This window comes from Zeus faber (assembly GCF_960531495.2).
Source record: "Zeus faber genome assembly, chromosome: 4".
NCBI classification, from domain to species: domain Eukaryota; kingdom Metazoa; phylum Chordata; class Actinopteri; order Zeiformes; family Zeidae; genus Zeus; species Zeus faber.
Window position 1 is genome coordinate 26,140,542 of NC_137191.1, and position 143,847 is coordinate 26,284,388.

The window sequence follows — 143,847 nt, forward strand, 5'->3', positions numbered from 1 at the left end:
TGTGTGCACATGCACACATAGTGAGTGAGTGACACTGCAGCTGCAGTGTGAGCGATTGAGAGGCCTTGGCACATGTCACCAGTCCAAAATGCCCTTAGCCTTCATTGTGTACTGTCACCACATTAATCTACTGCTCGACATGCTGCTGAATCCAACCCATTTCCCTATCTGTCCATTGTAAGCCATCCTGGACGTGTAATCCTTCTTTTGTGTCCCTTTTCAAACTTTTTTCCCTCTTTTATTTTGGGGAGTTTTGGGAATTCATAGGTTTTCCTGGGGGGCCTCAAACTATCTTTGTGTCGATGTGGGTTTATGAAGCACTTTGAGACTAACTGTAATAAAGGCTTGACTCTCTCCCTGTGCCTCACCCTCTCCTCCATAGTCTCACAACCTTTTACCCTTTTATTTCGTCCCCTTCGGTCTCTGTCCGCCCAGCTGTTGATCTTCCGAACAATTAGTCCCTACTCTGTCAAGTCACTGTAATAAGAACCAATAGTATCTTGCTCTCAGTCTGCTATGATCTTGAACTCTTTCTCCGATGATCTTTCTTCCCCAAAGCTGATGACCGCATGCTGACGATTTTATAAAACTAAAATGAAAGCCCCTGTTCGATTAAATAAACAATTCTTGTCACAGTCTATTCTCTCAAGACTTGGAAGGGCATCCAAATGTTCTTTCTGAACTTTGGCAAGAAGAAATGTAGACCATATTTCAGATCCCCCAGATAAAATATTAGAACAGGCTGCACACAGAGAATCCAAATGGGCCTGTAATGATGCAGCAGGCTTTCTTGGCAGCACATTTTTAATGCATTAGGTTTAACTGTTGGCTGTTATGTAGTTGGCCAACAACTAGATCTCCTCTAAAGCTAGCATTGTGGAGGCGTCCCCCAGGGCTCATACGCAGCGCCCTGCGCAGTTTCTTCTCTGGAATAGCATCTGCTTTGTTCTCTCTGCTGTAACGCATCACTTCCTCTATCACGTTTCTCTCTTTGGAGAAACATCGAGTTTACACAAAGAACACAGAAGACAGATGGAAATCTACTGTCACTCGTCTCTGCACATTAGGACACATGCACAGTTATGTATCCATACACAAAGTTGCACCCACACAATATCTTACAGAGAATTTAGAGTACCTTGTGCAACATTGATTGTAAAATCTCATTAAGAAACTGTGAGGAAAGTGGCCCACTCGGGCCAAGGAATGCCCGACTACTTCAGCTGTTGTTAGTGTCTACACATGGAAGAGAGATTTTCCATCTTATTTTTTTTGTTTTGTTTTTTTATGTGTGCTTGTTGTAAGGTAGGGAACGTTTCTCTCTTTGGCCTGTATTGTGGAGCTCTGAAATTGCTGGCTGTGGGATTAACAATGCGGCCTCATGCTTTTTCATGCTCACAGTCAAGAAATTGAATGTGTTGAATATTTTTTCGTGCTACACATAACAAAATTTAAACCAATTAATTTGAGTGGGGTGTTTTATTCATGATATATAAAATTCCATTCAAAGCAATGCATTTGAATGAGGAGATTTTTACACCACTTTATCCCAGACAAGTCGGGGGGGGGGGGGGGGGGGGAGCACCGATACGTACACTAAGACTAACCTGACGAAAGAACGCCACTGCGGAGGCCATGGATGTATTTAAATTAAAATGCATGGGAATGAATCACTGTATACTGCATTCAAATGAGCTAGCCTTAGAAAACTGGGTACACACACCTTTTACGAAAAATTGATTTCACAGCTGAAACATTGCAACCAATGGGGGGACCAATCTTGTTCTTTCACGAAATAAAAGCGGGATACTACTTTCACATTTTCTCTATTGAATTGGTCTATTAAATTCAAGGTTTGGTGAGAATAGGGATATGGGGTTATACCCTCAGTATGAATTTCATTCATAGATATAATTTAACTGTATATAATTGCAGCAATGTTTGTGGGATGTGATAAATGTGATTGAGATTACTATATATTATTATTGTCATGTTTATGTTATGCACAAGTATTTTTTCGGTAGGTTTTAGTGTTTCGTTTGCCTGCTACGAAATCAAATATACCAACCCTATTATGTATTAATGCTGGAAGTACCATGCTGAAATAACAATTTAGTCTAAAGAGGTATAACACTGATCAGCCACAAATTTAAAACTACCTGCCCAATATTGTGTAGGATCCCCCTAGTGCTGCTAAAACAGCTCTGACCTGTCGAGGCAGGGATTCCACAAAACCTCTGAAGGTGTCCTGTGGTATCTGGCACCAAGATGTTAGCAGCAGATCCATTATGTCCTGTAAGTTGCGAGGTGGGGCCTCCATGGATCAGGCTTGTTGTTCCAGCACATCCCACAGATCCTGGGAATTTGAAAGTCAAGTCAACACCTTGAACTCTTTGTCAAGTTGCTCAATCCATTTCTGAACAATTTTTGTAGTGTGGTAGGGCACATTCTTCTGCTGGTACTTTGTCTGCAACAATGTTTTGGTAGGTGGGATGTGTAAAATGAACATCCACATAAATGCCAGGATCCAAGGTTTCCCAGCACAACATTGCCCAGAGTGTCACACTTCTTTGCCTTCTTCCCATAGTGCATCCTGGTGCCATCTCTTCCCCAGGTAAACGGCGCACACGCACCTGGCCATCCACATGATGTAAAAGAAAACGTGATTCATCAGAGCAGGCCACCTTCTTCCATTGCTACGTAATCCAGTTATGACGCACACATGTTCATTGTTGACACTTTCGGCGGTGAACAGCAGTCAGCATTGGCAAGCTGCGATGCACTGTGTGTTCTGACACCTTTCTATCATAGCCAGCATTAACTTTTAAAGCAGTTTGTGCTTCAGTAGCTCTTCTGTGGGATCGGACCAGACGGGCTAGACTTCGCTCCCCACCCGCATCAATGAGCCTTGGGTGCCCATGACTCTGTCACCAGTTGGCTTTCCTTGGACCACTTTTGGTAGGTACTGATCGCTGCATACCGGGAACACCCCGCAAGACCTGCCCCTTTGGAGACGCTCTGATCCAGTTGTCTAGCCATCACAATTTGCCACTTGTCAAAGTCACTCAGCTCACACTCTTCCCTATTTTTCCTGCTTCCAACACATGAACTTCAAGAACTGACTGTTCACTTGCTGCCTAATATATACAACCCTTTGACAGGTGCCATTGGAACAAGATGAGCAATGTTATTTACTTCACCTGTCAGTGGTTTTAATGTTGCTGATTGGTTTATACGGTAACTGCATTGTTTCATGAAAAAATGCATATGTTGTGCCACATTTTAACTATGCAGATGATAATCAGGTGAGGGGTAGATGGGGCTGACAAGTGCACTGTGGCACAATGGTAATTTTCACATATTAATTTGTGTTGTGTTATGTTGTAATGCCTGTCATTGCATTTATGGAACTGGAAGTCCAACTCATATCATATATTTCTAATGTGAAGATCCCATCTCCTATGAAGGCATTTGTCTTGCTGTTTAGAAGCTATAGCAATTGCTCATTTTAACTCTATTTAAGCATTCTGAAAAGGCTTCAAAGTTGGAGTTCAGAAAGTTCAACATGTGACATTAAGTTTTAAATGGACTTTGGTTAAAAGAACAGCCCTGTCCTTTAGGACTACTAAATGAAACCATTTTAGAATAATTTTGCTATGGCGGTTTATGTGGAGGCCTGCAATGGTGGAATAAATGAATTGGGGAAATTTCTTCCTCAGATTGATGCTTAGATGTTGTTGCAGAAAAGCTCAGTGTTGTTTTTTTCTTTAGTGCAGCGCTAAATCTGGGTCCGGGCCCTCGTGACTGAGATCTTATGATTATGTGATTTATTTATGTCTTCAATCGGCAGTTGAAAAAAGCTTAAAAACTCTCTTTGGCTAAAAAAAGGATGATCCTCTGTGACTCAGATTCATACAGTATCATGGTCATGGCTTGACTAAGCTTGGGGCTGGTTTGGGGTTTTGGTCAAATTCACCGCCTTCCAGTGTCAATCCCTCCTCCACCCCACCCACGGACCAGTGTGAGCAGAAGAGAAAGACAGGCAGACAGACAGAGAGACAGACAGAGAAACAGATGCGTTTCCACTCCCGCCCTGAACAGTGGTAGATAGTCTGGGTCACGATACTGAGTCATCCAGCCAGTCCAAGCTTTTTTCCTTCTCATTTGTCTTCTTTGTCATTGCTCCCACTTCCCTGCCCACACCCTGCCAATGTTACCACCATGGCCACATACACACTACCCAACAGAATTTGACCGTAGACACACACTACCCAACAGAATTTGATGTAGACACGCACTATCCTATAGAATCTGACGGTCAACACACACTGCCCAACAGAATCTGACCACAGACAAACTACACAACAGAATTTGACTGTAGACAGACACTACCAAACAGAATTTGATGTAGACACGCATTTCCCTATGGAATCTGACCGTCAACACAGACTGCCCAACAGAATCTGACCACGGACAAACTACCCTCCAGAATCTGACAAAAGATTAACACTACCCAACAGAATCTGACCATAGACACACTACCCAACATAATCTGACCGTAGACACAGTACCCAACAGAATCTGACCATAGACTAACTACCCTACATAATCTGACCAAAGACATACACAACCCTACAGAATCTGATCAGACACACACTAGCCAATAGAATCTGACCATAAACACATTGTCTTACATAATTTCACCTTTGTGAGATTCATCCTCTCATTTTCCAGAAAACTTTACCTAAATTTAAACTTCAGCTTGTTGGTTATCAAATGATGTGCCGCTGCCCAAAGTGCACAGAAATTCAAATAACAATAAACATATTTATAAAAATTTTTTGTATCATTTTAATGTCAACACATTCATAACAGCAGGCTTCAAATTTGGTTTCTGTCTTCTATGTATCATTTTCACAGTACAGTGTACAGTCTGTTAGTCTAGTTTTACTAGTAGACAAATTTTTGTTGTTTGTTTCCTATTAAAGTTTTAGAATGTCATGATAGACCCACAGTACCCTATATAGAGTCTGATCCTGGACATACTGCACACTCCACTCCACACTACAGAACCTCACCTATATCCTCACTACACTACGGAATCTCACCCAAACCACAGTGCCCTACAGAGCATTTTCAGAATCTGGGTCAAAATCCACATGAGGTTTAAGATTTTAAAAACGTGGTTCTAAAATATCCTGGAGAACTCTTGGTGTCCGAGCCAGTTGTCTTTTCTTTAATTGAGATCCAAAGTTTCCTTGAGTCCCTGCAAAGTAAGACATACTGGTTAGGAAAAGTGAGAAGAAATAGTAAAAAAAAATGAAAACCGTGGCCTGTGGATGTGCTTTCACACTGAGGGAGTTACATCATTTAGATTCATTCAGAATGATGCAAGCCCTCCTGAAAATAAGCAAACACAATAGAAAGCTGTACGCTAGTTTGAAAAATGTATGTTGCCAGGCCACACTCTCTCCTCTTACTCTATTCTGGAGCCCTTTTCTCATCCTGCAAATCAATACTGCCACTGCAGGCGTAAACTCTTGGCTAATCCTGTCCCTTTTCTGACCAACGCAGGCCAAATTAGCCTCAACGTGGAGCACATTTGTTATGCCTCTATTGCTTCAGAGTGTCCTCCAATATCAAGAGGTTACATCATTCAGGGATGAGAGCAGAAACAACTGCAGAAATGATCAAAAAATCTTGACAAGATCAACCTGGATTTTATTACACACATTCTTGAGGCAGGTTTGCACATTCCATCTATGGCATTGAGTAAAGATTTTGCCAAGAATTTTCTTGATATTTAAATATCTCCCCTCTAAAGACATAGGTTAAGTTTGACTCCTCCTGGGGGAAAGAGGCAACATCAGGTAAAATGCGCATTGCACAGGCATGCAAGTCATGTCATTAAGCCACTTCACGATCCTGATAGTGATAGTAAGCCTATGTACACACTGGGAGTTTGCCAACGTAAACATGTGTTTGGCCATATCGTCACAGGCTGCTGATCTAACTGAAATAAGTGAAATAGCTCAGAGGCACAACTGCATTGCTGAAATGCTCTGACAGTTTATATTGTCCTGAGATGGAGTCTTATCTGATTCGGGGGTATTTGATATTTGTTGGATGCTAAAGAGTAAGTTCTCTCTTGGGTGTGTAGTGTAGAGCTTTTGGCCCATATGGAAGTTGATTTTTGGATGTCTCTTTCCAAGGCACCCGGTTGAAGTAGACATGTAGAGACATTTACTCGTTTGAGAGGACTCTGTTTTAACTTGAACCGTTGCCAGACACCTCACATGGAGTAATCACCCTAGGGATCCCTTAAGAATCACCAACACCTCGAGTTAACATACTGCTGAAATGAAAGCAAATATGATGAATATTCAGGTTGTATTTTGGCTGGGAACCTGACCTCTATACCCAGAGGGGAGGCTCATCAGTTGCAGGAGGAGCTGATATAGGCTAAACACTTTTAACTGTTAGATGAAATGAAGTAGTGACCTCTTTTGTGCACTGCTCTGCTTTGATGGCCTGACTCCTTCACCCCTTATCTTTTTGGTCATTCATTCCTTGGTATGGTCCATTACCCAGTCTAAGAGGCAAATAAATGAATAACCACTGTAAATCTTGAAATTGTGTAAAAAAAACATTTTACTTATTGACTTAAGAGAATTGATCAAAATGCCTGCAGTGTTATGTTTTAGGGTTCCTTGGTTCTATACTTTCCTATAACTCTTATCATTTAAAGACAACTAGCGACAATAGTTTCTTTGTCATAAAAGCAATAAGGCGTGGTCCCGCATATGACCAAAAGACTGCACAACTTATCTTGTTTTATGGACTAATTATCACAGTCTAGCCAACGCCTCCACACTAGTGTACTACTTGTGCCGAGTTCAGACTATGTGATTCTGGCCTGACTTGTCTGGGATTCCTCCTGGTGAAAGATCTTGTAGTGTGACCCCCGTCACCGATCAGTCATGTAGTGTGAAACCACAACCACTTCAAGATTACAGATCACAAGACAGAAAGTTGTGTAGTGTGAACAGCACAGCGAACCGACGACTTTGAAAGTTGTGTAGTGTGCCCATGGCATAAGTAGTAATTACCTGCAGAGGTCTTTCTCCTATGTCATACCACAGTGTAAATAATGGCATAGAGCCGAGAAAGAACCCTTTTACAGACCTCTGGGTAACTGACTCTAATAGATTTTGAACTAGCGTGTCACTCTGTACACTCATATTTAATGTTTAGTAGTTGACATTTCTTTGTCTTTAGCTGGTAATGTTATGTTGCACATTGTATAACTACAATGTGCAATGTTGTAAGGCAATGTTAACTGGCCAGTCCAACCCAAAAGTTGCATAAAGATTGATAAATATTGTATCATTTGGGGAATTTAAGTCATTAGGTCATGTCTTTCCAGCTATCTTAGATATCAGTCATTCCAACACAGAGGTCACCAAAGGCGATTTCATCACTTTAAAGAAAAGGCAAATTTGACAGGAATTGGTATAGTAGCTTTCAGCTTACGTGGCTTATTCTCCTTTTTGGCTCAGTTACAGTAATGTTAGTCAAACACTGATGACCCCAGAGGGAGTGATAAGGTCAGCAGGACCTACAACAGGGCGTCATGAACAACAATGAGGAACCGTGGCCTTTGTGGGGCGGAGGAACTAATAGAATTTAGTTAAATAAAAAAATAAAAAAGTTCTGGTTTCTCCTTTATGTTTACTTTGTTTTATTAATCCCCCCTCCACACACACACACCAGCATACACCCACCGTCTTCCTCCGCTTCTCTCCCTCCACTTCTCCCCATCCATATAAACACACGGTCCCACCTCGGTTTAGAGCGCTGTGTGATCTGGCGGTAGGACCTCCGGAGGTTTGGCTCCTGGACCTTAACCGGGACCGGCTCCAAAATAGCAACACGGTTCGCGCCAGGCGAGCGGATTGGCTGAAACCGGTCTCACCACGGCCATGGGGAAGTGGTTCTGCCTGGAAACTGGGATGGAGGTGGTGGCGGGGGGGTAGAAGTAGGGGAGGCATTTTTTTTATTAAGATACAAGAGTTGATCGTGTGTGTGTGTGTGTGTGTGTGTGTGTGTGTGTGTGTGTGTGTGTGTGTGTGTGTGTGTGTGTGTGTGTGTGTGTGTGTGTGTGTGTGTGTGTGTGTGTGTGTGTGTGTGTGTGTGTGTGTTTGTGTGTGTGTGTGTGTGTTTTGAATGGGGCTTTTTGTTCCAACGTGACTCGCTGTGCTCCAGCCATGGTTTGGTGCCTACAGGGAGAGAGACGGAGGGAGGGAATGCAGCAGGCGAGAGAACAGACAGTTGATGTGGTTAAGTCATTACAAGACGGCATGTTCTGTTGCTATGTCAGGCATCGTCCTACATCTCAGATGAATCAATAAGCCAACTGCCGCCCAGAGAGAGGGAGAGGCATGGGATGGAGCGATAGCAGATCTTATCTTTGCCTGGCTTCCGAATTGTTTTTACTTTTGAGGTGGTTTTAGGTTGTTCTGTGGCTTACGTAGAGCGATATCGAACAGAGTTACCTTCAGATACGACATCAGTCAAACCCTATGGGGCATGTGATTTCTCACTGTTACGTCTTTTTTCCTTTTATTTATTCTTGTTTGAAGATATTGACTTTATTTGAATCACATTTGTGGTTAAGTGTCGTTTCTTATTACTCTGCTGTGACAAGGCCTTTTGCCTTTCATTTGAACAAGAGTTAGTTCCACAGCGACATTTCTTAGGAACCAATGTTGGTCTATGCTGAAGATTACCAGCTCAGACCCAGAAACTGAAAAAATTGGTAACTGCTGGTTTTGTCTGACATTCTTTCTCCACAAGTAAAAAAAAAAAAAAAACATACACAAAAACAATATGGTGTTACGGATCTCCCACCTGTTGCGCACGCACGGACGCTAGCAGATTTTCCACTGCCAGCAGTATTGTGACTGCACTCAAGGACTTCTGGTGTCTCCAACTGCGGTCAAGGGCCACAGGTGTCTTCTTGCCCCTCCTGAGCAACACAAGAACCTCTCGCCTTGGCTTGCTAAGGCACCCCAGCCCTCATTGTCACCCGAGCGTGAAAGAAACCTCCTCTTGAGACCCGCCCTCGGCCACCTCGGCAAGAGGCGCTGACACCCATGTGGCCTCTCCAGCTCCCTCCACTCCAGAGCCATTTGCCATGGACGCTTCAAAACCATCTGACCTGGCTGCGATAACCGTCGGCTATTTTGAGAGACGGATGGCAAAACCGTCTGCTCCTCGCAATAGCCTTCGGGAGGGGTGGAGGACCTTGGGGTTGTGTGTGTGTGTGTGTGTGTGTGTGTGTGTGTGTGTGTGTGGGGGGGGATAGCCTAACAGCCTAGTGGCCTACTGCAAACTCGGGTCATGTGTCACACTGTAGGCCGAAGGGATGACTGTTAAAATCTAAGATTTCGCACTGTTGCAAAAACCCAAGACACTCAAGTCCTTCCAAATCAGCCTTTTTGCCTTTTTGCCCAATGAGTCATCGACAATCATCCTTTAACAGTTATGATTAACGGCATCTATGTGTTTTAAGTCAAACCAGGACTATTTCCATGCTCCTTCAAGTCAGTGTATTTGCAATGCAAAGAACAAGCCCGAATGAACGATGGAAAAAGAAACAAAATTAAACCACAATAAATTCTTCTAATTTAGCTGTGGGCCAGCGGCACACAGACTTCTTTAAGAAAAGAAACAGCCGCCTGAGTGCAGAGAAACAGCTTGCAGGGCAATACGCGCCTGATCAACAGGTTGAGCAATGGAAACTGCCAGCGACCAAACATGTCCTTTCTCTGTGCATCTGAAACACCGTCCCCCTCCGTGGGATTTGACAAATGGAAGTAAGAAAAGTGTGTCGGTCGGTCAAAGTCAGACAGACATGATTTATGATGTTTGGAAACTCTTAGCTAACCCAGCAAGTTAAAACCGGGGGGGGGGTGGGGGTTGACAATAAAGAAGCTTTTCAAGTTTGAGAATTGTTGCGATGCCCGGTAATAGTTGCCCTTTAGTAATTGAATCTAAACCGAAATGACGTGTTAACATTTAAGGCGCATGGAGAAATGGGCTGAGAGTTTAGGGGAAGCTTTGCAGCCGTAGGTTCGGCCCTGTGGTAATTCCTGTTTGTACTTCTTAGGTAAAGATGGAAGTTGCAATGCCATACAGCGCTCCACTCTACTCTCACTTGATGTACCTCTTATCAGGTTTGTTGTTTTCGACTCCCCAGTATGATGCATTTATCAGACTTGGGGATTCACTTTACATTCCTTAGCGACTTGTATGAACCGGGACACGCTGGCGTGCGCGGCCAACCGCATTTTACTTCACACACAAACACGCGCACATGAACATGTCAGGAGACTCTCATATGCATATACACGAGGGACCAGTGTGTGGACTGAGTGGGGTGGTCCCGCCCACTATTCCTCTTAATTTGTCCCCTGTGTTGGGGTCGTGGAGCTGCCAGCATTGTTCGCAAACTAAACTGGACACTTACAGCTGTGTGTACTTACTCACTGTAAACGCACGTCTCACAGGTCCTGCAGCCATTTACGTGAGATGGAGAGGTTAAACTTGAGGCATTTTAGTGAGAACGTTGAACATGAGGATTATATTTGTGTGTGTTTGTGTTTTGCATATCTTTGCATCTGTGTGTCTTCTCCATGCAGAGGTAGCGTTGACAAGGAATGTCTGCATATTTTAAAATCCTTCAAATCCGTTGGGTCCCCCAAACGATAGAGGCCTCCTGACGCAGTGGTGGACACAGTACGCTGTGTGACTGGGCCGCCTGATGCAGCTCCTGATTGGCGATCAAAGGCTCTACAAGAAAGCCTCATGATGGTGCTCCGGGGTGAGGCTTATAGCCGTTACAAGCAGGCCTCCTGATGCAGCTCTGGGGTGAGGCTTATAGCCGTTACAAGCAGGCCTCCTGATGCAGCTCCAGGGTGAGGCTTATAGCCATTACAAGTAGGCCGTGTGACATAACTCACGGGTGGGGCACATTTCCAAGTCCCACAGATGAACTTCTTCCAAGACGGTCTGTAGCTCATTAAGTCTGTTCGTTACAATTTAACACTTCTGGTGTAAGTATTTTGCAAATACCACCAATGGTCCGAGTCAGCGTCTTGATGTTTCTCAACATCTCTTCAGGTTTCATTTTGCCCTACCTCCTACAATGTCTCCTACCTCTACTGACTGGGACAGTACAATGCATCATAGCTCCTAGATTGTCTCCTATATGTGATCCACCGCAGACTTTAGGTACATTTGGTGGCTTTTGACTCTTTTCACATCATTTGGAAGTGAAAAATCAGAGCTTCGAAACAAGGTGTCACTTGTGCAAATCAAGCAAATATTTTTAAAGCTATGACTTGTTAATGACAAGGGTGTGGCAAACTGTGTTTCTGAGATAATCACCTTCAAAGTTTTCCCCTACACTTGGCTGTATTCAGCCAGCTCCCAGAATGCAATTGGTTGGAGGACCAACACAGCCTGGCTACTTCCACATGGCTACTTGACACCCTGCTGAATGAGGCAATCTCTGCATTGTTCTTGTGTTTTTAGTGAATGTTAAACAGCGTCATCGACACATCTTTTATTTTTTTATTTTATTTTTTTTACAGACTTTTATTTAACAGTTAGAATATACATGTTTTATAAAAGCGGAATTATTCAGGAGTTTAAAAGTGCGGACACACAACACAACAAAATGTAGAGTCTATCAATAATATGAGTCTCTGTTTATCAGCCTTGGCGTGTCATTTAATATATTAATGTGCGTATGCCAAATATCTCCAAAGTTGTTGGAGTTATTATATGGGCTTACCCCAACCCTAACCCCGCTACACTCTGAGAGCTTGTTTGGAGCCTCTTCTCATTTTCTTTTCGCCCCTGGCTGCATTTGCAGGTAAACTTGAGAATCTTGTGCATTACTTACTTGTTCATAATCTGCATCACCAACCTCAACAGACTTCATCACGTCATCAACTTCTTCGGTTGTAACAACAACAGGCGTGTTGTCGGTCCCTCCAGTGGTTCTTGAAAATATTCTGTTTCATCGCCACATTCAGGTTGAAATCCGCTGTTTGAAATGTTCTCAAAGTCTGGTATAATGCCGGTATCAGTTTCAGCATCGCTCTTGTTCCCTGCATCGCTGTTGGAGAACTAACTTTCATCACAGAAAATTAAGTCCAGTATGCGCTGCTTACACTGACTTGGATCTATCGCTCTGGTCAGATTAAGATCCGCAGAAGATCTAAACATGATTTAGATCTTCTGCCTCTCGGAAGGAGACTAACATTTTCACAGACAAGTGAAACGTGATCCTCGGCTTGTTTTGCGGAAGGGACGTCTGTGACTTCTTCGGTGGTATACGTTGGTACACACCCCCTCCACAATGATGTCTCCGTGTGTGTAAAAGTAGTACGATTTAAAGGTTGAGCTCTATCAAAACGGTTTCACTCTGTGACTTCACATGATTTGGAATATGGAGGAGCCATCTTCACCTGGACGGTCGCTTTAAAGGAACCGATCGATCGGCGTTGTTCAGCTCCTTGGTAAGTGAAACTGTGTTTCCCCATGAAATCTAACAGGAATATTTAACTCCACGGTTTAACATTTTTCTACTATTTATAAATCTAACTCAGTTTTGAAACTACATTGAGCGATAAAAGAACCCACAAAGGAACACACATCTGGAAAAAATCAAATTTTTCTTCTAGAAAGGTTTTTTTCAACTTATTTGGCTGCTCCTGGCCATTTTAGAAATGCGCGAGATAGCAGGTTTTGCTGCGGTGGGTCACATATTGTCTCCTAGCTCCTACACTGTCTCCCACACAGTCTCAGAGGCGGTGTCCTAGAACATAGAATTTCTTCTAGCTAGTATTCTCTTCTATACTCTCCCCTAGCTCCTACACTGTCTCCTAGACTGTCTACTGCCTCCTACAATTTCTCCTACACTGTCTCCTACCTCCTGCACCGTCTGATGCGATACCTCCTAACTTCTAGATTGTCTCCTAGTGTGACCTAGCACCTAGACTTTCTGCTAGGCTGTGTATTTCCTAGACTAGTCTTCTACACTCTCGCCTATACTGTCTCTGAGTTCCTAGGCTGATTCCTTCAATCTCTTCAATCTTAAGTCTCCTATACTATTTCCTAGCTCCTAGAATGTTTCCGACACTGTCTCCTAGCTCATAGATTGTTTAGTGCACTGTGTCCTTCCTGCACTGTGTCCTTCCTCCGACAATGTCTCCTGCATTGTCCTGGGTCCTAAAATGTCGCCTACAGTGTGTCCTAGCGCTTATGTACCCACAGACTGTGTGTGTGTGTGTGTGTGTGTGTGTGTGTGTGTGTGTGTGTGTGTGTGTGTGTGTGCGTGTGCGCGTGCGTGCGTGCGTGGGCCTGTGAGCAGTTAGAGATTTTGCGAATGATTTTTATGTTTTGTTTTTTTTCTTTGCTGATTTCCTTTTAGTGGTATTTTGTGCTTTACCCCAGATTCCTTAGGCATGAGTACCAGAAGCAGTATTAATACACACCAGATTAGCACTTGTTTACTTAGTGAAGGACTGTTTTCCAAAGCAACATGCTTCCTTCTGCATATTAATACTTTAAAAAAGCAATTGTATGTACCTGCCAATTAGCTAGTAGCACATCCTTTCATCCCCCAGCATAATGAGGACAACTTTATCAAAGATTATTTGTATTGATGGATTAACGTTCGATATGAATGGAATGATGATGATGATGATGGAGTGACTCATCGTGTGTGCGTGTGTGTGTGTGCGTGTGCGTTCGGTGTGTCATACCAAAAAAATGCCTGTGAAAAAAAAGGTCCGTTGGATCATTTGCACTTTTATTTTCCTTCTCAGCTTTTAAACAGTTACTTTGCATGGAGGACGGGGTCCGACTTCTTGGTTTTTCGTACAGTCCGAGTCGAAGCCGCATGAAGCCTGAATTTACATGAAACAATTTTGGTGTGTGTGTGTGTGTGTGTGTGTGTGTGTGTGTGTGTGTGTGTGTGTGTGTGTGTGTGTGTGTGTGTGTGTGTGTGTGTGTGTGTGTGTGTGTGTGTGTGTGTGTGTGTGTGTGTGTGGAATCAAAACTGAATCATTTTGCTTGTAAGCTTGTGTAACAGTCTTAAGAAAAAAAAAATAGTTTGGAGACTCACGGTTGTGAATAAGGTTCACGCAAATAAATGTGTGTGTGTGTGTGAGAATTTTTTGAAAAAGATGATTCAAATGAATTCCAACTTTTTAATGTGTAAAAAATTAATAATAAAAATAACTAAACAAATATTAAAAATTAAAAAATGTTGGTAGTTGCAAATTATGTTTTTTATTTTATGTTATCATTGTTAGCAAGTGAAATATACAGTATGTGTGCGTGACTAGAATAAAATTTAGACAGAGAGAATTTGTGCACAAAACCCAATTCTGTTCGTGCCTCTGGGGCTCCTTTTACACCACCACCCTCATGTGACCGGCTTCACATTTATTTTTTTCGTCCGATATAATTGGCATAAACAGCAAAAAAAAGACACCCATGGTATCTGATTTATTTATTTATTTTGTAATAATGGTATTCAACTCTGATACAATTCGGCCCTCCGAACGGATTTGAAACATTGAAAAAATAAAATAAAAAGCGACCGTATAAATCAGATCGCCTGGCAAAACAAAATGCTCATTTACCACATAGGAATTTCAGAGGGAGCTCTTCTCCGTCCCGTCCCATCCTGTCCGGCTGCAGCCTTCCAAGAGCAGGATGTCGATTTGCAGACGCATTTTCAGCTCTTGAGGCTCTGTTTTTGGCATCGGTCCTATAGGCCTGCGTTCCTGTGTCACCATGATGTACGTCGGCCGTCATTACATATTGACCCGCTGTGTAAACTTCATTTGATCTTGGCTGGCAAGACGAAACTCAACTGATTCATCTTCGACTTTTCTGCTCATCAGTGAGCCAGTATGTGGTACTTTAATTTACGTGACAGTCAGTTGAAGGAGACTGAAGGCTTATCTGATTCGGGGGTATTTGATATTTGTAGGGTGCTAAAGAGTGTCATTTCTCTCTCGGGTATGTAGTGTAGTGATTAAGTGGAGCGATGGAACACTTAGATACCAAATTTTCACCTCGAGCTAAACTAACTAGAATTTCATTTTTCATTCACAAATTATTTTCTGAGTTTACAAGTTTGGAATTTGAATTGATTTTGTACATTTTGAAGTTACATTTTTTTTAATAGATTTGTCTGCATTTTGGGGAAATTGAGCTTGTTCTGCCCATACTAAATTATTCATTTTATTTTTAATCGAGACTCAAATTCCAATTAACAGATTCCAAATTATTGAGGTGTAATATAAATTAAAATACTACACAAAATACACTTTCAAATTCAGGAACAAGCTGTTGCAAAATTCACCTTTCCAGTGCTTGTGCACATGCAGTTGGGTCTCTGATGGGCCTACTAACACACAAACTGTGAAATAAGACAACCCAGTCAGTTTTTTGTGAGCTGTCCGTTTCAGAAAACATGTCCGAAAACGACATGGTCAGCTTTGTGTCTCCTTCCTCCGTCACTTGGGCGCTCATTCGAATCAGAACCGCCCTCCATCTAACTCCATGCACGGCTGGAGAAATACCAAGCGCTGGACCCACTAGCATTGAAGCTAAGAGGTAAGCATGGGAAGTGCTCTGTTGTAAGGCAGCACAGGCCAGCACAAATCTTTGAAAATAAAGAGGAATAAATACCAACTGTGTCACAAAACTACAGATAAAGGAAATGTAAGTGTTTAAAAAATAATTGTGCTGTTTCTTTTGCCATTTACTACTAGCTTACGCTAATAGCTGAGGCATACCTGTCAGCCCTCCCGTTTTACCCGGATTCTCCTGTATTTTACCCTTCTCTCCCGCTGTCCTCCCATTGAAATATTTTCCTGTGAATCTCACATATTTCAAGATTCAAGAGGTTTATTTGTAACCTTTCTAAAAAAAAATATATATATATATAATATATACTGTATGTTGGCAGTAACGTTGACGGTAAGGCTGCGCTGTGCACTCAGAGCCATACTGTGCGTCCCCGATTCTCTAAACAAAACCAATAAAACAGTGTTGTAGTATTTTCTTCCCTTTCCTAATTGAATGATTTCAATTCATCCCCAAAATGGATGAATAATCGTGATAAATAATCGGGATCACAATACTGAGCAAAATATATATCATCATTTCAGCCATAATCGTGCAGCCGTAGTATAGAGGTATGTTAGAATGGTTAGAATGCATAATCTGGGTTGTACTTTGAGCAAAAAACTTCAGATGTGTTTTGGGAGAACTATATTAACTTGTTGAAAACGAGTTTGATATGGGGCCTTTACTAGTAAAACAGATTTTTCAAATTTCCTTTTCCAAAATTCACATTGAACATTACATTAATTCAATTTTTTTTGCCATTTTTGTGATGCACACATTTATTTCTACTGGTTACAAAATATTAACCACAACCTCAAGCATTTTATTGAGTTATAATATTTAATAAAATATGAAATATATTTGACAAAATGTATTTATTTATTTCATGTGTTTGTTTGCTAAAGCTCGAACAACTCAAAAAAGTTATTTACAACTGAGTCCCAAAACATTTGTGAAGAATGATGAACATAGTTAAAACACTCAGTCCAATTTTTGGTTTTGGAAAATAAAATTATTTCACTCACCATTTTTAATCAGCATCTATTTTCGAGACACGGCTGATTTTACATAAAGTTAATAATTCAAGTATTCAATAATAATCCAACTTGTCTTTTTTTCTAAATGTGAGAGGTTTATGTAATGTGTTACAGGGTTGTAGGCCTCAAGTCTGGACTCATATCCCATTGTTTTCCCATTGTCATCTTTTTCATATTTTCCTCGTCTCTTGAATTTTCTCACTAATTATATCGGGAGTATAACTGAGTTCAGCTGCCTTTTATGTCTTTCTTTTTCAACATGCACGACTGTCAATCCTTTCTCTGTCCATAATCATTGAGTAAATATAATCATCTTATTGCCTTTTGATGAGGCCAACTGGTTAAAAAAACAGGTATTGTTTTGATTTGTTCACTCTGAACGAGCCCTCACATGTCTGGCTCAACAGCACCGAGTTCTGCTCAAGGCTGCTCATAGAAGAGGAAAACATGCTTATGGGCCTGATTTGTTAAAAAAAAAAAAAAAAAATCCAGTAGATGTGTGCAGATCTGTTTGGTTGATATTTTAAATCTGTGGTCCACATTACTTCGCCGGATTACGTGAAAAAAGGAATAGGAAATAATCCTTGAAATGTTGTCCGAGCATCCCTGGGGGAAAAACTGTAACATGCGACTCAATGAGGAGTTAAAAATCCAAGATGGCATTAAAGAATAGAAGCCGTGCAATGGTAGTTACTCACAGAAATATCACTGAAAACGAAGCCATTGTCCAAAAATCCAGCTGTCAAGTTCAGTCACAACATAAAGTGCGTTCAAGTAAACTCCGAAAATGGTGCTTTGTTTCAGAGAACCCGGAAAACTGTAAAACGCACCCAACACAACTAAACTGGACCCTGTGTATTGCTGCCTGCAACTATATTATTATTGTTATTATTTATATTATCATTATCATCATTATTCATATTGTTATTATTATGTATACATTCCTGTTATTTCTGGTGTCATGGTCAACCAATCTGTGCGGCATGTTGACAGAATATTTGGAGAAATTCCACCAGCATTTATTATGGGACCAGATCTCATACATTGTACTTGGATTCATGTCCTTGTCGAATCTGCACCTAAAAATGACCTCAAATCCCCTAAATAATTATCAATTTAAATACCATTTCACATGTCAGTATGTGAGTTGTAAAAGAGGTTATAGCAAAAAAGTACCATAATGTTTTGAATATTTAAAGCCATTGAATTTTATACATTGAAGTTTTTGTTTTGTTACAAAAATTCTGATCCAAAAATTAAATTCATGTGTCGCCCCATGTCGGGGACTACTGGCTTTCACAAAAAAATGTTTACATAAATAATGTACTATGTTTTTTTTTTAAACATTATATATAACCAATATTTTCCAAAGTAACCCCCTGCAGTACCCCCATTTTGAGAAACACTGTGATACATTACTCTACTTTTAAAAAACAACAATAATATGATAAAAATAGCAAGCAATGCAGTTGCTATCAACACCACATATTTGGCTTCAACATAGGAATGTTGACAGATGCTGATTTACTCACGTTAACTGCGAGCAGAAAGATGGCTACGGTGCACACAACCTTTATAACTAATGTAAACAACCAGTTTATCTTGGTTATTGATACATGTCCTATAGTATGCCTGGGAGGTTTCCACCTCAAATCACTTGCAAAGGGATACATCGCCTTTTAACCCAAAATGTATGAAATAAACTTGGCAGTTAATGCTTTCTGTCTATTTGAGGACACCGTAGCTCAGGCGGATGGAAGGGCAGTAGGGTCTGGGGTCAGTTTGGGGGCGTGGAGGAGGAGACGCTGCAGCCAATGTGGTTGTGGTTCCCATGGCTCCTTTTAATTGATAACCCTAACCAAAAAATAAAGTTAAAAAAGGAAAAAAAACAAGACAATATTCATTTGGGAAAACAACTGATAAGTCAAACAATAGACAAACACTGAGGACACCTTTAATGTGATATAAGCCTTATAATTTTTAAGAATATAGCCCAAAATATTTTTCCGAGTATAAACTCAACAGTCCAAACTATCCAAAATAGTCCTGACCTCCACCCAAAAAAACAAACAAACAAACAAAAATGTTGTTCCACAAGTGGACTAATGCACATCCCTGGCAGCACTGATGGAAGACCTGTGAAAGGTGTGTGTGTGTGTGTGTGTGTGTGTGTGTGTGTGTGAGATTTCACCTTTAAAACAAGGTATTTTAATTCATTTGTTCTGAATTCACATCTTTTAATTTCAAATATTTCAAGTTATATCTCAAAAACTTGATTTCAAATATGTACAGTATCGTTTGGCAATTATGACATGGGGGCACCACACGACTGACAGAACTGATTTTTTCCCTTATCCCAAGTATAATGTTACTTAGATTTAATAATATCTAATGTGATTCTGATATAGTATGGAAATATATAATAAAATATGGTAATGATCCGGGGGAGGGACCTTTTGCAGGAATCTCCCCCTTTTAAGACTGAAATACTTTGGCAGAATTCAGAATTCATGTTGTGTTGTAGCAGTATTTGTCTTGATTATGAACTTATTCACGGCCGAGACAACACCTTGTAAAGATTGGGCGACGCAGGAGATGCTTATTTTAATTGTCGTGCTTTATTAAGGTTTTTAAAGCCTTTACAGTTCACATTTTATTGCATTAGAAGACATTTGGAACGATGAAAGAATCAATTTCAATACAGTATTGTTCCAAAAACAGCATTACTAATCCCAGAAGTACTGTATACACTGTACACTCATTTGATCAACCCTTTCCCCATCTATCCATTCACTGCCCGTGTCTTTTCATACCAATGTCAGTTCATTTATGCAACATCCATACGTCCAACCATCTACCCATCCTTCCATTTCTTCGTCCATTCACTCCCTCATGATCGCTCATGCATTTGACACCACCCCTCCTTATTTAATCACATTTAATAGGGCCGGCCGCCGCCGCACAAGACAGTTCAGGCTTTTCATGCTTTTACTGTGAATGAACACGCTGACCCTGCGCTGGGGAACGTTACTTTATTTTTTATTTTTCTACTCTAATTTAAAGGACTCTAGAGCTTTGCCAGCCGCCCGGGGGCATCGCCGCTTAACAACGCTACCTTGTGACAGGACACACATATACACACACATCTTTTTGGGCACTGTGTGAAATTGCGGTGCAAACTTTTAAGAGCCACTTCTCTGTAATTTTTCCCTTTTTAAAAAATAAATAAATAAATAAATACATTTTGGCCTTGTGTTTTTTGGCCCCCTGAAACTTAAAAAAAATTGTTTTTCCGTGGCGGTGGAACGATTAGTTTTATGACCCGTTTTAACACCTGAGGTAACAAATTAACAGCCTGACTCCTAACACTGATTCACCCTATGACACTTAAACTGTAGCAAGGGTCTTTAAGTTAATGAGGAAAAACTGTGTTGTATACCATGATTATTACCGTTAAATATTAAAGACAGGAACTCAGAGAAGGAGAATGACATGGCACTTTCGGATGAAAAACATACTTAATGATAAACAAAAATACATAAAAACAACGATAAAAGGTATAAAATAAAACTTTAGACAAAAAAAATGTAAGTTCAATTGGACGGATAATAATGTGATAATATTAAGGGTGCTCCGATCGATTGGACACCGACATTATTTCTAAATAGTGCAAGGCTGATCAGATGACACAAAACACGAGACAATTTCCGCGTTATAAATTGCAGTGTTTCCCATACATTGACCGCTACATATTCATTTTCTATTGCGTGACGACGAAACAAAAAAAACCTGTGTCCAGTGCCGCGTCACACACGTCTCCCTGTCGCTTTGCGTTGCTACGGGATGTAATTTAGTAAAAAACAGATTTTTTTTTTTGTGTAAATACTTGTAAATCATAAATCCTGCACTTCTGTAACGGGGAGAGTTTCCCAGCCAGACTTTAATATGACGCCGTTGGCGCGCGGTGAGTACGTTCTTCCGCTTACGTGAAGGACGTCAGTTGAGTCCTTCAGTGTGGCCCAGGACACATTCGTGTTTAGACCGCGAAAACAATGGGGCCACATGCGGCCCAGACCACATCTGATGTGGTCTGAGCGATCGGATCTAAAACCGCATTGAGGACACATTGGGTGCGTTTACACCTGGCATTAGAGCTGTCCACTTGTGATCGGATCACCAAAGACGCATGGTAATGCCAGGTGTAAACATGGTCTATATCCAAAGCTTTGCCCCGCATGCTTAAGAGAGAAAGTGTAATGTTTCACATGTTGCTTGACAATAAATAAGCAGTTGTCAATTCGTGATACTTTCTTATCTCTTAATTTTAACACTTAATATACAATGTTGTTAAGAATAGCTAAATAAATAAATGATGCAACACGATAAATAGAAAGCTTCAAATAGACCCCATACTGCTTCCAGCAATCGTGATCGCCCAAAAACCCTGATCGGAGCACCCCTTAGTGATATACATTTAAATGGGGAGAACACAGAAAAAAACAATTTCAAATGATAAGATAGCATCTAATGAGCATGAAATATTTTTCATGATGGCTTTTCAAATCTCACTGTTTACAAAGCCATTTAAGAAGATCGTTTGGTTCCAATGGCCTACTTTCCTGCCTCAGCCTGGAGGCTCTGGTCATCCTGCATCTTGAGACCAGACCGGGAAAATTTAACAGAGGAGGCGGAAGACAGGACGCCATTGAGAACGCGAACAGATATAATCGATTCCTTCGTGAGTCAGAACATCATGTCATTAAACTGAGAGGCATATCCAAATATTAAGGGTCCAGTTGCCCGTCAACATCCACGAACAACGAACCCCCTGAGACATGATGAGGGGGAAGGAAGGAAGGAAGGAACTCTCGCTAGCGGCGACTTCTGAGGTTTAGTGGTTGATTTATTAGCCGGCACGCCGACACAGCAGAGCTTTTTTTATTTATTTATTTATTTTTTTGGGTTCAGACATTTTATGGTCTTTGAACCACGAGACACGGCATGGCGAACGGGATGGAGACCTCATGACTGCCGACAGACGGGCCATTGGGGGAGGCTTGCCCCCACGCCCCTTCGCTCGCTCTGTGGGACGCTTTTGTCTGACGAGAGGTCGCCCTCCACACTCGATTTGTGTCATGTGCTCCCCATTGCGTGGAAAGCGGCGCAACAGGGATTTGTTTGTTTAAGTGTGTGTGTGTGTGTGTGTGTGTGTGTGTGTGCTTGTCTCGCAGTCCTTACCATTTCTGTTTGTGTGTTGTAATACTCATAGTCGAGGCCAGTGTTTTTCTAGCCAGTTTCAGCCACAACAGCTCGCCAGGTGTGCGTCAGACATTTTCAAATTCACCTTAAAATAGTTAATGACAACGCTCTTGTGTTGCAAGCTCAAAATTGTAAGGCTGTACTAATTTATTAGTTCCAGTCAGAACAGCAGCTCTGGGTTCATCAGAACAAGCTCAAGTTTCACGCTAAGTGAAAGTGAGAACTATTAGCAGTGATGTAAGGTTCAAGGTTCTTTTTTGAGATTTGGTTCTTTACAAGTGACTCATGAAAAATAGTCTTTAAATTTTCCAACTCTGTGTTTGTTTTTTTCAGTTGGTGTAACGCACGCTAGAGAGCAAGGCAGGACTTTCTGCAAACGGTGAACGAGAGTCAGAAGAGTCGGCGGATCGGAGTTGTGAATCAAATCATTTAATTCTGTCCAAATGATTTGTTTTGGTTGAATGAAAAGTTTAAACCAGTCACATTCAATATGAATTATGGTAAATACCTGCTTTCGTTTAGCCCTAAATAATTATTTTCAGTTTGTGAGTCGAAGATATACTGTTTTGCCAGAGTCATCTAAAAGATTTGTTCGCTATGACTGAATCCTTTGCAAGTCTTGCATCGATAACTTAGCAGGACATAACAATAAGCACAGTTGAACAGGTTTTAGGCATTTTGTAACGTTTTTAGTGGGATAGTAGGATAGTAGTGTGCCATGGGATTATTTCATTGTCAAAATTGTGGTCATGGCAGAAAGAAGATTGGGAAACACAGGTCTATGAAATAAGAATCCCATACTGTTGACATCTGTCATGTCCCCTATGTACCATATAAAAGTGTCTGAACGTCTAAAAGACATGCAGAGGAAGCCGTACTCGTCGTGCCCCTGAGTGGGTGTGGAGGGTCCGTGTCACGGTTGTTAAGCGCTGTTTGGACCGTCAGTCCTCCTTCGGGGGACTGGCCCGCTGCAAACGCCTCTCCCTGTCAGACTCTGGATCGCATCAACATTCCAACAATTTATCTCAACGCACACGCCCTGTGGAGGATGCGTGCGCCCACGCAAACCTAATACACATACACACAGACATCTACACACTCAAATACTTAAACAAATATATAAATATTTATAGACACAAGCCCATTTCTAATCATGGAGACATTCTGTTTTCCTTTCTCTGCTTCTCTGACACACACATACATACTGTACATACACGACAAAAGGCTCGCTCTCTCAATGTTAAGGGCAGACCGCACCATCATTTATTCTTTAGTCTTACTTGGAGGAGAATACCCTGCCTTTCTTATCGAATTTGGTTCAGGCCGAGCAGACTTCCAGAGGAATGAGACCAATCCCCCACCTGTAAAGCGCTGGCATCTCCCTTGGTTGATGGGGAGCGGGAACACTGTATAAAATACATAAGAAAAGAGAGAGATTAGAAACACTTAGAGAGGGTTGCAAGGTTTTTAGCCACATTTGTTCGAGTTTGGTATTCAGTGTCGTTCTCTGCTGAGATCTAACGGCTTTGTCTGAAACAGCTGAAAGGGTTGGTTGACGAGAAGAACACAGATGGGTTATGGAGGAAACTCACACACATGAACCCAGATTCATACGCTCACACTCCTGCACTCTCTCCTTATCTCGGTCTTATTCTCTCTGACTCTCCAGCCAGCGCTGCGTGCGTGCGTGCATGTGTTCATCTGCATGCCATCTATATGTACTGTATAGCTGCCTTAACACATGCACTGCAACCATGAACTTATCTATTACCGGGAGGAGCTGTATGTGAGAACGCATGTCCAAGAATGTTGGAATCAGTTGGACCGGACATTAAACAGACTTTACCCTGCCGGCTCCCTTGAACAAAGTCTGTGTCATGTCCGATTGAGCCCATGTGTGAATAGAGCAGGTCATTGTCCAGAGAATTCACAGCGAGCGAGTGGGCGTCTTGTGCATGCATGTGCATATAGATGGCTTTTTACGGCAAATTTACAACTTTACGGCATGCTGTTAATGAGTTGTGTATACAATGAAACAGCTCTAAGCGTGACAAGCGAGTGTGTGTGTGTGTGTGTGTGTATGTATGTATGTATGTATATATATATATATATATATATATGATATCCAATAAAACAGAAACATGGGTAAACACTAACTACGTTAACCCTAACCTGTTGAGTGAGGAGTCACCAGGTGTATTTACTCAAACCTCACTGTGTGTGTGTGTGTGTGTGTGTGTGTGTGTGTGCGTGTGTGTGTGTGCGCGCCTGCCTGCCTGCCTGCCTGCCTGGCTGGCTGGCTGCCTGCCTGCCTGCCTGCCTGCCTGCCTGGCTGGCTGCCTGCCTGCCTGGACCGGAGGCATCAGGCAGGCGACCTGTGGTTCTGGCAGGTTTGAACAGGACAGCGCAGGCAGCGCGGTGCTGCTCTGCTGGTGGTTGTGGGCTCGAGTCCACGTCGCAGTAACGAGGCGTGCGGAGGGGGGCCACCCGTTCCAAACCGAGCACCATGACGCCCCACTATCAAACTTAAATGCCGCACTTAACACCCCCGGATCCGGCGCTATGCAACAACCTTTGAAAATCGTAAGTTTTCCCCCTTTTAGCAGGGACCCCCAAAAAACAACCAAACATCTGCCACGTCCCAGTTGTTTCTACAACCTGAGAGAATGGTAGATAGAAGAACAAAACTGGATATTGTTTTTATTGGCAGCCACGCTGATTTCACAATTCTGCTCCGGGGATCCAAGTTGCCAAGGTAACTTGGAATTTTCATGCAGCCTGTGTTTTTTCAGAATGAGTATTTTACTCACGATAGTGTTAAGGAAGGCGTTTGGTATTCGATGCATGTTGTTGCTCCTGTAGGATGTCGTGGCAACGTGGCAACTATGGCCAAACCTGGGTGAAGCCTTTATCACTGGCTAGAGTTGAAAGGGATGCGGATATTGCCAAAAGAATATTCTACAAAAACCAAGGCGTAATAAGCTGAATGGGGGAAAAAACGAACCCTTACTCCTAACCCTGAGTCCTAACCTGGAGTACCTGGCATCCAGATTCAACCTCCAAGTCCAGATGTGGTTGTACCTTTCATCCCCCGACCATACACGCGGCCTCGGGTTCAAAGTGTCACTTTTTACGAGGCAGCGCCACGCCTTCGATCTGCAAAATGCCAAGACGCCGTTTGCCGTTTTTCGGGATTTACATGTCAATAGGAACTCCTAATCTCGGAGCGGAGGCGTTTATGTGAAGCCCCCACCAGGTTCTGCACACTGCTCAGGTGGAACCTGGTAGGGTAAGACAAAAAACAGGGTAGGAGAAGAGAGCAAGACAGGAGGGCATAGGAGGTGAAGGAAACTGCGTAGTGTAATGAGAGCTAATGGGTGAGAGAGAGAGAGAGAGAGAGCAAGACGGGAGGGCATGGGAGGTGAAGGAAAGAGCGTAGTGCAATGAGAGCTAATGGGTCAGAGTGAGAAGGTGAGAGAGAGAGTGGAGAGGTTACGGCCTGGACTCTGACCCAGATTATGAATACGGCATCCCGACAACATGATCCTCCCGAGCCGCTGTGTGGTCCTTTCCATTCGGTATGAAAGCCGCAACGACCGCACGCTTTTCCTCTGCGCCGCTCTACCTCTCCTCTTTCCGCCAGACGATCCGTCAAAGTGGAGGGGAGTCGGAGGTTTGCGGACACACACACACACACACACACACACACACACAAAGACGCCCATAAACAATGCCTGTGTATGGACGCTCCTGGTCCCGGAGACATACAAGCGTCGACTCACAGGACGGAACTACAAGAAAATGTCGAATTAGGGTTTTTTCAAAATACAAAATGGAAAACCCTATAATTGAAGTGGCTCAGTGGGGCAGGGGGGAGGCACAAAAGGCTGTTCTATGCACCGGCAAGGGTTCGCTGGGTGCGAGCTTATGCTTTTGGCAGAAAATGTTGGCATTTGTCTAGTTCGCTGGCAATTCCTCGTCCGTTTTTGGCTGTTTCGCAGCCAAGGAGACGCTAAGACCGAGACCAAGCCAATTTATAGACACAAGACATGAACGTTTTTGGGTACATGACAGAAATTTGTGGATTGTTTTTGAGGTTTTTATCTTTGTTACTGGACTAAAGCTATATATTACATAATATAATCACCATACTATAATACCTATACACCTAATGAAATTTAAGCTCTATTGTTGTATATAATGGTACATTAATTCAAATTGCTCTGGTAAACTGCAGGTACTGAGCAAGAGACAAAATAAATGAAACCGTCAATGAACAAACATTCACTTGATTGATTCTAACTGAAAGGTACAATATGAAATTTCAGCCGCTAGAGGTCTGTCAATCAAACCAATAACAAAAGACGGAGTTTGATGACGTGGTGAAGTAGCGTGGCGTCATCATGGGGATTGTTGCGTTCTTCTTTATGGGGACAGCTTCGGAAACAGAACGCATCACAAGAGGCGGTAAAGGAGATATGACGCCATTGACAGGTGACCTAAGGTCACCTATTATTAAAGGAGATCTATTATGCTTCTTTTTACACATGTTAATATAGGTCTCTGAGGTCCCCAAAACATGTATTTAATTTCTTTTTTTGCTAAAAAAAACCACTCAGATTATGCATTCGCGCCATTGTGACGTGCCTCTAAACCCGGACTGTTCCAAAACAGGCTTTTTCAGAGTGTGTAGCTTTAATTGTTAATGCGCAGCTGAGCGCCCTAGTTCTGAGCCAATGGGGTTTGAGCACAAGTTCCGGGTTCTGTCAGCCAATGAGGTCTGAGCTTTACTCCTGGCTCTGTTTAGTTTCCTCTAACTTTCACTGAATTCGACAACAATCTTTCTGGGGGAAAAAAAAAGAGAAATAAGCAATCCAGTTGCTGATTCTCCACTCATATTACATCTACAAGGCCTCATTTAAAAGTAAGTTCTGACTTTCGTTGCCATGCTCCAAGCCTGTGGGAGACACGAACACTGCACTGGGAAGTACCGGGACTCTTGCACACAGGGAATTTTTGTTTTGTGTAAACGTTGGAAAATAAAATAAATACATTTACAATAAAATCACACTATTTGTATTGGGTTTGTTGGAGAAACGCACAGCGGATCGGATGGACCAGATGACCATATAAGGAAATCAGTGATGAGACGACGTCAGCTCGTGCAGAGAGTAGAAAAAACCTCTGGAAACAGAGCGTTCGGAAGCCTGAGTGTTCTGTTTAAAGCCATTACTTTGTCATTTGTTTACCTCATTATTTGATACTCTGGCCACATCTAATATGAAGATCCCACATTGTAACATTATATATATTACAGAAGATAAGGAAAAGCATAATAGCTCCCCTTTAAAATGAGAGATTTCTCTGGGTTTGAAAATTGTTGGAAACATAATGAAATAATAATAAAGTATATAATAAAAAATAATGTAAGTACACAATTCAACAAACTATATAACCAGTTGTTTTTAGACATAACGCGGAAAACTTACATATTGTGTCTTTAACACAAATCAACAATCAAATCGATAGTGAAGATTGCGGTGTGTATGAAATAAATAAGGATTTGACGTACATAATAGCATGCACAATTATCTCCTTAATGTGACACAATGTGAAATATAGCAAAGGCTATGCTGTGATAAAATAATGCATAGCCATATCTAAAACATGTCTAGATATCATGTATAGAGAATATACATTGCCAAATGATGTCAATATACAGGCACTAGAAGTGCACTTTGCAGTGTGTAAAGGGTAAAAATGCTGGCGTGTGTGTGTTGAAAAAAGTCTGGACTATAAATGGAATAAACAGACGTGCCAGTTTGCCTGTTGATCAGTTGCGGATCGCAGAAACGTTCCAGGAAGAAAAAAACCAAAAAAAAAAAAACGATCTCGATCGCTATCCTGTAAGTGATGTTGAGGTGTGACCCGCTTCACAATCACACACGCACGCTTCCTTGAGAACCATGGAAGTTAGGTGATAACTGGAACGCTGCACGCCCGAATTGAGATCTTCGCCTTTATCGGAAAAAAAACATCCCGCTTCCCCCGTTTGGACCTCGGACGTGCCGACGCGTGATGGATATGAGCTGGCAGATGGAAGAGGCACACGCATGTTCGCGTGCGCGCACACACACACACAAACACACACTCACACACAAAGTTCAGACACCATCGAAGCAGCAGGTTTCGGATAAAAATGTCTTGATAATAACCATTTTGTTTTCTCTGGTTTAAGGCGGTGCTCGAATTGAATTTGCCTTTTTAACTGTTGACTAGCGTTGCCATTGAAGTACTTTTCCCTTTTTACACTTTATCCCTTTGACTATTATATTACAACGAATGTCAAAAAGTCCACACACACTTCACTCCATTTTTCTAGTTCTGAAACAGTTCAAGCCTGACCATTAAAAAATATATATATATATTGCATACAGTCGCTAATAGGCTACCTTCCTCTCAGTGTGTCAAATATAGAAAAGAATGATCGTACCACGGTTGCGTAAAGCCCGTACACAGCCCTCAATTTATACTTGGGCCCCCGAGTTGGGCCCTCCGTCATTGTCGTCTCATGAGGTTAAATCCTTATTTATCATGAGCTTTTTTTTTTTTTTTTTTCTCCAGAGGCCAGCAAATTATTCAACTAAAATATGTTTTGCTGTCTGAAACTGCTTATTTTCCCCTCTATTCTAAAACCAGCAGCGCCACCGTCCCTGGCAGTGAGCAGGGGGGGGGGCTGCTGTCACCATGCTGAATAATAGGTCCTGTGATCTTCAGGTGATGGGAGAAGGTTTTGAAAATAATAATTTCCCAACGAGGCTTCAGAGCGATTATCGGCTTCTCCTTGACTAATTCCTTTGGGACTGTGTGTTCTTTTTTTACGTGATTGGAAATGGCTCCCGGTCTCCTCGGTCAGCCCCCGTGTTTTAGTGAGCGTGGACAAAGCAAACGCTTGTCATTCACGTGGAGTGGTAAGAATCTGCCCCGCAGGCCGCCGCCGGGCCTCTTAATAGCTCCCCCCCCCCCCCCCACCCCCATGCGCTTTCTCCTCCCTGCATGGTCATCCGTTTTGGGGGTGGGTCTAGCCGGTCCCATCGAGGGTTGAAAGTTCTGCCGGTGTCACGTTTCCCTATTATGGCGTTCGCCCGTGTGTCGAGGTGTATCTAATGCTCTGCATGAGATCTTTTTATATCTCTCCATCTCCCATCTGAGACCTGTCATATATATATATATATAGAAAGAGAAATCTGGTGTTCAAACAGTCAACAAAATAATGGGTTTAAATTGATGACTTTGATACTTAATTGGATCTCAATGGGATTTCAGTCATAAGCTTTGAGCGTGCTTTTGCAATGGGGCAGCAAAAACATCCATTCTGAAAGAGCCCATTTAAATGTTTTGTTATTGCAAAACGAAACAGAAATTCACCCTTAACCCTCTGTACTACTTCTGACTCTTGTGAACTTGAATTTCACGTCGAAATTTGAATGCAAACGGTCAAATTCAAAACTATTGCATCACACACACACACACACCCAGCCGCAGAAGTTTGAACATGCAACACTTTGACCTGCATACACTTACTCACTCGCACACACACACACACACACACACAGACACACACACACACACCCACACCCACACGCTGTAACAGACAGTAAATAGGGTGGAGTGAAACAGAGGCGGTTGTAAAAGGAAGATTGGAAGAGTGTGAAGGGGAGTGCACCGCACCACTCAGCTCCAGCTCCATTTCAACTGGTGACCCTCCACCCCCCACCTCTCCCTCCTTTCCATACACACACCAACACACACACACACACACCCTCAGGGCTGTAAATCTAAGACTGAAAGCCCTTCCCTCCTCTCTCACTTCACATTCCCCCTCGCACTGCAAATATCACCACACAGAGCGTGTTTCCATGTTTTATTTAATATGGAGCCATCCTATCTGTCTGGCAGATCACACTTAAATGGTAATCTCTTCGACGGACGGACAGGACGGGAGGGGGTGGGAGGGGAACTCGGGAGGAGGGAAGCCAAAGCGATGTTTGGTTGCAGATGTTTTTGAATGCTGGCTGCCAGGATTTACTGTATGTTTTTGTTAAAAGTGTGGGGGGAAAAAAGAAAAAAGCCTAGACCTGGTTAGTTATGAATGGAGAACTGGCAAACTTAGGCTTTAACAAAAGGCGCTAAAAGACTATTACGGGCTGCTGTATGTGTGTGTTCCCAAAGAACATGTAAATATGGAAATCCACCGCATAGATGTGCAATATAAGTAAACAGAGTTAAGAGTCACAGGATGAAACCATTTTGACTCCAACTGCCAATTATCCTTTCATTTAAATCCAAAGCTCTACGGCTCCAAAAAAATGGCTGATTGTCACTATTGAAGGAACTTACAGATGGCGTAGACACATGGCTGATTAATTAGTTTGGTGCCTCTGACATAGCACGTTCCTCTGAGCCTGACCTAAACACATCATATTAAAAAAAAAAAAAAAATCATTGAAAATGTGGATAAGGACTATGATTTTTAAATACGGTTTTCAAGGGATGGACAGATGTTTCTCAACAAATTAGTGTAAAAAAAAAAAAGTCCCAGATGTCCCAAACATAATTTGCAGGTACCCAGGGTCCTGGACACAGCTCAGAACAAGATTTAAGTTGACTTGATCAGCCCGCTCGGGAGGCTTGGGTTCTGAGAAAAGAAATCTCGGCCAACGTCTGCCAGGCTGCAAAAAAAAAGGTACTTGGCTGTTTACCCGAAAGTCTCTACGAGTCTGTTTTGGCCTAAGGTCCAGGACCTGGAAAGACGAGTCAGTGAGAAACTCAGCCAGTATCAGTGTTTCTTGTTGGGTGCATTTCTGCTGTATTTACTAAAGCAGGTGTCACAATATTTGCTTTAGGCCTTCCCATCGTGTCTTGTATCAAATCTAAAGAAGCGGTTAAAATGAGGCGTGACCTCATAGCTTTTTTTGTTTAAGCTGGCTAACAAATAAAACTGTAGATGTCTGAAAGATATTTTGGTCGACTAAAAAAGGATTCCTCATCATTTACTGTTTCATCTTCGAAAAACACATACTACGGACATGCTACTGTACATACTACTAAATTCAGTAATTCCGTTTGAAACTGCTCCACCCCCCGACACCCGAGTTTATAATCTTCTTTGCTACAAGATGGTCACTTTCTCTCCTACACTCTACTGCCTTCTTCTGATTGATTGATTTGGGGTTTCTTTGTCACTTGAGGCGATGGAGATAGTTCTGCATCTGAGGGCGCTGTTCCTTTTTGTGAAAGTTCACAGACCGCTACCAACAATGGAAACTGTATAAAGACGGGCATGCGCATATAACGCAAATATACATTAAATGACTTTCTTAAAGTGCCAATTGACTGGAAGTACAAAATATGGGACAAATATATTTCCAAAGAAAATAATCTCCACTTTAAAGGTTTGAGTATGATGTACAGTATACGGCGCATGAGCTCGTTGTTCATAACTTGTCCTTTTCGTCATCTTATGTTAACGTGTGGGAGAGGAATCATATTTCTATAATATTTATGGGGGGGGGGGTTGGTGAGTGCATGAGACAAAGTGTAGCTGAGTTGATCCCCCGCGTCCCCCCCTCGTCTCCCCTCACAGCCTTGGGAACAGGGGAGTGTTTATTCCATTATGTACATGTTCTTTAATAACAAGTTGATTTATGGAATGCCTGCATGTACTTTAGCTGTTACTAAGGCCGTGCTGGCAGGATAAGAACGCTCGCTTTTTCCTGTTGCAACCATTCCAACCTCTTTCTCTCCAGTGGAGGTTGGCTCCGGCATGAAGCCTTAAAAGACATCTTTATCCATGCTGCCGCAATAAGGCCGGGGGCGCTTCATCAATTACACTCGCTGTGAGAGGTTGAAATGTCACCCACCAGCCGTGAGGCCTCGAGAGAATGCGAGATTACGGCTAAAATGCGTTTATTCGGGTTCATATCAATACTCAACGTTTCGAGCGAAGACGTAAAGGACGGCCCCCAGTTGAATAACCACTTATACATGCGTATTAGTTCTGTGAGAAAAAGAACACTGAAAGCAAATAGTCAGAAAGCTAGGTTACCGGTGAGGTGACAAACAAGGAGGCCAGGATTAACCTAGCTGCTGTTTATTTTATGTATGTGCAGACTGAGCCTGCCGGCGTACAAACGGCCCGTGGCCACGTAGAGTGTTGGTTCGCAAAGTGCCCGCGCTGTGTATGCAGGAGCTGAGCCAAGACAAAGATGCGAAGGGGAACGAGAAAACAAAGGTGGCATCTAAGGAACGCTGTCGACCCAAATAAGAACATCATGAAAAGCACATTGGAGTATTTGGGTTACAGATGTAAAAGATATTAGCAAAACTGTTGGTTTTGGACCCCTGTTCCTGTGCCCAAGGAATGAGAAGGAAGTTCCAAGGAGGCACATAGTTTAGCCCAGGGTCGCCTGAGGCCTGGCTGTCATGTTGTGGCCGCCGTCACACGAGTGCCTACAAAAAACAGCTCCTTGATCAACCCTTTTAAGAAAGGCACACACATTCCCACCCTCCCCCTTCTCTATCTATCTCTCTCTCTCTCTCACACACACATTTTAAAGATTTATTCTTGTTCATATCAGATGTTAAGGCTGCAAGCACATCTGCAACAGAGCTACTGATATTTCCCAGACTTGTCAGTTGCACATGTGCTGTGCAGGTGGACATTGCTTGCATACAACACTTAATGAATAGAGTAGAACGTTATTTTCCTCTGAGGGGAACTTTTTGTGTTGTAGTAGCCAGTTAAGTGATAGACAACAGGCCCTACAAGCTGCCATGGCGCTGTTATGTTGTCAAAGCGTAGAAAAATACATGTATGGTAGACAGGCACTAGCTTGCTTCCTGAAACTGGCCTCAGAAGGATTGCTCCTCTACCCACTAATGCCTTTTGCCAACATAAAGACTGGGAAAGCAGCAATTTATGTTTTTGCATTGACTTGAATAACTTCCACCGCCAGTTTCTGCGAGAGGTTGGAAAACCTCCCTCTTGTAATGGAAGAAGGGTTTTCGGGAAGATGGGTTTCCCTTTTTCGAAACTTTGCCAGTGCCAGTCCTGGCAGAGAAAAGCCTATAGACAGGAGTATATAGGCCTGGGACAGGATGGCTGTGAAAGCACAAAGGATCCTTTATTTTGCCACTTCAAAAACATATCAAATTCATTGTCTACTTGATTTATTTGAAATGTGAAGGTTAATAACACATAAAGAAAACAACATAATACCTCAATTGCCATCTCGCAAGTTTTTTTTTTCCAAATGACACACTGAGGATTAAGTTCCAAACACAGCATAGTTTAATAATGGGCTCAATGAGTCTATTTGAGGACTTATCAAGTGTAAAACGGCAGCACTCCATTGTGATAGTGATGAAATCAACCCACCAGAACACGCTTTTTCTTTCACCCCTTCCACGCATAAGGACACATTTGCTGGCGCTAAACAGTAGCACAAACACAACTTCCAATTGCCCTGCAGTGCTCACTGTTGCACAACGCGTACGCACACACCTACGTGTGCACATGCACGCCACTGCATTCACACACACGCGGTAACTGAACCAACTTGGATTGAAATTCCAGCAGCTTTTGCAATGCAAAGAGAGAGTACCAGGGAGGTTTGCAAACATGCATCGTTGAGCCCAAATAGCCAGACAATAGCTCAACATCTTAGCACTCCCTGGGGACTGTTGGCAGAAAGGAGTGGACGAGTGCTGTATGGGAGCACTTCTCACTATGGGCTTCGACCACCTCTACGCTATAGAGCTCATAATGTTAGCAACCAGTTTCCCGCGATGCACAAGTGTCAACAATTTCAATATGAAGACGGGACGGCAAACATCGTCAGCAACACAATGTCAGAGAGGAGAAGCAGGTTGGGAAAGTAGACTGCATTCATCCAAGACTCCACCGGTGCCAGCAAGCAGCTACCCCTGCCATTCCAATAGAAAAGGTAGAGGTTTGTGTGTGTGCCCTGTGTGCACATACAGAACATTCACGCATGTGCATTCATGCAACTGTGTGTTGGGGGGGGTCCTTACACTTATCGCGGAAGCTTGGAAATCTTCTGCATTCTTTATTTTAACCTTTTAGTTTGTCTAGCGAGCTGGGTGCATTTCACGGCACAGCTGGGGTACTGTGTTTAGAAGGCCACATACTGTATGTTGACATTTCTCAACAGTCGACCTAAAGGTCTTAACAGCCCCTTTGAAAACAAACAGACTGCACATACAAACAACTTCCCTTTAGAAGTTACCGCATTACTAATTGTTGAGGAAATTACCACTGTGCCTATGCAAAAGTTGACTGCGCCCTCCCTTTATTTGCTCCAGCCATATCTAAGCCAGGTCTCAGGTGCTGATTGGCTGAAGCGAGGTCAGGAGGGTTCGCTCTCATTTTTATGACTGGGGGGGGGGTCCTCTGAGGGAAGTGAAGGTCTGCTCCAGATTCTCTCGAGCGCCTGCTTTTGTCTGCCAGTGTTTGCTCTGGATTACAACGGCTCCTCTAGTGTTGGAGCCTTGTTAACCCACGCCCTAATGGCAACGTCATTGAACGAGATCTAAGAGGCCGTACCGCCATGGTGTGTCTGTGGGGGGGGGGTCGGGCGTGGTCCTTTCTCATGTTGAGTCATGCCGCCATGGTCTGCCCATCACCCACTTTTTTGCAGCATATAAAAAATTCATATAAACCCGGGCATGTCTTGTGTGCTTACGCTTCCTCTTTCACACACCCTCCAACGGTTCCTTTCTTTTACACTGTTTGGCGACCTGTCAACACCTGACTCACCATCCCTCGTATCCAAGGTGTACAAGTTGGGCTACTTACTAACTTGTAGTATTAAGTATGTCACGCTGGCCGCTCTCTCACCACTTTCTATTCTCTCCGAGGAATGCAAATAACTGTCGCCTTTTGTTTGGCATTTGCATAGCTATTGATGAATTTAACTTGACGTTTCTCTGGTTGTCAAGTTCCTCTGATTGAACACTGTGAGCGCAGCTCTAAGTTCAGAGCGAGAAAGAGAATTTAAAATCGAAATATATATAAATATGCAGACAAATACCAGGACGTAACTTCTGTTTTAAAGCCCCAAATTATTTACGCTCAATAATACTTGCCTCATCCTTGATTAAAAGCGGGGCCTGTCTGGCCACCCACACTCGGGTATTAGTGGGAACAGGTTTGCTAATGGGCGTGGCATCAGCTAATCTAAAACAAAGTTTGAACACTGTGTCTCGATGTTCTGACAAAAGCCGCTCCTGGCACGCCGCTGAAAAGGCAGACCATTATGGCCTCCAAGGCCTTATACCCCTTCTGGGTCAACAATCATGGCAATCCCAACTCCAACCGGAGACGGAACTCATCCAGTGACAGTTTGGGTTACGCTTTGATAAAGTTAAAAAATATATATATATATTTCAAGTCGGTCTGCGTCTCTCAGAACTCCCACCCGTTTCCTCCCCTCGCTTGGGGGAGTGCTGCTGATCCCTGGTCAGCGCATGGGGGACGTGACGGTGGGAGACTGGTGGGTGAGCGGCGTTCGGGGGGGGGGGGGGGTCGCACCGTTAGTCCTGTGACATATGAGATTCCACATGCTCTGATGAGTAATTCCCACTCCCTATTTCCTCCCTCCCGCCTTCCACACCTACTCTCTCCCTCCTTCCTCCCATGCCTCCCCTCTTCCCTCGCTACGCTGTTTTTTCGCACTGAGTCATCGTCCACACTCTCCCTCCGCCTTTCCCTCCGTCTCCCTCTCTCCGTCCCTCGCGTTTCTCTCTCCCTCTCTTCTTGTCTGCATGGTAAATGAAGAGGACTTCTTACTTCCTTTCATCCACAGCGGCGGTCCCAGAGGGAAACTCAATAAGAATTGCTTCCCTCTGATGACTCACTCGCCAACATGGAGAACTCCACTCTTCGCTACCCCGCTGTCCAACACCTCATCACTCCACACCACGCCCAGGCCACAATCACAGGCCTACAGAATCCTGTCTGTCCGGCTGGATGTCTCTCTATCTGTTTATCAATTCACTCTGCTCGCATTTCATGACGTTTCCTTATTTTTTCCTATCTTTCTGCCTGAATGCCTGGCTTTCTGCCTGTCCTCACTTTCTACGTCCCTGACTGTCTGTACAAACTGCTATCACGCCCGCCTGGACGCCAGCCTGCCAGTGAGACTAACCAACCTCTATTTCCCTTCTGCTTCTCTGTCTTTCTGTATTTCTAGCTCTGCCTGCTGGCGGCCTGCTAGCTTGTATAACTGCCCATACCTTGGCACAAAATGGCAAAGTCAAAATACTGAAGGACGCGGCGCGTCGGCGCCATTCTGCACGCGTAAAAGCTCTTGAGGACCGGGGCAAAACGTTATGACGGTGTAATTATCCCAAAGATGCTGCCAAAAATCTGAACTTTACAAACATTAGACAATTCTCCATGAAATCAGAGCAGTCATCCGCCGCGCTATACATTCCAACCTTGATCGCATTCATCACATGAAAAGCGGATCGTACCTTGGAACGGCACTGCTTACAGTGATGGGAAACCTGTTGAAACCTCCTAGCGCACAGCCGTGACTGTTGATACCTGCATGCTATCACATAAACGTTTAGGAATAAAACAAGAGTTGCAAGTGCGTAGTTGCTACAGTCAGTTTGGGTTGTGAGGGGGGGGGGGGGGTTAATTTAGAACAACTGTCCAAGTTTAGCGGCCTCACTGTACTTCCACGTCCCCGCGAGCCTTGTGCAACAGGTTGTCGGTGTGAACCATCAGATACTGTATAGAGATCCTTGAGAGGAGATTTGTTGACCATTGCAAGAGCAATAAGGATTTTTAGGGGCATTATGACTGGGTTAATAAAACACAGCTGCCCCTAAAAGTCCCTCACTTTTCTTGCTGCCTTTGCTCTCCCTCCCTCACTTGCTTAATTTTCCTCTGATGTCTCAGCCCAAAGTTTTTGGGATCCAAACTGCAGCATTTATGGCCTCATCAAGTGAGACTTGGGGATCGTAACTTCAGCTATCAGTGAAACCGTGGCTGGGGCAAGGCAGAAAACCCGGGGAGGCCTCGCAAGTTTTAGTGGCGACCGGATCGCATTATTTCCTCCAAAGTGAGCAAGCCTGCCAGTATTTATGAATTGCATATTTACGGTGAAGTTTTATTGTTATTTGCACTGACGTTTTTAAAGGAGGTCGAACGAGCTCAGAGCAGAATTTCCAAGAGGCGAGGTTCCTAGTGTTCATTAGCAGTTTTTTTTTTTTTGTTGTTTCTTTGGTTTATTTTTTTCAGAATGGGCAAACGCCATGTGAGTCTACACATTAGCAGGGTTTACAACGCTCAAACACCCTTCCAAACTTTACTCTACCGCGTTAATGCATCCCACGGCGAAGTTTAAATTGAGGATTTACGTGAACCCGGTGACCCGCTCTCCACAAAACCTAGCAGGAAATGCCGGAAACTTCTATTTAAAGCGAGCCTATATAACCCGGCTTACGGATGGTGCGAGGAAAGAGAATACGAGACAGGCGCGGTGTTGGGAAGAGAGAGCGAGAGAGGCGGGGTGGGGGGCAGGGGGGAACCTAGATGTAAGCAACCCTGCGCAGTTAAGTGACGTGGGGAGTCCATTTGGAGCTTTTTAAACAACGTTGAAATGCCAATGACAGAGGCTTGGCAGGCGGTCGCGGCCAGCGCTGTTCAGTATCAAAACTTTGATCAGCATGCTTGGGTGACCGGCCCAGATCTCCCTGTGGTCACACTGCTCATGTGGAACCAGGCCTCCCATACTAGGAGCTGGGCTCTCCCCCTCTCAGCCTTGGACAGCAGAGGGTGTGTTTATCTGCTGTCTGGGATGTCGTTGCACTTAAGTGGGCTACATGTACAAAGAATGATGAGCCCTGGCAAGAAAAATGGTCGTGTCCACAGTTAATCTGCAGGTTCTAGATATTTTACACTTTTTTTCAGATATTCCTTTATACTTGGAATGAAATAAAAACCTGTCTGCCTGCATTTTTGCGGTAAATAAGTAAAACTTTAAAGTGTTAAAATTGGGATCCCAGGTATACGTATTGGGCTCTGTCAACTTTCCTTGTTCCTTGTAAAAAAAAAACTTAAAAAAAACAGCAAACAAGGAATATCAAGGAGTACGCAAACAGATGACAAACCCGTCCGCTATTCCCAAAGACATAAATATCACTCCAAAAACAAAAGCTCCAATAGCTGATTGTACATTGAAACACAATGTACAGTGGGTCTTTTTGGGGGGGTGGGGGGTTCTATTCTGCCGGTATTTTGTCGAGTACATCCTCTATCTGGCGGATTACGCTTGTCTCATGTTTTAGTCGGCCGTTAAAATAAAAATCCCATGCTTCAGCGAATGTCATACCTATGCGTCACTGGCAGCACAGAGATGCCACCGTCGCTCTCCGGTCTATTAATTACATAAAGCATCTAGTGTCAGGATGCTAAATTCATTAGCGAGGTATGTGCGGCTTTCTGGGGTCACGACCAATATAGAAACCGCTCTTCAAAACAACTTCTTTGCCACTTGTTGAAAATAAAAGAGCATCGTCTCCGCTTCTTTAGCTATAAGATATCCCAAGGTATCAGTCATTTGTTTTTTTTATTTTCACGCCTAAAAGGTATGCCACAAACATAGTAGTAATGATGATATGAAATCTATATGTAATATAGTAATAACGTGATATTAACTTGATAATGTAGTGATAACATGACAATTATGTGATAATGTAGTGAATATATGATAACGTGACAATGTGGTGATTATGTGATAATAACATGATAATTATGTGATGTGGTGATATGATAATAACCTAATAATGTGATTACATGATAATGATGTGATAATGTGGTGATTATATGATATAATTGTATCATAATGTAGTAATGACCTGATAATAACATGATCATTACAGGATATGGTAATGTCGTAAGATAATCGTGTTGCTTTTCTCAGTTTTGGTATTTTAATCTCTGGTTTGCTATATGTGCCAGAAAGTACCGTGTTTTAAAAAGCTGTTCCATAAGTAAAGTTTATTGTTTTTGCCATTGTTTTTATCATTAAACCGAATGTATATTCGCCTAAACCGGTTTTAACAAGGCATGATGTTTATATGGAGAGAGCCACAAATTGAACACGAGACTAGTGAGTCCCTATTTCCAGGACAAACTTTTTGTTCTACGAGTTGGTACGGTTGTGGGGCTGAAAAACAAGACCAAATATTACATTCATATTGCATTAATGTTACTTTTAAATGACAGAGAATAAAAGAAAATACTTTTAACAAGCTTGGATTATACAATAAGGCCTACAACAGAAGCAGAGATTTTTTTATTCTTTTATATATGTTATCATAGATCATTATCATAGATCCGTCATTATAACACTCTAGTGTACATGACGACGTTGAGAGACTTATTTTATTACCTATATTACTGTTTTTCATTACCACTTATATTATTCTTTCATAAAACGGAATAAAGTTGGACTGACGTGTTTTAAAAGACATTTTTGCGTTGAAATGTGTGCTGCTGTAGGGATTTAACTATCCACATGGGGCTTCCAGTCATGTTCCCCTACTTATAATAAAACGACATAAAGCTGTATCATCACACCGTTTCACTATCACTGCCCTCAAAGAACATCTGTTGCATTTGATTTGCTTTCTTCACAATCACACAAAACGCATAGTAGTAGAATGTTGTTGTTGTTTTTTTAAACTCGGTGGTCACATGAGCCAGAAACTGGGACTTTGTAGGCCAGTTGAATGGATGAGGACTCACCTTGCCCGCAAAGACCCAGCCTCTAACGCACAACATCCCCCACTGACCCAAACCAAACATCCCCCTGTGGATCCAGGGAGATGTCTGGTTGCAAAAGGGAGAGAAATCGCGATATCGTTCTACAACCGTGACCGGAATGCCGTGCACACCGTGCACTGTCTGGAAACCACTCCAGATGCTGCTGTTTGCGGTTTACCTGTTTTTTGGGGCTCTTTTCCCCCCGCGGCGATCGCGTCGGCTCCGACCCCCGGCGGCGGCGGCGGCGGCGGCGGCGGGAGGGTCCGGGTGACTGGGAGCACGGATCACCACGGACCGTGGGAGGAGGAGGAGGAGGAGGAGGAGGAGTAGGAGGAAGACACCGAGGCTGCGTGCGTGCGTGCGCCGAAGTTGGAGTTGGATGATGACCACCACCACCACCACCACCACCACCACCGCCCCTGGAATATTTTAGCACTTGGAGCTGCCGTCGCTGTTGCAACAGAACCACCCCCACCCCCAACACACACACACACACACACACACACACTTAAAAAAAAAAAAAAAAAAAAAAAAAAAAAAAAAAAAGACTATCCTTTAGAGGACAAATCTTATTTCCCCTCGGCAAAGGTGGGGAAAAACAAATAAATAAATACATAAATAAATAACTAAAAGTTAAATAATAGCTAATTAGATGGTCCCTTTCGGGTCAAATGCCATCATTTACCCCTCGGAGGAAAATGAAAAACAATTCTCGCTTATAAGTAAATAAATACTAAATACATAAAAATCGCCATATAAAAAAAAAAAGAATAATCTTAAAAATAAGATCTATCCCTTGGAGACAAACGAGTTACCCATCCGAGAACACAAACGAACAGGCGGAGGAGACGCAACAGTCTGCTGCGGCGTCTCGTCCCGGTGTCTCTTCACCGGACTTTGGAGCCCGGAGCCGGTCTCCCATCACCCGGATAGATCCATCCCTCCATCCATGTTGGATCCCCCTCGGCCGGGAGCAGCTGATATATGGAGCTGCGCCCTCCCGTTGGGCCCTCCCCAATACGGGCTCCTGATGACCGCTTCAACCCGGTTCTTTTTAAAGACTCGGCCACTCGGGTCCCGGCTGGCCACTCCGGGCTTCCGTCGCCGCGATGCCGCGCCGCAGGTGATGTGGACTGGGTAAAGACAAGGGGAGGCGGCGGCGTGAGCTCCAGGTGCACCGTGCCTTCAACCCCCCCGCACCTCCCACCCGCACTCCTGCACTTGCGCGGCGCTCTTCTAAGGTGCTCCTCTTAAGCGCCATCGCACCTTTTTAGCGTGACAGCGCCGCCGTGCAGCCCGGTGGCGGCGCGCCCCCTAGTGGCGGTGAGGGCAAGTGCGGGCCCGCTGTGGGTTGGTCCAAAAAAAAAAAAAGAAGAAGGTATTTCTTTTATTTGATGCCGATGTCTACTTTTCTCTCATATGTTCATTTGGAATGTAATTGTGCTTTGTTATGGCTTTGTGTGTCGCTTTTGTAGTCTATTTCTTAATTTCCTTAAATATAGTCTTATCTGATTTTATCCTAAACCCGGATATTCTAGTTAATTTGGTTGGTTGGTGCATTGGAGTTTAAACCTGTTCTATCCTAAGAAGAATGCTCTATTCTGTGTTTGTCATTTTCATTTAAAATGTAGTTCAGCGTATTCTATTCCCATTCTATTGTCACTATAGATATCTTCAATCGATCCATTACTTTCTGTACTGTATTATATGGTTGTATTATAGCCTTGCTTCTTTCTATTGTATTATAGTATTCTCTATTCTAGTCAAGTTTATCTTACTAATTATTTTCTCTTACTCTTATGTTTCTCTTATATATTATATTTAGCTGTAATCTGTATGGATTCAGTCAAGTGTATTCCATTCCTTTTCTACTCTGTATCCAATTATTTTCCTACTTATTCCTTAATTATACAATTTTCTACGATCTTCTATTTTATCCTGGATTTCTTACTTTTTCCGCTCTGTTTACGTTTTTTTTCTTATTTTCCTGTTTCTATTCTATTCGGTGTCACTGTTTCTATATTATAACAGCTTTCTATTATATTATGATGTATATATTACTTGTTTTTTTTAATCTACTATATAGCCTATTTCTGTTATATTCTCTATTTTTCATATATATATATATATATATATAATATTTCTGACATCCGCGATTTTATTCGGATCCACTCGGTGTTTATCGTATTATAATAGCCTGTTTCTATTTCCAGTCCATTCTACTCTGTTTATATTGTTAATTTCCACCCCACTATGCAGCCTGTTTCGGTCTCCCTACCGCTCCACGCCCCGCTTTCCAGTCCGCGCAGTGACGCTGTCTCTCAGCAGCTCACGCACGGTCCCGTCGTTAAAAAAAAATGTAACAACTACTCTACATATTAGAATATTTCCACACCCCCGCTGCCCGATGTTCGTCTTTATTTCCTCCAATACGTCGTCGGCGGAAAGTCGTCGGTGAGTATTCGACTCCGATCGCGTGGTTTGTAAGCGCCGGGACAGCCGCGCAGAGTGTGTGTAATGCGTGTGTGACAGTTCACATGACCCGGTGAGATTGAATGAGGATCCGCGTTCCGAACGACCCTGGTTCATCGGAAGAGACGAAGAGGGGGATAAAGACGCCAATTCGACTCAAAGGCTCAGTTGATGTGTTTCGGCGCCGGCGGCGATCAAGTGCAACTCCAGTGACGCACGATCACATGGATCCGGCCCTGAATAGGAAGCCGAGGGAAGTTCACTGGAAGTTCCGTGGCGTTTGTTTGACGTCCAGCCCCGCGTCACGCGTGGGGCCGACTGTGGCAGTTGTGGCAACGTATAGCACCCAAAATATGTTATAGATGAGATAGAAATGTCCAATAAAACTCACTCGAAGTGTGGTTTGTTTGGAGCTTTCTAATACATCCTCAATGAAATTGGATGGGTGGGTGGCTGGGCCGGTAGATAGACAGACAGATGGGTGGATTGGTGGATGGATGGATGGACGGACAGATGGATGGAGGGGTAGATAGACAGATGGGTGGATGGATGGATGGAGGGGTAGATAGACAGATGGGTGGATGGATGGATGGAGGGGTAGATAGACAGACAGATGGAAGGGTGGACGGATAGTTCGAGAAAGAAATCCAGCTTTATTTGTTTTCTATCGTAATTTAGTTCAGTGTATTTAATCCCCATTATATTTTGTGTATATAGATAATTATTGGATATATTAACAACTGTTATTGGATAGGTAATATATAGTGTATTACATCCCTATTATATCCGGTATCTATGACTTTTCTACTTTATGAAATAGCCCTTTCTTCAAATCACTGTTTCTCTTCCAATTTATATTTCCATCCATGTCAGGTCTTAATATACAATGCATGAACGGTACCTGACGACCTAGAAGCACATAAAATACATGGTCCCATAAAACATTGCAAGCGTAAAAAAACATCTTTCAATAATGTTTAATGTTTATTTAAAAATGTGTTGGGGACACTTCTTCTCGCCCACCCATTCCCTCTTTCATCTCTTATCTGTGTCTGCCCACCGCCATCTCCCTGTGCAGGGCGGCGGGGTCCACAGGCAGCGGTTGTGACCGGAGGCCGTCCCCATGGTCGCCCCCACCATGAAGGCCGTGGTGGACGGCGTGTGGGCGGTGTGGAGCATTGGCATTGCCATCTATGACTACACCCACACCAGGGTGATGGAGGAGCGCATCCACGCGCTGGAGAGCGCCATCACCGCCCACCAGTGCGCCATCGGCCTGCTCTCCGCCAGCGTGGTGGTGCTCCTCACCTACGTCTTGCTCAGGAGGCTCTGAGGGGGACTCTTAAAAGGTTCCAGAAGAAGGGCGCGAGATCGACTTCAGCCGTTCTAATAAAAAAAAATCTGTGGAGGACCGTGATACAAGAGACCACTCGGGAGAGTTGGGGCTACTGGACAAACTGTATTGAAATCTGGGTCATTGTATGTGGTCAATTTGGATGGAGACAAACCCACACGGCACATTTGGCCTCACAGGATCTCCAGCTCCGGATGCAGCTCTACGGCTGAACCTCCCTGCAAGGCCAGGTAGTTTCCCACAATACAAAGCATTGGACCTGAGATGGACAGCCTCCGAATGATACGCTCTCTCAACACAGGAAAGGATGCCGGGGAGGGGGCTCTGCTTTATTGGATGAACACATCCCAGAATGTTGGTTCAGATGGTTGCAAAAGGCCCAAACCCGACCCTCTTCTGCACAAGCAGGGTTCCAAGGTGCGCCCTGGACGTGCTGTTCTCTGGGACTCGTCCCCGGCAAGCTCTGGTGTTTTGTCGCGGTGGAACTGTCTGAAGCGCAGTAGGGTTTCCGTGTCCAAAGTGTGCCGTGTTCTCTTTGGTTCTCAAAAGGGATCACAGTCGAAAATGTCAAGACTACAACACAACCTTTTGCCTTAATACGCATGGGTTTGATGCACCTCACGCTCTGGAATGTTGTCATGAACAAGGTCGACTCGCCGTCATTTCTCGCCGTGCCTGTATGCGAGAGTCTTTTTTTTTTTTTTTTGGACATGGACATTTGGACTTTTTTTTTGGTGGACATTCTTCCGAGTTCTTAAGAGCTATGGTGTCCCAGAGCTCTTTTGAGATTTGGTGAAAATGGTGATGTTGGATTTGAGAGAGTTTGTGTTCATCGTGACATGGCGCTTCTGCCACCACAAAATCAATCATTTGATGGGACATCATCCCTCATGAAGCACAGCACGCAGGTCTGACTTTCAGGGTGAATAGAATCCTTTCAAGGCCCATTTTGCCATGCATCCCAGATAATTAGTTGTATGGTGAATAACACAACACACAAACAAACCATCTGAAGTGTCCTTGGAACTTGTAAATGAATATTGACGCTTACTTAACAGTTGATAAGAAGAGCCATTTATTGAATATCATGTGATTTAGGTACCTCTATGGGTGCGCTAAGGGTGAGATTTTGCACCATTTTTCACAGCTTGACTGCTCAGTCACTTTAGAGTAGTTAGTGGTCGTTTCTCTCACAATAGCTGCTTATGTTTAGTAATACGTTGCCCTGACAAGCCAAGCCTACAGAGAAAGGCTTAACGTTGTCGGGGAAATTAGTACTGCCAGACAGACTGGCACAAGGCTCAAACAATCCAGCTGTAAGATTAAAAATTAACTGTTTCTAGGGCTGAGCATTAAGGCCAAAATGTCATGGGGGTTATTACCAATATAAGGGTTTGTGATGGGATTTGAATATTGTAACATAAAATAAGGTAATCATATCGTATTTTTCACTTTTTGTAATTAAACAAAACAAAAAAGAAAATGGTACTGTAAAATATGACAGTAATGAAACCCCAGCCCTAGCTGACACGTGCATACAAAAGTTTATTAATAGCAGTTGTCGGTGAACATTCTTTATGTTGCTGTTCTGGATGGACCACAACAGGAAACAGCCGAGGAAGAAAGAAGTTTGCAGGACTGAATTCATTTGTTGCGTAATCAAAGCCGGTCATCTCAGAATGTATATTGTGTGTGCGGAATTGTTACAATTCAACAGGAACTGATATTAAAGACATCTGCAGGTATAAAATACAAGGTTTGCAACACAATCAGAAATGACAGCCATCAATGTATTAGGGTGGAACTTGCAGATTATTCTGAGAAAACTTGAATCCAAGAGCACCCACGGCAAATGACATAGGGGCCCAATATCTTCAGCATAGTTCTCACGGTGTATGGACCCAGTGTGCGAAGGGCTTCTCGCTCTTCACGTCGTCCTCGGGAGATGCTCAGATGTGTCCGGTCTGCAGCAGGGTGTATTTGGACACAAAGCGCTCGACGCTCTCACCCTCCAGGAGTTTCAGGGCTCTCCAGTGCAGCTTGCCGCAGTTCTCAGGCTGGCCCAGGGCTCCCAGCTCTTCCTTGATGTAGTCCAGCCACAGGTCTGAGAAGCAAAAAAAAAAGTCAGGTCCAAACTGTAGCAGACGACACGCAACCGACGCAGCGCGGAAACCATCTTCAGGAAGGAGCCAAGGAAAAAAATAAATTAAAAAAAATCACTGACACAGAATCGAGGTGCTCGAAAGCCCCCGATGAGAACAACCTTGGGGGTGACATCCGGTCAAGATCTCTCCACCCCCCCCCCCCCCCCCCTTTTCTCCACCATTTATTACATTCTCACCATCGTCAGAGGAGCCAAACTCCCGCAGAGCCCTCTCGTAGTAGTCCCTGAGGTTGCTCATCTTCGGCGCCTCCTGAAAGAACAAGCGGCGCTGTTATCGGCCTGTCCTCCTTTAGGCAGGACACAAAATATTTTGTGGCGGCTGAGAATTTAAACGCAGTCGGCCCGCTGTCAACCGAGAGCGATGGCCAATCTAATTATTTCTGATCTATTTATTTTGACCTTTGGGACCTCTGTGATGGAAAGGTCTTGACTTCGGTTAGGTGAAAAAAAAAAAAACAATGGTATTTTCATGTCTTTCGGAGTGGCGCTTACTTGTTCCTTCTCAATCTGGATCATTCTGCTGAAAAACTCCTTGGAGAAGGGGCGGCTTTCATGTAAGCTGCAGAAAGGCAGAATAAAAAATAAAACAACATTTCAAGACTCGTAGGACATTGTCTTTAATGAGCGAAACACTTGGAGACGCGGTCACATGATCATTGAATTTAATCTACTGTATATTATAGGGAGAAGTGTTATGTTCTGTTGTTACCTAATGAAGGTCTTCCTGGCTTTTTTGTAGCCCCCGGCACTGTACGACCAGTCCACATAGTGCTCTTTCATCTCTATGGCAACAGCCGGCACGGCAGACACCAGACCTCTCTGAGGAGGAGGAAACTAGATGAGACTGTGTCGACGCGGCGCGCTCGCGAAATTGGGCAGAAGGGAAATCAGACGTTCACGGCGAACAACCTTCCCTATGTCGTATGTGTAATTGCTGTAAATTAAGTTTGATCATTTCATTTTCTCAGCTTATGTGTTTATGTGCAGTACATCATACATCTTTCAAATAGCCTTCCAGTGGTTTCTTGCTACCTGGAAAAGGGCTTCGGTTTCCTGGGGACTCTGGTTGCTCCCACTCCACTGGACGTGGAGCTGCCACAGCGGCAGGCTCTCCTGTCAAAAGACACACACACACACACACACACACACACACACACACACACACACACACACACACACACACACACACACACACACACACACACACACACACACACACACACACACACACACACACACACACACGTCAGCCAAGCCTGTGACCACCCCTCCAAACTGCTGAGCAAGTGAAATCACATTCGGTAATACTGTAGTTGCAGGACGGTGGTAAAATGTATTATCTTACAAGGGGGAGAATGATCAATGACGTACACCTTGTGAGGAACCCCAGTGAAAAAGTCATCCCAGTAAGAAAGTCACTTGGGATAGTAAAGCACGTTATTGCCTTTGAGTGACAAACATTAGAAAAGAAGAACCAAGCCTCAGGTTATTCTCTTATTGTACAAACAACTCAGTGCCCAGCGATATACCATTACATGAATGTCATTCTGGAGACAAATCTTTGGGCCATAGTTGACGCAGTTTCCCAACTGAAACCAGTCTTGGGCAACAGGGCTTTGCGTAACGAGCAGTGTGGCTGTAATCCGGGGTGGGGGGGGGGGGGATATGAAATAACCACCGCATAGTAACAATGGGGCTATTCCGACACGTCGCCCCCCACAAAGGCTGTGTCACTGGAGCCGAGGTGTTCGTGGCTGTGCAAACGGCATAGGAAGGCAGATAAATGCCTTTCTGTTCGAATGATTCCCGTCTCTGTGCAATCTAATTTAAATCGGGGGAGAAAAAGAGAACTCGTCTTGAAGGAATTATTAAGCGCTAGAACAGCTCGGTCCCACAGGGCTTAAGAAGATAATAGAATTTCTGCATCACGGATGTATGCCTCCGCAAACCAGTCAAGTTACAGTTTACATCCATGTCTGTCCAGACGTTAGGGCTGCTCCAAAATAGTCGACCAAACAATCGAGGGGAGGAGTCCTAGTCGACCAAGTTTTTCATTGGTCGCAAGAGAAAAAAAATACAAATAAAATTCCATTCGGTAGCTGCTCCGTGTCAAAATGAACCATGAAACCTTAATGGCTGGACCCATGTATGAAAAGCTATAGGGCTTTTAATTGTCTTTCTCTGAGAATGGTAGAATGAGGGAATGGTAGCTCAGGAGGTAGAGCTGGTCGTCTAGTGATCTAAAGGTCGCTGGTTTGATCCCAGGCTCACACTTAACCCCTAACTGCTCCTGATGGCTGTGTCCATTGGTGTTTCAATAATTGTAAGTCGCTTCGGATAAAAGCGTCTGCTAATTAACTAAATAATGTAAATGAGAATAACATTGCTCATCTCATTCCAATGGCACCTGTCAAGGGGTGGTATATACAGTATGAGGCAGAACGTGGACAGTCAGTTCTTATAGTTGATGTGTTGGAAGCAGGAAAAATGTGCAAGCGTAAGGATCTGAGCCACTTTGACCAGGTCCAAATTGTGATGGATAGACGACTGGGCATATCCAAAACAGCAGGTTTTGTGAGGTGTTCCCGGTATGAGGAAGATTGTTTTTTTTAATCATGCAGTGGTTAGTACCTAATTTCCCCCTGGGATTATTAAAGTATTTCTGATTCTGATAGTATCTACCAAACATGGTCCAAGGAAGAACAACTGGTGAACTGGCGACAGGATCATAGCCGTCCAAGGCTCATTGACGTGTGTGGGGAGCTTAGTCTAGCTCCTTGGGTCCGATTCCACAGAAGAGCTACTGTAGCACAAATTGCCGAAAACAGTTAGTGCTGCTATGATAGAAAGGTGTCAGAACACACAGTGCATCACAGCTTGCTGTGTATGGGGCTGCGTAGCTACAGACCGGTCATAGATTCTTTATTGGGTTCAGATCAGGCGAGTTTTCTGGCCAATCAAGCACAGTAACACCATGGTCATTGAACCAGCTTTTGGTACCTTTCGCAGTGTGGGCAGGTGCCAAGTCCTGCTGGAAAATGAAATCAGCATCTCCATGAAGCTTGTCAGCAGAAGGACGCATGAAGTGCTCTAAAATGTCCTGGTAGATGGGTGTGTTGACTGTGGACTTCAGAAAACACAGTGGACCAACACCAGCAGATGACGTGGCAGCCCAAATCATCACTGACTGTGGAAGCTTCACACTGGACTCCAAGCAATGTGGATTCTGTGCCTCTCCACTTTTCCTCCAGACCCTGGGACCTTGATTTCCAAATGACGTGCAAAGTTCACATTCATCTGAAAAGAGGACTTTGGACCACTGAGCAACAGTCCAGTTCTTTTTCTCCACAGCCCAGGTAAGACGCTTCTGACGTGGTCGCTGGTTTAGGAGTGTCTTGTCACGAGGAATGCGACATTTGTAGCCCGTGCCCGGGATTCGTCTGTGCGTAGTGGCTCTTGATGCGCTGACTCCAGCCTCAGTCCTCTCCTTGTGAAGCTCCCCCAAATTCTTGAATTGATTTTGATTGACAATCCCCTCAAGGCTGCGGTTATCCCTTTTCCTACTATACTTTTTCCTTCCACTCAACTTTCTATGAATATGCTTGGATACAGCGCTCTGTGAACAACTAGCTTCTTCAGCAATGACCTTTTGTGGCTTAGCCTCCTTGTGGAGAGTGTCAATGACGGTCTTCTGGACACCTGTCAAGTCAACAGTCTTCCCCATGATTGTGTAGCCTACTGAGCCAGACTGAGAGACCATTTCAAGGCTCAGGAAAACCTTTGCAGGAGTTTTGAGTTAATTTGCTGATTAGGGTGTGACACCATGACTTTCCAATATTGTACTTTTTCACAATATTCTCATTTTCTGAGACACTGAATTTTGGGTTTTCATTATCTATAGCCACAATCATCCAAATTTCAAGAAATAAAAGGCTTGAAATATTTCACTCTACCTGTAATGAATCTATGTAATATATGGGTTTCACTTTCTGTAATGAGTGACAACATATTGAACTTTTTCATGATATTCTAATTTCATGAGATGTACCTGTACATCGTTTACCGGGGCAAGAGATGGCACCAGGATGCACTATGGGAAGAAGGCATGTCGGCGGAGGCAGCGTGATGCTCTGGACAACATTCTGCTGGGAAACCTTGGGTCCTGGCATTCATGTGGACGTTACTTCGACACGTACCACCGACCTAAACATTGTTGCAGACCAAGTACGGGGTGTACATGGTCACAACGGTATTTCCCTGATGGCAGTGGCATCTTTCAGCAGGATAAAGCACGCTGCCACACTACAAAAAATGTTCAGGAATGGTTTGGAGGAACATGACAAAGAGTTGGCTTCCTAATATCCCTCAATCCGATGGAGCATCTGTGGGATGTGCTGGAACAACAAGCCCGATCCATGGGGGCCCCACCTTACAACTTACAGGACTTAAAGGATCTGCTGCTAACGTCTTGGTGCCAGATACCACAGGACACCTTCAGAGGTCTTGTGGAGTCCATACCTCCACGGGTCAGAGCTGTTTTGGTGGCACATATATTAGGCAGGTGGTTATAATGTTGTGGCTGATCGGTGTATAGAAATAAATAAAACGGTCTTGACTTTGTTAAACTTTGTTGTTCTGCTGTACCGTATGTCCATTAGTGTGTAAATTCCTGAAGAGAAACAAAAACAGTCAAATTCCTTGTATGTGTTCACATGCCAATGATGCTGATTTTGATAGAACACCAAGTTTTAGTCGTAACAGTAGACAACGCCTCAAATATGGATGTTGCTGCAAAGAGGCTACAAGTTGTAAAACATGGAACACACACACACACACACCACTGCAGCAAAGAAGATTACTGAAAAGTACTGTAACCAACAACACAGTTTCAAGGCGGGCACCCAAGATTAGTGTCACCAATTCAGAATGCGACCAAATGTGAAAAATGGTCACAATCTCCCCTTCTGTTTACAGTGAAGTTGACCTCTTGGATATAAATTGTCCAACGTGATCATTTTATCCCATTAGAAATTTGTGGGAATTTTCATAATCATAGTCCGCTTTCATAATTAGTGCATCAGTTCTTGAGTTATGGCCCGAATGTTTTGTTGTGGTCACAGTGATCTTGACCTTTCAACCATCAAAATCGATGAGTTCATCCTTGAGTCCAAGTGGACATTTGTGCCAAATTTTAAGAAATTCCCCCAAAGGGTTCCTGAGATGTCGCGTTAACAAGAATGGGAAGGACAGACCCACGTTCAATCCGAGAACATTATGCCTACGGCCACGGCGGTCGCTGGAGCGGGTGCAGGATTACTTGGCTATCCTTCCCAAAGCCTGGAAATCTGCCAGGCAGGGAGGGCGGGCTTATCCCAAGTTAAACTCGGAATATCCAAAGTTGAAAGTCTGGATGTTGTGTTTATATAGCAGAAGCCGCTCGGTTTACCAGTCAACAAAAAGGGGCCCTGCCCACCGCCACCGCTTCTCCCAAATGTCTGATATCAGTTTGTCTGGCAGTAACAGAGCAGGGATCACGAAAGGTGAAATTGATCTTGGACGCAGTGATAAGCTGGAATCGGGTCGAATGAGAACTGGGAGTTGGCCCACTGGTGATTAATCAATACTCGAAAAACTGTGTGTGTGTGTGTGTGTGTGTGTGTGTGTGTGTGTGTGTGTGTGTGTGTGTGTGTGTATGTGTGTGTCTGGAGCACAATCGCACTACTAGTGCTGTGACGACGACCGCATTACAGCGGTTTTGAGCTCATTATTGTCATCACCACAAATAATATATATATTTTTTTTAAATTTAAAACTATAACTTAAAAACGTATTTTGACCATTAAACATACAGTATGGAGGATTTTGTGATCTCATTCTTGTGCTCTTGGGAAAAACAGAGTTGTGCCCCTCATAAACACAACTATATCATTTGAAATAATCATGGCTCTGCCCACGATCGCTCCCTCTCCGACTATGCCCACCAGGCGCCAGCGATGGGTCGCCCATGATCGGTGCGCCAACACAGTGCGTTTTTATTTAGAAGTCGGTTCTTTTATTTAGCTCCGTTTCCTTATGTAAAGTAACAAGCATTGCGCATAATGGAGACACGTTCTCCGTCCCGTCCCCACCCACCCCCCGTTGGTAAACCGCAATACCGTGGTGATACGTTGCTTTTCACCGTGGTAAGAACAAACAAAAAAGTGTGTGTGTGTGTGTGTGTGTGTGTGTGTGTGTGGGTGTACCTTGGGATCGACGTGCGCGAGAGCCTCCTGGAACAGCGCGTCCAGGTCTCCCTTCCCCAGCTCCATCAGCGTCTGCAGGCTCAGGCACCACGTCGCCACCGATTGGCCGTAGCGCTGCGGGGCCGCCGCCGCTATGGCCGCCGCCCCCTCGGCGTTGCCCGATGAGAGCAGGATCTGGAGCTGGAAGTTGTATTCGTCAGGTTTTAAGATTTTGAGATTCCTTGTGAATATACAGACCGGAAGCGGTTAATATCCGACCAACACAACTAGAAGTACTGACTCTGAGTAGGAAGGGGATTTTGTTGATCGTTATCACTCAGATCGGGTCTCAAATCACATTTTATTATTTTCTTTTCCAAAAGTGATTGGGTGGAGATGGTTTTGGATTTCAGGAAGAACCCAGCCCCACCCGCCCCCATCACCCTGTGACACTCCCCAGCCAACACTGTGGAGTCCTCCTGCTTCCTGGGAACCATCATCACCCGGGACCTCAAGTGGGTCCTCACCTCCTCCACCATCTGGTTATTTCTCTGGCGAGGACAAGGGCAGACTGCAGCGTGTCATTCGCTCTGCTGAGAAGGTGATTGGCTGCAATCTGCCATCTCTGCAGGACCTGTACGCCTCCAGGACCCTGAGGCGAGCAGGTAAGATTGTGGCCGACCGCTCCCACCCCAGACACAAACATTTTGAGTCGCTCCCCTCCGGTCCATCAGGACAAAAACCTCACACCATGAGATCAGTTTCGGCGTCGATCGGAAGAAGCGTTAGTGTGGCGCTTTATCGCCACGTTGATGAGTACAAACGGTTACAAATAGGAACTGAGATTGGAACGAGAACCCTTCTTTACCAAAAGTCCCAGAATCTGGACAAAAGGAATGGCTGGAGGACGAGAATAAGAACACTGGGACACACAGACAAATAGAGTGTTGTTTGGTCTTACCCAGTTCTTGTAAAAAGTCTCGTTGAGCAATGAGGAACCGTGGGCTCGCTCAAACACTCCGAGCAGCTGCTCCTGCCTCTGTAGGACACACACACACACGAATATTCAATTTTGTCCTAATACCCCACTGGAATATTAATGTGAGATTTCAGTTAAAAAAATATTATTAATAATAATAATAATAAAAAATAAAAGGCACAGATGAAATCAATAAAATACCTGACCGTCAAATAGTCTTAAACCTTGGCCGTTACCTTGTCCTTCAGATCCTGGACATTGGTCTTCCTTTTGTACCTCTCCAAGCAGAAGGCGGCGTAGCACGTCCACAGCGGCTCTAGAACAGACGTCACAACAAAGTCAGGCTCTGTTCATTTCGTTATAAGTGGAGTGAGGATCTGTATCTCCCCGATGGTCACTTGTTTCGGTCAATTTCGATTTTCACCATGCCTGCGAAGCTATGATGAAGTGTTCAATTATTCAATTAAAACCAGATGGATGCTTCATTCCCGGTGGGAAATTGCAGGGTTTCGACAGCACCCATCAAAACAGTAGGCAAAAAATACGAAAGCCACACAATAAAAAATATAAACAATAAAATAGAAAATATACAATAAAACGAATGAAACAAATATAACCTAAGATTAAACAGAAAAGTATATACAAAAATGTTAGTAAGATAAAAATAAAAAAGACCCCGAATAAAAGGTCACGTCCAAAAATGAAACTGTGAAGATGATGAACTGAATCTAGAAATGGTGACAATGTCAAACAGTTTGCATGAACAAATTCAACCCCCACCTGTGCTGAGGACCTTCAGGCCCTCTTCGTAGACCTGGCAGCAGCGCTCCTCCCGCCGGGCCATGTCAGACGCTCGGCCCTTGGCCGTCTGCAGGTCCGGCCCGGCCCCGGGGGCCTCCAGCTCCCTCCTGGCCATGAAGTCCCATGTCACGCTGTCTTCGGAGAACTTGGTCTGCAGGCTACAAACGAGGGGAGCGTGAGGAGACGCGTTTCGGCTCGTGGGGTTTCTTCTGGCATTCCAAAACTAAATTCAGGGACTTTCGAGTACTTTTTTTTTTAAGCAGTATTTTTCTTTTTCAAGGACTTCACGCAAAACAAATATTATAATTTATATTAGTATGTCTTTTTATATTAGTATATCTATTATTAATCTCATTGTCATCTACTACTATAAGCATCTATTTCCAACCATGCTGGATTCAATTTACATTTCTCCGGCATAATCCATGTCGGAAAAGCCATTCTGGAAAAAAAAAATGTGTTCAGTCAGAATTTGAATAACAAAACCAGGGGGAATGTCACAGGTTTTCAATTATCAAGTTTTTTCCCCCCCAGGCACTTTTCAAGCACTTTGGCCCAAAAAAGGAGCAATTTTCAAGTATTCCAGTACTTCAATTTCTGAAATTCTGAGGACGGAATCATGCCCCTCAAGGACCCGGTAAGAAGCCTGATGTTTGGCCATAAAGTGACAGAAGAGTGTGTGAACAGCGCGCCAGTGTCATAATACATTCAACGCCGTACTCGTTCAGGATGGATTCTTGGAGTTCTTTGGTGAAGTCGAAGATGGCCGCGATGTTTAGGAGGGAGATGATGAAGGTCGCTCCTGATTGAAAACGACTTCATTAGCAAAACAAATACTGGAAATAACTAAATAACTAATAAAAAAAGAACACCTTATGGCCAAAGGCGCACCTTGTATTTTCTCTGTAGCATCTTTGTAGACAACCTCAGCCAGTTTAGCGTTCATGATCTCTGGAGGAAATTCATATTCACCCTGGAAAGTTAAAAAAATAATAATAATTTAAGCTTCAAATGCAAATAGACTGTATGCCCATGTGTGTAGGTGTGTGTGTGTGTGTGCATAGATTATCACCTCCATCTCTGTCAGCTCCAGGTCTTTTTTCTCCTGCCTTAGTTTCTCTGCATGCAGCAACTCCATTCGGAAGTACTGCAACACAAATAGGGTTTAATTCTGGCATTACAAAATGAAATTCAAGGACCTCCAAGTACTTTTTTAAGCACTATTAATTTCAAATTAACAAATATGATCAATTTTTTTCCCCACACACACACACACACACACATATATATACATACACATACATACATCCATAAATACATACATATATGTTTAATCTCATTGTCATCTACTATCAAAAGTCTATTTTCAACCATGCTGGATTCAGTTAATATTTCCCTGGAATAATCAATGTCGTCAAAGCCATTCTGGAAAAATGTTAATACACTTGAATAACAAAAGCAGGGGAAATATCACAGGCTTTTTCGAAGGACTTTGCCAAGCACTTCAGCACAAAAGGGGCTGTTTTCAAGGTAAATTTCTGACAATGAAATTCAAGCACCTAAAGGACCTGGTAAGAACGCTGGTTAAGACAACTACAATAGCTTTTAAAGGGGGAACAAGGAAATCAGTTTTGACAAACTTTGTACAAATATATGAAGCACTTAAATGTCCATTGGTAGTAATAGGTTTCTACATTTCATATTTTTCATCCCTACCTCCTGAAAGACCTTCTTGTTGTCCGGGTGAAAGCGCAGGGCTCTCAGAAACAGGTGCCTGGCGCTCTCTGAGGAGTTTGCGTCCTCCAACTCGCTCTTGGCGGCCATGATCCACAGACCTGAAGTGAAAGAACCACTACCTTTTAGAATCAAGTCTGAACTTCATTCTCTCAAACTGGCACATGCTTACAGGTCAACAACAACAATCTGCTAATACTTGTCAAATAGTTTTATAGGACTGCGTAGCTCTACATCCCAAATACCAGCAGTTAGCAATGTTCTGGCATATTTAAAGCTTGAAATACAGAAATATTCAACCAAGGGCTCCACCAAGAGATTTCACAAGGTTTGGCGGCCATTTTTTTCTTTTTACTTTGACCTGGAATTTCATTCCAGAGACTTGGACCCATAATCAGTAAACAGACCAAATTAACAACTAACAATCCGTGACTACATCCATAACCTTTTTTCTCTGTCTTTCCCTTTATTGATTATCATTTTTTGTCTAGGTTGTTATTTTGTATTTATTTACTTAGTTGCGTGAACTCGGGGACTTCACGGAAAACAAATATAAATCAATCAAAATTCATTTTATTAATCTCATTGTCATCTACAATTATAAGTGCCTATTTCCAACCACGGTCGATTAAATTAATATTTCCGTGGCACAATCTGTCGCAAAAGCGATTCTGGATTTATTTTTTTTAATTATTAAGTTACAATTTGAATAACAAAACGAGGGGGCATATCACAGGTGTTCAATTATCACATTTTTTTCCAAAGACTTTCCAAGTACTTCAGCACAAAACCGCCTATTTTCAAGGTATTCCCATACAACAATTTCTGGGGACTCATTTCAAGCACTTCAAGAACCTCAAGGACCTGGTGTTAAACAGTTGACATTGTGTCTACAGACGTGGACAAATTTGTTGGGACCCTTCAACTAAAAAAGAACCCACAATATTCTCTGAAATAACTTGAAACTCACGAAAGTAATTGACATCCATCATTTTTATTCCATATTTAATAGAAATCTGAATTTGCTTTTGATTTTTGATTCAACAAAATATTTTACATAATAAAACAAATGAAAATGACATGGACAAAAATGATGGGACCCTTAACATAATATTTCGTTGCACAACTTTTAGAGGCAATCACTGCAACTAAGCGACTTCTGTAGCTCTCAATGAGACTTGTGCACTTGTCAACAGGTAGTTTGGCCCCCTCTTGCTGAGCAAACTGCTCCAGCTGTCTCAGGTTTGAAGGGTGCCTTCTCCAGACTGCATCTTTCAGCTCTTTCCATAGATGTTCGATAGGATTCAGATCAGGGCTCATGGAAGGCCACTTCAGAACAGTCCAATGTTTTGTTCTTGTCCATTCTTGGGTGCTTTTAGCTGTGTGTTTTGGGTCATAACCCTGTTGGAGGACCCATAATCTGCAACTGAGACGGAGCTTTCTGACACTGGGCAGTACGTTTCCCTCCAGATTTCCTTGATAGTCCTGAGATTGCATTGTGCCCTGCACAGATTCAAGGGGGGCGTCGACGGGGGTTGGCTACAGTCCCATGGACCTTAAAGTTCTTAATTATCAGTGCAACTGTAGTCACAAGAACATCAAGCTGCTTGGAGATGGTCTTATAGCCTTTACCTTTTACATGCTTGTCTATAATTTTCTTTCTGATCTCCTCAGACAACTCTCTCCTTTGCTTTGCTTTTTCTGGTCCATGTTCAGTGTGTTGCACACGATGACACCAAACAGCAGTGAATACTTTTCTCCATTTAAATAGGCTGAATGACTGATTATAAGACTGAAGACATGTGTGATACCGATTAAAGAAAACAGTTAGTTTGAAATATGAAAATAATCCAATCATTTATAATCTTTTCAAAGGGGTACCAACTAATTTGTCCAGGCCATTTTAGAATATAATTGATCTCTTTAGCAATAATTTATCTCTTTTCACAGTTTCTTTGCTTTACTCTATGGCATACCAAAGGCATGCAGGTATACATGAGAAAATTGCTTTTAATTTCATCACTTTTCAGAAGGAATGAAGCATTGTTTCAATGAGCTGTAAGGGTACCAAATAATTTGTCCACGTCTCTATATGTTCTTGCATTGAAAAAAAAAAAAAAAAAAAGTATCCAAATATTTGAATGAAGCAGTATGAAGCTCATTACCTGGTTTGTCGGGATGAATGGCAAGCATTGCGGAGAACACTCTGCTCAGAGTACTCCTGCTGGCCTGTCAGGTGGGAGGAAGGACCGTTAGTATAGAAGAACAACGTCAGGTGAAATTTTGTTGTGTCATAAGCCAAAAAACAACAACAACAACAACAACAAAAAAAATGAGACCGTTACATACCCATTTTTTACAGAAAGCGATGTGGGAGAGCCAGAGCTGCACGTCACTCTACACGGAGAGCAGAAACCCCACAAATCGCAATCAGATGCATTTACTCAGTTTATCGCAATTACGGACTGACCGAAAAGGTAATCAACGACATGAACAGAGTGATCTGACGGATCGACGGTTTGTCAATAATAATAAAAAACTATCAGAGTGTTAGGCAAATCAATTATGTACTGTATAATGTTTACCTTCCACTTATTCGTAGCTCTTCTGAAGACAGTATTTATCCTATGGATGATGGGGAACTCAATCTCCTCTCTCTTGAATTGGTATTTAATGTGCTGCAAATAAAAGGGTGCAATATCATTATGCATATCAATGTAATATGTATTGTTTTTTAATCAGATTTTTGGATTATTATTTTTGTGCATGTTGTTACATAAAATGTCATTTTAATAGTGGATTGTCTTTGCTGCACTTAATGTTAAATACTTTACGATGCATCTTCAGCCAACATTTATTGTTTATAATCAAAATAATGTATTTAGGAGTCAATGGCTGTAATCACAACGTGTCATTCATTTCCCACGCCGTGATTTGTACTGTGTTTGAGGCCACTCACCGTTCTCCTCTTCTTAATCAGCTCCAAAACATTAATTTCATACTGGAATTAAGCAAATGTGGTGTCAGAATATGATCACTTTACAGTGGTGGTGACAACATGGTGACTGCACACGCGTGACCACGATCGTTTACCTGAACGAAGGCGATGAAATCTTCTTTGTTTGTGATCAGCCTGTTGAGTTTGTATTCCAGCGCCGTCGCTCTTTTGATGATAGATCTGCGTTTGAGGGAGAACAATTTGAAATCACTCAAGATGAGTGGCAAATGGGAAGCAAGGTCGACGCAAAGTGTCGCTGACGGTTACACGGAACAGGTGCGTTACGTTTACTTACGTGCTTCACTATCTGTTTACTTACTTGACTTCCTTGTTGGTGAACAGTCCCACCCTCTCCAAATGCTCCAACTCGGGGATCCGCTCCTCGATGCGCTGCTGAATTATCTCCGCCATTATTGTTGTTGGTTACGCGGTGTTCACTTGAGCTTTCAGGCGAACGCGCGCGTTGATCTAGCACGACTCCATGGCACCACACGTGTGGAAGTTGTGATAAACGGTTCCGGGTCCGTCGGCCAAAAGCGTCCGTGCGTAAACACGCAGTGCGGTGCAACTGAAGCCGTCTACACGAAGGAAACAAACAAATTATAATACAGTTAATACATATCTTAGCTTGTATTTTAAGAATCGATTTAAAAAAAAAAAGGATTAATTATGTGTGTTACTACTATGGATAAATCGGTGTAAGTCAATCGCCATATGCTTTATTTATGTTCATTTTTGTATTATTATTTTTTTAAAGCGCGGCACTTTTCAGGTTGAGGTCTCGTTAGAACCGGCACGTTTCAGACGTCTTGTCGCTCGAGTTTGATCGATATCAAGCAAATTTTGGAGCAGAAAGTAGTGGGAAAAACGGTCCTAATTTCATTCGATTCGGGAGGGGGCAGCTTTGTGACATTATGATCCGAAGTTATATAAATTCAAGCTTTGTCTCACGGAAAGTCATTCCCCTACAGCCTGGGTTTTACAAAACCCCGGAAACTATAATCGGTCACAGAAGGTGTTATCGCACCACAGGAAGTTCTAAGAACCTTTGAAGGTACTGACCTTTTCTTTTGTGTCCGCACTGCATGATCCAGGAACGATCGTAGTTCTTAAACCACCGTTCTTGGGGGACATTTAAACGAAACGATACAAGAGGGACATTCAGTGACATTATTGACGGTGACTGGAAAGAAAGACCCTCAATCACCACAGGTTTCCCTCAGTGCGACCCCACCGAGTTGGATCGCCAGTCAGCACAGAAGGAGTGGCAGAACATCCGTCTTTAGAGGTAGTCGCAATGATGTTAAAGAAAAGACCAAACAAATCTCTTGAAAAAAGTTATGCAACAGGTGAAAAAAAATAATGTGGCGTTCACACTAAACTCGTAAAATTGTAACTCGTGCTGCGTTTCACAGAACCGACTTAACTGGACCCCATGTATTGCTGTCTGCAGCTATATTTACAATAATTATTATTGTTGTTATTATTATTATAATGAATAATAATAATAATCTTCTTCTTTTGCTTTTGGCTCCTCCCGTTAGGGGTCACCACAGCGGATCATCTGCCTCCAACACCTTCTGTTCTGCGCATCTTCCTCCCTTACACCAACCGCCTGCATGTCCTCCCTCACCCCCTATATAAACCTTCTCTTTGCCGTTCCTCTTTTCCTCTTGCCTGGCAGCTCCGTCCTCAGCGTCCTTCTCCCAATGTAACTCTCATCTCTCCTACACACGTGTCCAAACCATCTCAATCTGACCTCTCTCACTTTTCCACCAAACTGTCCAACCTGAGCTGTCCCTCTAATGTACTCCTTCTTCATCCTGTCCATCCTTGTCACCCCCAATGGAAAATCTCTACATCTCTTCTTCACCTCTCTCCCGCACTCTCCGCTGCTTTGGATGGTCGACCCCGAGTACTTGAATAATAATAATAATAATAATAATTAGTTTTAACATAGTGCCTTTCATACATGATCTCCAGAGTACTTCACATTCAAATCTAAAAAGTAAAACCAAAAAAGGACCCAGATCAAAGAAAACCTGTAAATATTACATGAGAAAAATAAAACATAAAATAGTCAAACTTTGTTCAAAAATAAAATAACCATTAACAAATAATCATTTTTAATCATTAAAAAAATAAATGGAAATAAAATAAAGACCAAACGAAAGGACTGACGCGAGACCCCGCGAACGATTCGCTCGCAGCAAAGAATGGATATATTTGAACCGGATCGGGAGTCACCCGGGCGAAAGAGTTGGATGTCGTTTTTTTAAATCTGTCGCTTCGCAAGCCGCAGCAGCACGGACACCGACGAACGGAAGGAGAAACAAACAAACTCCTCGAGTTTCCATTCGGGAGAGAGGGAGTTTGACTCGAGACCGAACGCGATCACCGAGGAGGAAAGCAACGAGGGGGGGAAAAGGGCATTCGACACAATTTCTCACTGATTTACACTTTGCATTCCACCCAAAATGAATATTTTTACAGAAAATGTCTTTTCGTGATCCGCACGTTGAGAGCGAGGGAATGTGCCTCGTCTTTGGGAAGGACAAATCCGCATTCTCCAGCCTTAAATAAATTAGTTTGACCGAATAAAATGACGGAAAAGAAAAACGAGTCTTGCTGTGTGGAGTGAGTCGCCGAGGACCGAGTCGAGTGCGAGGATCGAACCTCCCGCCGCTCGAGCGGCGCGCGCCCGGGTTCCCGCAAAATCGCAGGCAGCGCGAGCGCGGGTCGCGTGTCATTCACAGTTCTCGCCGGCCAATCACGAGGCGCGGAGGCCTCAGCTCGTCTCCCATTGGCCGAGCGGCGGCCAATGCGCCGCTGTCCAGTACGAAAATCGGAGGAAAAAACCAAACAGGCAAAGAAAAGCGAGAAACGAGTCAATACGTTTAGAAGCAAACAGGCTGACAAGCAGCGTGTGGCGGCGGCGGAGCCCCGTCACAACTCAGGCACATTGGGGGCTTTTTCTTTCGTTTTGAATGTATTTATCTTATTTTTAGGGTTAGCCAGTGATGCTAGCGTGGCTAGCTAGCCTAGCATCTCCCTCTCGCCTCTTCACTTCCATGGGCTGCCGCTGGTGAGTCCGCCGGCCGAGGCTACAGCTCAGGCGGCCGGGGCGAACTGATGCCGCCAGCCGGGGTCGGTGGCTGATCCATTTAATTTTCCGTGCGCAGTGCGCGTAGCTCCACGTTTGTGAAGCGGCACTCGGCGTTATCAAAAAAAAAACAAAAAAAAACGAGGCGCTAGTTAGCTACGCCGGCTAACGTGTAAGTTAGCATTGTGGCTTTTAGCTGGTGTAGCTAACGGCTGCTAACGCGAGCCAAGCCATAACTTGCGAGGCGAACTTGCGACCGTGTTACCACATCCTAGTTTTTTTTCTGTCGTCTTCCGCAGCTCTCAGGTCCTAGTATGAGTGGCGCCGTGCATCCTGCCTCATCCTCGGTCACGATGAGCTCCGTGAAGAAGCCCAAGATGGAGCAGATCCAGGCCGACCATGAGCTCTTCTTGCAGGCCTTCGAGAGTAAGATCAACCAGTCATTTGTTTATTTATTCATAATGGGCCGTTCGAGGCCCAGTTTATATCAGATGTGCCGATGAGGGTTTCCTCCGACGTGGAGCCTTTCTCTGCTTCTCCCTATGGGTGACAGGCCTCTGATGGCAGAACCATCACTGCTCCAGTCTGTCCTTCTAACAGCTTAGTACCACGTACAGTACCACATATATCCGTGTGTGTGTGTGTGTATTTATATACACTCATACTTTATAGACTATAGATTGCCACCCAATAAAAGAGTCAACCAAATGACTCTTTTCTTGGGTGGCGATCACCACAACCCTAGGGTTTCACTTTCACTACAGAAAGTTTTTCCCCAAGACTTGGCCTGCAGTGTGATGTGTTTGTAATTTGGCCCAATTTCTCAGATGGATGTTTTGACACTGACAACACGTGGTTGTACACTCATGTACAAGACTGAACTATTCTCAATGGACGAGTACATTTTCATTTACAGGAATTTTGAGTCGTGTGTGTGTGTGTGTGTGTGAGAGAGACTTTTTGTGAGCCCCACTGGCATGGAGGGAAGAAACTTAGTGTTAATGATATTATTATAGAATAACTTGGGTAATGGCTAAAAAACATTTGTTTTGCGTACAAAGCATCTCTGCAGGTTAATAGCTGCATATGAACTTATGTATTGTTTTTGAATTCAGAGCCAACTCAGATATACAGATTTCTCCGCACAAGGAACCTGATAGCTGTAAGTAAAATAATTCATAGTTTAATCATCGGCATTTATTGATCAGGCGACTCAGTGAAAGTGATGTTTTTGTTTTGTTCTTTTTTAGCCCATATTCTTGCACAGGACGCTCACCTTCATGTCTCATAGAAACACTCGCACAAATGCCAAAAGGTACAGTTTCAATCATCTTTTTAAAATGTTTTTTTTCAAATGGGGGAAATGACTTTGTATACAAAGTACTGAGTTTTCACTTGTAACCTTTTTATAAGATTTAAAGGATTTAATTTCTTGACTCGTCGTTGCAGGAAAACATTCAAGGTGGGCGACATGTTGCAGAGGGTGGAAAAGATGAAGGGAGAGCAGGAATCTCAAAGGTAACACAATCATTTATTAAAATGTTTTTTTTTACTATAACTTGTTCATGTTCATCCTTAAATACTGACATTAGTTGTTTAAGCCCATTCCAATACGACAATGACGTATTCTGTTTTTAAAGTCGTTGCATGTAATTTTAAAATGTTTTGCTTGGTTCCAATCACCTTTCCTGTCTCGGATGATGAAGTATTTTGTCTTTTGAATCTAACTGAACCTGTTTCCCCTTCATTCTTCAGCTTATCTTCACATCTGCAGCTAACTTTCACCGGGTTCTTCCATAAGGATGGTAAGCCTTTTTTTTTCTCTCTTTTTGTTTCAGAAGTGAAGGAAGAAACATTGCTTATCATTTTTTAACCAAACCTTTTGCTACCTCACAGAAAAGCCATCTCTAAATTCCGAAAATGAGCAAAACTCTGTGTCATTAGAGGTGCTACTAGTCAAAGTCTGCCATAAAAAACGCAAGGTGAAGTAAAACATTACCCTCATCTTTTATCATATCCAGATAATGTTTAAGTCTGTGTTTTTGATGATTATGAGTAGATTTCGTGCACTGAACATAAACCCTCAAACGGCACTCGCCAGAGCGTATTGTAATGCAAATCCACCTCTACCAGGATGTCAGCTGCCCGATCAAGCAAGTGCCTACAGGTAAAAAGCAGGTGCCTTTGAATCCCGACGGCAGCCAAACCAAGCTCGGCTCCTACCCGTCTCTACTGGTCTCCAGCAACGAGTTTGAGCCCAGCAACAGCCACATGGTCAAGTCCTACTCGCTCCTGTTCAGGGTGTCACGCACAGGGAGGAGGGACGCCAACGGCCTGGTCAACGGCGAGGCCAATGAGAACATTGGTATGCAAATCATCTATCTACTGAGGACTATGAGTATTGGTTCCCTCAGTTGTTGGTTTGTGTTTTCACATTGGGAACTCAGATGATGCTCCTCTGAAGTGGTAGGCGATAATGGGATCGGAACATGGTCGGAGACGCAGCTAGTGGCAGGGGTACAGTAGAGAAACGGAGCCAAGTCAGATGGAGCGCCAGGTCTTTATTTAGACTCCAACACGCTCGGCCTTTTGGGAACTTCCTTGGGAACGCCACAGTCGATGTTTGTCTTGTTTGACTCAAATTTGAGCATGGTGGTCCAAGTAGCACGGGTGCCGCGGGTGAATATATTTTCAATTTGAACTGACTTCTTTGTGCAGATGTGATTGAGACGCCGAGCAGGAAGAAGAGAAGCTCCTCCCACAGAGACGATGGTGAGGCTGCGGAGACCTTCGTCGCACAGATGACGGTCTTTGACAAAAACAGGTAGGGGGCCGGAGAAGAGTCTTTTTTATTTTTATTTTTTATTTTTTTCCTCGGTTAAAGGGCGATTTAAATGTGAGTCCTCTATGAACCGTGTAAACCCTCTCTTGATCCGTGTTCCGCAGGAGATTGCAGTTGCTCGATGGCGAGTATGAGGTCTCCATGCAGGGGATGGAGGACAACCCCGTCAGTAAGAAGCGAGCCACGTGGGAGACCATTCTGGACGGCAAGGTGTGTGTGCACTGTTGGTGTTTTCAGCATTTTTGAACTTTGAAAAAATTAAAAATAATTTACGCCAGTTCTGCTGTAGCATTTCCATTCCAGGCATAGCCATACTTGACAAATGTTGACAAATGGATTGTGGCGCTAGAAGTTCAGAATTTCAAGCGCTCGTCAAAACAAACTTTTCCCTAAAGCGACTCCTTTTAATCCACTCTGGCACACCCACTTACCATGAAATACGAATTTCTTCACTTGTCTGTTTCTCTGTGGCTGGCGGACTACAGCCTTTTGATGACAAGTCTTATCTATATACAAAAATCCTCCACCTCCAAAACGTTATGTTGAGTCGCTACGTCCACTTTGACTCCATTATTGATCATGCCAATTGGTTTGGTGTCGCTTTAGGTATGATAGGATTGGGAGATTGGACGAATATATTGGCGTTTTATTTGGGGCGATTTTTGTCCTTTTATTTTGCTAATTTAATGATCTGTAATACTCGGAACTGGTATTCCACAGCATCGCTTTAACTGCGTCCGGGGGTTTTCTCCTCGTCTTAAAAAAAATCCACAAAAAGAAGAAATAAATCACCGTAAACCCTGTTTCCAGGTCATTCTGAAACTGGCTTTCTCCCTTTCTCTCTTGCTTTGGTTCAGTTCAGACATCTTGAAATTGACCTTAAAGCTGTTATCTAAAATCAATGCCCCGCTTTATTAGTGACCGTAGCTGTTCCCTTTGTACCTCTCCGACGAAACTCCACCACCATGTTTCCTCGCAGAGGTTGCCACCGTTTGAGTCGTTCTCTCAGGGACCGACGCTGCAGTTCACGCTGCGCTGGACGGGCGACGCCAGCGACAAGTCCACGGCACCCGTGGCCAAACCCCTGGCCACCCGCAACTCAGACGGCTCCAGCCCCATGGAGACCAGGACCAGCAACCACAGAGTGGCCCCACTGGGTAGGTTCCTTGTTGTGTCAATATCGGGAAGAGTTGGAGCTCTGCTCAAAGTCTGAAAATCAGAAAGCATTATGTGAAGAAACCGCTTTGAAAACGAGTGGAAGGAGATAAAAATTGTTGATAGACACCAGGATGACCAGCGTGCCAAGTTGTCCTATTGGTCTTTTATCTGAAAAGGAAAATGTTTGACATGGGGTCAGGTTTTTCTTTGTTTGTGTCAATGTAATTAAATTAAAACACTACCACATGTATTGTAGCAGGGGGACATGCTGTTCTTTGTGACAACCAGTTTAAAGTACTTGTGGAAAAATGCTGCCAGTGCTCTATTGTTGAAAGTTTCTCCCACGAGCAGACATCTGCGTGGGCTGATCGGGTTAGGAGCAATATGCACCCACTTAAAAGCGCTCAACCGGTTTTTAGCTGACGTGTTTTCAAATGTTTGCCATGTGTTTGATTCTAAGAGTCGTGTTGGTTTGTTTGTCAAACTTGTGAGTCTGCTTAAGCTTAATTTCTCCCATTTCCCGGTTGTCAGCAGTGAAGGACTCTGTGACCACAGACGTCCAGACGAGGAGAGAGCAGGTTCAGTGTGAGCCGCGACAAAAGCTGCGTATATTTTACCAGGTATGACAGCGGGTCTGCCTTCATTTCAATATGGAAAATGACCATCCCTCAGTATGCTATACAGGGTTCTTACCAGGTCCTTGAGCTACCTGAAGTGCTTAAATTTCTAAGCACAAAGTGGAAGTACTGGAATACCTTGAAATAACTTTTTTGCACTGAAGTGAAAAGTCCTTTAAAAAAAAACAAAAAAAAAAAACCCCTGTTTTCCTAACGTAGATTATGCCAGAGAAATGTGCATTTGATCCAGCGTGGTTGGAAATAGATGTATATAATAGTAGATAACAATGAGATTAAGATTGTATTAAATTTACGCACATCACAAGATCACATTGAAAACTGATTTGATTTGTGTTGCACAAAGTCCTTGAAAATAAAAAAAAAATAGTGCATAAGAAAGCACTTGAAAGCCTTTGAATTTCATTTTGTAATGTCAGAAGGAACCTTGGTTAGAAGTATTTAGTTGACTTTATTTTAAATATTTAGCATCTTAAATCCAAATGGCTGGAAAGCTAATGATTTCACTCAAACAGTTGTGATAATATGACAGACTGGTGCCCTTTCCACCCGCTTTTTAAATTGTTCAGACATTCTCTGGTTAGATAAGAAAAGTATTTTACCTTTAACCCTTTGTGTCAAAATTTGACACACCTACAATCCCTAAATCATATTTTGATATCTTGCGTCAAAGTAAATCCTACTTCTACCTAAGCCTAAGTCGGTACTAACTTTTTGTCACGCGTCCCCTTCCAGTTCCTGTACAACAACAACACACGGCAGCAGACTGAGGCGAGGGACGACCTCCACTGCCCCTGGTGCACCCTCAACTGCCGGAGGCTGTACAGTCTTCTCAAGCACCTCAAACTCTCCCACTGCCGCTTCATCTTCAACTACGTGGTGAGGAAATTGCTTTCTTTCCACATTTGATACATTTATTCAAACTACTGTTATTACTGATCCTTTGGCGCTCATGGTGTCTACACTTTACAATCCTCAATGGCTGAGGAAAAGTGTGAAACGGTGAACGTCTCCGTTTGCACCCGTCTATTACAGTGGGGCAAAAAAGTATTTAGTCAGCCACCAATTGTGCAAGTTCTCCCACATAAAGATGAGAGAGGCCTGTTATTTTCATCATAGGTACACCTCAACAATGAGAGACAAAATGAGAAAAAAAATCCTGAAAATCACTGTCTGATTTTTAAAGAATTTATTTGCAAATTATGGTGGAAAATAAGTATTTGGTCAATAACAAAAGTTCATCTCAATACTTTCTTATATACCCTTTGTTTGCAATGACAGAGGTCAAACGTTTTCTGTAAGTCTTCACAAGGTTTTCCCACACTGTTGCTGGTATTTTGGCCCATTCCTCCATGCAGATCTCCTCTAGAGCAGTGATGTTTTGGGGCTGTCGCTGGGCAACACAGACTTTCAACTCCCTCCAAAGATTTTCTATGGGGTTGAGATCCGGAGACTGGCTAGGCCACTCCAGGACCTTGAAATGCTTCTTACGAAGCCACTCCTTCGTTGCCCGGGCGGTGTGTTTGGGATCATTGTCGTGCTGAAAGACCCAGCCACGTTTCATCTTCACTGCCCTTGCTGATGGAAAGAGGTTTTCACTCAAAATCTCACGATACATGGCCCCATTCATTCTTTCCTTTACACGGATCAGTCGTCCTGGTCCCTTTGCAGAAAAACAGCCTCAAAGCATGATGTTTCCACCCCCATGCTTCACAGTAGGTATGGTGTTCTTTGGCTGCAACTCAGCTTTCTTTCTCCTCCAAACACGACAAGTTGAGTTTTTACCAAAAAGTTCTATTTTGGTTTCATCTGACCATATGACATTCTCCCAATCCTCTTCTGGATCATCCAAATGCTCTCTAGCAAACTTCAGACGGGCCTGGACATGTACTGGCTTAAGCAGGGGGACACGTCTGGCACTGCAGGATTTGAGTCCCTGGCGGTGTAGTGTGTTACTGATGGTAGCCTTTGTTACTTTGATCCCAGCTCTCTGCAGGTCATTCACTAGGTTCCCCCCATGTGGTTCTGGGATGTTTGCTCACCCTTCTTGTGATCATTTTGACCCCACGGGGTGAGAACTTGCGTGGAGCCCCAGATCGAGGGAGATTTTCAGTGGTCTTGTATGTCTTCCATTTTCTACCTATTGCAGATTCAGTCTTCCCAGCCTGGTGCAGGTCTACAATTTTGTTTCTGGTGTCCTTTGACAGCTCTTTGATCTTGGCCATAGTGGAGTTTGGAGTGTGACTGTTTGAGGTTGTGGACAGGTGTGTTTTATACTGATAAAGAGTTCAAACAGGTGTCATTAATACAGGTAAGGAGTGGAGGACAGAGGAGCCTCTTAAAGGAAAAGTTACAGGTCTGTGAAAGCCAGAAATCTTGCTTGTTTGTAGGTGACCAAATACTTATTTTACCGAGGAATTTACCAATTAATTCATTAAAAATCCTACAATGTGATTTCCTGGATTCTTTCCCCCCATTCTGTCTCTCATAGTTGAGGTTTACCTATGATGAAAATTACAGCCCTCTCTCATCTATTTAAGTGGGAGAACTTGCACAATTGGTGGCTGATTAAATACTTTTTTGCCTCACTGTAACCGTTGGGCTTCTAATGAAATAATTGGATCATGTCGCTCATCTAAATTCTTTAAATCTTACCCTAATTTCAACAAATGATTTAATTTAAACTTGAATTGAAACCATAACCTACTGACCAAAATGTTGCAAGAACTTGAACGCAGCCTATAATGCCAATATGTCATTGTTGAAATGCTTGCTCAGACAATCCAGAAAGGACTGTGACACTGACATGGTAGCAGATGCTCATCAGAATCATTTTCATGCCAAGTTTCACTGTGCACTGACACCTTACTGGGATTATTATCATATTTTTTTGGAGGGGGTGGTCTGAAATTTAAGTAGGGCTGGGCGATAAAACAATCGGGATAATTTTGACAATAGCATCTTTCCACGATAATAATGATAAATTGATGAGATTTATTTTCAGTATAATTTTTTGGGTCCTCCTTCCTCTACCTACAAAGACACAACCCAAACAGCCAACCGCACAGCAGAGAAACAAACATGTGACACGACCAGTGTTGGGGCTCTAGGCGCGCCGGGGCTTCCTCCGCACTCTCCCCGGCTGCAGCGCTCTCTGGCCGGGCAGCGCACAGCAGGGATGAGGCCCCGTGGAGCTGACTCAGCGGGTCTTCCTCAAACACCAACAGGAATTCAAACTAGGCATCCTCCTATCCTGAGCCCAGCACCCCCCACCCCCCGTAAAGAAAGCGATTAAAGAAAGTATCTGCGATTTTCAGTGACATCTGGTCTGACACAGTCGGAGAGGATCCCTCGGTCCGCTCCAAACGTCCACGCATATAATCACAGGGTGCAGATTCAGGAACTTTTTGGACTGTTCTCGGGTGACAATAATACTTATATTACATATTTAAATGCATATATATATATATATATATATATATATATATATATATATATATATATATATATATATATATATATATATTATTTTATTTTTTTATTTTTTTATTTTTTTTTCTTCTCCTCCTCCCCCCCCCCCCCCCCCACATATTTATTGTTTTTATTCAGTGTTCAACGTAAAGCCGGGCGACGCCACTGGCCCTCATCTATGCCGTCGGGCAGTTTTGTATAAGCATTTTGACCGGCAAGTTTATAATTTATCGTTTGTTACAATTAATTTTACAAGGCAAAACGGTCATTACTGAAGCAAAACATGAAGGAAGTGACGTAGCACAGTAAAGCACAACGCGATTTTCCCGCAGTTTCGTACCCAAACACCAAAGTTATAGGCGTTTGGGGGTGGCTGGGAATGAAAGAGGTGCCATTCTCCATATTACAGTACACATAGTCAGTGTACCATCAAAATTATTTTGTAGCTGTTACTATAAGGTGAAAAAAAAAAAGTGTTGCTTTTAATATATATCACGATAATTATCGAGATCGATTAAATATTAAAAAACAAAAAAAACATTGTGATAACATTTTTAACCATGTCGTCCAGCCGTAAATTTAAGATGGAGAGCGCCAACCTGGTGCCACCTTCTGTTGCTGTTATAGCCACTGAGTCCCTCCTTCTAATCATGCAAGTTGACGTCGTATCATTTGCTTTAAAAGCCTGTGTGTGTGTGTGTTCTCTCTGCAGTGTGTGTTCTGCACATGGAACACACACAGGCTGTGTGTTTTAATAACAGTAGCACTAGATAAAGTTCAAACTGTCCTTGAGTTGCTGGGAGGCTTTGTGTGAGCAGCTGCCCTTGTTGGCAGTGTTGGGGGCCTCTCGTCTAGGCACGTTCAGCTCAGCTCTACAACACATTTCCACATACAGTGCTCTTAGATCTGATGCCTCCAGGATGGTGGTGGTGCATTATGCTGCTAAGACACACTCCCATTGTGTGTCTCTCTATCAGCGCGTGGAGGAGAAGGTGTGGGAGGCTTTGTCTTTTAACTGGCACAACAAGACTCAAGAGATAGTGTTCTAGATGATGTAGTCAAGTGACATCTTGAGTGCCTCTAGAATGTTTAACTGGAAAAGAACGCAACATGGCTGTTTGGTATTTTTTTGTTTGTTTTTTTCCTTTCTACTTTTTGACTCAAACACTGTTGGTTTTACGTCATCACTCTAATACTCCTTTCCCACTGCACCAAAAACTCGGTAACACCCGCTTACAATCAGAATTTGGCCCTAGTGGGAAAGGATAAACCCAGGACAAATGACCCTGCAATAGACCCAGGTTTTGATCAGCTCCACCTCCGATCAGCTCTGATGTGAACAGGACACCCGGGTCGACTCCCTAATTTTAGCCCCTTTACCGGTGCGATGCGAAGTTGAACTGTTGAAGTTCCGGACACTTTGTTTGTTTACGTTGCGGTCTCCCCTTCTGTACTCCTCTACTGTTCCCCAATCCCACTGGAACCATGACACGCCCTTTTTCTGGCGTGTTCCTGACATTGGGCACCAGGAAAAAACAGCATTTCTCCTGGCAATAGAAAAGGTGTCAATCGCCTACTTTCAGCGGGTTAACACGGGTCCACCCACCACTTTCGGTGTGAAAATGGCATAAGTTGGAGTTGATTTAAAAAAAAATAAAAATTAAAAAAAAAAAGCTTCTACATGACTGAAACAGTGTTGGATGCGAGGTATCTGTCCATTTAGCTAATTGAAAAAATTTCCCTGTTCAAACTCTATAAACAGGGTTATTTTTGTCAGTGATTGTAATCAATATCTAAATCAACATGTTTCAATTATGAAGATTTAGTTTTCAGTGCAGAACTTAGAGCCTCGCTGCCAAACTTTGGGCGTTGCTACTTAGTTTAGGTCAAGGTCCACTTCAGAATCTTGTGTGTAAATTAGGTACAAGCACTGAAGTACAAAACTGTTTGACGTGAGTGGTGTTGATGATATATATATATATATATATATATATATATATATATATATATATATATATATTTTTTTTTTTTTTTTTTTTTTTTTTTTCTCCCCGCAGCCTCACCCTAAAGGGGCACGGATAGATGTGTCCATCAATGAGTGCTACGATGGCTCCTACGTGGGCAACCCTCAGGACATCCACAGCCAGCCCGGCTTCGCTTTCAGCCGCAACGGTCCCGTCAAGAGGACGGCCGTTACCCACATTCTGGTGTGCAGGTAAAGCCTCGCCGCCCCGCCCAGACTCTGGGTGTCTTCACAGGAGTGTGTGTGTGTGTGTGTGTGTGTGTGTGTGTGTGTGTGTGTGTGTGTGTGTGTGTGTGTGTGTGTGTGTGTGTGTGTGTGTGTGTGTGTGTGTGTACTACCCACAAAGACAAAAAGGGTAGGCATTGCTACCAATGTTAACTTTGAATGGGCAAAATACAACAAATGAATGTAACAATGTCTCAAGTGCAGTTAATACATTTGTGTGATTGGCCAAAATAATGGGTTTTTGCTTATTACTTTTGAGAAGAAAGTCACAGTCCTCAGTGGGAGTTGAATTTACCCTGATGATTAGGGCTGGGCCGGTTATTTCATAATTGTGCGATTGGTGCTCATTGACACACAAAAAATATATACAGTATATATTTTGTTTATTTAACAGGGACAGTCCCAGAAAGTGTATTTTGGCCTAATCCCTTCAGGCAATGCTGTCCATCCATCCTTAAATGTTATTGTTTCACATTTAATACCTGAGAATGTTAAAGGCTTTTTAATTTTGTTTGACTTAATTCAACCGTCGCAGTCGGAAAGACGCCCTTAACAGACAAAAATAAACATTTTATTTCATTTATTCCAAAACGTTTGGAAAATGTTAAATCTTTGTTCTGTTTTAAAGAAAAGTTCGTTTTTTTATATTGTACTTGCTGACGAGACTATAATACTGATGGGTGATGGTCGATTGGCAGAAAAAAAAACGTCATGACCGCCTCAGCCCTGTTGTTGAACAGGTGGGGGGAATTCTCCCTGTTTAAGCTCCATTGTTTTGGTGCATGAGTACACAAGTCGGAATGCCGCATTTCCACACAAGGACTCAGCTACAATTTAACAATCCCGCTCCATTGAAGTGTCATTGCGTTGCGAGTCCGATTCGCGGTTCAGTCCAGTGAAACGCTCGTTTCTCCAAGTCCGTCCGATGGGCGGGGAAACAACACGCCCACGTCAATGCTTTGCTCTGCGACCCTTCACCCCTCCAGGCCCAAGAGGACCAAGCCCAGCCTGTCAGAGTTCCTGGAGTCGGAGGATGGCGAGCTGGAGCAGCAACGGACCTACGTCAGCGGCCACAACCGCCTCTACTTCCACAGTGACAGCTGCATGCCGCTCAGGCCGCAGGAAATGGACATCGACAGTGAGGACGAGAGGGACCCCGAGTGGCTCAGAGAAAAGACCGCCACGGTAACGAGAATGAACAGGGTTCTTGGTTTGTATCCGTGCTCTAGTTTGGTTAACCAGCCTTTCTTACATCATACGTGCCTCTCCACGGAATGTCATTTATTTTTCTGACTTGGGAATGTTCCTCCACTCAGCAACTAGAGGAGTTCACGGACGTCAACGAGGGTGAGAAGGAGGTGATGAAGCTTTGGAACCTGCACGTGATGAAACAGGGGTACGTACCAGCCATGGTCTTGTCTTGACCGATGTGTTGATTTAGGCCTGCGTAGGAATGTACGGAGGAATTCCCCGCGCTTCAGAATAGACGGCCCATGACGTGGCCGTGATGAGCCGCCTGCTGACCTGGAGTGTGTTCTTCAGAATCAAGACGCTTCAACTTCAATTCAACCTTTCCAACAGCGTCAAAGTTGTGAATCATGAGGGATGTGCCCATTTATTTTTGTGACAATACATAAAGATTTAAGATCATTTTATAAAATAAAATGTACTATAAACTGAAGTTAGATTATGTCAAACGCTTCTGTTCAAAATGATTATTCATACACGGATAAGGCAGACATGCAAAGCTCATCAGGTGATAGTTAGGGAATGAGTGTCTTGCTTAAGGCCGCTTCAGCACTCTACCAGGAGGAGCCGGAAAGCGAACGGGCAATCTTACCATTTCTAGACGACAAAGTTATCAGGGAGTAAAGAAATATTCAAATAATATTATCTTAGACTTGGCTAAGCCCTGAAACCCTTATGTTATTACTGGGATGTAGGGGAATGTGGAAACAAATGATTTTGGGCTTAAATCTACTGGATCTTGTTTCCTCTATCCTCCTGCTTGAGGAGTACAGTCGTGTAAGATGAATTAAACTGAAGTTCCTCTGCTCCTGTCCTCTTCCCCACACAGCTTCATCGCGGACAACCAGATGAACCAGGCCAGCATGCTGTTCGTGGAGAACTGGGGCACCCACATCGCGCGCCTCAACCTCTGCCGCAACTTCTTGCTGCACCTGGTCAGCATGCACGACTTCAATCTGGTGAGCCTGGCGACCATCGACCGGGCCATGGCCCGCCTGCGACAGATCCGGGAGGCGCTGCCCGAGGCGGGAGAGGGCGCGGCGCAGACTCTGGGGGCAGCCGGAGCCTGCAACGGCATGGCCATCCCCTCCAGTGTAGGCAAGCACGGCAAGAGGACAAAAAGCGTTGTGATGGAGTGATGATAGACGGACCTATGGATGATGGACATCGTCTGAAGATTTTTGTCTTTATTTGTTTTGTTTTTAAATGACCGTTTAACCGACACCTTGGTGCTTAGTGGGAGGACTGGAGAAGAGGAGGAGGATCTGACCGAAAGCAGACCAGAATACAACGTGTAAAACAAGTTTTTCGTAGGGACTTGAGAACTGAACCAAATATGAACAGTTACCAACAACACACACACACACACACACCGATCAGGCGTTTTAAAGACTGTGTAATATAAGCCCAAACCAACTTATTATGCATATTTGTTGTTTTACAGAAGCCACTGAAGCGTTCTGGCTGAGATTGTGTGAACAGACGGAGAAGTGTGTCATGCAGCACGGCGGCTTCCAGCTCGTCCTTGTGCCCGACAACTGTATCGGAACTACAGTTAAAAAAAAACTAAAAAAAACAAAACAAAAAAAACTAAAAAAACTGCATAATGATAACATTGTCACTTTTGTTTATTTGTACACGTACACAATAACCTTGTGGGCTCTTGTTATCCTTTTTTAGCTGATTACCTTTAGCACTTGGTATTTGTATTTAGGGAATCGTCAATTTGAAAATGCAATTTCTGATTCTCTACGCTACGTATAATGTCAGCCACAGTCGCTCGACTCTGGAACATTCTCGACCTTCTTTTTCCAGTGTGAATACTTTTCCAGTGGTCTTGAGTGACATTACCTTGAAGGGTAACGTTGTAATGGCTGAAGTGGTTATACTTGAATGAAGTATATGAAGCCTGCAAGTTGTGTTTTCTTGAACTACAGATGATTTTAAAAAGGGTCGAGGGGCCCATTACCAGTCCCAACGTGCTAATGGATTTTATTTTGTATTTTTTATTTTTTTTTTAACCATTGAATCCTAGGAGACGAGGATGTATAATTTGGGTTCTGGAATAGAAAGTCCTGCTACAGGGCTTGGTTCCGATTGCTAGGACTCGTAGTCCATTAGCCTGTGGCCTCGTATATCGATATCGTCTCATGGAGAAACAAATATGAGATACTTTACTGAAGCTGTTTTTTTTTTGTTTTTGTAAGATTTCCTACAACAACCAGCAGCGCAAAATCTTATGTAGACTTGATAGTATCAAATACACAACAGCAGCAGGACATTTCACAATAAATGCTGGAACCTGTTATGTGTTACTTTACATTTTTTGGGCGGGGGGGGGATACAGAGGCCTGTGTTTAGTAGAGGATGCTTTACAAAAACCTTGTACACATTGTAATATTTGTCAAATATCCAGCTGTTCCCCATCTTGTATCCAATAAGTACCATTTTTTTATATATATATATATATATATATATATATATATATATATATATATATATATATATATATATATATATATATATATATATATATATATATATAAAAAATCCCTTCAAAGCAATATGCTGTTCGTTGGGTTCGAGCTCCAGCTCTATCCTGTTAGTTAATGCCAAAGTGGGGATGATTTTCATCAGTCTGCATTACATTCACTGTGTTTTTGTTTAGCATCCTGTATCTTTAGTTGGTTCATAACAACCGAGATTCAAGAGCTATAGTTAATGTTTAATTGTGTACACACACACACCAACTGATGACCGACTTTTTAATTTTCAAACATTCCCGCGCCCTCTGTCATTAGTTGTCCAAAAATGCAATCACTTCACCACTGTGGTCAAAACATCCTGTTTGAAATTTGTGATCTGTAAACTTTGGATATGGGGATTTTTATATTTAAAATAAAATACATTTGACCTTGGAGGATGAGGTTGCATTAATTGCTGTAGATATGGTGATCGTACACAGGATGCAGTTGCAGGATGCACAAATATTGCTGTTGACCAACTAAGCGCTTAGGCTTTTTTTCAGTTTGGGGTCAGATCATTAAACATGCATTTGTGGACCAGCCTTACTATGATCTATTCAAGAACAAATAGGATGTTTTGCTGAAGCAAGTTTTCATCATTTTGTTTTGCAAATTGTTAAATAAGATGCGACTGACTTTCAAATAAGATCTATGAGCTATATAAAATGTAGGAAACACCCATCAGCCCACGCAATTATTTCCTTGAAGGACATAATAGGCCTGCCCGCGTTTTAGTCTGATAAAGGATTTAACTTGCTGTCGCAGGAGATTTGGAAAATTTAGTGTCTAGAATCGTCTTATGGCTGAAAGGCTTATTGTAATAAGCCATTTGATTAAACTTTTTAAATGATTAGCCCACACAAAGAACCACATGCTGAGGCATTAGAAGGCCTCTGTGGCACATCTAAATATGGTCAAGGGTGAGAGCGTTGCCCCCGTCATTGCCAATGGACGTTCCATTCTCAGACGCGTCAAGGGTTTTGAGAATGAAACCTTTGGATCTGTGTTCTAGGTGCAATTGTTTGTCCCAGGTTCATCATGCACAAAGAATAGGTCACGACTTGTATATTGCTGACTTTTAAAAAGGCATTTGACAAAGTGGAATTGGATTTTATGAATCAGTGTCAGCCATCTCATCCTTCCATGAGTTCATCCTTCAATCCTTCTTTGTGAACTCTGTGATGGCCCTGTCCTAGAAGCTGTCGGAGGTCTTCATTTGGTGCAGCGTCCTTTTCTCCATGGACATCAGTGCCAGGCCACTCAAACGCCCCTGTGGTGCCCAAAAAGCTCTCTCTACTGATGAAGCAGTAGATGGCGGAGATGTGGACTGGAGTCATTGGGACTTGAGTCGACGACCCGAGTCACTGCTTGGATGACTTGCAACTTGACTTGACAAAATAAATGACTTGAGACTCACCTTGAGATGTGGTGACTCAAATTCCCTGTTTGTGTTCATTTTATGTTTTCAGCTTCAATATTATACTGAATATAAAACATGAAGATGTTCAACGTTGTCAATGTTCACATTACAACTGGCATTGTCATGACTGGCAGGGGCGATTCCAGTATTCTTTAAATGAGGTGGCACGGGGGGGGGCAAGAACCAGTCAGCGGGGGCCTGGTTCAGACAAGGGGGGGTTCAGGGTTCTGGTTCAGTCGGGCGGTGGGGGCCTGACTGGTTCCGACTGTTTTTATTTGAGCTTGTCGGCTGCCCGTGGAGCTGGTCCACAGGGATTGCGGTGGTTGGGAACCTCTGCTATAGCCCAATGGCGTTGGGGAGGCCAATCGTATTTATTTTCTCCTTCTAAGTAGCTTATACTGCAGGTAAGAATTCAGTATCTTGGGGAAATAAAAGAGACTTGACTTAGATAAGAGGGACTTGGTCACTTGTCTGGTAGATGGTGCTGATCCCTTTGCGAGGTATCTCCACATACAGCATCAAAATACTTTCGCCAGTTCGCGGTCAAACCGAAGTCGACAGCGTCCGTTGACAGGCGTCCGCGTTTCCGAGCGGACTGTTATCAATGTAACACCAATTTAAATATATATATATATATAAAAAAAGTTTTCATTCATTTAACAAAAAGCCTCCGACGTTCGCGTAACTCTTCGATACTACTATGACGCGGTTCACGCACCATTATTCAGATGGTATTTATCTGAAAAGCTCGACGTTGAATAATAAAAAAAAAAAGGACAAGAGGGTGGGTTCAATGTACAGTTGCAGCCTGCAATGCATCCCGGGGAGAACGTGCGGATCAGACGACGCGGTTCCTGACGTAAAACGAGCTGCGTTTTGTTTTGTTTGTTTTTTTAAATATCGTGGCGTTTAAAATGCGAAACACACTCGAGGGGAACAACGGCGACGTTCAACGGAAGACTAAGGAGCGCGCACGGCGTGATGTCATAATTGTATCGGAGTCAGAGCATGGCGCCGGTTGCGCACCGACCCTGCAGCCACCACGTCCCGAGAAGAGCCTCACGTCCGACGTGAGACCTGCGCCGGTTTTCGCGCTGGGCTGCAAAACCGCACTGGCTGTAACGCGGGGTCGAAAGTAAACCAAGATGACTGCCGGGGGGAGAAGCCGTCCGCAGTCTCGGTCGCCACTCAAGAGTCCGTGCGGGGAAACTCCGCCGAGAAACGCAGCGGCGTTCTCCGGGCGCAGGCAGCGGCTGTCCGTCAGCCTGGAGGACCTCAGGGCGTCCAACCCCGCGTTTCCAGTCGGGAAAGTGTTCCAGGAACTTCGGAGGAAGGCGGGTGGAAACGTAGGAGACCGGTCATCACCGGGTTCGTTTCCATGGCTTTCTGTGGCGTGGTCGATGATTCCCTGTTCCTTCCGTCAACTCTGGGGAAAAAAGTTGACTTCTCCCAACTCAACCCTAGTTTTTGCTATCGATTAACTATTATATGTCATCACTTTCCACTAGGTATAGTCTGAAATCAGCGTGTCTGCAGGGCATAAAAAAAAAAATCTTAATATCTTTAATACAGTTCTACAAATATTCTTATTTTTATTGATTTATTTAACCGTTGTTTGAGCAGGAGATAAAGCCCAATTGAGATTAAAAATCTCAAGAGGGTCCTGTCCTGTCAGCCGTATAATACATTTTTAAATTTGTATTGATTAGGTCTTTGATCCGCATAGTTACTTTTGGACAAAATCAGTCGTTCTGCATCAGATTGAACAATTATGTGATAAAATGCTCAGCCTACTCCTGAACCTAATACTCACCTTCATACCTACTCGCTGTACTTGGGAAAAACAGGGTAATCTACTTCGTAACCTACCCTACTTCTACGAAAGACCTACCCTCCACAATGTCTACAGTCTTACCCACAATGCTTAATTGAAAAAGGGAGAGGTGATTTTGTCAAAAAAAAATCGGTCTTAGATTGCATTCAAATCGGTCTTAGAAACTCTGACACCTGCAGACACCCTGGAAATGATTGTCTTTTTAAAATCAAATCCATCATTTTCAAGCACTCTCTAACTCTCGTCGATCAGGGGGGAAGAGAAAACATCAAGATGAGCAGGACGTCCCTGACGAGGCGCGCAAGAAGCCGAGGTCCGGCTCTCCTTCTGGGGAGGTCCGTGATACGGATCATCGTCACCCGTCGGGAGAAGTTGTACGGGGATGTGGACGCTTGGCTGAGGGACAGCAACTGGGGAGGAGTCGGCTGAGTCGCACTCACAGACTGAAACGGCAAAAACGGACCGGAGACCAGAGCAGCTCACCCCGACCGACGAGTCGCAGAGAATCAGAGGGACAATCGGTCATGTCCTCTTGCCGTATCCAAAGAGGTATTTGTGATGTCTCCTTTTTCTTTTTTGACCCTTTCGGAGATTAATATTTCCTTAAACGAACCTCAACACATAATTTATCTAATCTTTCATGTATATTCACTCTAGATTCCAGAGTGGAAGATGTGCTGTGGACAGAAAAGTACAGCCCTCAGCGTCCGAGTGAAGTCATTGGCAATTCTACCGCAATGAATAAACTTCACAGGTAACCCGACATGAATACATCTCGCTCTTCACGGCACTAGCATTGAACATGTATTTGGCCTCAAATGAGTATAACTGAGGGTTACTTGTTGAAAATCAGTTGGTTGAAGAAATGGAAACTGAGGACGGACTGCGATGAAAGGAGAAAAGAAGTGGAAAGGAAACACGAGGAAAACAGCAGCGGTGCGGTTCACCACTTGTTCACATTTCACGGTGTCACAAATATTGATGCAATACAGTAGAAATATTGGGTACCAACAGTTGAGATGGCTTCAACCTTAAGCCTTTTCCTCCGTAGACTCGTGGGACTGCGGGGACTTCCAGGGCGAGGCGGCATCTGAAGAGGAGACGGGGCAGTTGCTGTCCAACACCATGCTGATCACAGGACCCCCTGGGGTGGGAAAGACCGCGGCGGTGTACGCCTGCACTCTGGAGCTGGGATTTAAGGTGAGTGACGTCGGAACATGAACCCCTCATTCGGCAGAGACTGTAGAAGGTCTTAATTTGAACCTAGCTGATCTTTCCCCCTCATGATCGTGCTGTTAGGGTATGATTTCTGTGATTGCCAGAAGTGCAGTCTCAGCTGCACCTTTTGTGTGAACTTTTACTTATCCATACTGTTTGAAATGTTTATGAAGCACTATATAACCTATAACTACTTTGAAAGGTGCTATATATATATATATATATAGTCTTACTTGCAGTAGGATAGCATTGTGGTTCGAGGGGTTACGATCCCTGTGTCAATATACTGGCCCTTAACGGAATACTCATGAGAAAGATTAGATCCATTCCTGTTTCAGGGTCACCGACCAAATGTCAATTCATGAAATGTCATATAGTTCTAAATGAGTATATTTTATGTATACCCTCTACGGCTACACATTTATTCAGCATTAGTGGTGGCAAATTTTTGTTGGGACCGGTAGAGAGAATATCAAAGAACTAAACCTTGGATTGTGGCTTGATCAGTTTCAAAGACTTCTTCTAGGCAAAAAATCCCTCCCTTCATCGCTTACGCCTTCTAATTACTGCTTTGCCCTTTGCCTCAAATCCTCCTCACTTCCTCCTGAAAGGTCTTTGAGGTGAACAGCTCTTCCCGGCGCAGCGGCCCTTCTGTTCTGTCCCAGTTGAAGGAGGCGACCCAGTCACACTTGGTGAAGGCCTCGGAAAGAGACCAGCTCAAACCGGCCTACTTCAGCAACTACGCCCACAGCAGGACGTGTCTTTTACCTGGTAGGGAAGCCACGGTGGGGAATTTTTCCCACCGGTTGATAAAGTCAGGACAACGTCGGTGTTACCGGTAACAGAATTTTTTTTCACTCGATGAACATCGGTGCTGATACGCGAAAATGAACGAAATTTTTTTGATTTTTATTTTATTTCTCTAAAAAAAAAAAAGGTATTGATAAAAGCAAAATGGCGGTGGGCAAGTTATGTAATCGGTGTATGCCCGAACACTGTGTAACACCGATAACCGCGACCTGCGACCCCTTCTGGTAGGACTTAATAAAGGGCAATTCTGTCTATTAGTTAGAAAGCTGCTTCCCTCTGGAATAAGAGCGAGCTCACTACATGTTGTTTGTCAAGATCAGAACTACTGTGCAAGGTCTGGCTTCCTTCCGTCCATCGACTGCAACTGAGGACGGTCTGCTTCATCGCTACACTAGAAGCACTACAGCTAGACAACCTGTTGCTGGGGAGAAAGTCGAAGGCGCTTATTAAAGTTTCATTTAATTCATTTGTACGTTTCATTCATAAACATATATCCCTCCATTTTCTTATCAAAGGGAAAATGACCTCCACCAAGAGCGTCACCTCCACTTCAAGGAGGAGGCCCGAGAGCAAAGCCAAGTTGAACCCAGCCACAGTCACTTTGGCAAACTTTTTCAAAGCCAAGGCGAAAGCGGACAACATGCTCTGCAGCGGGCCGCCGCCTGAGAAACCAGGCAGCAAGAAGTTATGCCATGTGCCGGAAACTGACCAAAAGGATTCCCAGAGCAAGAAGACGGCCACGTCGCTCATTCTTTTTGAGGAGGTAGATTTTGACCGGCACCAGCGACCAAGAGGTTTGTTACGTTCTCAGAATGCTGGGTTTATATTAAGTTGTTCACCCTTCAGGTTGACGTCATATTTGAAGATGATGTGGGATTCCTCGCAACCATAAAGACTTTCATGAAGACCACCAAGAGACCAGTCGTCTTGACCACCAGTGGTAGATACAACTTTTAATATGATCATTTATTAGAATCGTCAAATAATTGTAAAAGAAAGATTAACGTCATTTTCTTTAGATCCTTTGTTCAAGGAGAGATTTGATGGAAACTTGGAAGAGATCATTTTTAAAACACCTCCCGTGGTACGTCAAAGCCTCTCCTTCCACTTACTACCGACCAACTTGTGTTGGCAACAAGTCTAGTCCTACCCTTCCCTTCCCTTCCTTTCCCCCAGTGGTCACTTGCCTCACTGTTTCTAGGTGAATATGTGCAGCTACCTGCATCTGGTGTGTCTGGTGGAGAACGTGATGGCGGAGTCGAACGATGTGACCAGTCTGCTGACGCTGTCCCAGGCCGACGTCAGACGCTGCCTGCTCCAGCTGCAGTTTTGGGCCCAAAGCGGTGCTTGGCAATCACCTCAAAGGGGAGCGCAGCCTAAGATCCCCACAGGTGTGAATTGTAAGTCACACGAGATAATGTAAATGTGGACTTCAGCTCATATAAATGCAAACAAAATGTTACGGCAATTATGCAACTAAGACCAGGTGTGTGGTATGTGTATGGAATTGGTGCTGAGCAGTAACTTTGATCTTATTGCTTATCTTTGAGGTATTTTATTGTGATGAAATAAGACACTGTCATTCTTCATATTGTAATAACATTAATGTATGTATATGGGGTCTGACATATTTAAGCAGAGTTTTATCTCAAACAGTTTGGGTGTAACTTCATACCGACCGGTAGGTTCAATATGATAAACCTTGGTTGGACATATTGACATGACATTTTGAATATATGCAGATATTATGATAAAGCAGTTACATTACATTCTCTATGATTGTCGTGATAACAAATTCTTGTATATGTAATATTGTTTTTTCTTTTTAAGTGCAGGTTCCAATGACATTAGGGTGGAAGACAACTTAAACTGTGACACCGGAGGCTGCACTGCCACCATGCTGGGTCTCCACACTGTTAATAAACTGAATATACTGAACCTTCTCAAGGCAATAATTAATATTACCCTTTCATATCAAATACAAGAAGTTATTTGAAAGACCTATTTGCTCAAAGCACAATGTTTAAAAATATATAATAAAACATATTTTTCCTCAGTTGCAGTCATGGACAGACCAGGACAACGTGCTTCTGAAACACTTAACTGAATGCTGGAGAAGAAGCGTACCTCTCCTCTACTCCAACCTGGAGCTCCTCCTACCCCTACCAACCGACGGCAAGGAAAACACTGACTACCACCCAGATAAAGGGCTCAATTCTGGACCAACTCCCCCTGAAGTTCCACCTCAAATCCAACCAGTGGAGGAGAACATTGATCTCAAGGCAGCAACAAACATCAACTCGAAAAGAAACTTCTCCAGACTGAGTCGAAGGAAATGTTTGTTGAAGACACCTGGCTGTAGATCGACTGCACCTTTATTAGCAGGAAGTCACTTCAGATCCCAGCGCTCAGAACATACAACCAAAGGAAAAGAAACCTCACCGCCAACCCACGCCTTTTGTACCTTATCCGACTTCTTTGACCTGATGTCATACCTCGATACCACCGCGCCAACCACTGAAACGCACATTTCGGGTGCGTGTTCACCGGAGGACTTTCTCTGGACGGGAGCGGAGGTGAAGGACGGCCTGCTCGACCAGACGAGAGATGAGGGGGAGAGGAGCCGTGGGCAGGAGCGGTCTTGGGAAATCCAAGCCGCCGCTGAGGGTTTGGGGTTTCAGAGATGCTACCGGACCTTGTCTTGGGTGTGGACGGAACCCCAGGAGGCCCAAGAGGAACCGGCTGGGGTTAAACGGGGAGAACTCACGGAGAGACTGCCTCTTCCCAACTTGACTCACAGACAGAGCTTCAGCTTAAGTTCACAACCTCTCTGCAAGCCAAGGTGAGTCTTGGATTCCTGCCTTAATGGAATTGGCTAACAAATTATATGTTCAGACTGGGGTCATTTGAATTACAGAATCTGGACCCAACCCAGATTCAATGCATTTCCTGGTCATCCTGGCAGACTATGCTCGTGATTGAATGTGATGCCTTTATGTGGGTGAAAGGGTATATGTCTACTCAGCACCTTTTGCAGACCATGTCATCCCAGAAAGGGGGTCCCCAGTTTTATACCCCCTTTGAGTTTTCTTTCACATTTTGTCTTCTGTAGGGGAACAATATTCTTGGGGGTGTCAACGTGTCCTGTAGACATGAGCCTGCAAAATCGGTTAGCCCAAAGGGCTAACTGTGAAAGGGCTATACTGTAATTGTAAAGGGCTATAAGTACAATCCCGACCCGACTATACTCGGATATAAAACTTTGATCCCATTATCAGCTTTATTAATCTCTTATCTGCCGTGTTTTTACAGTGTGGTCCAGAAGAGGTTTGAGCTGAGCAGGGCGGTTCTCCAGAACAGATCCTTCAGCCTTTTGGGTAACAGACGGGCGGTCTGCGTTGACTACATGCCCTTTCTCCGCTCAGTCTGCCGCTATGACAGAGAGCAGCAGAAGGCGAACAAACCAGGCGGGTGAGGCCCAGGGAACATTTTGAGTTTTTGAATACTTTATTCTTAGTGATTAAAAATACATCTTCCCCATTTTGACTGAACTGCCGGGGAACTGTTTCCTGGTAAACGGAAGCATATCCTTGTGAGGAAATTGTTGGATTTTCTAATAATGAACTATATAGACTTGCACAAGGCTGAACTTACTTAGGTTGAAACCACCTTCATCAGCATCTTGGACATCCTATCTTTGACTAACTACTTGCACCATTTCTCTGCCTCAGATGCCGGAAGGGCTTCAGCAGTATTAACCTGGGTATGTCCAAGTCCACTGTTCAACTCCTGGCAGAAGATTTCTCAGCACCACAGAATGGACATGAAAGTTACAGCCTAGTACCTGCACTACCGCAGTAATGCATTTTACACCATGTACTCATTTCATTTAAATACTATTTATTACAATGAGGTCTGATGTCTGTTCCATGTATGTGAAACTCTAAAGAATGAAATAAAACTTAAACATACGTAATTGTAAAAAGTCATATTGGAGTTTGAGGTACCTACTTTGGAAATAACCAAGGAAGAGCATAAGAAGGATGAAATTAATAAACTCAGAAGGAAGATGGCAGCAAACAAAACAGTCTCTTCCAAGCTGTCCTATGTTCCGATTCCAAGAGATTCTATCTCTGCCTGATCACAGGAATAACATCATTTTTTAATGATTCTAATAAGTGTCTGCTGAGGACAATTAAGAGTTTATACAGTATATCCAAAATAATTATTCCCACAAAAAAAAAAAATCACTACCCTCAAACATTTCACCCATTTCCAAACCGGGCCCATGCTATCCACTAGAAGTTTACCAGTGCCTACAGGCAAACTACCAGTGTGAAAAATATATTCAAGTTTAAAAAAAGTTTGCTACAAAAAGGTCAACAGCAATCTGAGTTTATCCATTTGGCTGTTTTCTAAGTGGTGGGAAACCACACCTAGTAGACATCCAACCAAAAACAGGATGTGATGGGTTCAGACAAAACGCTGCCTCCTCTTGAGACGTCATTGATCCTGGAGCATCGTTTCCCACTGGGGGACTAGCTGGACGAGTCGCAGAGCAGCTCATAAAAGGCCACAGCCTGTAGCATGGCGTCGCACAGCTCCTCCCCTCCTCTTCCCCTCCCCATCTGGAAGGCGTTCCTGTACTTGACCAGCAGCTGACGGGGAAAGTTCACACGGGGAAACTTCTGCGTCACCGACTCAGTCATCATCTGACGCACCCTCTCTGCCCCGCTGGTCCGCGACTCCCCCACCATCAGCCCAAAGTGGCGCCCCACGGCGAGCCGCATCATGTTCAGCACCCTGAAAAGATGGCATCAATTTTTTGTTTCTGATCTAAATGACCCATTCTGCCAATGTACAAAGTTATTCGATTCAGCAGTATGGCTCCTGCACCCTTCTATGTTTAGCACAGAGTTGAACTTGTTTTTTACCTCGGAGGGGTGTTGGAGTCTGCCTGGTAGTTCCTGGGCTCCAGCAGTGCAAACAGCATGGCCTCCACTGTGCGCATATGGGCCATGACGGGGAACAAGGCTGAATTCTGTAGTGAGATGGAGGACTTCTCTACTATGTAGAAGTCGGCCGAGGGGAGGAGTGACACCACAGAAGAAATCTGGGCGAAGGAAAGTGGACATTATTTATGAGTTACCAATGTAGACAAATGTATGCATAGAAATCTGATACAAGTGGATGCAAACAGTGGCTCTCGTAGTGTATTTATTACCCAAGCTGTCATCAAATCAATCCTGGGTGGCATTTAGACTTACATCAGTCAAGTAAGATGAGGCCTGATAGGTTCCCTTCAAAAAATTTGGGCAATCCAGGTGCTGCCAATCCAGCACTGTCATTCCTCTGCCCATATGGGCCCAGGCGATTCTGTTTGTCCCACACACTACTGACACTATGGAATTGGCTTCCTGAAAATAGATTTTTATGGTTAATATCTAGCCATACAGGTTTAGTCCTTACATTAACAACCAAAAACCCCAACAGGAGAATATATGTTTGAAATGGCTGGATCCAGACCTCACCTCCAGCCAGGACCTGTCCACCTCTGGCCTGATGAACTTGATCAGCTGAACCTTAACTTTCTTCTCCTTTTTGGGCAGAGGATTGAGAATAGAATTAAAAATGACGACGGCACTTTTGTGCTTCAGCAGAGGGACATTCACCACGCTCTCCAGGCTTTTAAAGGGTCCGTTCTTGGTCCTGTACTCCACAATGTTGACAGACTTGCGGCCCCGCAGGAGCTTAACGCCGGACAGCTCAGTCTCTGTGGCGGTGTTAAGCGTCTGCAGGATGACACCTCTCTGCTCCTGAGTGTAGCAGGCGTCTAGGGACGCGGTGGCATCATCGAAGCAGGGAGCAGCATCAGGGGAGATGTGTGCGTTCATGGTCTCAAACCCCGCCACGGCGATCCGACTCCTCCAGCAACACGTGCACTGGAGATAGCGCAGTTCGAGTTCAGAAGAGGAGCCCTGGGGACGTCTGAATAAGCCGGGTCGACCGGTGTATTTTCCTGAAAGAATAATAAATTAAGTCACAGAAGGGGATGTTAAAACGCATCTTTTGCGACACTGTATATATAATATTGTTATAAACATGTTGGTTGCCACCCTCGTACAGAGTATATGTAAAGATGTTGTATCTGTCCTCTCACTACGAATGTGTGCTAGTGATGCAAGATTTGCGAACGATTCTTTCTTAGCAAACAAATGTTTGTAATGACTCAGGAGTCACCCCAGCAAATGAGTGAATCTTTTACTCACAAATTGAATGTCATTACGGAGGACTAAATTGGACTAAATCCAATACAAGGGTATTTGGCATAACTAATAATGAATGTGACTGATTTACACTTCCAAATAATGTTGACAGAAATAAAGTATTTTTGTGATTCGCACTTTTCTTTTCGCTCCCAAGATAATTCGTTTGGAGAGAATTAGGTTGATAAGATTTTCGGGTCGCCACAGTCTGCATTCTTCCGCCTAAATAAATAATTTTGTGACACCAACTGAACCAAATGGACGAGAAAAAAGAAACTGAAGTCAGAAAACGTAACAACTCTTTTGTCCATGGGATTCATTAAGCGCTGAGTCGGGGAAAAAAAAAAGAGTGGGACCTTTCAACACCAGTGTACGCCGATAATGATGGATATTGAGGCCACCAACCTGGAGTAAATCAATATCATACAGTCCTTACAAACGTACCTCTCTGAACGATCGATGATATAAATCTCTTAGCGACCCACATCGTCACGAATGTAAACGATTTACGATTTACTTTCACATCATCGTGCGGATGGAATAACTTCGTCCTTTAGTTGTTGTCCGACACGGTTTGAAGGGCCGGCGTGACAACAAGACTCCCGTGCAAAGGTTCCGGGCAGATGTTTTTCACTAATCATTTTAGGTCCGATTGCTTTGCACGTCCCTTCTAAAAAGTTTAAATCAAATAGTTAATAATTCAAAAATGTAATCGAATTAATTAACTTGTTTCAAGTTTTCCCCCGTTTATTTATTAAAGTGATCTATTGTCAATACAATTATGTACATTCATGTTCGAGCATTTAACCAAAGACGACAAATACTGGAACAGTGAAAATGTGGGTTCACATTTTTACAATTTCAGTTATTTATTTATTTTTGCCTTTGCCATTGTATAATAATAATAATAATAATAATAATAATAATAATAATAATAATAATTAGTTAATAATAGTAAGTAATAATAATAATAATTAATAATAGTTAGTCACAGCAGTGGCACCAATGTCAATAATGGGATCAACTGAAGACAAAATTGTCATGTAAGGAATCCAGGGATAAAGCAGTGTAGAAGTTACGGCCAAATGGCAAAAAAAAATATGACATTGATGGACGATTCCTCCCACATTTGACAGAGTATTGTAAGTACATTGGTGCATTGGACCATCAAATTTAATGCAGATCAACGATGGCGAACCCTGTCGACTTGACACTGCAGTTTGATTGGGCTTTGATTGGCCATTTTATTAAATAACATCACTAAATGCTCTCAGATATTGTTGAACCATTGTGCAAAGACGAGGTGTGCACATACTGTATGTACCAACATGGATGCTGACAGCACAATATGTTCATGAGTTGGGGCAGATTATGCAATGTAGGCATTTTTTGTAAACTTTGAAAATTAATTGGTGGCCAAACTGTCGGTTGTTTCAAAATTCTGAATAAAATGCCCTGAAAATGCCATAAAAGTCCAGACACGCTGTTGTCCAATATCTAGGAGGGGTAAGGAAAAAACTGTTATGGACAAAATTCCAAATAGCACTTCATGCTGGACCCCTAATAAAAAAATAAAACAATAAAAAAATAAATAACAAATATCGATGCAGGCAGCAATGCAAAGGGTCCAGGTTAGCTGCGTTAGTCATGGATTACAGTTTTCTGAGTTCCTGTGAAACACAGCATCACTTCCTATCGAGCCAAATTACAATTGTCTGAGTTCCCATGGAACGCAGAATCAATTCAAACAAATTTTCAGATTTCCCATGGAACACAGCCTTACTTCCTATTAACACAAGTAACAATTTTCGAGTTCCCATGGAACTCAGCATCAGCTCCCCCTCGTCTCAACCCGGCGTAGATCCTGCGCAAAGCAACCAATGTCGATCAAACTTGGACCACAAAATGTTTGAACTGCGCCGAATCCGACGACGCCTCATACGTAGTGTCCGTGGGTTCGGCAGTTACTTTGCGCCAGACACTTTCAGCTGGAAAAAATGCCCAGGAGAAAATTAATTATACAAATCTGAACAAAAATCAATAGGGCTCCATCTCTGCGACTGGACCCCTAATAACCTTTATTTGTCCTGTAGATAAGATAAGATGAGAGAAGATAAGAGAAGATAAGAGAAAATAACCCTTTATTAATCCCCAGGGGGAAATTCAGTGGGGGGGGGGAAATTGGTTTAAGGGTTAAATAAAAATTATTTAACAGAATAGCAGAACACTATGTTGTGCCAAAGTATGAGCATTCTTTTTTTTGTAATTTGCAATTCTACATTTTTTGTAATGTATTTTTAACGTAATTTCTGAATGTAACAGTTGTTATATACACATTACATACATATATACTGTACACATTGTTTTCTATTTTATATCTAGATTATCTATTTAACTTGTTTTTTAACTTACTGAAGATGAAGTTTCACATAATGATGGATTTTGATGCAAAATGATATATAAATATATATATATATATATATATATATATATATATATATATATATATATATATATATATATATATATATATATATATATATATATATATATATATATATATATATATATATATATATATATATATATATATTTCTTTATACAGTATACATACAGTGTGTATGGGTGACTTCCTGCCTCTGTTAATGCTGGAGTACTCTGTGTTAGTTGACAGAACAATAAGCTTGACGGAGCTGTGTGGCTGAGAGGAAATGCTCACACTCAGTGCTGTGTTGGCCAATGAAGAATGTTGCTTGTTTGGCTTTAGAATAAAACCAACATGGACTTAATGCCGAGAAGCCTCTTTGTCTTCTTCATCAATTGATAGAAGTTAAGGATCACCTATGGCAAATCTGGAAAGAAATAAGAAAATCCTGCTTGACTTGGTGAAACGGCCAGGGAATAACTTGTGCGCTGACTGTGGAGCTCCTGGTGAGTAACACAGAATAAAAACAGCATAGATTAATTAAGATTTCATCACAAAAATGCTGATAGTATTTTCACAGCTCTGGTGGATCCTATTTTTTCAACGCATTTCATCAACAGAAAATGATTTCATGGCGCCGGTCAACAATCCCTTATCTTATCTGTTTGACCATATTTATGATCCAAACAACAGGCGGTTGCCACGTTTTCCAGCAACATTTTCCCCAAAAAGGGGAAGTGTTTGTTCACACAGATAACAATTTCAACACACGTTCCTCTTGTTCAAAAGTAAATTCAATAGGGTGTGATTCCCATTGACAAGAACAATAAATATGGGTGTATCTACGAAGCACAAAAGTTGAAAAAAAAAACAACCGATCAAAATGCTTTAATATTATGCCCCATCCGCCCCTACAGTTATATTTTTTTATTGAAAGTTTCAACATATGCGTACAAAAATAATATAGTCACTAATTCACAGGGGTTTCTGTGAAAATCCTTTGAAGATGTGCGGTCGGATTGTGTACATACAATTTTGCCAATATAATAATGAAATTAACTTCAAATTCCAAATCGTTAGTGTTTAGTAGTGTTTTGGTGGCATACATCTTTAATAGAAAATGTGTTAACACAAGTCATTCAATACAAAATGTTGTGGCAACTACCCATTCATAAAAAAAAAAAATCGAAGTTTTCCCATTAAAGCTACAAGAACCATTGGTATTTATCTGGAGATTTGCATATAATTAATCCAACTGTTATAATGCATATTGAATAGCTATGACAAAGTACTATGTGTGTGTATTGTATGCCTAGCGGAGGAAACAGTCTGTACAATATAAAATATATACAAAATAATATAATACACTAATAAAATGTACACAAAGAAAATTTATTTTTATTATTTCAATTTATCATTATTTATTAAAACAATGTTTTACCCACAGAGCCCGATTGGGCCTCATACAGCCTCGGTGTCTTTGTGTGCCTGAACTGCTCAGGGACACACCGTGATTTACCAGCAGTCAGTAGGGTGAAATCCATACGCCTGGATTTCTGGGACGACTCTCTTGTAGAGGTATAACCACAATACATAAGTATATATTATCATGCATTATCTGTCAAATTAAAGAAAGGAAATTGGGAAAATTAAGAAAAAACATTGTGATATTGTGGTACACAATACCCCAATAATCAAAATTAATGATAAAATGTCTTGTAATTTTTACGAGGGTTTTACACATAAGTTGGTCTGCTACTATAGTTTGATGCAATGAACCTAACTTACTTACACATACTGCAGTTTTATACGTTGGTCCAAAGTCAGTCAGACGGCGATCTCTATCGTGAGGGATCTAGGCTGATAGTTAAGCAGGTTCAAGTGGAATCTAACCGTGCATCTCTTGATTTCAGTTCATGAGAGAGAGGGGAAACTCTGCAGCCGAGGCCATTTACGAGAAATCCCTCCCTGTCTTTTTCTACCGACCACGACACAAAGACCCAAAGTGAGTGGCTGTGGCTTTGTGAAACACCTCGGTTTACTCAGCCAGTGCTGTGCAAGTGAAAACCACTGACTCAACAAACACCACATTCAGAGTGAATTCCTGTTCTATATACTAAGAGGAACAAACAGCCGATGATATATATAGCCCATGATGGTGGGTGGCATGGAGATTACAGTGAAACATACAGTAGTGGTTTTCATGCAAAGCCTAACTAACCTAACCCCTAACTCCTAAGCCCAACTCGATAACCTTAACCCTATCCCTAACCTAACCAAAACCAAAATGAAAATGTAATAACCCCCCCACACCCCCTGGGAAAAACGGAGTTGTCCTCCTCAACATATCATTGTAAACATAACTATATCATTTTTAATTATCGCGGCTCTGGGCCCTGATCGGTCCCTCTCTGATGGCACAGACTGTGCCCATGGTGTGCCAGTGGCGGTGCGCTCGCGCTCCTACAGTTCCGACTGTGCCCACGGCGCGCCAGCGATGGGGCAGCCCTGATCGGTGCACCCCCCCCCACCTCTCAAACCCAAGTGACGTCCCTGATCTTGTCAGTGTACACATGTAAGGGATAATGTGCAGCAAATGTGTCGTGAAGTAAAGGACATAATTGAACATTTCCTCTCTTCGTCCCAGTGTTCTTAAAGATCAGTGGATCAGGGCTAAGTACGAGAGAAGAGAATTCACCGGAGAGGACAGCTACCTCCAACAAGCTTATAACTCAGGTGATGGGTCTGCTGATGTACTGTAAATGTTTTTTTTTCTGTGTGCGATATAGGAAACTTATCCTCATTGATGTATTGTATTGATGTCATCCAATCCAGATGTGTTGAAGTCAATCCTATGGAAGAAGGGCAGGGATAACAAGCAGTTTTTGAAGAGGACGTTCCTGCTCTCCCGGGAAGACCTCACCCTCAAATACTTTGTGAAGGAAGACGTGGGTACCGCCTTCATCTCATGGCCATCTGTACATTTCTGAATGTCAACCAATGCACGCTTTGCATTAAAAGTCTTAACATATTCCTCTGACCCGCTGCACCAACCAACAGTCCAAAGCTCCCAAAGCCGTCATCTTCATGAAGGATCTGAATGCCGAGTTCCAGCCGGAGAAGATCGGCCACGCACACGGGCTGCAGATATCTTACTCGCACGAGGAACGCATGAGGAACTTGTTTGTTTACCACGAGAGTGGGCAGGTGAAGGCTGTAATCATAACCCCCTCTTCACATCTCGTACAATATTGAGTGGAAAACCCTAAAAGAGGAGACCTATTGAAGACCAGCACACTAACTCCTACTAGACTGAGACACACGAGAGCTATATTTGATGGTTGTGGCAGACGGATCCGCCATCCGAGTGGCGTTTTCAGGGCCCTCTGACACAGAGAAGTACCAGTTTATTGCATAGAGCGGGAAAAGGTGGAACAACCGCCCGGAGCAAATGGAAAACATGTCATGACAAGGGCACCTCAGTGTGTGTGTGTGTGTGTGTGTGTGTGGGGATGGGGGTTTTACCTGTTGCTCGTTCATTGCTCGAACGAGCAACAGGCATACAGCCACCCTGATCCCCGGCCCAATTACCTTGACCCAAGACAGGTGTAGCTGCTTAAACCACACCACCCCCACACCTCATACCTCATACCCCCATCACCAAACGACGACAGCGTTGGAAAGTACCAGTTTATTGTAGAGAGTGGGGAAGATGGAACAAGCCCGGGACAGATGGAAAACATGTCATGACAAGGGCTCCTCTGTGTGTATGTGGGGGATGGGGGTTCTGTTGCTTGTTGATTGCTCTAACAAGCAACAGGCACACAGCGACCCTGATCCCAGGCCCAATTACCTAGACCCAAGACAGGTGTGGCTGCGGAAACCACACCACCCCAATACCACATTGGGTCATGAAGAGTTAAGTTCCCCAGACAATATGGTGCAGTGGACACAGAGACACAGGCAGAGATGTTGCAAACAGACCAGTTTATTATAGAGAGTGGCAAGATGTAACAAGCCGGCAGCAGGTGGACACATGTCATGACAGAGGCTCTCCCCGTGTGTGTGTATGGATGGGTGATTTGCTTATTGCTCATTGATTTCACTGACAAGCGACTGGCATACCGCCACCTTTGATTCCGGGCCCAATTACCAAGACCCAAGACAGGTTTGGCTGCTTAAACTTCACCACCCCCACACCACACTGGATTTAATCGAAATCAGGACTATGATAATCCTACTTAAATTAATCCAGAATTTTAAAATGCCTTTCTGAGACGATTCTGAGATCATTAAGGACTATAGTCAGCCTTCTTCTATAACCATCCTTCTGTTTGGTCTTGGTGCTGGTCAAAGCCCAGATTGTCAAGGTCGACCTGGTCCACATCCATTAATCCTAAAATAACATTGCCTCTGGCCAAATTTTAATTGAAGCCTTCGCTTAGACCTAGATCAGTCCTGATCTCCCTTCAGGAAATCAGATTTTTTCAACCACGACTAGGGCTGAGTCTGAGACTGCTTTAAATCATGACTGAGGAAGGCCATTTAAATTAGTCCAGATTAAAAGTGTGATTAAGTCTAAGACAAGGCCTAACCTGTGTCTGCGAAACCGCCCTTATATGATTAAAATAATGTACAGTAGATAGAGAAGACAATTGTGGAAAATGCATGCCTCCCAAACTCCCCAACACAGTGTGCTGTTCTTTACTATTTTTAGTTGATTGTGACCTGGTTCAATGCTATTCGGGCGACGCGCTTGGCCTACCTCCAGAGAAAACACCCAGCTGCTCAACACAATGAGGTGAGACCTTTTTAGAAAAGACTTTGAGAATTTCATTAAATCTTCACGTATAATCTTTGCGACCCCTTTCCTTGCCTATGTTCTGCTCCAGCCTGTATTCCACATTGTTTATCTACTGACTTGGCCAACTTTGGCACTTTCCCCTCTGTCCTGTTCTCACCTGCAGCTCATACCTCAGATCAGTAGAGTCAGTCTCAAGGAAGGGTACATGGAGAAAACTGGTCCAATGGTTGGTCGTCTATCACGCTGTTTCTCAATGACCCTTTTTGCTAATATGTACTAATACCGAGGCTAGGTTTACCTAAAAAATAAACCAATGTGTTTCTGTCCATCTCTGTGTGAGTAGCAGTGGGAGCCATTCAAGAAGAGGTGGTTCACGCTGAGCTCGATGGACAGGAAGCTTCTCTACTTCAAAACTCCGCTGGTAATGAAAGAGCCATGGAAAAATGGGTGCTACTAAATGTGTGTGTTAATGTGCTGTGGATTTTGATATACAGCCAAATTACTTTTTCTGTTATTGTTAATACATTTTATTGTCTTGTTAAATTTTTATGGTTTCTAGATTATATTTACTTGTGATCTTTAGGTTTATGGTATTGTTACCATTGATACCATTGTTCTATTATTCATTGTCCATTCTTAGGTTTTATTTTCTTTTGAGGTTAGGTTAATTTGACTGTTTATGGTTAGGTTATTGTACATTGAAAGTGTATATTGCCAGTTATTTATACTTTTTTGATGATTTCTAGGCATACTTTATTGTTTTTGTTGATTCTAGGTTTACCCTTATTCTTTATTGTTTATATTTTAGTTTATTTTTTATTCTCTATTGTGCATTCCCTATGTCATATATTCAAATTATTCTTTAGCTTTACTTGATATTGCCAATTCCTTCACGTGATCCTCCTCATCTATCTATCTATCTATCTATCTATCTATCTATCTATCTATCTATCTATCTATCTGTCTATCTGTCTATCTATCTATCTATCTATCTATCTATCTATCTATCTATCTATCTATCTATCTATCTATCTATCTATCTATCTATCTATCTATCTATCTATCTATCTAACTATCTATCTATCTATCTATCTATCTATCTATCTATCTATCTATCTATCTATCTATCTATCTATCTGTCTATCTGTCTATCTATCTATCTATCTATCTATCTATCTATCTATCTATCTATCTATCTATCTATCTATCTATCTATCTATCTATCTATCTAACTATCTATCTATCTATCTATCTATCTATCTATCTATCTATCTATCTATCTATCTATCTATCTATCTATCTATCTATCTGTCTATCTGTCTATCTGTCTATCTGTCTATCTGTCTATCCGTCTATCTATCTATCTATCTATCTATCTATCTATCTATCTATCCATCTAAAAAACATGCCCTTTCTCCCTGATCTGACCCAGGACGCCACAGAGCTGGGCACAGTCTTCATCGGCACAGAAAGTCATAACTACTTTGTCTCGGAGGGCACGTCCATGGGCCCGAGGCGGGGCTGCTGGACGCACGGCATCACCCTGCAGACACCTGGAAGGCAGTTTGTCTTCCTGTGCGAGCATGAGCAGGAGCAGAGGGAGTGGCTGGAGGCCTTCAGGCTGGTTATATCCCAGCCCATGACCCTACAGGACTACGCCAGTGAGTTCCGCCTCAGTGCTGCTAGAGGTATAGCAGAAGGTAGCCAGATAGACTTGTGAATATAATGATCAGATTAGGGGTGTCACGATCATGACATTTAAGTTGAAAATTCGATTCGATATGAGCTTCAGCCTCGGCCACCACCGCTCTTCAAAAACTTTAATAGATCTCTGGACTTTGTTCATAACATTGGCAGTTGTATGTGTCTTTGTGTAATGTGTTTGTGTATGGACTAGCTGTGGAGATTCATTTCCTCTTGAGGACAAGAAAATATGAATATGAATCAGAATTATTGTCAGACAAGTTATTGTAATTAACAATTTAATTTAGTATTTTTGGTATTAATGCCACTATCGCATAAAATAATTATTTTATGCGATAGTGGCATTAATTGCACCAATCACATTGTTATAGCTTATATTATTAGCTATAACAATGTAATAATACATGTCTATCTGTTGCGAAAGAGCCATTTCTTGGAATTTAAGACTGGAACATAAATAAAATCAGAATCAGAATCAGTTTATTCCGCCAGGTGCATTTACATATACTAGGAAGGAGGTTTGGTGCATTTCACTACAGCAATTAGCATTAAAAAATGGAGAATAAAAATAAAAATAAAATCAAACAGGATAAAAAGTGAATTCAAAATAAAAATGAAAAAATATAAATTGTCATATATTATATGCATATACTCCTATCGGAGGTTTAGCTGTGACTGTGATATAACGTTGGGTTGATACTGACAAAATGGCCATACAAAAGTGTCATAATGTTGCAATGACATGATGTAATGTCTTTTACATTTTATATATATATATATATAGAAATATTTCTAACATTGGATCAAAATTACACTCAATTTTGGATGGAAACATAATTACGGAATCTAAAGATTTTACTACAATGCAATAATTGTGACAGACATAGATTAATACATTTACAAATTCCAACAGCCCACATGGACCAGACCCAGGTTCAACAAGGAACTTCTTTTCATTTTTCTGCATTTGGACTCAAGAGGGTGTGGGTCGCCGTGGATACCGACAATTCATTCATCGTGTTCTATTCTTGTCTGTTTGTTTTTCCCCGTCTCTCTTTCTTTGTTCTCTTTCTTTTTTTCCAATTCAGATGAAGCCGACTTGAGCCGGGGAAAATGACCTCCAGGCTCCAGAGAGCGTCAAGCGAAAGCATTGGTGTAACAGCAGTTGTCTCGAGGGGACATCAGGAGACATTGTGACTTTTGGGAGGTTACTGTATCAATGGATCACGATATAGGGACATTTTTACTTCCATGTTACTTCCACGGATAGTGCCATTTTGAATAACTTATCACATGCGACTGGACAGACGCTCTTCTGGCTCTGAGTTCAGCTTTCGAATGTGCTTCACATAGAAGGCATTTCATAAAAGTGTTAGTAATAGTTACATCCTTTTTCTAAGGTTATGGTCAAGTCTGCATTTTCAATTTCACTCATTTTTCTACTGTTTTCGTAGGGATACTTTCCTTATCCAATGCATGCTCAGGGCAAGGACAGGGGCAAAAACTGCTGACATAAGCAGAGTAGGAAACACAGAGTAATGAACTCCAAAAGAGATGGGATGACACTTCATGAACTCACCTCCATTTTTTTATTTGAATCCGACTAAGAATCGAGCCAATCGGGAAGAATTGTTGAATTATAAACTCTGGTTAAATGCTTTATAGTATTATAACTGAGATGGTATTATAAATAAGAGATTCAACAGTATAGTATCTCATGATCCTGTTTGTAATGTTTTATAAGAAATGCGACTTGATATCTGTAATGCAAAAAGGTACAATGTTTATTTGGGTATTTCTCTGCAAAGTAATGTACATACAAATATACCCTCAAGTAACCTTCAATTTGTATTTTTTTAAATAGTGTGTTTTTTGTTATTTCCTAATAATGTGTTTTACGTCCAAATTGTGTTCTATAAAGCAATATGCAACGTTGTTCAAACTGAGTACAGCACATTTAGTGGGGTATTCACCGATCAGCCACAACATTAAAACCACCACTAATAATTAACATTGTGTAGCTCCCCCTCATGCCGCAAAAACAGCTCTGACCCATCGAGGCATGGACTCCACAAGACCACAAGTCCTGTATGTTGTGAGGTGGGGCCCCCATGGATCAGGCTTGTTGTTCCAGCACATCCCACAGATGCTCCATCGAATCTAACTCTAACCCCGGCCATCCACATGATGTAGAAGAAAACATAATTGATCAGACCAGGCCCCCTTCTTCCATTGCTCCATGGTCCAGTTCTGGTGCTCACATGCCTATTACAGGTGCTTTGGAGGTGGACAGGGGTCAGCATGGACACTCAGATCGATCTGCGGCAGCCCCATATTCAGCAAGCTGCAATGCACTGTGTGTTCTGAAACCTTTCTATCATAGCAGCATTAACTTGCAACACAAATGTTATGGAGCAAGATATTGCACAAGTCCGTTTCTCGGTGCTATTTATATATTATGCATGTATTAATTTTAGATAGATAGATAGATAGATAGATATATAGATAGATAGATAGATAGATAGATAGATAGATACATAGATACATAGATACATAGATACATAGATACATAGATAGATCTTTCAATTATAATGCTTCATCATCTTGGAATAAATTACAGGAAAACTTCAAACTTAAGTATTTAATTTCAGTTTCACATTAAAAACACAGACATGGGAAGCGTTTCAACATGAATGCGCATGTTTGTAAACTATTACAAACATGCGCATTCAAGTTGAAACGTTGTTATGCTGTGGGTGGTTTAATGTCAATAGGTTTTGTACGAGTTCTTCCATAATAATTCTAATGACAAATTACTGGTAAAGTTCCATAAATGTTGTCTGCATTACAATATAGACAAGTAATCTATTCAACTGAATTCTCCAATCGTACAATATTAACAGAAAAATACAATAAAGTAGTAATTCCAACTCACATGTATTTATTATATTTATAAAATAAAATGTATTTATTATAATTGTTATGCAAAGTAATTACTAGTTTGTTTTTTGTTATTGTTCCTGTTGCCGAAAAATAGCCGAAAATCTAAGACGATAAAGAAGCCATTGTCCAACAATCCAGTCATCAAGGTCAGTCACGATATTGAAAAAACGTAACTCCACAACATAACTCAGAATCAGAATCAGAATCAGAAATACTTTAATAATCCCAGCGGGAAATTACTTTCGTTACAGCTCCAATCTACATACAACGTATTTACATACAACATATTAACAAACAACATATAATAATTATGAAGAAAACATAGTAAAGAGTAAAATGTACAGTTAAAAATGTGCAGGAAGAAGAAAAGTGACAGAAGTGGATATCCGCGTTAAAACGAGTTCCCATACCGGGAGTCGATTTTAGTGATCATAATACGTATAATAATAATAATAATAATAATTAAATGTGCTAATAATAATAATAATAACAAGAAGTATTATCATTATTATTATTTTTATTATTATTATTATCATCATATTATTATTATTATTATTACATTATACGTTCACATTTTATTTCGTCCCTTTTCTCGCCATAACGACATCGTGGGAACGGAGGACATGAACTGCTCGCCTACATGACCTTGTAAAGTCTTCCGTAAATTGAAGAACACATCGATGTAATTATTCCTTAGATTCACATGCAGTGCGCACTCCGGCACAGTATGCGGCGCTTACGCACGTTGCCACAGAAACCCCCGACACCCTCCCGCGTCCCCACGCAGGTCACCGAGCGTCAGCCGGGGCGGAGCGGCGTCCGCGCGGTGTAGCTCCCCCGGTGCCGTGCTCCGCCGTGCGAGGAGGTCCGACGCGAGGCGCTCCATCTCCGGCTGGGGACACCGCGGTCCCCGCTGGTTTCCAAACGTTGCGTGTGGCGGTTGCAGCCGTCCGGGGATGCTAGCGCGGTGACGCTAACCCTGCTGTAGGAGCTCCGAGGGCCGTGGGCGGCTGCCGTCCCGTCCTCCGGACCGGAGCATGAATAAACAATAATTATTTAAAATGATACAAAAATAAATGTTTTTCACGAACACGTTTCCCCGGTTGGTTCACAAGGACGGAGAGGATGCGGAAAGACGTGAGGATACTATTAGTGGGAGAGCGTAAGTAAAGCAGTTTGTCATCCTTTCTTCTGGGAGGTCATTCTTTTTTTAGTAATTATTTGTATTCATATGTCTATTTTGTAATATCAAATCTAAGTATGCTCTCATATGTATATATAGTTTTATTTTCTAATATGAAATATGAACGTTTTGTCATATTTGTCACAATATAATCGTATTTGATCAACTCCCCCTTTCGACAGCAGTGTATAAAGTGCATTGTATTTATTACGATAGGACGTCACTACATCAGTGCGGTGGAAGTAGTGCTCAGACCTTTTGCTTCAGTCAAAGAACAAATCGTCTACCCTGACACCAAATAACGAGTAAAAGTGAAGCGACCTTACATTTATACTTAAGTAAAAGCACTCGAAAGTCTCTGAAACGCAATATGCTTAAGTAAGTACAGATACTGTACCCGAAAAATGTGCTTAAGTACAGTAATAGTACAGTAAAGTACTTGTAATCCGTGACTTTCCACCACAGAAATACATACAGATTAGTGTTATTATTATAAATACATAGTAATTATAATAAATAAAGTATAATAATTATTAATACTGAATATTATCATACACAATAAAGTTATTGTCATCATTGTTACTATTGTCTTTATTATTATTATACAAACATCAAAAACGGTGTGGGTTGCAGATACCCCCCCCGGCGTACGTTCCCTTCTACACCTGCACCCTCACATGTTGGTGCCTGTTTCCACCATTCACTGATAACCGCTCACATCTCTTTAGTATACCGTGCCGTTATTTTAAAGACTGTACTTGACACAATCGTTATGTAATCGTATATTAAAAGAATAGAATAAAGACACAATAATGAGAGTGCATGTTTGCTCGGAATGAATATAATCCATGAATCAATATTTGACAAGTTTGTCACACGGTGTCAGGACTCTTGCCTGGCATTGACACAGTCAGACTCACACTTGAAAGGAAGGGTGAGAAAATCTCTTTTACCGACCAAATGTGTCCTAAAGAAGAGGGCGACTTTTCTTCCCTTACTCCCCCTCTCAAGCGTTCTGTTTCTTTCTTCCCCTCCTATGCAGCCAAGGTGGGGAAGACCTCTCTCATCATGTCACTGGTCAGCGAGGAGTTCCCTGAAGTGGTACGGGTGAATTATTAGGGCCTTCATACTTTTCTACCTTTATAGCTGTAGTTAATTTGCATGCATCCGAAAGCTAATCACGTAAACAATCAACATCTCACTATGCTAAAAAAGTGCTCCTCTAACAGATTTATTATTTATACTACTTTTATCGTTCTGTATCTCTCATTTGAAATGTCTATTAGTCTGTTTCTATGTTTATATCTTCTAATACTTTTCTGTTTCTTCACCCACACCATTAAATCCACAGCCACCATCGCCTTCTATTTATAAATTACACCGTTTATTAAAGTTTGGTCCAACCTAATTTAGTTAACTTTGACTTTGGTTTTGTATTCTAATAAAATGCTCAAACACGGTCGTATGATAACGGACAATTTTGAGCTCAGAACATAACATACATTTCTCACAATCCGAAATATTGTCTAATACTGTATGTTAGAGGAAGTTTTATTTGAAAGAGTTTTGGCCTCATATCAGACTTTAAAACACCACGTCGTGTGGTGACCATGATGATAAATCCTTCCGTACATAACCCTAGATGCATCATATTGGCTTTAACTTTCTCAGGTGCCGTACCGAGCTGAGGAGATCACCATTCCTGCCGACGTCACCCCAGAGAGAGTTCCCACCCATATAGTGGACTACTCAGGTACTGTGGGGGAACAAAGCTCAGCGGGAATGACTGCATTCAAGTCAAGTTGGTTTTACCGCGCTTGTTTTTCTGTCGACAGAGGCGGAGCAGACGGATGAACAGCTGTTTCAAGAGATCTCCAAGGTCATTTCCATTTTTGCATATTGATGTAGTGCACAGTAGGTGTAGCAGCCTAATGGACGCTCTGCTGTCTGCCTCTCTACCTGCAGGCTAACGTGATATGCATTGTCTACTCTGTGAACAACAAGAAGTCCATTGAGAAAGTGAGCGAGCACTTCCACATTTTGCTGTTAGTTGTACCATTTCATATCGTCACGGTTTGATAGGTGGTGTCCTTTTTGTATATTATATCATTCTGCTCTGTTTTATAAATGGCACAGGTAACCAGCCACTGGATTCCCCTCATTACTGACAATACAGACAAGGATAGCAGGTGTGTTGCTGTAGATTCTCCTGCATTTCATATATAATTTTTTTTCTGTGTGTGGTCATAGTGGAATTTATTATCTAGGACTATATATATATATATATATATATATATATATATATATATGTGTATTTTTTTTTTTTTTTTTTTAATTTATTTTAAAAATAGTATTATCTGTGTGTGTGTCCAGGGTCCCTTTGATCCTGGTGGGGAACAAGTCAGACCTGGTGGAACACAGCAGCATGGAGACCATTCTGCCCATTATGAACCAGTACAGTGAGATCGAGACTTGTGTGGAGGTGTGTGGGGTTTGTCTCGTTACTTCATACAGAGGTCACATCTGCAAATGTTGGTTTTGCTGTCCTCCACGAACCGCCTTTTTCCATCACTCAAGGATGGAGAAGTGAAAACGAGGCTACTTTTAACTAATTCAACAGGAATTGAAAGAAACTTTGCAAAGAAAGACCACTGGTGATTGTTCTTAAATGGCTAAAATGACTATAAACTGACTTCCGTGCTTGTAGAGGTGTCATACTTTTGACTTTTTGTTTTCTGTTCATTTTACTTCTGTTATTTTACTACTCCCTACTTCCTCTGGATAATTAGCAGTTTTCACTTTCTGTTTAGCTATTCTTACTGTTACAAATTTGACATGTCCCCCCACATGGCACCCTTGGTTGTCCAGCCAACCCGGGCTTCTTATCTTGTCAATGGACCTTTCCCTTAGGAGGTTTTGGGAGTTTCTCTTTGCCCCTCCAAGTGCTTAGGGCCAGGATCGGGGTACCCAATGCAACGTCCCTTAACCCACATTCAAACAAGCTTCTGAATGTGGGCTTATGAAGACCATTGACATTGTTACTGTAATAAGGGCTAAACAAATACATTTCAATAGATTGGACATGTCTAAACCCCTAAGGTTGTGCATAGAAACCCTTTAATCCATTTTGGTCTGTAGCTCAGTTGTGCAGTATCAGCACGTAGACGGTCACGTCTGGCAAATCATGTTTCACAATCAATAACAGGTCAAGAGTATATAAACAAAGCGGAGGTCAATAATTTCCCTGCGGTGATCATTTGTTGCGTACAGAAACATGGTACTTGGAGTAGACAGAAGACAAGGCAGTAGATCAAGATTAGCCAAGCTCGTTGACCCGCCGTGTGCACAAGTAAAGGCTCTTACAGGCTCCAGTCATATATTGTTTATGGGAATGACATCTAAACCAGCCTAGTGATGGGTTTTCCTTTTTACGATTTCCTACATGAGGGGAATGAATCCATCGCTTGCTTTATGTACCGAGGTCTCTATGTAATCAGTCGTTCCTCTTTGCTTTATGGTTATGAACTCTCTTACTGGAAGTCCTTGTTTCTTCCCTGCTGGCTTCTTTCTTCTCATTGCGGCCATGGCAACCAGCCTTTGTTGTAAAAAAAAAAAAAAAAAAGAAAAGGCGTTCGATATAAACATCAAATGCATACAGATTCCAGGTATTTCCAGCTTGAGTTACGTTGTACACCTGGGGCTGCTTCAGCCAGGAAAGGCGTCAGAGAGCTTTTTCATGCGGCAAAGACGGCCCATGAAGCCAGAGATGGTATGAACTGACATATGACCGACTCAAGGACACTTAAGAGTGTCCTTGAGTCGGTCATATGTCAGTTCATACCATCTCTGGCTTCTCTGTAGCCTAGCCACTCCCGGCCACCATCTTCTAATGTGGCCAAAGCAAATCCTTTCTCAGGCTGGTTAATTGGAAGCGGCGGATCCCTCAGACTGATCCTTTTTGCTAATACCATGCCTGGCTTTGGTTCGGCTCAGACACACACACACACACACACACACACACACACACTCACACACACACACACACACACACACACACACACACACTCACTCACTCACTCACTCACTCACTCACTCACTCACTCACTCACTCACTCACTCACTCACTCACTCACTCACTCACTCACTCACTCACTCACTCACTCACTCACTCACTCACTCACTCACTCACTCACTCACTCACTCACTCACTCACTCACTCACTCACTCACTCACTCACTCACACACACACACACACACACATTCATACACTCAGACTGATGGGCAGACAGACCCGACTGTACTTTGTCACTGTTGGTATTCAACTCAAATAATGCACAAAACATGTCATGAAGTAATGGTTGAAGATATTCTAATGAGGTTTTCCAGGGATTTAGCTTCCTTGCAAATTCAAAAGATGCATTCGGAAGTTTCAGATCAATGTGTTATGAAGCTGTTTTTTATTAGACTAAAAGATAAGGACGTAGAATTGCTCTGTGTTGTAAACATGTATGAACCACTTCTGGACATTTACAGTGTTCAGCGAAGAACTTGAAGAACATTTCGGAGCTGTTCTACTACGCCCAGAAGGCAGTTCTCCACCCCACTGGGCCCCTCTACTGTCCAGAGAAAAAAAATGTAAGCAAAAAGAGGAATTATGTGATTATACATGGAAAATATTTTCAATTAACAGGGTATCATGTACAGACAGTGGCTTAATGCCCTCATTTTTGTTCCCACCACAACATTCCTTGCTTGCCTATGTATTGGTTATAAGCAGCTGGTAGTGTCGCATAACCCTGAAAAATGTGTCAGATTTGATATTTTTCATCATAACTGATTAACTGTCCTCACTGATTCCTAGATGAAGCCGCTCTGTGTTAAAGCCCTCAGCCGCATCTTCAAAGTGTCTGACCTGGATAACGATGGTATTCTCAACGATAATGAGCTCAACTTCTTCCAGGTAATTCAGCTGATTCATCGAGTGCATTCCTTTGTAGATGAAAGGGTCTTGAAGTGGACTTTGGAAACAAATATTTAGCTTGTATATAATAATTGGGTGTGTCTATGTTTATTCACAGAGGACATGTTTCAACGCACCGCTAGCTCCTCAGGCCCTGGAGGATGTGAAGAACGTTGTGAGGAAGAACATGTGTGATGGAGTTGGTGACAACGGGCTCACCCTGAAAGGTATTTCAGGCAGCCTGTCAGTCTGACTGACTTGCAGCGTCTCGGAAACTAGGCAGCACGGTGGCGCAGTGGGAAGAAAACCCAGAGAGACCAGAGTTCAAATCCCATCTCTGGCCCTGTCTCCTCCATGAGGTTTCTATGTTCTTCCCATGTTTGCTCTAGGATCCTTTTCACCTCCAAAGCCAGTTAGGTTAAGCCAATTGGATAAATTACCTGTAGATTACCTTTAGGTGTGAAGGGGGTGTGTGTGTGTGTGTGTGTGTGTGTGTGTGGGTGTGTGTGTGTGTGTGTGTGTGTGTGTGTGTGTGTGTGTGTGTGTGAGATGACTGGTTTGCTCTCAAAATGCCAAGTCGATGTGTAGCCATCGCTTCTGGGTGTGTCTACTGAACTCTTGAGGAAATACAATTTATTTGGCAGTGTGTACATTTAATATTGACTGCTAATATGTTAGAGTTGCACATTTAATTTTAATAAAATGGTTCCTTAAATGGTGTGACCTTGTTTAACATGGAATTATCAGAAATTATGTATATATTGTGCCATGGGTCGTCAACGGATTGTCAGCGAGGCTCACTAACATGCGCTGCCATTCAAAAGGGCTGATTCAATGTGTTTTACCTTAATGTAAAGTATGTAATGAACCTCACAACACGTCAGCTGCCTCCACACATCGTTGCTCATATTAATGTGTGACTAAATGAAACAGGGACTTGTCATATACATTACAATGTACAAAGCAGCCCCTGCTGCAAAAAGCTGTTCCTCCATTTTAAGATTGGTAGGAACTAAAGTTTGACAATGGCAGATGAACAGGTCCACCCTCCTATTCCCCATCACCTGGCCATGAGCCATGACTCCACCCTCTGTCGCTCCGAGTCGCAAAATTAAAATCGTGGAAATTAAAATTCGCTAAACAAGCATGTGATATAGCTGAACCTCACTTCTGATGTCTACTATCTTGTGATATGTTACTGCGCGTGTCACTTTCAGGTTTCCTGTTCCTTCACACCTTGTTCATTCAGCGAGGCCGACATGAGACTACCTGGACCGTGCTGAGGACATTTGGTTACGATGACGACCTGGAGTTGCACCAGGACTACCTCTTCCCCCCGTGAGTCTGGAAACCACTTTCTTTCTGTAGAGTGTTTAAAATCTCTTATTTTGTTGTTATTATTATTATTATTATTATTATTATTAGGGGTCCAGCCCGCAAATCGATCCACATATGGGGCAGAAATCGTTGAAAAACCAACCAAATTTGACCCTAAGTATTCGGCTGGTCGTGCTTGACTATTCATAAGATGTGATTTATAGTGAGACGCTTTATGATGTCATCATACTATTTACTATAAATGTGCAGGTTCTGGTTCAGAATGTACATTCGCACCGTGTCCAGTGCACAGTGTCTCGCTCTGTAGTGGTTAGAGACTACAAACTTGATGTCTGCGCAGCTGTTCGATTGATATTTTATCTCATTGGTCCCCATTTTTTTGCCCATTCATGAAAAATACAAAAAGCAGTAGTCCTCAAAAACTCGTGACCACGTCGAGTCCACTCGAATGTACAAGTGAGTGATATGTTCAAGATCCAGTGAGGGGTTGGAAAAACTCAAACTGTGATATTGTAAATACCACAACTTTTTTCATATGTCATGAAAACGTAGCTTATCGGAAATATAATTCAAAGAAAAGGTCACCGCTAAAAGTGAGGGTGATGCAGTGTCCGCTCTGTGTCACCCAGGAAAGGCATTATTCTTAAAACACCGTTCTTCAGGAATATTTAAACTATTTAAACTGAACGCCAGAAGAGAAACAGACGTAAGGCCATGTTGATTGTTCCAGACATAAGTACAAGATGTTTGTAACTTTTATAACTTGTGGTGCATTTCACAGAAACCAAAAAACTGTAATACATACGTACCAAAAAGGAATTAACTGGAACCTGTGTATTGCTGGCTGCAGCTATACCTATTATTATTATTATGATGATGATGAGGATTATTATTATTATTGTATTGTTTTTAGAGGCACAATCTAGCTCTTCTCCTTCTAACCCCCATGCATGTTACGCACTTCCCTTGTTAAAAGATAACAAAACATGTGCTAGAGCTCAGGCAAAACCATCGTAAATGCTGTCATAAATCTGATGGACTATCAAACAAGTGGCTCCATTCACAAACTAAAATTGTTCACTATTTCAACCGGTTGTCTTAATTCTGTTACATGGCCTGCACTGTTGTGTTCATGTCTCATTTCATCTTTTATCTGCCTGCCTGCCCTTCAGAAAGCCACCTAAATTAAATCAATTCTGATACCTCTGCTTTTCACCCTAACCCTTGTTCGTGTTACCTCTGATAAAAATTGTTCAGCAGGAAATGTATTTAGGTAATCTTTACTTTATAATAACTTGATCATTCAGTGCTTCTGTGTTCACCTGGCTACTTGTTGTCTTTCTCCATTTCTTTCTCTCTCAAGGCTGAAAATACCACCGGACTGCACCACAGAGCTCAACCACGATGCCTACCTCTTCCTCCAGAGTGTCTTTGATAAGCATGACAAGGTACAGTCACACTCCTTTCCCTCTGTCGGTCTGGGTGTGTGTTCACTTCGGCCTCTGTCAACTAGGGCGCATTAGATGGAAACGTTCAGTACCTGCCGCTGTGCACGACCAAAATACACTCACTCGCCCGGTGATAGCGTAGCCGTGCGGCTTGAAGGACAGTTTAGAAGTGAAAGTCCGATGGGACTCTTGCCAGGGTTGGCTTTATTTTCTGTGGTGTCATTAGCATCCAGCTGGGTGTGACCTCCAGGTCATGGTTATTTACCGAGAGTTGACAAGCTTTGGCTTGTTTTGCTTTAAGTAAGCCTGAGTTTGTTTTCCCTTGTTGTTGTTGTTGTTTTGTTTTAACCAGACATAAGTCATAATGAACAAGTACAATTATTTCAGTAATTTACACTTCCCTCTTTCATGCCATATTTTATGAGGTTGTGTATTGCACAAATTAAGGGGCCATACTGTACATTTGGAAGAAAAATTGTAGAGCCTGCACACAAGGACTTTTAATCTTACCTCGACGATAGACACCATTTATACCTCAGATTGTATTGGGTGGAGCTACAGTATGTCCATGTGTTCATGACCAATACAACCCATTTCAAAGCTTTTGGGCTAAGCATTGTAAGTTCTTGTATAGCAATATTTAATTGAAAAATGTTTTTTTTTTAAGATTGCAGATATTTCCGATTTCAGCAGCTTATATCATTCCACAAAGTGTACCTAACATGTTGTGTTAACATTTGTGAAACGTTGCATTCATTACATTACGTAATTTTGCAGACGCTTCCCTCAGGGAACAGGCCTGGTCTGTGGATGTTGTAGAGGGAAACATGCTTATGAAACATGTGAAACATGTGAAACATGCAAAAGGCGTGAGTCCAGGGGTGAAATAACGGGCCAAAGATGATTGGCTGCATTCCAGAATCCATGTCATACCTCGCCCAAATATGACTTGCTTGTTTTTTCCACATTTTCAAGTAGGAACGCAATCATCTCACATTGTTTCCAGCCTCATCTGCAACCTTCAGACAACACAGCCGACAAACCATTTCTCAAATATATAAAAGCCAATAAGACGATAAGGAACATTTTTCTGACATTCCGCCATCCCACCACTAACAAAACACTGAACAATTGGTGTCACGTCAGGACCGAGACTGTGCCCTGTCCCCGGAGGAGCTGAAGGACCTATTTGACGTCTTTCCCTACATGCCCTGGGGTCCAGATGTCAATAACACTGTCAGCACTAATGACCAGGGCTGGATCACCTACCAGGGATACCTCTCACAGTGGACGTGAGTTTGGCGCTTGTTGGGCATATGATGGGATAACCTCCTGAAATTCTTTCATTTTGAATTTCTTTCTGGATTTGTGAATGTTCAGGTTGACAACGTACCTTGATGTCCAGCGATGCCTGGAGTACCTGGGTTACCTTGGATACTCCATCATAGCTGAGCAGGAGTCCCAGTCGTCAGGAATAACAGGTGATTCAACCACAATGAGTTGTGTACCTTGTTCAACGAGCAGATCAAATTCCTCATTATTCATTATATCACATGGTTGTATTTAATGCTAACACACCTCAGGGAGTCATTGTCCAGAATCTTCCAGCTGCTCATGGAAACGGCAATTTAATAGTAACGCCTCACAACCTCACATGACAAAACCTCTGGAATTTTATGTTGAGTTTCAAGATGCATTGCGGTCTAAAATTGGCAAGCTAGATATCCTAATCAATCACTATATCGCCCTCCCCATTTCTCGTTTGAGTGAAAGAGTGACAAAACCCCCCTGGCTTTCTCACTCTTCAAGCACATCACTCCATCGCCACATGTCGGTTACAGTTGACTCAAAAATAAGAGAGAAATGGGGAGGGCGACCGCCTGCATTGGTTTGTGGGGCTGTTGAAACTCGCTGAATAATGAGCACAGGGCATGCAAGCTGCAGCACTGCAACCTGACCCACAGAGTGACTGTGCATGTCTTTGTCTCATGCAGTGACCAGAGACAAGAAGATCGACCTGCAAAAGAAGCAGACTCAGCGCAGCGTGTTCCGCTGCAACGTCTTCGGAGACGTCTGCAGTGGCAAGAGCGGCTTCCTGCAGGCGTTCCTGGGCAGAAACCTCATGGTGGGCATTTTATCATTGGGGATATAAGCAAATGGAAACGGTCTATAAATGCACTCCTCTTTTCTGCATACGACCACTTACCATTAGTGCTCCTCTCCCAGCTCCAGAAGACGATTCGAGAGGAGCACAAATCCTACTACGGCATCAGCACGACCTACGTTTATGGCCAAGAGAAATACCTCCTGGTGAGTACTTATTTTTTCTCTTGCATTAGATTGCTGTAGCTCCACTTGCTAGACCAGAAAGTCAATAAAATCAACCAAAATAATTTTGGAGTTCTTTTTAAGCGGGGTCATCCGGGCTAGCCAGGGACACCCGAGTAGGAGAAAGAATGGTTAGTGTTGTAACACAGCGCTGCCAGCAGGGGAAGCTGCTTGTGTAGAGGCAGCTGAAGTGGGAGCCCCCTCTGGTGCAGGGTCTGGGTGTGTAGTAGCAGATCATTTCTGACTCATCATAAAAGTGTAAAAAAGGAAAATGAAATTGACCATAGAATTTTCTGTTTCACTTAATGCAAATCCCCTTCCATCTAAAGCTTTTGTAGTTTTGCTATTGCCGTGGAATTTCTTTCCTGCTTGTGGCCCCTCCTCTCTTCTCCTTCTCATTGTCTTCTTCCCTCCCTCTTTTCTCCCCATAACCCCCAGCTCCACGAGGTCTTCCCAGACTTTGACTACTTATCTGACGCTGACCTGACGTGCGACATCGTCTGCCTGCTGTATGACGTCAGCAACCCGCATTCCTTCGAATACTGCGCCAAAGTCTTCAAGGTGGCCGCGTTTATAGATAATCATCACAAATCATGTTGTAATATTAGCTTATATATTCCATAGCCCATCTTACAGGATCCGGTTGTAGTTCATCATATTGGCTTACAGTATATGCTTATGTAAAGTATGCTATCAGGCAAAAACACTGCTAAAACTACAATACTTCAGAATCCATAGTGAGAAATTTTGGGCTGTCTTATTTTCACTATATACAGTATGCACATATACAGTATGACAAGTGACAATGTCTCAAAGTTTTGGCAAATACAACATTACATGATGATCACAAGTATGATAGATGTCTGCCTGCAACTTGGAGGCATTTTGTTTTTTAAATCCTGATTCTAAAATACCATCTCTTCTTCCAACCAGCAATACTTCATGGACAGCAAGACGCCGTGCATGATGATCGCGTCAAAGTGCGACCTCCCGGAGGTCAAGCAGCTGTACATCTGCACTCCGCTGGAGTTCTGCCGGAAACACAAGATGCCACCGCCGCAGTCGTTCACCTGCAACACGAGCGCAGCGCCGTGCAAAGACATCTACACCAAACTGACCACCATGGCCATGCACCCGTACGTATACTGCAGAGCTTTCAATAAGCGCCAGCTGCCGGCCAAATGGCCAACTCATTTAAGTCCAGCCAGCTACTTTTTTATACTCATTTTTGAGTCTAATAAAATAGTTTTGAATAACAAGTTGCGATTGGCTGTGCGTGTACATTAACGACCACTGGCCTCCGCTTCAAAACAATGCGACCATGATGATAGAGAAACGTGCCTGTCTGTCTGTATCAGTCCCGACCCCACATGCTCCCCATAGGCTCTGTCCTGCCATCTAGAGAGCGTAGAGTCATCTTCAGTGTTCGACAAATATTAGCAAAATAATTGATCACAAAACACATAAAAAATTGCATAGATTGCACCAACATGGGACATCTTCATTAACTTCGGAACACACCAGTGGCACAAACTTGCTGCATTTTCCATATATGCCGCGCAGACTTTTACGGGCTTAAGGAATGAACGATTGAATGAATTATCTTTATTTACAATGTTCTTTTTACGGCGGAGCCATCTCTAAGACGCATTACAAATAGTGCTGGGCGATAAATCGTGTTTTCATCATCATCGCGATATGAACATGCGCGATAAACACACTGCCAAAGACTGCCTGAAATGCGATGAGTAACAAAGATCATTGAATTTACACGTGACATGCATTCACACTCAGCAAAGATTTGAGTCAAATAATTCACATGTTTTGTTATTTTAGAGTTAGTTTTGGCATAGGTTTATTTTAAAAATAATTTAACTTAAACCAATACATAGGCTCGATAAGACATGGGATTAAAAATATGTTCTACCTTTTAAATAACCTTTTTTATTTTTCGTTGAATAAGAGTGCATTTATGTTTCGAGTAAAACAATACATTAACCATCAATGAGGCATGTCTTCATAAACTTTGCAGTGAAGGTGTCAAAAAAAATACAATAAAATAAGGTCCAATCATTCTTAATTATGAAATGTCTGATCAGTCAGACGTAGATGTGGTTTTAAATATGCATAGATATTTACAGACCGTGTGGCCTAAAATGCACAAGAAGCCTGATTCTCCTTTGCAATAATTCCCTACGTGTTCACAGTGGGGTAGTAGGCTTGGGTCGATATATCGGGATATTTTCACAGTATTGAAATATCCCTTCCATCCGTATGGAGCAGCAGAGCACACAGACAAAGCTTTCACTTGCGCGCACAGAGAGGATCTACAGTTTGTGGACATATGCACGCAACAGCGAGGGAGCAGATGGAGGTTTTTGGACGTGGCGGTACGGGTGCTGTGGATGCTGATAAAGTTGCAGCTCCAGGTTATTACTTGCATTACTAAAAGTTTATTATAAATAAATGTTTTTTTAATAATTGCTATACAGAGCTTCCAAGTCTCACGCTTTGATCGTGAGACTCGCGCATATCAACCAGTTCCCAGGCTCACACACCACACCTGTATTGTTCACGTTGAGAATCCCAAAATAACAAAAATGAGTATTTTTTTAATTCTACGCATATTTCCTCACCCGCGCTTGCTCGGTGCCTGTCACGGTTCGAGTGGTGAACAAGAGATCCTTTCCGCACGCACGCCCACGCGCAACTTGCGATCCTGTTCACTGTTTCTTCAAAGAAATCAAATATAGTGTTTTTATATGGCGTGTATAGAGTGGTTTTTATTGTAGTTGTATTTATTATTATTGAATGAAACCAAATAAATGCCGTGCTTAATGTTTACCCTTCAAGAAGAGTTGGTGTCTCTTCCACATGGCTGCAGTCCTTTAGGGACTTGATGGGGGGGATTTCAGTTTGTTTTTTTTGGGGGGGGGGGGTTTCCTCAAATGCCAGGAATCAGGACTGCCAAATCATTCCCTCACAATTTCAGATTTTTAACTTAGAGAGTGAAGTGTTTCTCTAGTATGAACTACCTTTTAAGACATGGAAATTGCATTATGTTTATACAAAGTAACTGAGTTGGAGACTCGTATGAAATTCATATTTTTCGAATATGATTCACCTTTCTTGCAACTTTCTAGGAATGTTGGTGTTGGTGACTTTCGGTGACGGTCCCTCCGGTATTATCATGAATTAACCTTCCTGTTTCCTATTTGCCCCTGTGCTTATACCTCACTGTCTATCTGTGTGTCGGTGGGTGTTTGTTTGTTTTGTTATCTGTGTGTGTGTGTGTGCGCGTGTGTGTGTGTGTGTGTGTGTGTGTGTCCACCACCCTTCCTCCTCCTCCTCCTCCTCCTCCTCCTCCTCAGCCACGCCCGGCTGCGCTGCATGTGCACGTGTAACCGGTGCACCTTCTGCCTGTGCCAGAACTTCCTCAACTCTGAGCTGCTGCAGACGGTCCGGGCCAAAATCTACGCCGTCGTGCTCAGCAGGTTCTCTCTCCACTTCTCGAAGCTTCTCTTTACTTCCAACACCCTTCCGTCTGCCCACGCTGCACCTATCCATGTTATTTGGCCATTTCTGTTCAGCTGGTTTCATTTTTGTTCGACACATTTTTGGGTTACTATACAGTAATCACTGGAGGTGCATACTAGTTAATTGTGTAGTATTCATTGGTACAAATATATATGTACTTATAGTGAGTATTTAAGGTACGCAAATTTCTTTTGTTAACTCCTCGGCAACTTTCCTTGTTTTACTTATACAGTGAATAGTAGTTTAGCCAGTTCATTAATATTAAGCAATTCTCTGATTAAAATGCTTCATAGTTATTTCATTGCTGCATATTAGTTATGGTATGTAGCATTTAGAAGTAACTACTAATGAAGTATTTCATAACTAGTAATTGCTAATAAAGTAATTTGTAATAAAGTCATTCATAACTCATAATTGCTAATAAAGAAATTCATAATTAGTAATTATCAATAAAGTAATTTATACTTATGAACTGCTAATAAAGCAATTCATAATTAGTAATTATTCATAAAGTAATTTGTAACTAGTAATTCCTAATAAAGTAATAATTGGTTCATAATTAGTAATTATTCACCAAACATGTTTTTGGAGGGTTTTTTTATGGAAATACCTCTGATATATGCATTTGAGCCATTGTAACATGCCTCAAAACCATAGTGTGATAAAACTGGCTGTTTTATTGTGGGAGGAGCCACCCTCCCGAGGCCCCAAGTTCTGTGAGCCTAGGGGCTGAAAAAAATTTGAGATGAGAAAAAAGCAATCCAGTTATTCATATTAGATCTACAAGGCCTAATTCAAAAGTTATTTCCGACTTTCGTTGCCGTGCTTCAGGCTTGTGGGAGCCACAAGCCACAAGTCTTTTTTCGCTGTTTGTGTGTTAATAGGCCCATCAGAGACCCAAATGTATGTGCACAAGCACTGAAAAGGTGAGTTTTGCATAATAGGTCCCTTTAAAATAACAGCTTCAAAATAATTTTGATGGTACCCTGACTTGTATTATGCATAATGGCACCTCTTTCATTCCCACCCAACCCCCCAAATGCCTGTTCTTGCACTATGTAAATTTTGTGTTCGGGTTGGAAACTGCGGGAAAGGGGTGTTCCGCTTTATGGCACTCATTGCTTGATGTTTGGCTCTGGGTTTCCATTAGCTGTTTTTTTTTTTGCCTTTTAAATTATGATAAGTTCTAAACTTACTGCTGAAAACGGCCCGTAATAATTGCTCATACAAAACATAGCCGCTCTGCCTCGCTGACGGCGCGGGCGAGATTGGCCAGTGGTGCGCCCGGCACCCGCGGGGCCGTGATCCCACCTCACCTCAGCCGGCTCGTACCCGCCCTCACTTTCATTGCGCCAGGGGGTTTGTTACTCGCGCGTGCTGCTCCCGTGGGCAGTCGCTCCGGTAGCAGGGTCCCCTGTCCCTCCCCGCGGGGTAAGAGGGCGCAGCGAGCACGCAGTCCATGGCCCCGGGAAGTGGCGAGGGTCCGGGCAAGGGCCGCTGTGACTCAGATGTACATCATATTCGCATATACAGTAGACTGTTATTGATAAGTGACCAATAAGGTTCAAATTTGTCCGGTAAAATAAATACTTTACGGACACCGGACAGGGTTTTATGGCAGTGGTGTGAATGTGTAATTGCACTCGGAAACTGTAGGGGACCAAATTTCAAAAGTTACATGATGCTGCTTTAATTACCTGGTAAGTACCTTGTAATAAATTATTGTGCTGTAAAATTTTTAACGCATCATTTCCCCCCAAAATGATGCCTTAAAAGTAACACTGGGACATTTTCTCATTATCCCCAATGCCCCAAGTGAACAGAAAGTCAGAAACCAAAACAATGACGTATTGTCACTGGCTGCTCCTCTAACTTGGGTATGTTCTCTCTTCATCCCTTTTTCTTTTGCTTTTGTTCAGTTTTCTTTTCCTCCCGTGCTTCATTGTTTCTTTTCCACTGTCGCGTTGAAGTTCTCTTCTACCGCCACCAACAGTCGCCGTTAAACTTCCTCCCGTTTCGAAGGGCGTCATCTATTTTGTCGCGGGTCCGTTTCTCCCCCTCGCACTCACAGTCTTTCTATTCCTCTTCTGTTTGTTCTCGTTTGCCATGTGACCATGACTCATCGTGTTGATCCACAGGATTTCTCCTCATTCACTTCCTCTCTCTTTGTTTCCACTGAACTGAATGTCCATCCCTGTGTGCCACTGTATAGTTTTTCTGTTAATTCTCTCCATCACAAAAAAACGAGGACTCTTCCGACATCGCTTGTTAACTTTGTCTTCGTTGTCCCTTTCTCTCCACTCCCCTCGCTCATACCACTCTGCCCCCCCCCTCTCTCTCGCTTCCTCTTTATTGCCCCTCTCTCTCCTAGGCACATCAGCCAGGCCGACCTGAAGAACTCCACCTTCTGGCTGAGGGCAAGCGTGGGGGCCACCATGTTTGCCGTGCTGGGCTTCACCATGTACAGGGTCCTGTTCAGGGCGCGGTGATCCCAAGCTATCCCGGCGTGCACTTTTTATGGGATAGGGGAAATTCTATTTTACTCTGAAAGAAAGAGGACTCTCCTCCTGTCCTTGTCCTGAATACCTTCGTTGTTATTCTTATCGCAATATAGAACACTTGTGTCCTTTTTCTCTTTTCTTCATCTTGGGGACGACGGTTTAAAAAAAAAATGTATTTAATTTTTTTAAATCTATATGACCATTTTTCTCTTTTCCGTGGCTATTTGCAAGTATTTTCTCAAGATAGAGATAATGTTTTTATATTTGTACGGGAGGATGTGGGGTTAACTGCTGAAAAGCCTTAGTAAAGTGCACTACCAAAATAGCTATTTATTTTCTTTGCCTGTTGGTTAGAATTCTATCAGAAGTATGCAAGGGCACCAGTGATGTTATTATGTGTAAATACTGTAAATATGACATATCGCACCATTTGTCTGTTAGTTGGATCCTGTACTTATGGGGTGTGTTTACAATCTCTGCAGGATTTATAAAACACAGTGTAAAGAGGATCATGTGTTAAAAGGGTCGCGATTGGCCGACAAAACCAACTATCCCCCTACTGTCCTCTCAGTTGTGTGATCCAGTCCTAAATCTGGTACTGGCTCAGATTCCGTTAAGGCAGTAACGTCTCCTTTCTTCTTCATGTCTTCCAACACTGGTCACTTTATTCGCTTGTGTGTTTTGAGTGTTTGTTGCGCACGTTTGCGTGTGTGTGTGTGTGTATGTGAGAGTTCCATATTAACTGTACCTGCATGCTTCCTGAATCGCACTCCACGGCGACCCTAGTATTGTCATGCAGGTTGCTATGCGTCATAAACCACAGGGGCCAATATTCAGTGAGTACAGCTAAAAAGGGAAAACTGTCAAGCCCTCCCAAGTGGGGAAATAAGTATACTTCATATATTTAGCACACTTTTTATGTTATTGAAGGCACTCGGTGTGCACTTAGTGTACTCAAGATGGGGTTAAATATATTGAAAATATATTTTTCACATCTTTTTGGTTACAAGGTAACACTTCAAACTTTAAACAGCATATTAATGATGAGTATACTAAAATTAGTACATACAGTGAAAAAATAAGTACCAAAAAATACACTTCATGTATACTCGGAAAAAAAATACAAATGGGTATAGAAATATAAACACGCTCTTAGAAATACTGCAGTTGTTATCATCATGTGAGTAATCCTTGGTCAACTTTCTTGCCCGTTACAGCTTTATATGAATAATGGATTTAGATATTCCGTTCTGTTTGGCTATTTAACTCATCCCTGCTTTTCCATCCTTTCTAATAAATTCATCAACCTATTGTATCATCTGTGGTGGCATTATTGGTTCAGCATTGATTCAATCTTTTGTTCTCGTGACATATTTTTGTCATTTCAAATTGAGGTAGAGAATAGTTTGAATATTTATGAATGAGGGGACCTCTTCACCATTTGGAGCACAAATACATTCCACATGGATTTCTACTTAATAACCATTACGCAATCCCCATTGATACCTTTCATACTTGTTCCTGATAAATACACTTAAAAAAACAACTGTCTGTTTATATCTCCTCTGAATGTTGAGTGTTAATTATGGTCTTACAAAGAGTGCTCAAAGGAGACAAAACAATGGAGAGTTCAGCTTGGATGATTTTCAGTTTGGGTCATGGTAGGTTCACCAGTGTCACATACTGAAGCATCCACTAGACGGCAGCAGGGCTTTGGCAATGGAGAAAAAAAACTTTTTATAGGTTATAGTTTGGGTGTTAACATTTTTTTGATTTTTTTTAATATATATTTTATTATTTTAAGCAAATGATATGTTAATAAAAAATAATTTAAATAACAATAAAAAAGTGTAAATAAATGGTAAGAATTGTGAAAATATTAAGAGTAAAAAGGCCTCATTCGACTTCCTGACTTGGGGCACATTTCCACTAAAACTCGTTGAGTGGATATGCATAACAATATGCCAAGTAAACGCCTCAGATAATCTCTTGTGAGACAACATGAACTGAACAAACTGCAGGAGCTCCTACTTTAAGCAGAATAATCCATGGACCCATCCACATTCCTACAGCTTTTTGGGGATAGGGGCCTGGATGTTTTTCCTCCACCTAATGATTTGATAATGAAGCAGTAATTGTGAGACGCACTGCGCTGTATCAGATCTGCTGTTTCACTGAGAGAGGGAACTGCAACGCCACCTTTTAACCTCCATTGGTAATGACCAGGGCTTAAAGTGTGTGTGTGTGTGTGTGTGTGTGTGTGTGTGTGAGAGAGAGAGAGAAAGAGAGAGAGATTGTCATTTTGGTCTGCATTTTAGTCTCTAACCTTATTACATTTTATATATACACATGTTATATATATTATATTTATTATATATTATATTTATTATATTATATTTATATATTATATTTATATATCCACATCTACTCATCTACAATTTTTTCTATTTTAAAATGTTCATTTTTTATATATATTTTTTTCCCTCTTCCCACATCAGGTCCCACATGTAAGACAAGGGTTGAAGGGTTAAAGTTTTTGTCAAACGCTATCTTCACTCTTTTTTTCCCCCCTTTATCTTGATCTTTTTTCTGTTTTAAATTTTGATAATATTCTTCACTTTTTGTTTTTCCATACATTTGAATTGAAATCTAAACTCCAACTGATTTGGGATGGCCTGCATATGATGCATATGCCACTACGACAGTACTGTAAATCACAAGGTTACACACCGTCAACACTGCGGAAAGTATCAGCGTTCCCACTTTGGTTAATTTATACATAAGCAGAGTTCTCCCACACACAGCAGGTGTTTACCCTGCTGTACTACTCATTTCTGCATCCCTCTCTCTCTCTCTCTCTCTCTCTCTCTCTCCCACCCCCTGCCTCCTGGAGCTATGGTGGTTACACATCCTAAAGCAGAGACTTGCGAAAGCCTCTTCCACCCAATTAGCTCGTTTTCAACGGTCACACATCCTTACTGCGGTGACGGCGTGTGTGAGTGTGTGTGTGCAGTGGTGAGAATGACACATGAAACCACAGCCTAACTTCCACAGAGTCCACAAATGTACTTCTAGCAAATATAAATTAGAATCATGTGTTTAACACCCACTGTTGTTTCATTAATGCATTGAAATTTATAGAAATGCCATATATAGCTTGATTTCTGCACCAATATATGGCAGGTTGTGCAGATTTTGAGGGTGTGAAAGGTGTATTCTGTACATATAAACACTTGCGTTGAATCTCCAAATTGCTACGTGCACAAACGTAGCTGCAGTTGACAATCTGTACATCTTTCTTCCTCCACTCCCTGTTCAAGGTGTGAGGAGCATGTGTGCTGGATCAGTCGGCGGCAGCGCCGAACCCAAACCAGCTGTGTAGGTGTCAGGAGAAGACCCCTAAGGTTAAATATATCCCGTCGACTGTATTGTTTCCATGGAGATGGCATAGCATAGCATAGCATAGGAGTCTCAGAAGACGGATGGCGACCAAGCTATACAATAGTCTCAGTAACCACATCACAACCAACGGGCATTTTCTCTCTCTTTCTTTCTCTTCTCCTCCTCTCCTGCTCTAAGGTGACTTCCACCCTGCCATTAGGTGCGTTTGATGTGTGAGGAGCTGATGAACGGGTGGTCGCAAACCATCGTTTAGATGATTGTTACCCCGCCGACCACCCCCAGAGGGGACGCTTTATAGCACCCACACAGAACAAAAACCCCAAAACCCCACCACTACTTGGAATTTACAGGTCCTGGGAACTCTGCTGCTCTCTGGGAAGTCAAATAAAAGCTCCTCTGGCTTTAGAAGATCTCGTGTGGCTGTTTTTATGGCCTTGAGTTGAAAGTTCATTGTGTTGTTTCTAATGGGGATAATCATTGTCCATCCAACCCTACTGGTCCAAAAAAGTCAGTCTCACTTTCATCTAAAAGTCCTTTTCAGTGTAAAGGACCCCAAGTAAGTAAAACTATTTATATAGCATTTCTATAGTTCAAAGTAAAAGCCCTGCACTGTTCCCTTTTAACCCAGCCATATTTCCCACGTCCTCGACCTATATGAGTGGGCTGCAGAGTGATGTCCTATAATATATGCATGTTAACTATGTTAACAGGGCACTGGGTGAATATTGATCAGGTATTGGAAAATGCCCATGAACTGGAAATCCTTCTGTCCTATATAATATAATATAGCACATGGTGAGCTGATGTGTCATTTGTGCCTGAAAGTCTCTTTGTGTGTCAGAGGCCTGTGTGTGTGTGTGTGTGTGTGTGTGTGTGTGAGCCCGGTGGAGAACAGGAGTTCCTCAGAAACCTCCTTCTCCGGTCAGTGGGAGGCCAAAACACTCTCTCTCCATCCCTCTAATATTTTTCATCTTTCTTTCAAAATGCAGTATGATATTTGGTTATATCGATGCATTTTGACTATTTGTCTGGTAAACTACTATACCACGTTCTATAACGATGTACCATGGTGCCGTACCACAGTGATTTCATTCAAATATTAAGTTAGGATAACGCTTAATCCCCAGGGGGTAAATTCAGGAAAACCAAGGATGAGAGGAAGGAATCAGTCACTGTTATACAATAAATGACCCCCCCAAAACCACATAAATCCCATATATCCACACTTCAGAAAAAAAATTTGAATTCTGACTTCCCGCCCCCCCCCCTCAGACTTTCTCACCCCCCCAACACCCACACAATTAATCCCAGAACTGAAACTGTTTTATTCCACAATTGTTTTTTTCTTTCTTATGTGGCCCCCAATCCCCTTCCTTAGGTTAAATTGTGCACTTCAAGAAGTAAAAAATATGATATTTTATTACAAAAACGTCATCCCACACACACACACACACACACACACACACACACACACACACACACACACACACACACACACACACACACACACACACACACACACACGGACGCACCCCTCTAAGCCTCTGCCATTGCAGGAATATTGGGCTACTTTCTAATGAGTGTCCTCCTCCCACCCCCTCCTCACAGTGTTCTTTAAAGCCACCTGAGCTCTGGATCCGGACCAGACACACAGCAGCAGATCACCCGGCGCCGCCGTCCGGCCGACCCGCAAAACACACATTGCCAGGGGCCGTGACGCACCAAAAAAAGCCGGCTCCTATACTCTGCCTAAGTCCCGTCTGGTTCTCTCAGGATGGACGTGAGCGAGCCGCAGACGGCGGAGTCTGGGTAAACACTAACGCTATATCGGTCCGGTGTTTCATTTTTGCCGTCGACGACGTCAGCCCGGGCTGCCTCTGCGTGACGTCATTATTTCTCTCAGCTGCTGGAGCAGCGTCGCCGTTCGAGCGCATTTGGCAGCGCGCGTCCTTGGCGGCTGCACGCATACCGATCCGGGGCTGCCCAGACCCCGGTGAACCGAGGAAGATCCCAGTGGAGGAGGAGGGATGCTGGTGATGGTGATGGTGGCGGTGGTGATGAAGATGACGACGAGGGTGTGACGTTACGCACTGGAGATTAACAAAAAAAAAAAAACGCAACTTGCTGCTGAACTTTTTCTCCTCTTATCCGTCTGTGTGGAGGAGCCCAGATGGAGACTTCCGTCCTGACTTGAATTATTGGATTATAAACATAATCCACCCAAAAAGCAACAGCAACAGAGAAAACACCTCAGTGGGTGATAAAGGATGGCGGCCGCATTTGGCACTTTTACGCACGCACACCGGGAGGAAACCGTGTCCAGAATGAACGCTCGGACTTTGGACCCCATGGGCATGCACCGCTGAGGACCTCGTCGTGGATCTAACGTCTCCCAGCGGGTCTTACCGGGAGGAGCCAGGCCGAGCATGGCGGGGGGAACCCGGGAGGCGCACGCCAACTCCTCCCCGGCGGTGGCGGCCAACGCGGAGGGGGAGGAGATTGAGGTTTTGGAGAGCACCGAGGTCCTCCCCGTGGCCCCAGAGGATGTAAGTCTGACTGAGCGCTCCACAGGTCACCCCCGTCCCCCTCTCCCTTCCCAAGCTGCTACATCCACCTCTGCTGTAGCCATCAAACCACTTCATATCCCTGCGCCCTCAGACGGTGGGAGACGCGTCCTTCCATTGTAGAAATGCCAAACGAGTTTAAAGTGGTAATCCGTCAGATTATTTAGTTGAAAAAAAAAAAAAAAAAAAAAAAAAAAAGTTTGGTTTCCCATGTTTGAAACCTTTATTTTTTTAAATTTTTTTTTTAGCTGGCACTTTATCAGAAACAGATGTTCAATATACCGGATTGAATTAAGTTATAGGCAGCCAGTGACTTTGCTAAACCAGCTCGTTGTGGTCAGTAAACTGCCCAAACGGATGAACATTCTCAAAAAAGAAGAGCAACAGATGAGAAAATCAGGGAAAAAAACCCCAACAAATTCATAGACCAGGACGAGGCAAACTTCTGAGGATTGGCACTTTAAGAGGTACACTTACAAACGGACATGTAAGCCTAATGCTAAATATTAATGTTAGCAATTAATGATAATTGCTTCAATTATCATTTGATAACTGACCACAGCGATCAGTTAGCCTCAATCAATCATACATCTCAATTCTTCACAACATAAAGAATTGTTCACTTCCACGGAGACTCCTCCTGACTCCCTCCTGATTCTTGTTTGTCACCTGTTTCTGAGATAGCGTTTGCCCTTTTCCGCCTCTTCTTCTGACTTACCCTTGTTCCTTGCTGTTTTTCTCTTTCCCTTTCCCTGTCTCAGCAATGGAAGTCTCTGTTTGACAAGGTATGTACTGCTGGCGCCGGTGTTTTTAAAGAACGCTTCCTTGTTTGCACGCTCACCCGTCATTGTACTGTGTGAACAACAGGATTAGGCTGTGTTTGCAGTTTGCTTCTACACGTGTCCAAGATGCCAAATCAAAGCGATGGAAAATGGAGGATTCATTTGATATCCAGAAAAGGATGGGTGGGGTCAAGCCAGGCATCGATATTCATATTTCCTTGTACTAAGTTTACCATCCAGGGGGTTCTGTAGGCACCTGGGCAATCATCCTTAATGCTGTTGTGTACCATTAACCCTGGCTCTTGTCTCTAATCAAAGTGACTGGCAGTCAAATCCCATTCTCATGACATCACGTGTAAAGCCCAGCTGTGGCTTCGCCAAAGCAGCGCCCTGCCGGGTGGAAGCGAGATCGCAGTCCTTTGGGGGCCTTGGATATGGGGACAGGGTGGAGGTTGTGGGTGTACTGTCCAGCCCTAATGCAATTAGGGCGATACAGGATCCCTGATGTATTGGTGTATCAGAGAGATCACTGTTGCACACACACGCTCACACACACACACACACACACACACACACACACACACACACACACACACACACACACACACACACACACACACACACAGATCGGCAGGCAGTAAAGCTAGGGACCACAGGGGAGGGCAAAAAAGAGACTGATCAGGCAAGCAGCAGGTTGGGCTGACAGACGGCAAACGGACCCCCAAACCCCCTCTTACGATCAACACACGCACACACACACACACACACAGACACGCACACTCACACACACACACACACACACACACACACACACACACACACACACACACACACACACACACACACACACACACACACACACACACACACACACACACAGCCAGTGTGTGGGCCTGCCCCAGCACCTGCCTGCCCTGGGGCCCCACACTCTCTCTTCTGAGGGGACGCTCTCTGTGTCTAAAGGGGTGAGTCACAGGCTCGTGTCGGGCTCACTCTTTCAGGCGGGACTGGTCCCATGGGATTATGGGACAGGCAAACCGGGATGTAGCGTGCATGTGTGTGCGTGTGTGTGTGTGTGTGTGTGTGTGTGTGTGTGTGTGTGTGTGTGTGTGTGTGTGTGTGTGTGCGTGCGTGCGTGTGTGTGTGTGCACTGGGCAGAATGTGATGTGAGGATCGCCGGCTATTCTGTGGACAGGCATTAAGCGATCCACTGTGGGTTGCGGTGGCGGTACTCCTTTGAATATGCTCAAGTGGACTGAAGACGACGTATAAAGGGGCAGCGAGCGGGGGATGTTGGCCGGGGGGGGGGGGGGGTCGGTCTTGTCCAAATAGCGAGGTCGCCATCCGGTCTGGCACCTACAAATGTCCTTTCACTCCTTCATTCTCTTCCCCTCCATCGTCCTGACAATGACCGACTCCATTTGTCAGGCGGGCTGGACCTCGCCCACCCCCACCCCCGACCCCTCCGTCTCCGTCTCCGTGAGCGCGAGAACAACCGTGTCGGCCGACTGCCCGAAAGAAAGCAGGAGAAAAGGGTTTTTAAATACAGCCCACACCATTGACCCAGAGACAAAAAAAATCAATGTCGATTGAGGGCGAAGAGCAAAGGCGTGGTGTTGATTGGTTGGATTGGAACAGCGGTCCAGTTTAATACCTCATTGTATGGTGGTTTAAATGTAGTATATTTTGAATCAGAAATACACACAATGATAATCCCAGTCTATTCAGCTTTATTCAAGTTCCAACAATATATTTCAAACCGACAATTCCCGGCGATGTTTCCCTCGCTGTCCATCCACGCCGAGTACTGGGGGAATGGAATCGCGTTCTTGGAAATTGTTCTCGGGGAAAAACAAAAGCCCTCGGATTTCCCCCCCTCGTCAAAAGTCAGCGTTGACTGTTGAAATGAATCCCGGGACAGCTGGTATAGTTTCCAGTGAGCCACGTCGCCAACCGATGCATCCTCGATATCACTGGCAAAGTGCGGACGAGCACATGCTGTTGTGCTATTTCAGGCGGTTGGCAAGGCTTCGGACCGCGAGAGACATCGTCAAACGAGGTCACGGGAACGCAGAAGAGCGGACGAGCGCAGATATCGACGAACAAACATCAAACGCTAAATTTGAAATGGTTCAGTCAGGTTTTTTAGGATACGTCACAGAACAGAGACAGCCCTAGCTAAATTTAGTAATCAAAATCAGTATCAATATTCTTTGTATGTATAGATGACCACTCCTCCTAACACTATGAGGTCACCTACGGGGTACCACAAGGCTCAGTTTTAGGGCCGTTACTTTTTAATTTGTACATTCTAACCCCGGGCAGTGTCATCAGGAGGCGCGGCATCTCTTTCCACCGCTATGCTGATGACACTCAGCTCGATGCAGCAGTGTCTCCCGATGACACCGGGCCCACTGACTCACTTGTTAACTGTCAGAAATTAAGGCCTGTGGACGTCACAGAATTATTTACAGCTCAACCAGGCTGAAACAGAAGTACTGATCACTGGTTCTTTCGGCTCAGAGAGAGAAACTGACCCCCCAAAACGAAATACACCAGGACTCAACCCAAGCCAAGAAGCAAGACGTGATATTTGACCCTGATTTAAATTTTGCTGGTTACCTGTTAGTTGTCGTGTTGATTTAAAAATGAATTGATTCGTTTAGAAGGCACTACATGGCCTTGCACCAGAAAGCCTCTCTGAAAGGCTTTTGGTTTATGAACCAGGAAGGCCCCTCCGCTATCCTCCATCCTCCATCCTCCGCTCCTTCTGTTTTAGCTGTTCCACAAAGCAGAAAATATTTTGTGGTGATGCTGCCTTCAGCTATTACGCTCCGAGCCGCTGGATCAGCTTTCCAGAGCATCTGAGAGGAGCTGAAAATGCAGTTATTTTTAAATGTAAACTAAACTAACCCATCTCTTCAGTCTGGCTTTTAGGTATGTTTTATATATGTTTGTATGTGTTTAATAATGTTATGGTTTTAGTATTTATACTTATTTAAATGATCTTATTGTTTTCCTATTCAATTAAGTTTTTTGGGGGGGGAGGGGGGTGTTGTTTTCCTGTGCATTAATCCCTAAATCCATTTTTAACATCATACATTTTGTCAATTGCTTGTACAGCACGCTTAATTGCATTTGATTTGTTTGAAAGGTGCTGTACAAATAAAGTCTGATTGATTGATGGATTGATTGATCAGTAGAGCACGTTCCCTCCGTCCCTCTAAGGCCACCGGGGCCGTTCACACAGTAGCAGAAGGGGAAGAGGAAGGAGAGGAACCCTCCCCGTGCTTCCCCGTCTTGGACCCCTTATCGTGTAAAATGTTTCACTTGCACAGCATCCAAACCATCCACTGCCACATTCACACAGGAACCCTAGGATAGGTGCGCGAGGTGGGAGGCGTGCTCGCTCTCTGTCCGCCCTGAGAAGGACAGGAATCAAAGTGCTGTGTTGCTCTCTCTCTCTCTCTCTCTCTCTCTCTCTCTCTCTCCCTCTCTCGCTCTCTCTCTGCCGTCCCCTGGAGAGGATTTTGTTGCAGTATAAGTGCTTCACTCCTCTGTGAGCAGGAAGTAAAGGGGAACGTAAATCGCCCCAACGCTGTGATTCATCTTACCGGTCCCTGGAAACTTACCTGGGAGACTCAACAGACACAGAACAATGAATTAATGAACCTTTAATGAATCCCCCCTCTCTAGATAGATGTAGACTCTAGTGGCGCCTGTGTAGGAATGTATCTTGAAGGAACTTTTTATCCAAAAATAAATGCAGGTTGCCAACTTCCCTCTGTCTACAATTGGTCAAAAATGACAGTGCGGAATACTTGATTCTGACAGCTGATTCTGAAGCGCGCTCTAAAAATACTCAAAACGAACCGGACAAGTTTGCTTTGTAACCTTTTTCAAAAAGGCCACCCCCCGGGTATGTTGTCTTGTCGTTTTGTTACTTGGAATGTGGAGCTACGCTGGTTATGGTATTATTGTGTCGTTTCTCTTGGTTTCTCATAGAGACAGTAAGGGGGAGAATGTCCCCGTAGCGTGGAGGCTGGAATTTAAACTTCCTTAGGCGATCCCGGGTCTGGATGCCGGGGTCGTTTCGGAGCAGATGGAGTTGTTGTCGAAACCGACACGGACTGTCAGTTTACTCTCCTGGAGTCATGCCTTTCATTCAGAGGGCAAAACACACATTTGCTTTTTCATCGACACCCTATAAACCTGGTGGCGTTGACTAGCGCTGCTGCTCATTTCCTCTCTTTGATTGTTCACGTGAGGTATTACAATTGTGTGTGTGTGTGTGTGTGTTTTCGTGTCCTTTGTGTTGACATGTGCCACAGCACAGAAAATCCCTGCTCCAGTGGCCTGTTTAAAAGTGCCAGGCCACGCGCCCATGGAGGTAAAGCCAATAAGCACTTTCATATGACTGCATACAGTACACACACGCACATCAGTGTGATCCCCTTAAGTTCTGGTGGGGGTTGCATTAAATGACTTACAGAGCGCCGAATTTTGACCTAAGATATTGTTTTACGTGGTACAGTTTCTTTAAGGACAGTACCCAACCCTAACCCTATAGTCAAAGAGTTGCAGGTCATTATCTTGTACAGTCTTTTGGACAGTATATTGTCATAGTTTTGTATTTGTCTGAAATATTAAAGGTAGTTAAGCTTGTTGTGAGCATACAGTTAGTAACATTATTGATATGAGAATTATGATATCCTGTATCATTGCACGAGGCAGGGTGCAAGGCCACACGGCATGGTAAATGCTTAATTATAATGGTCCCATCTTCTCCAGCAATTCTCCAGCAAATTACAGCCAATTAGACCTGATCTAAGGGACAGCCCAGCCAGTGTCCTTTATTGAAGCAATCAGGAATTTTTATAGTGTTGTTGGGGTTGGGGGCTTTGGGGGTGGGCACCTGTTCTCAGTGTGTCTCACTATCCAGTGTTATTGTTGTGCTTCTCAACCACCTTGTTAATTAGGATTTGGTCTTTCTCTGGCGGACGGCCCACGGGGGAGAAAGACCAGGGCCGTTACTTCGGGTCAGGTCCCCCTTTTGTCTCCCCCGTGCTGGCACCTCCTCGATCCCCGTCTCTCTCTTGTCGAGGGTGCTTCAAGTGAATGCTCCGCCACCCAGGTGACTGGCACTTAATGGAGAGGCAAAAATTGCCGGGGCGCCCTTGTCTGTGTTTGCCCATGCGTTCAGCGGTCTCTGCAGCCCGTCCCGCCCTGCTGGCTTTTACCATTGACATTAAAGGCACAAATCGGGGGGGATTGGCTAGGGGCAATGAGATCATCAGCGGTTTTGTGGGTGCAAAAGTGGTTGGTTGCAAATACGTGTATGGCTGCACATATGGAGGGTCTGCTCTCTTCCTCAATGGATGTGTCAGCCTAATTGACTTTGGCGGGTCCACGGTCGGTTCAGGTCACAGCCTGCCAACTTTGTTTTAGACAAAGGAACACTCCACTCGGTTGATTTCTGAATTCACATTAAATCATATTTCAAATGGGATTATAAAGGCAACCTGATACGTGCCTACATCCATTCTTGGGTAATCTCTCTTGTCTCTCGGTTGCCTCAAAGGTTATTCTACGGGCAAAAGTGATGTTTTGCGTAGACTTAATCATCTTGTTTTGCCGTAGCTAACTTTAGTTATGAAACCCCGCCCAAAATAAAACCACACTCCTCTGTGAAAGAAGGTTCAGGGGCGCGCAACGGTTGAAATGTCAAATGGAAGCCACGGAATGTTATCCGCTGAGCATTTTAATCAGCGCTCATCTGTCGCTCTCCGTTCGTCCACCTCTTCCCTCCTCTCCGTTGTAAATAGATTACCTTAATGAAAGGCACGGTTCCAGTCGGCGGAGTGTGAAAACAGTTTTTATGCGGAGGTAAAAATAGCCCTCCTTTCCTGCCTGTGGATCTGTCAACGAGTAAAAAAAAAAGGGCCGATGTGGTAGTTTAGCCGTTATTGAGTACATCGTGCAAAACTCAGAGCGGCGTTCAAAGAATCAAATCAAAGAATCTTTTTTGATGATTGAATGACCGAGTCAGCTCAGCAGGCTGCATGTACTTTTTGTTTGGCTGCGTTGGGCGGCCAGGGGTGTCTTTATATTGGTGTGTGTGTGTGTGTGTGTGTGTGTGTGTGTGTGTGTGTGTGTGTGTGTGTGTGTGTGTGTGTGTGTGTGTGTGTGTGTGTGTGTACTGCTTGTACATTCTTTGGTCCATAATAAGGGAAGGACGGTGAAATAATGGCAGCAAATGACACTTTGTGAGGAGTGTGTCTGTGTGTGTGTGTGTGTGTGTGTGTGTGTGTGTGTGTGTGTGTGTGTGTGTGTGTGTGTGTGTGTGTGTGTGTACTGCTTGTACATTCTTTGGTCCATAATAAGGGAAGGACGGTGAAATAATGGCAGCAAATGACACTTTGTGAGGAGTGTGTCTGTGTGTGTGTGTGTGTGTGTGTGTGTGTGTGTGTGTGTGTGTGTGTGTGTGTCCTAGGAGAGGGTGTGTGGGGGGCTAGCCAGCTGCCTGCATACGACCCAGGGTCAGTACGAAATTTGGATGGGGCCCCCCTGCCAGATTAGCCCAAAATGTCTGTTTTACATATTTTATTTTCATCTCTCTCTCTCTCTCTCTCTCTCTCTGTAAAGTGGTTGATGCTGCAGATGTAGTGAGGGTTTCACTGTCACCCACTCAGTCTGTGGACAAACTGCTCCTCTCACCTCTATTTATCAGCATGTTTAGGCAGCACAGTTTACGATAATAGCCCTGATGGGAAACGATCCCATTGAGGATGACGGTTTATTTTCTTTGGAGTTGTATATACTGGAGGTTCGTAGAGGAGCTTTGTTGTTGTTTCAGTGGTTAATCTTTTTCAGTTTTTTCTTAACAATCATTGAGCATGGTGTTAGTTCAGGCAGGCCAAAAGAGAACGGGCCCCAGCCCCAGTAGTCGGCTCCGCTGATATCTCCATCCCGTCAGCTTTGTCTAGCATCCAGTCATCACTTGCCGGAATGAACTCCAGAATCCAGGCCCTGGAGTCCACCTCGGATCCCTTGGCAAGTCCGTTTTTTTCCAGGTAAAGCTGGCCAGTTTTCCTGGTGAGCATCAAGGGTTTCACAGTCCCACGGGGATCCCTGGAAAATGCAGTTCCGGTCTTCTTATTCTTTCCTCCTACTGCTGCAGTTTCTCCCAATCTAAGAAGCCAAACTCTAGCAGTTAATGACCATAATCTAGTCAAAATATCCCAATGCTCAGAGCTAAACAATTGGCGTATCGTGGAGTGTGGAGATGTGTCAGTGATGCTGAAAGATGTTTTACGTGATGTTTACCCATCCCGTAGAGCCGAGCTGGAAACCTATCAAGCCATCATTTCGGATCTGGCCTTGACCTTTCCGAGGAACACTATTTTACCGATATCATTATCATTAATCCTACAGGTATAGCTACCCGCAAATATTATGAGGGGAAAAAGTGCCTAATCATTGATTTATCTGCTCCTAATAATGTTGAAGCTCAAAGCATCAGTAGTCTCATTCCTTTGGCACCCTTCCTGATTTATGCGACTAAGTTTATTAGGAAAGCAGGTAGGGGCGCATGGCTAGCCAAGGCAGATATCACAGTCGCTTTTGGTGTTAAATGGAGAGACAAAATGTACCTCTCAGTTAGGCTCACTTTCGGTTATCGCAGCAGCCCAAAAATATTCAATACCTCGTCAGAGGTGCTCTGCTGGATTCTGGATTAAATAACTGGATGCTGCCTCTTGTGCCTTCTCTTAGATGATTTTCTGCTCGAGGACTATCCAAATTCAAAACCTGATTTATGCATCTCCGCTCTCAAACATACTTTTGCAAAATTGGGTATTCCTCTATCTGAAGAGAAAACAGCAGGCCCACTTAACGTTATAGATATTCTAGGCATCACCTTAGATAGTATTCTGATGCAAGCCTCCCTACCGCTCGAAAAATTAAATTGCATTGGCGAGTTCATAAGAAAATCACAGGAGGCAGGTGCTATTTCACAAAGAGAATGGCTTTCTTTGCTTGGAGCTCTTAATTTTGCCATGCTTGTTATTTCCCTCGGACGCTCCCTTATACCCAGGCTTCTCGACCTCTCCAAATAGGTAGAGAAACTCCAGGACATGGTGAGCTTGGATGCAAGCTGCAGATCTGAGCTCCACGTCTGGTCCCTTCTGTTCAACATCATTCTTTTATTGTGATTATTCATTAGTTATTAAGTTATATACAGATGCAGCCCCTTCTGTTGCTTTTGGGGGCTTTTTCAATGATCAATGATTGGCTGGCCTGTCAGCCTTACCGGCTCGCGTTTCCTCTACTGCACTAATGGAAATCTACCCGATTGGTATAGCTTGTCTTCTGAGGGGTAAACTCTGGTCAAAGAAACAAGTTCTGTTAATATCCATTAACAAAGGGCACTCCTCAGTTCCATTTATGAATAGATTTGTGAGGGGCTTCACATGGTCATCTGTGATGGGCAACCTCATTATTCGAGCAGCCCATATTCCAGGCTTGGATAATAAAATTGCTGATTCATTGTCCCGGTTTGAATTTCAGAGGTTCTGCCAACAGTGCCCAGAGGCAGTGCCATCCAGCTTGACCAGCCCCCCATTGATTCAAACTGTGCTCGATTAAGCTCAACCCTGCAAACTCAAATGCACACCGTGGCTCGCTTAATGCGATCTGGCTTAGCTAAGCCTACATTAAAAATGTATGATTCTGCATGGTCTTGCTTTGTCTCCTTCTGTGCCACCTTCTCAGTAGCCTGTCAATATTTCAATCATATGTGCCTTTATAGGTCACTGTTTTGAATCCCGCAAAATGCAGCCGTCCTCCATAAAAGGACTTGTCGCAGTTATACAATTTTATCTGCGCCGCCTGGATCCATCCACCAAGAGCCTGCTCAAAAACCTGTATAGCCATCTCCTGCTAAATAGCCTTAAGAGAAAGAAACCGCAAGGCAACGATATTCATCTCCCTTTCACTCTCCCACTCGTGAAAAAATTGATCACATTGTTCCTTGTACAGACTTGCTTTTAGAAACTGTCTTCCTCACAGCTTTTTATGGATTTCTCAGAGGTGGCGAGTTCACTACTCGCACCGTATCCTTTAACCCTTCACATGACCTCACCATTGCTGATGCAACAATTGACCCTCACCACTTTGCTATATTCTCAAAACACTCTAAGACTGATGGAGATAGGGAAGGAACATCAAATTTAATTTCTGAGACTAATTGGTCTTCAAGCCAGACATTGAGAGTGTCTCTTTGCCACGAAGGAGGTAAAACCCATGTCCCGAGCTTGGTTTGCCTCTCGCCTCCTCTGCCAATCCTGCGGGCTCCCGCCACAGCACTTCACTGCTCATTCTCTCCGCATAGGAGCAGTGACAACTGCGGCGTCCATAGCTTCCGTTTCTACACTCAAGGCAATGGGCCGACGGTCATCATGTGCCTACGAGCGTTCCCACGCCCGAGTCTCAAGCCATCCTCGATGCTCAAAAAGGGTACCCTGTGATTGATTGCCTCATTCAATAAATGTTATGGCTTATCCGTTGGGCTCTCTTTTACTCATTATCCACCTTACCTCAACTAGCCATCTGCATACATTCAATCGGCTCACTGCATGTACTCTCTTATAATTGGCATCCTACTAAGTTGCTCAGCTAGCTCCTCTTGCGAACACTTCTATATAAGCGCATGGTAGGCCAGAGAGGTTCGCCTGGTATAGTTGTTTGGGGTTCTTCTCTGATGCGCTCCCTGCCTCAGGCTTTCCGCGTATGCTCGTGAAAGGGCAGGGAGGTGTGCTCTCCCCACATTAGGCTTTCCACATATGCACATGGAAGGGCAGGGAGGTTTGCTTGTATGGGCATTTTGGGGGGTCTTTGCTGCTGCTCTCCCCGACTTAGGCTTTCCATGTACGCACATGGAAGGGCAGGGTCCTCTCCAGAGGACAAATATATTTTATTGCAATTGAATGAAAGGTTTCTTTGGCTAAGCGTGGTCGTGACTGAAATAAAATTAACCTTTAAGTTTCTTTGCAGACTGTGTTTTATATAATTTTGAGTGCAAAACTACTGTTTTTTGTGAATTTTTTAAATTAATTAGTACTAGTTGATTTGAATGAATGAAATTGTTCGATGATATTGTGGGAAATATATATATTTTTAAAGAGATATTCCCACATTAGGAATAAGTATACTGCGCCATTGTATACTGCTGGAAGCCTTTGGCAAAGGCTGGAAGCCAGAGGCAAGTAATGACTTTTTGAAGCCGTTAATGAAATGTGCCATTATTTGAAATGCCATTGCAATGACTCACACACTGTATCCGACTCGCATGCTTCTTTTTATTGACGTATATTTTCTCTGCGTCAGTATAATATATCACCCTCAGCCGATCAAATCCAGCCCATTTAAAATGAATAATTGAATAAATAATTTGCCTGCTTGGTCATAATATGCACATTACTAAGGATTTTTTCTCAAATTCTTCTTGTGTGTAAATATCTTATGAAAGCACCAATAGTCATCCCCAAAATGTTGTGCTTATAATGAAAGGTGTTTGTCAAAAAATATTGTGATATTTAACTTTGTATTCACCACTGACCTCGCACTTACACACTCGGAAAATGTCCAGATGTCCCCATGTAGTAAACTAGATAGAATGAACCATGAGTAGCAGTAATTGAGTACACTGACAATTTTGATACAGTGGGGGAGGAGGAAGATCCCCACTGTCCACCTTGCTGCCTTCACACACGGCGGACAGGTTTCGGGAGGAGGTCAAACAGCTTCCGGCCTCGTGTTTCAGGTCGTCGCATAGGGTATTTTTGCGAACAAAGACGCAGCACCGGGCCGCTCGCTCGTCCCCGCTTTCACAGCAGTGGGAATACCTTCCCACAGTTGGGAGTTACAGGTGTGTATTGTGTGTGCCTCGTGTCTGTGTGTGTGTGTGTGTGTGTGTGTGTGTGTGTGTGTGTGTGTGTGCGTGCGTGCGTGCGTGCGTGCGTGCGTGCGTGCGTGCGTGCGTGCGTGCGCGCGCGTGCACGCGTGCGCGTGCGTGTGTGTGTGTCGGTGATTGAGTGCACCGGCGACAGGTGGCTATTGTGGTACTGTGCTAGTCCTCCCATGCTACCTTTTTGTGAATGGCTCTGTTGCAGAATCCATTTAATTGGAAAGTGGAATTTAAAAGTTCTTTCTTGTCATAGAGAGCGAGAGCGAGAGAGAGAGATAGAGGGAGAGAAAGAGGAAGAACTGTGAAAATACACTGAAACAAACACAAATACACACACACATGCACACACACACACACACACACTCTCAGTTGTTGACAGACCTCTTGCTGTGTCTCAGGTTCTGGTCGAGCAAGTGCATGGGTGTGTATCTCAATGCTTTTGCATTGGAATGTATATGTGTGTGCGTGTTTCCATTGCGTCACAGGCTGTGTTAACAGATGTTCTCCAAGTCGAGCCTTTCTGCCCATTAGCGAACGTTCCACACGATGAGAACTAGAGTCAGCCGGCACTTTCATTCCTCCCTCCTTCATCCCTCTTTCCCTCCCGTTGGAAGAACGGTTTGCTCGTCATAGAGACGGACGAAAACCGGCGCTGACAAGCCTGGCCAGATATTTTATGTCTTCTGCGTGTAGGACTGATTAGGACTGACTGGACTGAAAACACTGACAGTATACAGTATCTTCCAGCGTCCGGGCTCAGGCTGGCTCGCCGGGCTTCAAATCACTCGTCACGGTGTGCCCCGCCGACCACTGAGCCATGCTCCCTCATCAAACCGTACGTATCCTGCTCCTTCTCTCCGGAAGGTTCACACTGCGGCCCGGGCGGTCTGCCAGCCCGGGGTGAGATGAATCCAAGTGCCGGGTAATTGAAAGGTAGCAAGCTTTTCCTTGCCGCCCACGTGAACCCTGTGAGGTAGAGAACTGCCTTTTTGCGGAGCAGATATCGTCAAAGCCCTGGTTTGTGTTCATTATTATCTTTCAAACTTCCATCATTACACCCAGAGACGCACTGATAGTTGCTTAGGAAGGTTTATTCGTAGGAGTGAGGAATGTAAATTGCAGAAATAGAGGCGGGTTGAGATATGTCACAGTTATAACATTATAATAATCGGCTGATGTCAATTATTGGAGCTGATCGTGATCATTTTGCAAAATCTTTAGATTTCCATCTTATCTTATGTTTCCATCCAAATGTCAAGGGAATTTTGAGCCACTGTAAGAAACCTTGCAACAAATAAAATCCGAATTAGGAGACAAATTGATCTTGTTATGTTCCAATGTTCATGTCAGTAAATTAGTAAAAAAGTCTCGTCTCTATCTTCATTATCATAAGAGCTCTATAGTGTATATACTCTGTATACTCTGCATATTACAGCTCCTCCTATTCCCATTTCATTTAAAAAATACACCAGTTTTCCTTCCTCTCCAGTGCTGATGTGTTTTCCCCTCCTGGATTGCAGTGTTTTTATGAGAAGATCTGCCCCGCAGCTCGCCATTCTCCCCCTCGACTCAGAACTCGAGTTATTCTTCATATGTGACAATCCACAGATGGCGTTGATTTCCGCTTGACACAAAAGGGATCGGCTCCCATTTAGCTTTGCCAACCCGAGGGCCTGAAAGAGATTTGCTGTGATAACTCTTTCTTCCCATACCCCCTCAACCCCGAGACGTATCAGGATTTTGCTAAATAGATTAAGCACAAAACTGTCTGCTCTGTCCCAGCGCAGCTGGAGGAATTCCTTGAGCACAACATTGGGTGCATTAGAAAGGCACAACTTCATTCACCAGATGAGGCAGAAATTTTGATTTGAGGCTTTCAATGTTGTTTGAAAAAAAAAAAAAGAGATTTCCTCCTCTTGTTATTTTAACACCATAGTTAGATGCAAAGAGATCCACCTGAGATGAAAGTTGCAACTGATTTCCCTCGTTCCAGAGTGGGGCAGTTGCAGAACGCGTGACATACTGGTGTATTTGTGAACTAACAAACTGTAGGTGCATCTTGTTCAACAGTGTATTTCTTTCATTCATTTAAGGGAGCTCTTTATGGGGTGTGGCCAAGAAGTACATCGGCAGTAGGAATGTTGGAATTTTTTCTATCGGCCCGCATAAATACTCATCGGGGCTCGTTTTGCAGGTGTTAATGATAAAAATGGGTGGTATTCCCCTTGAAGCACACCAAGCATCTCGCAATTTGAATCCCGATACCGGGGTTCAATCCATTAGCAAGTCATCGTTTGTTGCTTTAACATTTGCCCGTGAGGTAAAGGGGGAAAGTTTATTCTGGGACGGCCCGTGTGTTTTGCTGTTGTCATGGCAACCCGGTGTGGCGGGTTCAGCGGATGCCCAAGGTGAACGACTGTGCTTAGCTTTCAACCGGATCCCCGGTTCCCATCCTGTGTCGTCTTACAGGGCAGGGCACAGCTGCTGCCAAGGCCCGCCAGCACGGCCAAAGTGCTGAAGCCATTAGCTCTGACAGGGAGAAACCGCCTCACATACAAAGACGACTCCCAGCCTCCCACAAATTAAAGAAGAAAAAGGTCATTCTTTGTAAAAATTCAAAACCTGCCCCCAAATATGGCCCCGTTTGACATAGTTCTAACTTCTGTGGGCATTCTTCTAACCCTTTTGCCGATTGGGTTATCCAGATTTTCTTGTTTTTAGAGGAAAACTCCGGTAAGTTTTAAGCAAAACCTTATCTCTCTAAACCTTATCACCTGAGCGATTGTCCTTAGAATCTTTTCAACTGATCTCTTGATTGATGCAGTATTTAGTGAATAGCTTCAGCCGACTGCCGCCCACAAAGCCACAATACGTCGAACACTGGGGCAATCGCGACCACGGTCTTTGTAACTGAGAATGTGGCCCATTGCGCACGGTTACGCATGGTTACGCACGGTTACGCACAGTTACGCACAGGGTTATTTTTGTTTCATTCAATTAGAAAACGGAGGAAAATAAATAAATCTACGATAAAAACACTGTTTCTTTTGGTTTGGTTGGGAAAAAAGGTTGCTCTCATCTGAGCTGCGGTGCATGATTCTCAGCATAGTGGTATGGTCCACTTTAGGGGTGTCTGAAATCGTATTACAAGATTCTCCCAGGCATGAATATGAGACACACGTAGATTCTAATATTAACGATTACAGTCAGACCCCCCCAATTCCCCCCGTAATGGAAACCATGGCTCCATCTTCGAAGTAAATCTGAATTTTTATCTGGAGACTCCATGCATGTCATATTAAGTCTTTAGACTGCTTTAAAATCAATGCTTTCGATGTCACAATTCAATGATGTGCTTATGATGCACATGATGTTTACATCGAGGTTGGGCTCCCGAGTGATACCTATTATCACCGGGGAGACCCGTACGGTAACAATATGGTTCAATAGGGTAACGTGTTGAGTTGAGTTCTGCTCTGTAAAAAGCAGTGCGACTGGTGTGTCTAGTGAATTCGGCATGGGTCTTTCCTCGAGCCCTTCAGAGGACTTTCCACAACCCGCTCAGCGTCTCCCCGCGTCCCTCTCAACTCTCAAGCTGCCTTTTCTGGAAGTTTGTCTCCTGAGTTTCCTTCCCCGCTCAGCCCCTAGAAGGAGAGGGGTGTCAGTTTGAGGAGAGAGAGACAGAGAGAGAGAGAGCTGGTGCCGACGCCTGCTCCTTGACCCCAAAGGATTATGGGAATAGGATTATGAAACCGAGGGCGCTCCACTCCGGGTTTACAGCCACCGTAGATCTCCTGCTTGCAGGTGTCGCACAGATGCTCCTAAGGGCAAAACTGCACCAGGAACAACACTTGTGTATAAAAGGAAGTGAAGTGTCAGCGCTGAAGAAGACATAAGTCGCGATGTTCTCACTGTATAATAGTTTCTCTCCCGCGTTCCAATCCACTTGAGTTTTCACAGCAGTGAGGTGTGAAAATGAGGCGCAGGCATGCGGAAATCTGCGTTTGAGGTTTTCCCACACAGTAGGTCTAACAGCAGCCATAGCAGCAGTTCCCATGGAGCTGGATGTATCCAAGACAGTGAGCTGCTCAACAGAACGTCCTCCGTTGGCTATTAAGGTCCTCATTTTACGCTAAATACAAAAGTCCCAATACATTTGCGGTTTAAAGACGGTCCTGCTGCTTCAGACACCCATTCATCCCCATTCTGGTTTCACAGACTGATGGACATAATCGGTCAAACGCTGAAGGGGTTACAAATGTTATTTTTGGGCGAAAAAAAACGTTATATGTTATTGGCATTGCAAGTGTGCAGGTACTTATAGGAATATCAGGAAAATATATTTTCGGTGAAAATCATTACTGGTGCAAAGCGGTTTTTTTTTTTGTTTTTTTTCTATCCTTCTGGGAGCAGGGGTGTTATCGTCGATGTGCGTGTGTGTGTGGTGAGTTGGGTGTGTGGGGGTGGGAGTGTGGGGGTGGGGGGTTAGCAATAGAGATTGATTGACAGTGTGAAGTGTCCAAGCCTGATGGAAACCTTGAAAATGCCTCGGACGGAACCGGCCCCACCCACCCACCCATGGTGGAACCCCCCCCCCCCCCCCCAGCCTCACCACTCCCACCCCTTTCTGAAAGATTTGCAGAAATTAAATCGCCCCCACCACGCCCGTCTCCCCTCCCCATTTCCCCGCTATTAGAGATCATAAATCTCTGGGGTGAATGGAACCGCTGGGGGGGGGGGGTCACCACAGGCCATTTCTGAAGACAGAGAAGAAGTGAATGTGAGTTTAAAAAAAGAGAGCGCGCAAGAGAGAGAGAGAGAGAGAGTCAGCTTAGAGACTTCTCTCCCCCGGCCCCCTCCGTCACGGGTGGAGGTCCTGGGCGCTGGTGGCAGTAAAAGGTTGCCTTTTTTTTACAGTGGGGTGTGTCCGGCCGCTAATGAAGGGGGCTCTCACCCCCTGGTTAGATGGGAGGGTTAGGGGGGAAAAGGTTGCGGTGCTCCATCTTTGTCTCCACCCTGACCCTCCCGTGCCCCGTGCACGTACGACACGGACACTCCATCACCCCTTTGTGCATGTCGTACACCGTGTGTGTTTGTGTGTGTGCGTGTGTGTGTGTGTTTGCCGAGGACTTTGTACGTGCATCAGTCTGCTGACAAATTTGTGTTTGTGCGTGAGAGTGACATTTACCCTAAATAGTTTACTCTTTCTCTTTCATTTGTGTATGTGTGTGTGTGTGTGTGTGTGGGGGGGGGGTATATTTGTGTTCTAGAAAATACACAAAAAAAATCAAAATATGCGGAAATATTTTGTCTTGTTGGTAAATTACATCTTGCTTTTTCAGGATGTGTGTGTGTGCCATTGTGCATTTTAAGGTGTGTGTGTGTGTGTGTGTGTGTGTGTGTGTGTTTGTGGCTGTCTGTGTGTGTGTGTGTGTGTGTGTGTGTGTAATGTCAGCATTGCAGTGTGTCCTCCCACACACTCCTTTGCGCTGTGTCTGCTTTCCTAAGGAGCGACGGGGGGTAAAGTGTTTATTTAAACACATGCTACGGATCCTGCTGTGGATGCACACACACACACACACACACACACACACACACACACACCGCACTAGAGGTCGCCTGGGGAGACAACACTGCTTGCCCCTTGCTCTATGTTTCTGTCTCTTTTTTTCTCTCTCTTCCTGACTTGACCCCTCTGTGTATCTTTCTTTCTTTCTTTCTTTCTTTCTTTCTTTCTTTCTTTTGTCTTTTTTTTCTCTGAGTGCTTTAACTTTTCTTCCTGTCTTTTTGCTCATAGTCAAACTTTATCTCCTTCCTTATACCCCCTTTCCCCCACAGCTTTCTTTCTCTTTCTTTCTGACTCCACCCCTCTGTGCATCGTCCTTCTTTCTTTCTTCCTTTCTTTCTTTCTCTCTCGTCAGTCTCCTTTTCTCTCACCATCCATTTTTCCTGTCTTTCTGTTTTCCTCTCATGGTCTCACTAAATCTCTCCTTTACTCTCCCTCTCTCACTCCCCCTCTCTCCCCCTCATAATGTCTCATAGTATCCACCCACTTATTCACTGCCACTCCGTTGCCCTCGCTCTCCCAACCGAATGGGACAGAAATGGTGCTGGCTGTTGTTTGATCGAGCGTATTGATACCGCCAGGCTTAGAAACATTTCATTTGGATTAGGCCGATACCGCGATAGCATCAATCCCACGGTTGTTATGGCGACTCGGGAAAATGATGAGGCTCCCCCCGTGAAGGGAAGTGCATCAGGGGTAATAGAGCCACTACTGTAATTAGGCGAGGCAAGTTGATAAGGAGAGTGACGACGCTCGCGTCGACAAAAGCTTCAGAGTGGGTAGTTGCGGCTGGAGGGGAAAGTTATACACGTCCCTGAGGGATATCACCCATCTATAAAGAGCCAAATCAACCGTGTCAGATATTGAAGAAAATAGACTTGTTTTCTTCGCCTTTTTGACATAGAAGCATACTGTAGATCGTCTCTTATTTGCCTTTCTCATGGATAAAATGTGATTCTACGTGGATTGATTTTCTAATCACCTAAAGTCTGCACTGTTCGGGGAAAAGTTACGCTCAGCAATCCCAAACTTTCACACATTGATGCCTTGAGCTGCCAAGTCCTAACCTAGCTCCATCCGGCTCTGCAAAAAAAGGAAAAAAAAAACAGTTGAGGGTTCAAATTCTTGCCACAGCTCTGAGGAAGCTGTCTCACTTGTTTCCAAGCAGCTTGCTCCCAAACGCTCTTTGAAAAGTTTGATATTGGTTTTTTTGTTTTTTTTAATCCTTGTCTGCCGACACATCGAGCGTGACTTTAGAGCAACACAGTTACGACAATTTCAGTTCAGAGTGGCAAGAGAAATGGGGGAAATAACTCAAGGGAGCATCAAAATCCCTGTTTTTAGAAAGCAAATCACACTGAGAATGGCTACGCTGAGAAAAACTGCTGTTGGAATGGTCGTTGGAGGCTGAATCAGAAGCTGAACATTTGTGTCTTGAAAGAATAACCTCTTTGGACGCACATGTAAGATAGCCATGGCTCTATATTTCATATTGATAGTGAAAGTCATCAAGGTGGTTTGGATGTAATGTGTGTTTTTCTTTATTCAATTACAGAGATACTTGGATCCAAACGACCTCAGTGTCCAAACCCCACTCTCATAGAACCTGTAGGAATTCCTGCGGTGTGCGCGTGCAGTGCGCTGTATGTACACGCCTGTACCTGCTCAAGACATCATCACACATACTCACTCACACCCACCCACCTGCCTAGTTACAGGGCAGTTGGCAAGGAAACGGTGACAGGCTGCGCTTATTTGTGACTGCCTAAGCGGCGGTGGGCGATGAGCGAGGGGCCTGCGATCCGTCAGGTGAGACGGGGCGACCCGGCGCTCGCTTGATCATCCCCGACGCACGCAGTGTCCATCACCGCCTTCGCGCTCCATAAACCGCGCCGCTCGTCGGGACAGGACATCTGCTTTAAGGATCGGCCCCCGAACGCCGGATCAGGAATATCGGCAGGGGCGTCTGTAAAATATTGCTGCCTCGCGACTTTGGAGGGGTATCTTGAGTTTAATTGTTGCTGGCCTCATCCTGTCAGGGCTCAGGGCTCGGGTTTGTCTCGTAGCTGGGCTTGATGCTTACTTCAAAATAGTACCTGGAGTTGTTTGAAACCATTATTTCCAAAGACAAAATGTGGTTGGATATGAGGGTGTTTCCGTCAGTCAGCCGTGAAATATTGTTCTGTACTGTATACAGCTGCACATTCCCGTGCTGTTATTTGATTTGCACCGCCGTGTGGCACTGAGAACCATATTCAAATATAAAATCGGAATTAAATGAACCCTGTTTTTCGTACAGAAACGTCTACTATGGCAACAGGTGCGGGCTCTGAGATTCTCGTTCTCGTTCTTTCTTCCCTCGACACAGACGGCAGACAGCGAGCGTTATCTGTCGGGCGGCGGGGATGAGCGAGAAAGAGAGAGAGAGGCGGGGGGGGGGAGTAAATTAGACTGCATGCAAGAGAAAGCAATTACCTGTGGCAGACTGTGTGCGTTTCTCATCATCATGGAGAGGGGGGAGAATAGAGAGCTGATACAAAGAAAAGGACGGGAAAAGACAGAAGGGTAGAAAGGGAAGGAGGATAGATAAGGGGAAGGACAGAGCGGGAGCGGAATAAGACAGGATGAAGAGCAAAGAGAGAAGATGACCACAATGAGGACACTATTTGTCGTTTTTTCTAATTCTATCATGGGCGTGAAAATGCGGCTTTCTTTCCCATTATTTCATATCTTTTATGCGTTTTGCACTTTAGTTGTATTTTTTGGAGGCGCTGTTCGTTAAAAACAATATTATTTTTGCAGAGTTTCTCAGGTCATCATAATGCAAATAATGGAAGTTAGCGGTATACAGGTCTACACATTATATTGTATATATGTTTTCCATTGATGAACAAAGGTCTTTTCTCTGACAGCCGATGAAGGCCAGACGGAAGTCTAGCATTTCAAAAGCAGGACTTCACAGCTGCTATGAGCCAAACCAACCTGCATGTTTTCTTTTCTTCGAACAAGTGGTTGGTTCTCAGCTCTCCTATCTCTTCCTGTTTCCTGTGACTCTCAGACATCAATGCAGAGCGGACTCGGTCAGGTCCTCACCCCGCCCTTCGATAACCGTCTCCTCAGACAATAAGCTTGGGAAATAACAAGTTAGAGTGTGCAATCTGCGCAAACCCTCGGTCCGCCCTCCCTCACCCCCTTCCACCCTTGTCTTTTCTCAGGGCTCCCGAGGGGAAAATGACACCGGTATTCAGAAAGGGGAGAAAAAAGGGGGGAAAAGGAAACAATAGGAGCCAGCTGGAAAACACTGAAGGACCTGCTGTTGAATGAATGTAAACATGCGTTGGGAATACCGAGGCTTGTGCCTCGACTGTTAATCGTGGCCATGTGTGCCAAATCAGGTTGTTCTATAATGCTAATCTAAGGCAATCACCCTACCCTCCACCTGCTCTGTAATATCACAAGTTAGTGCCCGGACAAAAATAATAAATAAATGGTTTTGAATTAATCATTATCTGGCTTAAAATCTGAGTCTGTAGTGGTGCATAATGCTTCTATCCAACCACCCACTCCAAACTCTATTTGGAGTGGGTCTATCAAAGTCTAATATTAGATTATTGATTTAACCAGCTAAATCATACTGGGTATCTTTTAATTATATTCAATATAAGAGATAAGGTTCAATTTAAGAGGTAACTCCATACACCACATTAAAACTACCTGTCAGCCGAACATCTCAGATAACTGGATTACGTGCTCTGGATTTTGTCGTAGGAGGAACAGGATTCCGGATAGGACCTGTAGAGGTGGACCAATCCGGTCCGTGGGAGGATTTGATGGGTTGCTGTTTCTACAAAAAAATACGTTTAGGTTTTTCCCCTATGTTTCCAGAGAACAAGCATAGATAAAGCCAATTTGTTCTGTGCTTGTGCATGTCAGGACCGTCTTGATAATCTGGGGTTTAATCAATTCATTAATTGCATTTTCCATCACTCTCAGGTCGACAGGCAGTGGTCTTTTAA

The 143,847-nt window shown here is 43.3% G+C and overlaps 7 protein-coding genes and 1 long non-coding RNA gene across 11 annotated transcripts in view; 5 read left to right on the forward strand and 3 right to left on the reverse strand.

Moving 5' to 3' along the window:
- Window positions 1–4,882: 4,882 nt before the first annotated feature.
- On the reverse strand, window positions 4,883–9,108 carry LOC307228874. The gene is made up of 3 exons (XR_013844098.1): window positions 8,911–9,108; window positions 7,785–8,007; window positions 4,883–5,266 (listed from the first exon to the last, which is right to left on the reverse strand). It is a non-coding gene; the product is annotated as an uncharacterized lncRNA (long non-coding RNA).
- Window positions 9,109–44,466: 35,358 nt separating this feature from the next.
- On the reverse strand, window positions 44,467–59,092 carry utp6 (UTP6 small subunit processome component). The gene is made up of 19 exons (XM_079998940.1): window positions 58,922–59,092; window positions 58,698–58,782; window positions 58,564–58,605; window positions 58,190–58,282; window positions 57,954–58,001; window positions 57,770–57,833; window positions 55,587–55,705; window positions 54,943–55,017; window positions 54,762–54,843; window positions 54,591–54,672; window positions 53,850–54,028; window positions 53,306–53,385; window positions 53,052–53,129; window positions 52,112–52,291; window positions 46,902–46,982; window positions 46,579–46,688; window positions 46,362–46,428; window positions 46,047–46,119; window positions 44,467–45,809 (listed from the first exon to the last, which is right to left on the reverse strand). Exons 1-19 carry the CDS (start codon window positions 59,011–59,013, stop codon window positions 45,655–45,657), a joined length of 1,785 nt encoding a protein of 594 aa, XP_079855066.1. The 5' UTR covers window positions 59,014–59,092; the 3' UTR covers window positions 44,467–45,654.
- Window positions 59,093–61,478: 2,386 nt separating this feature from the next.
- On the forward strand, window positions 61,479–75,656 carry suz12b (SUZ12 polycomb repressive complex 2 subunit b). 2 transcript variants are annotated; one of them, XM_079998377.1, is made up of 17 exons: window positions 61,479–61,687; window positions 62,005–62,131; window positions 62,821–62,867; window positions 62,956–63,020; window positions 63,155–63,223; window positions 63,461–63,510; window positions 63,602–63,687; window positions 63,839–64,070; window positions 64,424–64,529; window positions 64,652–64,757; window positions 65,527–65,704; window positions 66,237–66,325; window positions 67,076–67,219; window positions 71,869–72,026; window positions 73,046–73,244; window positions 73,376–73,455; window positions 74,137–75,656. In XM_079998377.1, the coding sequence occupies exons 2-17, from the start codon at window positions 62,020–62,022 to the stop codon at window positions 74,444–74,446; spliced, it is 2,031 nt and encodes a 676-aa protein (XP_079854503.1). In that variant the 5' UTR covers window positions 61,479–61,687; window positions 62,005–62,019; the 3' UTR covers window positions 74,447–75,656. The 2 variants fall into 2 exon arrangements, with proteins under 2 accessions (XP_079854503.1, XP_079854504.1); XM_079998378.1 differs by having other exon boundaries at window positions 66,240–66,325.
- A 3,858-nt stretch (window positions 75,657–79,514) lies between these two features.
- On the forward strand, window positions 79,515–84,961 carry atad5b (ATPase family AAA domain containing 5b). Its single transcript, XM_079999515.1, has 12 exons — window positions 79,515–79,635; window positions 79,744–79,840; window positions 79,940–80,022; window positions 80,138–80,286; window positions 80,916–81,075; window positions 81,435–81,877; window positions 81,961–82,054; window positions 82,134–82,198; window positions 82,316–82,514; window positions 82,950–83,956; window positions 84,427–84,585; window positions 84,846–84,961. Exons 1-10 carry the CDS (start codon window positions 79,611–79,613, stop codon window positions 83,108–83,110), a joined length of 1,476 nt encoding a protein of 491 aa, XP_079855641.1. The 5' UTR covers window positions 79,515–79,610; the 3' UTR covers window positions 83,111–83,956; window positions 84,427–84,585; window positions 84,846–84,961.
- On the reverse strand, window positions 84,599–87,947 carry tefm (transcription elongation factor, mitochondrial). Its single transcript, XM_079998522.1, has 5 exons — window positions 87,825–87,947; window positions 86,646–87,133; window positions 86,382–86,531; window positions 86,049–86,227; window positions 84,599–85,917 (listed from the first exon to the last, which is right to left on the reverse strand). Exons 1-5 carry the CDS (start codon window positions 87,865–87,867, stop codon window positions 85,653–85,655), a joined length of 1,125 nt encoding a protein of 374 aa, XP_079854648.1. The 5' UTR covers window positions 87,868–87,947; the 3' UTR covers window positions 84,599–85,652.
- A 2,176-nt stretch (window positions 87,948–90,123) lies between these two features.
- adap2 (ArfGAP with dual PH domains 2) lies at window positions 90,124–98,130 on the forward strand. The gene is made up of 11 exons (XM_079999688.1): window positions 90,124–90,311; window positions 91,253–91,383; window positions 91,719–91,810; window positions 92,453–92,541; window positions 92,641–92,753; window positions 92,866–93,012; window positions 94,523–94,606; window positions 94,773–94,835; window positions 94,953–95,030; window positions 96,042–96,270; window positions 97,402–98,130. The coding sequence occupies exons 1-11, from the start codon at window positions 90,224–90,226 to the stop codon at window positions 97,428–97,430; spliced, it is 1,143 nt and encodes a 380-aa protein (XP_079855814.1). The 5' UTR covers window positions 90,124–90,223; the 3' UTR covers window positions 97,431–98,130.
- A 1,941-nt stretch (window positions 98,131–100,071) lies between these two features.
- LOC307228833 (mitochondrial Rho GTPase 1-A-like) lies at window positions 100,072–117,834 on the forward strand. Of its 2 annotated transcripts, XM_079998647.1 has the most exons (20): window positions 100,072–100,418; window positions 101,482–101,540; window positions 102,111–102,192; window positions 102,275–102,318; window positions 102,405–102,458; window positions 102,576–102,628; window positions 102,813–102,921; window positions 104,973–105,074; window positions 105,301–105,399; window positions 105,518–105,626; window positions 106,617–106,737; window positions 108,101–108,185; window positions 109,332–109,477; window positions 109,566–109,666; window positions 110,180–110,310; window positions 110,412–110,495; window positions 110,952–111,074; window positions 111,447–111,649; window positions 113,885–114,007; window positions 116,422–117,834. In XM_079998647.1, the coding sequence occupies exons 1-20, from the start codon at window positions 100,382–100,384 to the stop codon at window positions 116,537–116,539; spliced, it is 1,983 nt and encodes a 660-aa protein (XP_079854773.1). In that variant the 5' UTR covers window positions 100,072–100,381; the 3' UTR covers window positions 116,540–117,834. The 2 variants fall into 2 exon arrangements, with proteins under 2 accessions (XP_079854773.1, XP_079854774.1); XM_079998648.1 differs by lacking the exon at window positions 113,885–114,007.
- A 3,824-nt stretch (window positions 117,835–121,658) lies between these two features.
- Window positions 121,659–143,847, forward strand: part of rhbdl3 (rhomboid, veinlet-like 3) — a 63,505-nt gene continuing 41,316 nt past the window's right edge. The window contains exons 1-2 of one of the 2 annotated variants that reach the window (XM_079998552.1): window positions 121,659–122,499; window positions 123,279–123,302. In XM_079998552.1, the coding sequence (XP_079854678.1) occupies window positions 122,380–122,499; window positions 123,279–123,302 (144 nt within the window). In that variant the 5' untranslated portion in view covers window positions 121,659–122,379. The remainder of the gene's footprint in view (window positions 122,500–123,278; window positions 123,303–143,847) is intronic. The other variant, XM_079998553.1, reaches the window with a different exon arrangement.

Coding starts and splice junctions, on each gene's coding strand:
- utp6 (XM_079998940.1), bottom strand. CDS start 59,013: ATGGCGGAGATAATTCAGCAGCGCATCGAGGAGCGGATCCCCGAGTTG. Junction 58,283..58,563: donor TGATTAAGAAGAGGAGAACG/GTGAGTGGCCTC, acceptor TTTTATTTGCAG/CACATTAAATACCAATTCAA. Junction 54,844..54,942: donor TGGAGCTGACAGAGATGGAG/GTGATAATCTAT, acceptor TTAACTTTCCAG/GGTGAATATGAATTTCCTCC.
- suz12b (XM_079998377.1), top strand. CDS start 62,020: ATGAGTGGCGCCGTGCATCCTGCCTCATCCTCGGTCACGATGAGCTCC. Junction 66,326..67,075: donor AGCTGCGTATATTTTACCAG/GTATGACAGCGG, acceptor GTCCCCTTCCAG/TTCCTGTACAACAACAACAC. Junction 72,027..73,045: donor ACCCACATTCTGGTGTGCAG/GTAAAGCCTCGC, acceptor TCACCCCTCCAG/GCCCAAGAGGACCAAGCCCA.
- atad5b (XM_079999515.1), top strand. CDS start 79,611: ATGTCCTCTTGCCGTATCCAAAGAG. Junction 82,199..82,315: donor TTTTTAAAACACCTCCCGTG/GTACGTCAAAGC, acceptor CACTGTTTCTAG/GTGAATATGTGCAGCTACCT. Junction 82,515..82,949: donor GATCCCCACAGGTGTGAATT/GTAAGTCACACG, acceptor TTTTAAGTGCAG/GTTCCAATGACATTAGGGTG.
- tefm (XM_079998522.1), bottom strand. CDS start 87,867: ATGTGGGTCGCTAAGAGATTTATATCATCGATCGTTCAGAGAG. Junction 86,228..86,381: donor CCTCATCTTACTTGACTGAT/GTAAGTCTAAAT, acceptor TCCTTCGCCCAG/ATTTCTTCTGTGGTGTCACT. Junction 85,918..86,048: donor GACTCCAACACCCCTCCGAG/GTAAAAAACAAG, acceptor CCATCTTTTCAG/GGTGCTGAACATGATGCGGC.
- adap2 (XM_079999688.1), top strand. CDS start 90,224: ATGGCAAATCTGGAAAGAAATAAGAAAATCCTGCTTGACTTGGTGAAA. Junction 92,542..92,640: donor CCAACAAGCTTATAACTCAG/GTGATGGGTCTG, acceptor CATCCAATCCAG/ATGTGTTGAAGTCAATCCTA. Junction 96,271..97,401: donor GACCCTACAGGACTACGCCA/GTGAGTTCCGCC, acceptor TTTCCAATTCAG/ATGAAGCCGACTTGAGCCGG.
- LOC307228833 (XM_079998647.1), top strand. CDS start 100,382: ATGCGGAAAGACGTGAGGATACTATTAGTGGGAGAGC. Junction 102,922..104,972: donor AGATCGAGACTTGTGTGGAG/GTGTGTGGGGTT, acceptor GGACATTTACAG/TGTTCAGCGAAGAACTTGAA. Junction 108,186..109,331: donor TCTTTGATAAGCATGACAAG/GTACAGTCACAC, acceptor GTGTCACGTCAG/GACCGAGACTGTGCCCTGTC.